Source organism: Cynocephalus volans, chromosome 8 (genome assembly GCF_027409185.1).
Source record: "Cynocephalus volans isolate mCynVol1 chromosome 8, mCynVol1.pri, whole genome shotgun sequence".
Lineage (NCBI taxonomy): Eukaryota > Metazoa > Chordata > Mammalia > Dermoptera > Cynocephalidae > Cynocephalus > Cynocephalus volans.
In genome coordinates, this window is record NC_084467.1 from 103,377,031 (window position 1) to 103,498,926 (window position 121,896).

At 43.1% G+C, this 121,896-nt stretch overlaps 1 protein-coding gene across 1 annotated transcript; it reads left to right on the forward strand.

The window, feature by feature from the left end:
• The first annotated feature begins 38,633 nt into the window (after positions 1 to 38,633).
• On the forward strand, positions 38,634 to 116,758 carry PTGFRN (prostaglandin F2 receptor inhibitor). The gene is made up of 9 exons (XM_063106402.1): positions 38,634 to 38,694; positions 68,621 to 68,989; positions 71,577 to 71,990; positions 76,432 to 76,812; positions 95,685 to 96,110; positions 100,917 to 101,336; positions 108,184 to 108,291; positions 113,611 to 113,916; positions 115,973 to 116,758. The coding sequence occupies exons 1-9, from the start codon at positions 38,646 to 38,648 to the stop codon at positions 116,137 to 116,139; spliced, it is 2,640 nt and encodes an 879-aa protein (XP_062962472.1). The 5' UTR covers positions 38,634 to 38,645; the 3' UTR covers positions 116,140 to 116,758.
• Positions 116,759 to 121,896: the final 5,138 nt, after the last annotated feature.

Sequence of the window (121,896 nt, forward strand, 5' to 3'; positions counted from 1 at the left end):
CCATGGAGGTGGCCCCGTGTGTGGACCAAAGAACTGGCCATAAGAGCTGTAAGCCAGTGGTATTCTAGAGCTGGCTCATACTGGCTTACAAGAACTGATTGTTAAATTTTCAAGAATTTTTATTAAATATAGCCATTAATAAATACTAAATTATGTAAACTTTTAATTAAAGAATTATATTTAAAACAAAGGTAATTGTTAAGGTCAGTAGGGGTTGGGGTGTCTCAACCCGGGGACTTGGTGTACATAAAGAAGTTAACTGCCTCGTACCTCCAGCCCCGCTGGACTGGACCATACCCGGTGATCCTCAGCACGCCCACAGCTGTAAAGGTGGCTGGAAAGGACGCTCGGATACACCAGACTCACGTCAAACCAGCACCGAACTCAGACCCCAACACCGACTGCTGGAGCATCCAGACCACCGATCGCCCAACTATGATAAGACTAAAGAGACTTTAACATGCTTTTAAAAATTCAACCCCTAAGATAGCAATGATTTGCTATAGCTACAACAACAGGGGGGAATGTTAAGGGACGCCCCAACCCCTACTGACCTTAACATATGCATTCTGCTTCTGTCCAAGTCGCTTGCTAAAATAAATGGGGGAATAAACAGAGTAGCATGGCCAACGCCATTTTAGGCGGCTCTGCCATTTTAGCCTGAAAAGTCCCTATGGGGAATCCAGGGTGGGGAGGGGCTACAGGGCTACCCACAAAATTAGCTTATGTGTCGCTGGCTTGCTTGCATTGGCTAGATTGGGTCAGGTGCGAAAAATTCCCGCCTAGCTAAAAATAAAAGCTGCGAGAGGTTTCAACTCGAGGCTGCGCACTTCGATTGGCCTGCGTAGCCCTGGCTGCCAGAAATAAACTCTTTTCCCTTTCCTATCACCCGGTTCTCACGGGCAAATTTCTTTTACCTGTCAGACGTTGGCCATAACAGTAATAATTACTCAAAACTCATCCCTTACTAATTATTTTACCACGTTTTACTATTATCTGTGTTCTCAACGTTATTTACATCTATTGTAGTTGTTTGGTGGAAATTTTATATCCTCGTATAGTGGTAAATTACAGTGCATTCCCAACTCTGCATTCAGTGATGTCACATTGGTAGCCTGAAATCAGACATGGTGAGAATATTAGTACCAAGGAAACTGGCAACTCTATCAGTCAGAGTTCTTCTCCTTCCCACATCCCCCAGGGAAGCCAGATGTTAAACATTTAGCAGCACACTCCTGACTGTAACCCTTAAGATTTACTCATTCACTCGGTATTTATGGCTGAGACCAGCTAGGGTGTGAGGTCCTCATGACTGAGCATATTAAGAGAATACAGCACTGAAGGTTCCTCTTTCCTCAAAGCTGCCCCCAGAGGCAGCTGGAACAGGGGACTTTGGTCCTGCCTCTATTCTCCAGGCTTGAATGATTTTGAAATTGTTTCAGCTTCCTGAAATTCTTACCTTTCACCAGGGAGGCTCAATCACTATGAAGTTTCTGGTTCATCTTTTCTTCTACCAAGTTTAAGTCATCTTGTGGTAATATTACTCCTCAGCCCAAATCTCCGCTATTGTGTGTCCATGAGATGCTTAACATCCCTTTTGGAAGAGAATGAGGAAACCCAGGGATCTTTCTTCTGAGCAGTACTGGAAATTCGGCTGAGAGTAAATGCCATTGAGCATAACTCTGGTGAGTAGGCCAGCCCTCAGGAAGATGCTACCACCAAGGTAAGGCACATGATCCTGGCACCAAGGGCCATTACAAGAGGAGGGGACTTTGCCCAGCTTCCATACTTGGAACATGACCCACATTGGCCCACTTCTATTCAGCAGCCAGCATCTCTCTGCTCAGTGAGTATACTAAGACAGGACCAAACTGGACTGAACACTGGTTTGCACTCTGGGATCCCTGGACATAGAATGATGGCTATGGATTTAGACAGGGAAAGGCTGGCTTCCCCCTTTGGACTTCCTGCTGTTACTAACATGTGCGGTCCTGAATGATGTGCTCTGGGAACTGGCTGGGCATGTTATTTGCATCTAGAACTGGGTATAGAGAGACATCCTGCTTGGAAGGAAGGAAGGAAGGAAGGAAGGAAGGAAGGAAGGAAGGAAGGAAGGAAGGAAGGAAGGAAGGAAGGAAGGAAGGAGGAAGGAGGGAGGGAGGGAGAGAGGAAGGAGGAAGGAAGGAAGGAAGGAAAGAAGGAAGGAAGGAAGGAGGAAGGAAGGAAGGAAGGAGGAAGGGAGGAAGGAAGGAGGAAGGAAGGAGGGAGGGAGGAAGGAAGGAAGGAAGGAGGAAGGAAGGAAGGAAGGAAGGAGGAAGGAAGGAAGGAAGGAAGGAAGGAAGGAAGGAAGGAAGGAAGAAGGAAGGAGGGAGGGAGGAAGGAAGGAAGGAAGGAGGAAGGAAGGAAGGGAGGGAGGAAGAAGGAAGGAGGGAGGAAGGAAGGAGGAAGGAAGGAAGGAAGGAGGAAGGAAGGAGGAAGGAAGGAAGGAGGAAGGAAGGAAGGAAGGAAGGAGGAAGGAGGGAGGGAGGGAGAGAGGAAGGAAGGAAGGAAGGAAGGAAGGAAGGAAGGAAGGAAGGAAGGAAGGAAGGAAGGAAGAAAGGAAGGAAGACAAATTAGGAAATAAGAAAGGAGCACCAGATAGTCTTCCTCAGACTGTTCTTTCCACCGTATTCTCCATCTCAGTTAACAGTATCTTCATTTTCTAGTTGCTCAGATCTTGGCATCATCCTTGATTTCTCTCTCTCTCTCCCAAATTCAGTCCATCATCAACTACACTTTCAAAATAAACCCAGAATGTAACCTCTTCCTCACCTTTCACCCCTGCCACCACCCAGATCAAGTCCACCATCCTCTCTGTGCTGTACTGACACAAAATCTCCTAATGGGCCCCAACCCAGAATGAAGGTTCTTCAGGGCCCTACTGATCTGCACCCCCCAACCTCTTTGTCCTCATTGCCAGCTATTTCCCCCTCGTTCCCTCTGCCGCAGCTACACTGGCCTCTGCTGTTCCTTGACTGTGCCAGACATGCTTCCACTTGAGGGTCTTTGCAGTTAATGTTTGCTCCCCAGGTAGCCACACGGCTAACTCCCCACTTACCTTAGTTCTTGACTCAGAAATTGTTTTCTCAGTGAGCCCTTCCCTGGCTACCTACCCAAAGCTTTCCCATCCTCTCTATCCTTCATATTCCTCTTTTCTTCTTCATTTTATCTCCTTAGCTTCTATTACCATTTATACATTTATCCTTTTTATTGGCTGTCTCTCCCACTAGAATGTGGGGTCATGAGAGCACCGATTAGTATTTGTTTTGTTCACTCTCCAGATTCTAGAACAGTGCCTGGCTCATGGTGAGTGCTCGCTTCAGTGATCTCTCGCTGCATCATAAACCATCCTAAAACATAGTGACTTGAAACAGTTTATTATACTCTCACAATCCCATGGGTTAGCTGGGATCAGCTGGGCAGTTCTTCCTTGGGAATCTCTCACGTGTTTGGAATCAGGTGGCAGCTGGGGCCTTCAGTCATCTGAAGGACATGGCTGGCACAGGATGCTGGCTGTTGGCTAGGAGTTCGGCTGGGGCCGTTGTCTGGAGTGCCTGCCTGCACATGACTCCTCCAAGTCACTGGGGGCCCCATCTCTAAAGACCAGCTACCACAGTATTTAATGAGTATTTGTGGGAGGAAGGAAGGCAAGAAGGGAGGGGAGATGGGGGGAGGGAAGGAATTGGAAAATTTAGAAAGAAGGAAATGAGGAAGGAAGGGGGAAGGAAGAAAGGAAAGAGAACAGGAGAAATGGATTTCTGAGTATGATGGTAGCATGATAGCCCTGGAATAAAACCCATCCTTTTCCTGCCTGACCCTCCTTTCCCATCTCCCTCAAGCTGCACAACGACCTGGCTTGGAAGCAGAAATTCATCTAATGCTGCATATCAGAACTGGAGTACTCTTGGCAGAATCTTTTACAATTTATACCCCAAGTTCAAATTTGAGTCAAGGCGTATTTCCAAGGGAAGAACAACACAGCACTTTATCTTGATGCTGCTCTTTCCCCTTGGTTTCAAAGCAGTTTTATAAACAAGTGTTATCATTGTACAAGAGAGGAAATGGAAGGGAACTAGTAATATTTAGGTAACCAATAACAAAATCTTTGAATCGATATTATACTGAAGTAATTAAGTAATTATGTAGAATCAGAGGCAGGCTGCAACTGCATCAAATTAATAAAATATAATTTGGAAGAAATAAAATATAAAAATTTTCACATAAAAACTGAAGTCAATTGGGAATATAAGGAGCTGGAAAGTAAAAATAGATTTATGCCAAATTAGGTAAAATAAAATTTAAACAGTTTTTGGGATATTAAAAATGGATTTACTTCTAAAATAGTTTGGAATACTTTCATCATTTTCCAGAGCCAGAGATATTCCATGCCAGTTTGGCACTTTTCCTAAACCAGCCTGGCAGCCGTTTGTCTAATAAGGGAGTTTTACAGTTAAGCTCCTTGGCTAAAATCCAGAGAAGTAAATGAATTTGGGTTTCTGAAGTTCCAGTGTCTCAGTACAAGGAGAGATAGGTATCTATTTTTCCTGGAGATATGTATGATGATATAAATTGTGGTATAATAGATTGTGAATTCCCCGAGCTTGGTATTCTCCTCTAATGGATGTATCATAGGGTAAGGTGGCATCACGTTTACTGCAATTTGTGGCCTCTCTAAACCACTTTTGGTCTTCAGTCCTCCAAATCTTCTCATTTTAGGGAAATTGGGGTAACTCGCAAAAGTAACTTCTTATGTATTAGTTAGGATTAGGTTTGGCAGCAGGAGGTTGAATTTTTTCTATCCCCCACCCCCACCTCCAAAACAGTGGCTTAAACAACACAGAAGTTTATTTCTCTTCTATATAAGCCTGTATGGGTAGGTCGCAGATTGTAAAGTGCTCCACAGTGTCAGGGACTCTGCTGTGGATTGAATTGTGTCCCCCAATGTCCATGTATTAAAAACTTAACCCCACTGTGAGAGTGTGAAGAGGGTAGGAAATCCTATTCCCATAAATGAAAGGTGGGGCTTTCAAGAGGCAATTAGATTGTGAGGACCATGCCCCAGTAAATGGATTTATCCATTGATGGTTTGGTGGTGGTCATTGGTGTGGTTCTGAAGACTTTAAAAGAAGAAGGAATGAGGAGTTAGCTCTCTCTCTGCTTCTGCCATCTGCCATGTGACACCCTGCTTTGCTGTGAACAGTCACTACCCACCACCAAGACCCTCACCAGATGTGTTCCCTGGACATTGGACTTCCCAGCCTCCAAAACTGTAAGTAATAAATATTGTTTCTTCACAAATTACCCAGTTTCAGGTATTTCTGTTATAAGCAAGAGAAATGGACCAATACAGATTCTGATTCCTTTTCCTTATCTTTCCACCTTATCTGCATAATCTCCATTTCCTAAATCATCTCATGGTCCGAAATGGCTCCTTTAGCTCTAGCCCTCATATTCCCATTTCATCTAGAAGAAAGAAGAAAAAGGTAAAGAGAAGGGAACACTTCCTTCCTTTAAAAACACTTGCTAGAAGTTGTTGACACTACTTCTACTTGTATCCAACTGACCAAACATTAATCACATGACCTTACTTAACTGAGAGGGAGTCCAAAAGACTGGGAAGTGAAGTCTTTCCAGCAACACATGCCTGGATAACATTAAGGGTTCTAATACTGCCGAATAGAGGAAAACAAATGTTGTGGGACAATTAAACAGTTTCTGCCACAATGTACTCCTTTGACCTCCCCCAAATATATGTTCATCCCTCTTCTCCCACGTAGGGTATACTCTCTCTCCAAGGGAAGAAACCCCAAAGTCTTATCAAGGGACTACTCCAGCTCAAAAATCAAAATCTCTGGGTGACGTATAGTTTCCCTCTTCGGGTCAGATGTGATGTTATGCAATCTTCCAAACTCATACTCTGTTCAGGCTATTACAACAAAATACATTATATGGGTAATTTATAAATAATAGAAATTAACTTCTCATAGTTCTAGAGGCTGAGAAGTCCAAGATCAAGGTGCCAGCAGATTTGGTGTCTGGTGAGGGCTTTCTGCTTCCAAGATGGTGCCTTTCGCTATGTCCTCACATGGCAGAAAGGCAAAAAAGGGCCAAATTCCCTCAAGCCCTTTTGTAAGTGTACTAACTCATTCATGAGGGCTCTGACCTAATCACCTCCTAAAGGTCTCACCTTTTGATACTATTGTATTAGGGATTAAGTTTCAATATGAATTTTGGAGGGGACACAAACATTCAAACCACATCACATACCATGAATTAAAAGACAAATTATCTGTCCCCTAACCCCACTACATATACAGGGATAGAGTAAGAACAGGAAAAATCACAATTAAAACTACCATTCAGAAAATGTGAAACCCCCAGAAGTCACAGCCTATAGTAATTATCAAATCCCACTAGGCAAGAATGGAAGAGACTTTCTTCTCAAACAGAAGGGGTCAGCTGACTGTCCTGTCGGAGGTGCTTCTGTGTCCATTATCCTCTATGGCCATGTTTGAGGCAGGAGGAACCCAGTATACCCTTTGGCGGGGCTGTCCAGCTTTCATTGCCTGTTTCCTGCTGATACAGATTTGGAGGCACCAGGGTTGCTTTAGGCACTGAGCAGTCACAGGCTTTGATGGGTTAGGCTTATGGATCTTTGGCTATGCAATTCCCTCAAAAACTCGGTAGGCATCTCTACCATTTGCTTTCTATCATTTCCATGCACAAGTAACAACAGCCAAAGATCCTGTCTAAAAATAGTTTTTAAAGACTGAGGTCTTTTACTTATAGACCTTTGTCCGCTGCCCACCACATCCCTCAGTTTAATGGCAGCTAGATGAGGCTATCTTAAACAATAACTTTTGGCAGGAAAGCAAGGCTTCAATTGGATAGTAACAGCTAAGCTGTCACCCATTGTCTAGCAGAGAGCTTTTAATGGCACTTGAGTGGACTCTACTGCAGCTTTAGAGCCACTGCTGATGAATGTAACTTTTGGGGGTCAGAACATTTGTCTTTTCCACTTTTAAGTTCTCAGATCATTGGACTGATGATCAATTTAGATGGCAGACCAAAGGTAGAGAACATAGCCCATACCACTTCCCTAATATCTTAAAAATTGGACAGATTTAGCTTTAGTTTCCTACTGTCCTGCTGCTCATGGATTTTAAGATTTTGTAACAATACCCCCACCCACCCCGCTTCTGGTACCAATTTATATTTTAGTTAGGGTGGGCTAAATTGCTATCAATAATAGACCTAAGAATTTAATCATTTTAATACAAAAGAAATGTATTTCCCTTTCATATAACTGTCCAGGACAGGTGCTCTAAAGATTTAGGGACCCAAACTATCTGAGTCTATGTCATCATAAGCAAAGCACCCATACCAGTGAATAGTCTGACTAAGGCCTTCTACCTTAGACCTTTGCCAGTTAAGAGGTGTAGATATGTGACCTACACAGCAGAAAAATCTATTTTGCTACATAGTCAAAACTTGGAATTTTCAACTAATAGAGTTTTGTGTATGTGACAATAGGGCATCTGTGTTAGAGAAAGCCGATGTAAGTCTTCTCTCAAACCCCCAACTCTGTGGGGCTATGAGCTTTGCAGAAACCTGGATTCAAATATTCCCTACTCTTTTATTTACTGCCTGTTTTAGTCCATTTCTATTGCTTATAACAAAATACCTGGAACTGAGTGATTTATAAAAAAAACCCAAAATTTATTGCTTATAGTTTCAGAGTCTGGAAAGTCCAAAGTCCAGGAAACACATCTGGCAAGGTGACTCTACAGCAATGCAGGGTGTCACATGGTGAGAATGGCGGAGTAGAGAGTTCCTCATGCGTTCTACTTTTAAAGCCCTCAGAACCATGTCCACAACCACCATTAATCTATCAACTTATTACTCAGTGAATGGATCAATCCATTCACTAGGCATAGTCCTCACAGTCCAATCACCTCTTTGAGGACCCACCTTTCAATTACCAAGATAGGATTTCCCATCCTCCCAACAGTCACAAGCTTCTACTACATAAAACTTGCGGGACATAATTCAATTCAATCCTTATCACTACCTGTGTAACTTTGGGCAAATTATTTAATGTTTCTGAATCTCCATTCTTAACTGTAGAATGCAGATTAAAAAACAAACCTACCCATTGTGCAGATTCAATATAATATATATCAAATAGACATACAATGTTTGGCATCTGGTAAGTGTTTAATAAATTATAGCTACACTTATTTGAGGAGCACGTGGTTAGGATGTTAGAACTTGGGTGTATATTTGGACAGGTCTGGATCCTTGTCCTGCCCCTTGCTAGCTGTGTGACTGTGGGCAAACTCTTCCCTGGTCGGTTTCCTCATCTGTTAAGTGGAGATCATACACCTATCTCAGTGTGGTTGTGAGGACTGCACACAAAAGACTCCTACCATAGCAAGTAGCACGTAAGAGTCATGCAACATGAGGTTTTCATTCTTGTTTCTATTTTTTCTTACTTTCTTTTCTGATTAAGAAGGCAATGTATGCTCAACTCAGTTTGGAAAATATAAAACGTTATGAAGGAGAAAATAAAAGCTTAGCATCCACTACCTGTTTGATACTGCCAGTATTGCATCTTGATGATTTCATTCCAGTCTTTTTCTATTAGACTATTATTTTTAAAGCCGTGAACCACAGGGTACCCTTTGGTCTACACACAGGGAGTTCTCCACTCTGCGTTATGAAAGAGAAGCCAGAAATCTCTGCCAGTGTGGAAATAACTCTCCCATTAGAACCAAAAGGCTGCAGTTAATATATATTGAGTTTCAAGTGAAGAGAGGATACGGGCCGGCCTGTGGCTCACTCGGGAGAGTGTGGTGCTGATAACACCAAGGCCATGGGTTCAGATCCCATATAGGGATGGCTGGTTTGCTCACTGGGTGAGCTTGGTGCTGACAACACCAAGTCAAGGGTTAAGATCCCCTTACCGGTCATCTTTAAAAAAAAAAAAAAAAAAAAAAGTGAAGAGAAGATAGACCTTCCTAAATTAGTCTAGATTTGCTGCCATCTTGGAAAGAGGAACTGAACCTTGTGGGAATAGGAGGCACTGAGAGGATCAGGGGTGTGTATGAGTCCAGGGCTACTGAAGATACTTGGCCAATTTACAGCCTTGCCTTGGGCTATTTCTGCTAGAAGAACATCTAGTGCTTATTCCATTCAATAGTGTATCTCAGACAGAGAGGGCTTGCGAGATTTGTCAAAGATCACAAAGCAAGAAATGCAGACAGAAACACTTAAAAATTGCAACTTAGGGGCCGGCCCGTGGCTCACTTAGGATAGTGTGGTGCTGATAATACCAAGTCAAGGGTTAAGATCCCCTTACCAGTCATCTATAAAAAAAAAAAGAAAAAAAAATTGCAACTTAGGATGGGGCAGAAATAAAAATCCAAATTCTGGATTCATGTATTCTGACATACCCAGTCGATCTGGAACAAAGATCAGAAATCTAAACTGAACAGCTACCAGTCATGACTTATTTCTTCCCCAGTGGGCTGCATCATATTGGCACTCAAAGAACATTTTTATAATAATCAGTGATAATCTGATAACAGAATAACAGATGAGTTTGTCATTTTTAATTTCTTTGCCTCCCCTTACTATTATCCCTGCCTAGGCATTTTGCATCAGCCTTTAAAATGTAAATTTACCTACAGCTATTCATTCTGCCTATTCTAATGCCTGTCAAACTGAGATGAAAGAAAGCTGTACCAAGGCAAGTCTGAGATCTTCGTCTCTATCAGTAAAATCTGCATCCATGGAACCTTGCACTACTCAGGCAAGACCGATCTGAGCTCTTGATACAGTTAGGAAATGTGACCTACTTTAAAACCCAGCAGTGTGTGTATGATGAAATGAAAGTGAATTGTTTTGCTGAAATCTGACACTAAAAATAGGGCACCGGATCCTTCCCCTGCTGGAAAAAAAAGAAGGCATTAAAATGAATGTGTGTCTGTATGTCTGGGAATATGTCTCCATGGCAACTATTGTCCCACCTCCCCTATCAACAGCACTACCCCTCTCTATGGAAAGAGGGCATATGAACGCCTTTCCCAGCACCCTCCCAATCCCTTACTCCATGAAATCTAATTAAAGAGTGAAATGAATTTTAGTGATGGTTCCAGAGCCTGGGAGAAGTCCAAGGTTGGGGGGGTGGATAAAGAGAGGAGCACTTGGGGGAGGGACAGGGAGACCTGCCCTTCCACTTCGCAGCAGCAGCACACAACTCTGTTCTCATTTTTAAAAAGAACCACAGCTCCCAAGCCGAGGAGCTGCAAGGGAGTGATAAACCTGCCATGCAACGATGTTATTACTTTAATGGATACAGGACTGGTTGAGCACTTTATTTCCACCAGGGCTTTTTACTTTGCAACCTCCTCCCTTTACACAACATCCAGTTTTCCTCAGACACACACTCTCCCCCTCCCCCCCCCCACCTTTATTAATGAACATTGTCCCCATTTCAAATCCCACTCAGGTGAGGGGGAAAGAGCATGATTTGAGATAACAGATCTGTCTCTAGGGTGAAGTGTGTGAGTCAGCCACACTTGGGAACAACCTCACCTCCCTACTGCATACAATCTTTTTTGTATAGATTAGAAGCCAGAAGAGAATAGAGGCACAAAATGGTGAAGCAGACACTGGGGAGGTCCAAGCTGATTTGGGCAAACAAACTTCAGGGTTTTTTTTTTTAGCATCTGCTGGGGACCTCCCTTCCTCCTTTCCAGCAGCTGCCCTCTCTCCACCTTCCCACACCTTTGGTGTCCAGTCAGCAGTGGCTTGGGCACCTCCCTCTCCCTCCACTCAGGCATTCCTGACCTTGGCTGTCTGGGCATCTGTTCCTCATTCCAGCATCCAAATGCTTCCTGCAGGCTGGCTGTCAGTCTGGCTTTGTGCTGCATGGGGTCCCAGCTGGGGCAGACTTTTCCTCTTGTGAGCGTTCAGTCAGGTCTGGGCTTGTCCCTCTGACAAGCTGGAGGTGGGTGGCAGGAAGCCTGTGGGGCCTCCCAGGAGAGAGGGGAGACTTAATTCTACACAGGCTACCACCTGTGCAATGTTTCAGCAGCAGAGAGGAGGGACAACATGAAAAGCCACTCAGTGTTTGTCACTCCGACTTGCCTTCCATCCTGGTGGATTGAGCATGGTGGGCTGCATGCATGTGAAAAGTCAAAGAAGTGCTTTCACCCAGGACAGGGTGGCAGGACCCAGAGTAGATTAGCATGGGGCAGCCAGTGTGTGGCTCTGGGCATCCACAGGAGACCGCGCCAGCTGTGGCATCTGCAGTAGCTGCCACCTTGACGCCAGTCCTGCAGCTTCAGCAGCAGGCGCCTGCATGTCCTTGGAAGGGATAACCAGCCTCTCCACTGTGGGCAGTGAGCCTTGAGCAAGCCAGCTTCCCTCCTTCCCAGACAGCTGAGGCAGAGAAGACCCCTTGCTTGCCAAATATCCCTGAAACCTCCTGGAAAAAATCAGGGAAGACACACAAGAATGGGTCACTGTCAAGCCAGAAAAATTCCTATGACTTAGTTTTTTTGCCCAGGATGATGTGGCTTAGGACACATGGCTTACCCACAGCATAATCACAAGAACTAATATTTATGGAGTGCTCACTCTGGGCCAGGAACTTTTCTAAGCCCTATACATATACTAATTCAGATTTACAAGAACCAATGAGATAGATGTGATTCTTATCTCTGTTTGACAGGTGAGGTAAGAATATTCTCCAGGTCATGTAGCTAGAATGGCAAAGCTGGGGTCTCAACCTAGACAGTTCGAACCCAGAACCCACACGCCAGCCTCTCAGAGTAGGATCTGCCCACTCACCGGACAACAACAAATCTCCACTCATCAGCTCATCTTCATTTTTCCCAAAGTGCTTAGGAATTTTTTGAACATCAAAAATTTCATTGTATAATCATTATGTAAATAACATCATTAAAAGCATGTTTAAGTGAGAAAAAGAAGTCACTGCTGAACTCACCACCCCAAAGGAACCAATTTTATATGTGCGTTTTTTTTGGTTCATGCACGCACATGTTTCACATAGTGAAATATAATCTGTATTCTGGGTTTTTTTTTTCTGGTTTTATAACATTATATTATTAGCATATTTTCATGAAGTTATTTATTTTAATTGCTGTGTAACATTCCTTCAAGTTGATGTATCATAATTGACTTAGTGAGTCCCCAATTTTGGACATTTAGATTGTATCCAACTTGTCACCATTAAAAAGTTAAAAACCAAACCCTCTGCTCCCATTTTTTCTTTTTACTGAATGCCTCAATTCTGTCCAAACAGTGGAGAGCCGTTGAACTTACGCAATTTGAGCTATTTTGATAAACTTTGGCCTATACTCAAGGTTTACTCAAAGGTTAGACGTGTGTAAGTTGGAAGAATTTCATTAGGTTCTGTTCATTGGCGAAGGACTTGGAAGGAATGAAAGGGTGAGTGGAATTGCACTCACAGTACTGCTGCCAGTGTGCTGGACATGGTGCATGTGGCAGCTGAGGAAGCTGAGCAACAGGCTTGCAGAGGCAACATTTTTAACTTGGTAACAGATGGCCCAATGGTCAGAGCTCAAAAGGCCAGGGCTCCTTAAACCAATAGGACACAGGCATATGATTCAAATGCTCTTAATAACGAGAGGGATTGCCACTGTCCACTTGCCAAGGGCTGCGATGACGTATATGAATGTGAGAGAGACGTGAATTATTTCTCCTCCCTTAACCTCTGCTATTTCATTTTCCTAGTCTCAGATAGAGACTTCTAAAACTCTGAATCACCACTGACTTTATTTCCAACTCCATCTGGGCTCAGCCTCCCAGACTAATGGGAAAAATCTTAGAATCTTGTTTATGCTTAGACCAGATGAGATTCAGCTTAAGTCCTGGTAAAAGTGATCCCTCTTCCCATATCCTGAAAGCTCATTCCTGGGCACCAAGTCTGTCTAGAGAGGCAAAGGGGTTCAAGCAAATCCAGGACTAGGGTGAGATAAGTGAGGTGCCTAGTGGGCAAAACCTGCACTTGTGGGACCCTGCGGTGAAGGCCTCCTTAAACGTTGTGTTCCATGTACCTCACCTTCATCCCCTAGTCCTAAAGTCACAGCAAGGCTCAGCCTTGATCATTGCTGCCCTTATCAAGCCCCACCCCCATTAGGTTCTGAATAGCTAGTTCAACCTGGGTCCCCAACATTGGCAGGTGAAAAAAATGGGCCATGTCCACTAAAAGGTAGCAGTATGCAAGAAGATGGGTTGACATTCTTCCCATGACCATTTGGAAAGTGGAAGCCCAGGTACTGCAACCAACTGCTAGCCCAGGCTTATTGACAAACCAAAGGGCCAGACAGCCCAAACCATGACTTCAGTAGGGACTGGCACCTGTGTTCTTAAGTCTGCAGAGAGAATTAACATTCAGCAGCTGTGTGAATTCAAACTGTTGAATGTGTATTACACAATATCATCAGACATTCTCGTACGTAGAGCAGAGCAGCAGTATTGGCCCATTGGGTGATTCACAAGGTTCCAACACAAGCCCCCAGGGAAGGAAGCTATCAAGATTTTGGGGATGAGAGAAATAGGAGGAAGACAGACCAGATAACTTTTCTGGCTGGGTCAAGAAAAAGCTTTGACAGAATGAGACATGATTTTCCTTTATTTGAAGGGTTGCAGGTCTAGAGATTTCAGTGTAATCTGTTCAGTGTAGGGAACAATGTGATGAGTATTCCAAGTCTGAACAGCTGGGAAAGGAGAAAGATGTAAAACACGAGGAGGGAGCCAGGTGAGTTCACGCTTGAATAATAGATTCTCTTGATAAAACCACAGAGAGGGAGAGGGCCTACCCAGGTCTAAGATACCAAGAAACTCTTCCATGAGTCTCCACCAGCTTACATTTCCTCATATGCTACCTTGAGTCTATTCCGAGAGCAAGACCCTTCCAAGCTTTCCTGTTGCCTGACCCAGTGGCCTCCAGCGTGAGACGTGTGTGCATGAATCTATTGGGGTACAAAAAATATTAGAATTATCTTTAATAATTATTTGTCCTCATCTGCCTCAATTTCTACTTTGAATAAGTTTTATAATGTGTATTACATATTAGCACAGCAGTGATAAGTATTCATTCTGGCAGGGAGTGCTCAAAAAATTTCATTCCAATGGTTTGTATGATCAAAAATGTTTGGAAGCCACTGGTCTAAGTAAAAAGATGAAACCCCTTAACCTGATGTTCGAGATCCTCTGCAATCTGCCTATTCAACCTACTCTCCTGCTATTTCACTTCTTAGACAACCCGCCGCAATAAAATGGATCTGGTCATCCAGCAATTCCTCTTTTTTTATACTTTACCGTCTTGCCTGGTAGAACACCAGAAAACGAGGTCATATTTATCTGGATACATTGAGCCTCCAACCACTTTCCTAGCAGAAATTCCAGTCCTGTCCAGGATACCCCTTCTCAGGTATCCATGTTCATAATTTTTAGTGAAACACAGCCGACTGCTCTCTGCTGGAGAGAGGTGGTGAATCAGATGTATCAACACTCAGGGGCAAACATTACAACTACTGCCTCCCCGACCGGGGAGAAACCATCAATATCATTGGAATTAATACTCACTGTGCAACTAGCCACACCAGCACAGGTGCTAAGGTGTTAGCCATGTGAGATAAAAATAATTCCAGGAAGTACAGTATAAGGATTCAGAAAACACTCACTTCCCCAGTAATTTACTCAGTCGGGGATCTCCCAAAGCAAAACTGCTGGGGACAGGGTGCTGTATGTTTTTGCAGCTTGTATACAGCACAGTTGTACCCAGGCAGGCAGTGGATCGAGACTTCAATCCACTGACCTTTTCCCCAGGTACCCTGAGGCAGATTGCATTTTCCTAGAATGGCAGCCACAATTGCTCTATGCCTCAACATCTTCCGACAATGTGATATTGACACTCCTCCTATGCAGTGGTGAGGTCAAAGTCCCTTCCCTTTAAACGTGGGTGGATCTTTGTGACTACTTTGAGCAATAGAGTAAAGCAGAAATGGTGGCATGTGATATCTGAGGCTACACCATAAAATGCCGTGCACCTCTACAAGGATCTCCCCCCATGTACTTCATCATCTGTGGCACCTAGAATAGAATGTGCTACATGAGCTGTGTGAGTACAGGAAAGCTGCCTAAATTCTTGGAGCCTCAATTCCTTCATCTATAGAGTGGGAATAATATTAATCCCTACTTTATAAGGATTAAATAAGGTAATCCGTACAAATGTGTAGTATAATGCAGGGCATATAGCAAGCACTCAATATTAGCTATTATTATTAACACCACCTGGCATTTGGTAAGAGGCCAATTAATATTTGTCCATTGATTAATCAAATGTGTTGTACACAGACTGAAATGATGAAGGTCAATTTGTATCCAATGGCATCAAAGGCCCTTCATGTCCGGGCTCTGTTAACGTCTCCAGCCTCAAGCCTTGTTTGCACCAGCTGTCCTGCACAACCATCACAGGACACCCCCACTCTGCACCTGCCCCAGTCTAATCTGCATTATCCTTCAAACTCCATGTTGCCTTTTGGCATTTGCTTTTGTAGTTCCCTCTTCCTAGAGGATTCCCTTCAACTTCTCATTCCCCATTCAACTAATTTTTCCTGGTACTTCAGTCCTTAACCTGCGGGGCACCCCTTTGGAACCCTTTTCTGATCTCAGGATCAGATGAAGTATCCCCTCTGTTGACCCCATCATGGCATTAGCTCACCACAGGACAATTGCTGCTAATTTCTGTGTCTCCTCCATCACCTGGAAGCTCGTGGAAGGTAGGATTTATGTAATCTTCACCATGGTATTCCTACTAGTTAGGATTGTCCAACCAATAATAGTCAGTCAATAAACACTTGTTGAACAAACAGTTGCAAATAAATAGTAACTAAAACATTAAAGAAAGGCAACAATGTTCAGTACCATGACTTTAAGAAAACAGAGAACTGTGTAATACATTTTGAAAAGATTTCCATCAAAACAGATTCAAATAAAATCTTGGCACTTAATGGAACAAGCTTCAGTTATCTGGTAAAATAATTTGCTTGCAATGCTTTAATAAAAGATGTTAAATAAATGAGAATGTTGTTCTCTAGTTTTTTCATTGGTATCTCAAATAGATAAACTCTTGGGAAGATGGGAGGTGAAAAGATGAAACCATGTTGCTTCCACAGTGCCAAGCATTGTGCCTTGAATGCTTAGTTGTTCAATGAATATTTGATGACAGACTCTGAAATTTAGAGCAGAAAAGAATCTGGATGACTGACTGAAAATCAAAGCATTTAGGACCCTGGGGAATGGACCACAAGTCAGCTGTCATTGGCCTGACAAGGAAGGGAATACCTGGCTGCTACTCCAGGGATCTGGCCCCAGGTGTCTGCACTGAGTGGCTTTCCAGGAACCCCAGCAGTCCCTGCCAAGACTGCATTTTCTGGTTTAACTGCTAAGGCTTTCTATATGGAACAAGGAAATATCTGCAATGCTTTTTGTCCAAATGTGATTAGCACAGCATTCTGTAGTATTTCTTTCCAAGGAAAGCACACTACACTTAGGCTGGGAAATTTTCCATTGTGATAGGATCCACCAAGGTGAGGCTAATGGCAATTTCTGACATAACCAAGGCCACTTTAGTTTCCCACAGAAGAGTTTCTGGCACTCAAGGATCCACCTTGATTTGTGTGGCCAGAACCTGTTGGAGCACTACATGCCATGACCTGTGCTTCTTGGTGTATTGCTTATCCGTTACCAAAAATCCCAAGACCATGACATAATGGCAATAACCTTCAGAAGGCTCAGTGGGTTTCCTCCCTGCCTGGGAAAGCCCTCATCTGGACAAAATATGACATGCTGGTCTGGGAGATCTCAGGTAAATTTTTTTTCTGCCACTATCCAGGGTAATGTGGAGGTGGGTATGTCCACTCATAGACTACGCCCATCATTTCTAAATCTTCCTCAGGTTCTTTCCCCACAATAGATGCCACCACTTGACAGTCCTGCCCAATGTGGTCCAGTACAGGTGATTCAAACACACAAAGTTTTAGTACAATATGAAGAAATGCAGGGTCCAAAGAACTGAGCTGCTCTTTTGCACAGCTCCAGGGGGCACCAGTCACACATGGGTGTTCTGCAAATAACCTAGAGTTGGCTGCCTCTCTCTTTTCCTTAGTTCTCTAGCATTAGGTTCCTAGTTGTCTCATCTTGGTCTGCAGCCCCCTCTCCTAGGCTCTGACCTTAGGAGCTGACAGCTCTTCTGGTTAAAATAATAGGGCCTTACTTTCACTTATAGTTAACAAAACATTTTCAAGTATAAACAGTCCTGGACTTACAATGGTTCGACTCATGATTTTTCAACTTTACAATGGTGTGAAAGTGATTCAGTAGAACTGTACTTTGAGCACCCATACAACCATTCCGTTTTTCACATTCAGTACAGTATTCAATAAATTACATGAGACATTTAACAGTTTATTATAAAATAGGCTTTGTGTTAGGTAGTTTTGCCCAACTGTAGGCTAATGTAAGTGTTCTGAGTATGCTTAATGTAGGCTAGGCTAAGCTATGATGTTCGGTAGGTTAGGTGTATTAAATGCATTTTTTTTGACTTGAATATTTTCAACTTACAATGCACTTACCAGGATGTAACTTCATTGTTAAGTTGAGGAGCATCTGTATGTTATATCACAGGAAACTCAATACACTTTTATGATGGGGGTTAGGCAGTTATTATTGCCTCATTTTAGAGATGATGAGGAAACCAAGGCTCAGAGAGGTCACTGACTTGCAATGGTAACCCAACTAGGAAAGATCAGAGGTACGGACTCCTAGTTCATTGTTTATTCCATCAGAACAAACAAGCTTTAGGATATAAACAGAATTACCGTAAAAGTGCTACCGCTGGCTCTCCAGTAAACTTCAGTCTCTTTTACTTATTTTTAAGACCCTAGGAAGACTCATGTGTGCTCAAGAACAAACCCTTTCAGCTCCATGTAGCATCTTCCTTCTCTGGTCCCTATCAGTACCCTGATGCTCTGCTGCTGGTGCCTGCAGCCAGGAAGATGGTGCAACTCCTCAGTGCCAGAGCCACCATTCTGGGTCAAGTCCACCATTTTATAGGGAGAAGTGGAAGGAGAGGAAGTTAGAAAGTGTTCCAGCAGCTTCTACTGTTGTCCCAGAGCAGGTAGAGGTGCCACTAGAGAATGGGAGGTACTAACACAAGTTTAAGTGTCTCTTTTTTTAGGATGAGTCCTCTTCCAATAGTCTCTTTTCCACAACTCTCCTTGGCCTTTCATGTAAATAGTCATGCATTGCTTAATGATGGGGATACATTCTGAAAAATGTGTCATTAGGTGAGTTCGTCCTTGTGAATACATCACAGCGTACTTACACAAACCTAGATGGCATAGCCTACTGCACACCTAGGCTATGGCTCCTGCATGAGTAGTACAATGCACTATGACAATATGATGGCTACAATGTCACTAGGCAATAGGAAGTTTTAAGTTCCATTATAATCTTATGGGACCATCGTTGTATATGTGATCTGTCATCGACCAACATGTCGTTTTGCAGCACATGACTGTAGTCCCCTGGTGGCCTGCACCTTGAATCTTCCAGATATGCCTAGATGCATCGGAATTCCAGTCAGAGATGGATTTGCAACTGCCCAGGGTACCAGAACACCATTGATGTAAATTGGAATTACTGCAGCTTAATTCAGGTTTTCTCCCAGTCACGTGAATATTGGTCTCTTTCCCAGGGGCACGCAGCACCCTTGAGTAGTAAATTTGAAAACCCTCTTTGCCAGGATTGATGTCTCTCTGTGGGCTACACACAGGTGTGCCATGCACATGTGTAAGTTGCTTGATGCAACCCTACATAAACTGGAATCACAATTACGTAAATTTTGAATCTGAGTAGGGGTAACACAGTGCTACTTACTAAGATCAAGTACTCTAATTCTTTTTATTTACTTTTTAAACTCTTTCATATTCCTATCATAAAGCTGTCTTATTTAGAAAATTGTGAAAGAAAGCTGAAGTGAGAACAAGAACTCAGAAAAGAGGGAAATAGTTTGCCAAGTTTTATCAGTACCTAGACTTTGTTTTAGTCAGTGAGAGTAAATTAATGAGACTTTCTATATAGAATTTTTATTAATAAAAATCAGTTTATTCCTGGAGTCATTAAATAAATGTTGAACAAATATTTTAAAAATATCAGTTTGAAGTGGCACCAACTTGTTAGCCTGCTGGGATGCTCATAATTTTGGTCCAGGCCTGATCCTGGTGGCAAATCAGAGCAGGCTCCTCCAACCTCACTCGGCCTTCGGTTTGCTCTTCTGTGAAATGAAGGAATTAAAGTAGAAGCTTAATGTTTGTTAATTGAGTACCTTTAAAATTATATGGATCTTTGAAGTTCTTCCTTAGAAGAAGTAGACAGTCAGCTGGAATTTAGCAATCTACCATGCAAGGGATTTTGCTATGACAATATTGCTGTGGTAATAAGATCTGATCCGAGGAAGTAGCAACTGTTCCATTGCCCCACCCAGGCAGGCTGGAATCCTCTCTTTATTACAGCTCATTTTCCTCTACTTCTTACATAAGCCCCATTCAGCCACTGTTTTAGAAGAGAGCTGTGGGCGAGACTAGAGCCAGAGTGAGTGATCAGAGATATTTCCAGAGGCTGCCAGTTAGGGCCTCCTTTTGGGGACGGTCAGGCTCCATAAAAGCATGTGTGAACACACACCAAACACATGCTCACCATCCTCCCGACTCAGGGCTTTTCAAGTTAGAATGTGCATAGAGATCAGCTGAGGATGGAGTTAAAATGCAGGTCTGGGGTGGGGCATTGGGATCTGCATTGCTAAGAAGCTTCCATGTGATGCTGATGCTCCTCAGACCACACTTTGAGTAGAGAGGCTCTATCCCATGTTCTCCATCTGACATGGGAACACAGCACTTAACAGTGTTACGATTTGGGGGGGGGGTGAATCAGGAATATCAGAGAGTATATTACAATGTTGTGTGTTCAAAAAGGTACATATAGGTGTGTATAAGCACAGGGGAAAGGGACTGAATAAAGGAGACAAGCCTTTAAAAAAAGGTCTGGGGCTGACCGGTCAGTTCAGTGGTTTGAGCGCTGCCTTGTAACACCAAGTTTGAGGGTTCAGATTCCCATACTGGCCAGATGCCAACAACAAAATAATTAAAAATAAAAAAAGGATCTGGCAGAAATCGATGGATTTCTATCTATGGATATTTATCACAGGGTCTACGAATGACATGAGGGTAGTTTGGCCAGACTGTATTTAGCACCTTGGATGGCAGCCACCCCAGGGGTAGTAATATTCACACACTTTTGTATTTTGCCTAGTACAGTGCTGGCATATAAATTCTCCATAAATACTTGTTGACTGAATTAATCAATTACTTATTACATCTCTTTTAATTTTTGTATTGTGGTAAAATATACATAACATAAATTTACCATTTTAACCATTTTTAAGTGAACAATTCAGTGGCATTAAGTATGTTCATGTTGTGCACCCAACACCATATCCATTGTCATAACTTTTTCATCACTCCAAACGGACACTCTGTACCTGTTGAACAATAACTCTCCATTCCCCACTCTCCCAGTCCCTGGTAATCACTATTGTGCTTTCCGTCTCTGTACATTTGACTACTCCAGGTACCTCGTATAAGTCAAATCATTTGATATTTGTCTTTTGTATTTGGCTCATTTCACTTAGCATGTCTTAAAGGATCATCTTTATTGTAGCATGTGTCAGAATTTAATTCCCTTTTAAGGCTGAATAATATTCCATTGTATGTATATACAAAGGTACTTCAAAAAGTTTGTGGAAAAATAGAATTAAAAGATAATATGAATCTTTCCGTGAACTTTCTGAAGACCCCATATATATATATATATTCATCCACTGATGGACACTTGGGTTGCTTCCACCTTTTTATCATGAATAATGCTGCTACGAACATGGGTGTAACAAATGTCTTTATGAGTCCCTGCTTTCAAATCTTTTGGGTATAAACCCAGAAGTAAAATTACTGGATCATATGGTAATTCTGTGTTTAATTATTTGAGGAACCTCCATACCATTTCATTTCATTTAAAAATTTTTAGATTTAGCTATTTAGTAGTACAGGAGATAGGAATTTTAAGCATCTAGGTTCTCCTGATGCTGAGAACAGGGGAGTGGCTTTTGAATCTGTTGATTTATAAGATGGGTTGTCCTTACTGTACCTTCCCTATGAGATGTGAAGGTGAAGCTGGAGGAAGGCTCTGTGTTGTGCCATTTCATCCACCCAGGAAAGGCCACTGGATGCAACTGTCAGGCCTTCAAGTTCCTGGACCGACAGCGCAGGCTTCTCAGCGACCCTGTCGCTGCAGAGAAGAGAGACGGCCCCTAGTTGATGCTGGGTGGGTTTGTCCCCAAGGACAGAGCCAGCAATGGCAGATGGTTCCTGCAAATGGTGACACTGGTAGTAACATTTTGCAGGGGGCTAATCTAACTCAGAGGCAGCCAAACCTCAGGGAGCACAGGCTGTCCAAAAGCAGAGCACTCTGAGGGTGCGGCTATGGCGGGAAGGGCTGGTCCACAGCTGGAGGCCATTAAAATGTGGCAAAGGCTCCCTTCTTTGTTCTCAGGATCAATTTAAAGTGCTACCAGCCTGTAGGGCAGGGAGTTAAATTCCAGGAATGGGAGACTCAGGAATATCCAGACAGAATCCTGACTTTCAAACACAGGATGTCATTTTTTTAAAAGCTATTTATTGAAATAACAGACTTGAAAAAAATCATCCACCATCCCACCCCCCAGCAAATTCACTGTTTTCATTTTTCCCTGTTCTCCTCCATAGCTAATGCAATTTTTATTGCTCTTTTTACTCAATCAGTCATGCCTAGATTTCTCTTGTCTCCTCCCCACTTCTAAAGGCGGTTCTACCCAAATTATTGTCATTTTCAAGTTTCTGGGATTGGAGGGCAGTAGGGTGAGTCTCCTTCCTTCTCCATGTCTCTTGGCTCACCCCCTCCAACACACACACACACACACACACACACACCCCACACACTCCCTCCAGGGGCCCTTGTCTTGGTAGGTAATGTGTTTTCACTCACTCACTCGATTTCACTGCCCAAATTCTATGGGGAAGGCACAAAACAGAAATGTTAGGAACAGAAATGTGCCTTTTTAGCCTCATGCCTGCTCTCCTCTTGAGTCTGACAAGAGGTGATCGCTGTGAAGGGGTGCACAGGTGATATCTATCTACCTCATGGAGCTCCAGCGCTGGGCACTTTGCCTCAGAATTGCTCCTCTGCTTTACCTGCCCCAACTTCTCTCTCTTCCTTCCTCTCCACTGATAAACAGCTCTCAGAATACACTAAAATGACTAAAGTAACAGTGTGCTAGATTTATAGTGTTTGTATGCCACCTTAACGTGTTCCATTTTTTACATTTCTCAAAGTCTTAAAACTATGACTTTGGTGTTCCTAGCAGACACAGCATAAGATTTAGGGACTGTGGGCTCCTTCTAGCCTCTCTATCCTAGCATCACTCAGGTTTTTGCCCATAGTAGGACCATGACACAAGTCTTGGGAGCTCTTTCTAGCAACTTTTGTTTCCCGTCTCCTGAGTCACTGACTCTGACCTGAAAAATTCCTTCGGTTCAGGTGGCCCTGATGATATTTCCTGGCTGTTTGTTTCAACTTTGACGCACATAAAATCTCTTGTTTTTGAGGACCTAAGTCTAATTCCCAGTTGCTCTCTTGCTTAGGTTTTCTGTTCAGGTATCCTTTATTATGATTAGGCTAGTTGCCATGACTTAGCAGGTGCACACACCTTTTTCCTCTGAAATAGGCAGGCAGGGCAAGTTAGGATGCTTGACTCAGATTAGAGACTTAGCCCAAGTCTGGGCTAACATTCAGGTGTCCTCGATCCACATCTTGTAAGGTACTTTTTTCATTGATTGGTTTCTCCTTTTAAGTGAAAAGAAAAATGGTCTAGATTAAGTTCAGAAACTTGAAAACCAACATTAAGAAGACTAAATAACAGTGTAACTTTGGAGTCAGAGCTGCCTGGGATTGGATCATAGATTAACCTTTGAAAAATGCTTTTTTTCTCAGCATCAACTTTGTCATCTGTAAAACGGGGTTAATACTACTACCTACCTCCTAGATTTGCTATGACATTAAGTGAAGTAATGTATATAAAGCTCTTAGTTCACTATATATGTAGCATGCAGTGTTCTATAGTTGAATTTAAAAATTACTTGCTAACAATTACTTAGCACTTACTATTGCATTAGCACACTAATTTGTATTAATTAGGATGATTTTAACCGCAAGTAACAAAAACCTCAACCCAATTGGCTTAAAAATTAGGAAAAAACTTTTTCTCACATAGCAATAATCTTCCAAGATAGGATGGCTCCAGGGTTGGTTAGTTCAGTAGACCATCAATGTCATTAAGGATCCAGATAATTTTCATGTTTGTTTCCTGCCATTTTTGTCATGCTAGCTTTGTCTGCAGACTAGCTCCCTTCGTGTATATAACTTGGCTTACCCATAACCAGTTCCACAACCAGGCACAACAACATCTGAGAAACAGGAAACCATGTGTGTGTCTTTTTAAGAAAAAAGAGACTCTTCCATTTCTGGCCATGAAAGAGTATCTAGTACCAAACTTGCCCTCCTGCACAAACATTAGAAAGTTGAACAGAATTTAAGAAACAACTATCTTCCAACATTGTACACAGCATTCCAACACTGTACAGGTTAATTCCTGAGAGAAGGGAAATAAACTAGATGAGCCAAGCAAGTGCCTGGCTTTCTTCATGGAGGCACTTTGCAGACCACAGAGAAGTAGGAAGACCCAAGCAGAACATGGAAGGCTCTCTGAGTTTGGGAGACAGAGATCAGAGTTCAGGGAGATGAAAGTTGGAATTTTGGGGTCAGGGTACTAGCAAGGAGAAGCTGCACAGACAAAGAGCTCCCATAAATATGCATAAAGGGAACCTTTGAGTCTTTGGATGAATACTAAGCTGTGCAGATTCAGATTAAAACTGTATGAGGACTGGCAATAAAATCGATAAAATAACTCTTGAAGACCTATAAGACGAACAATTCCCAATGTTCACACAAGAGTGACAACTGTCTGTATTTCAATCAGCTAGAGTGGAGATTCTTCACTGAACTCCTGGGCATTCAGTAGAGTCCCCAGAAGGGTAATGTCTTTGAAGTAAGATTAAACTAACCCGACAGTAAAGGTTACCTGCCCTAACAAAGCCTAAAAACAATCTTCAAAAGAATCAGGTTGATCTGCAGGTACCTTAACTGTCTATGCATACTAAGCTCATCATTCTTTGAAGGAAGATAACAAAATTCAGATACTCAGCAGTATAACAGTCACAATGCCTAGCATCCAATACTTGCCAAATATGCAAAGAAGCAGAATAATGTGACTCATATCAGGAGGAAAACCAGTCAACAGAAACAGACTGAAAACCATGGAAAAATTTTCCAATAAAGGATTTAAACAGCTATTATAAATATATCCAAGAATTCATGGTAAAACATGGAGATAATGAAGACATAAATGGAAACTGTAAAAATAATGAAATGGAACTCCTAGTTCTGAAAATACAATATCTGAAATGAAAAACTCACTGGATGTGGTTCATAGCATATTCAACACTGCAGAAGAAAGGGTCAATGAACTTGAAGACATAGCAATAAAAGCTATATGAATTGAAGCACAAACAGAAAGCAGTCTGAAAAACAATGAATAGAGCCACAGTGACCTATGAGATAATATCAAATGACTAACACATATATAATTGGAGCCCCAGGAAGAAAAAAATGGTAGTGGGGGGAAAAAAACTTTTGGAAGAAATAATTGTCAATAAATTAAAAAATTTGGTGAAAACCATAAACCAGAAATTGTAAAATTTTAATAAACCCCAGTCAGGATAAACACAAGAAAATTGGGGCTGGCCCATGGCTCACTCAGGAGAGTGCGGTGCTGATAACACCAAGGCCATGGGTTTGGATCCTATATAGGGATGGCCGGTTAGCTCACTTGGGAGAGTGTGGCACTGATAACACCAAGCCAAGGGTTAAGATACCCTTACCAGTCATCTTTATAAAACAAACAAACAAACAAACACACAACACAAGAAAATCACAGCAAAATGCATCATAAGAAAATTGATGAAAACCAGCAATAAAGGGAAAATCCTAAAAGTAGCCAGGGAAAGAGACACATTGTATACGAAAGAACAATAAAAACATGATAGCTAATTTCTTGTCAATAACACTGCAAGCCAAAAGACAATGAACTGACATCCTTAAAGTGCTGAAAGAAAAAAGAAATCCTATAAACTAGAATTCTATATCCAGGGGAATTAGTATCCTTCAAAAATGAAGACAAAATAAAGACATTTTTAGGTAAACAAAAGCTGAGAGAATTTATCACTAGCAAATATACTGCAAGAAATGTTAAGGAAGTTCTTCAAGTGGAAGGAAAATAATACCAGATGGATTTGAGAACTACACAGGGAAACAGCTCTGGAAATGTAAACATGTGGATTAATAGGAAAGACTTCTTTTTCCTTATTTAAAATTTTTTTTTAAGATAATTGGCTGTTTAAAAACAAAAATAACAATAATGTAGTCTGAGATTTATAACATATGTAGAAGAAAAATGAATGAAAACAATCACAAAGGAGGGGAAGGGAAAATGGAAGTAGAGTATTGTATGGCTCTCATATTATACACAACCCGGTATAATATGAAAAGTAAAAGATGCAGATTGCAAACAAAGAAGTCACTTTAAAAATGAATAGCAAAGAAGTATAGCTTAAAGCCAAAAGAAGATATAAAATGGAATACAAAAAACCCTCAATCCAAATAAAGGCAGAAAAAGAAAAGAACAGATGAGACAAATGGAGAACGAATAGCATAATTTTAGACTTAAACACTCAACTATACTGAAAGCACATTAAATGTAAATGTTTCAAACACCTGAATTATAAGGCAGAGATTGTTGGAATGGATAAGAAAGCAAAACTGAACTATATATTGTCTGCTAAAATTATTTTTAAATGTGAAGTCACAGATAGGTAAAGGTAAAAGAATGGAAACAGATATACCATACAAACACAAGCCTGGGGAAAATATCTGCAAAACCTGTATCTGATAAAGAATTTGTATTCAGAGCACAGCCTTATAACACCAAGGTCCTGGGTTCGGATCCCTGTACTGGCCATCCACCAAAAAATCCAAACTAACAAACCAAAAAAAGAATTTGAATTCAAAACACATAATAAACTCTTATAACTCATTAATAAGAACAACCCAATTCAAAAATGGGTAAAATATTTTAATAGACATTTTACCAATAAAGATATCTAGATGGCAAATAAGCACATGAAAAGATGTTCCATGTAATTAGTCACTAGGGAAATGCAAATCAAAACCACAAGGAGATATGGATTGAGCATCCCTAATCTGAAAATCCAAAATCTGAAATGCTCCAAATTTCAAAACTTTTTGAGTGCCGTAGGTGGAGACTGGAAGCCAGCCATTTGTTGTTGCTGTTGTTCAACAGTCGATACAGGTATTCTGATGATGTTACTCTGCTGCTTAGTTGCCCTAAACACATTTTTTCTTTTACTGTATTAATGGTACGTTATATTTTTTACTGTTAAGTACTTCTGTGTGAATAAGTGTAAGAAAATGATTGCTTATTGATATCATAAAAAGGTTAAGGTCAGGAATAATGGTGATGCTAGACAACCACAGATTGTCCACATGCGTGGCTGAGATAGTGACACCTTTGCTTTCTGATGGTTCAATGTACACAAACTTTGTTTCATGCACAAAATTATTAAGAATGTTATATAAAATTATCTTCAAGCTGTGTGTATAAGGTGTATGAATTTTGTTTTTAGACTTGAGTTTCATCCCCAAAATATCTCATTGTGTATAGGCAAATATTCCAAAATCTGAAATCTGAAATCTGAAATCCCCCCAATGAGGGATTCTCAACCTGTACTGCTATATACCATTTAGAATAGCTTAAATTGAAAATGTCTGACAATACCAAATATTGACAAGGTGTGAAGGAACTGCATCTCTCATGTTTCTGGTGCAAATGCCAAATAATATATTTCAAACTCTTACTTTGGAAAATAGTTGAGTAGTTTCTTGTAAATTTAATCATAAACCTACCTTGTAAGCCAACAATCCCATTCCCTATTATTTTCCCAAGAAAAATGAAAATATATGTCGACACAAAAACTTGCTTGCAAGTGTTCATAATACCTTTACTTATAATAAATTAAAATCAAAAAGAACCCAAGCATGCATCATCTGTTGAATGCATAAATTGTGCTAATAGCTACACGATGGAATAATGCTCATCACTAAAAAGCAACAATCTGCTGATAGATCAATGCGGATGAATCTCAAGAGCATGAAAGAAGCCATATATACATATACATGATCTAATTTATATGAAATTTTAGAAAAGACAAAACTATACTGATAGAAAGCAGATCAATGGTAGCCAGGGACAGAGTGTGGAGGGAGGAGATCCACTACAGAAGGGCACAGTGAACTTTTGGGGGAGATGGAAATATTCTTTATCATAACTGTGGTGGTAGTTATATGATACATTTTTCAAAATTCATCAAATCGTACATTAAAATTGGTGAATTTTATTATAGTTAAATTACACCTCAATAAAGCTTAAGAATAAAAATTTAAAAAAAGAAAGAAAGACAACTGGAGTGGCTATATTAATATAAGAAAAAGATCTTTCCAAGAATCCACACTAGAAGACTTCCACTCACATCTGATTGGCTGGAATTCCTTCATTGTTCATGCTTACGTCAATCACTGACAAGGAATGAAACTTATAAGGACCTGAGTTTAGAACTTTAGAGTGCTCAGCCATAGCGCAATCAGGAATCACCCACTGGGACTGGGGATGGAGCTGGCCCCCTTGAGGCATATGGCTCAACAGAGGTGGGTGGACCCCTCAACAACATTGGAGTTCTGTTGGAAAAGAGGAAGGCAAGTGTATTACTTAGGGTGATTATATTACGTCTCATGTTTCAGTGACTTAACACCATCCAAACTTGTCTCCCTAGCAGAACAGAACAATGTGTGTGTTCCTGGTCAGGGGCAGCTTCCCTCCACATGGAGATTCGGGGACTTATGTCTCCCTCTTCTTGTGGCTCTGTCATCTTATGCCTCTGCTTCCAACTAGCAGACAGGAGAAGAGCGTATAAAGAAGCCACGTGACTACTTCATAACTTGCCCCCCATTGAAGTTATACATGCAATAAATATCTGCTCACACTAACTGGCAAGAACTAGTCATGCAGCCACATCTAGATGGAAAGGGAACTGGAAATACAGCCCCTGGCAGGAAAGCTGATTCCCAGTGATAATGCCACACTGTGGAATGGGACACATAGTCTGGTGGACAGCTGGTTGTCTGCCATGGTGGGGGTGGAGGTGGGAGCACTAAATGTTGAGCGGCAAACCAATAGTTTCTATTACGTAAATATTTTATCCTTTCTCGAGTATCCCCAGAATAATTCTTTGCCATAAAATTATTATTGTCCCCATTTTACAGATGTGGAAACTAAGACCCAGAAAGGTTGAATAACTTGCACAAGGTCAGACAGCTTTTGTAACTGGCAGAGTCAGGATGTTCCCCTACACTATGTGACTCCACATCTGGTCATCTTAAACTCTATTCTATATTGCTTGATGAAAAACTTCACCACTTCTTTCCTCATTATTTGACTTCATCATTTGGCTCAGTGAGTGTTAGAAGGAACACTTTTGAGAATGGACCACACAGCATGGAACTCACACCCACTGTATCAGTCCGTTTCTGCTGCTAATAACAAAATATCTGAACCGGGTGATTTATAGGAAAATGAAATTTATTGCTTACAGTTTCTGAGGCTGGGAAGTCCAAAGTCCAAGGAACACATCTGGTGGTGGCAACAGTGACTCAAGGGTCTCACACTGTAAGATGGTGGAAGCACAGAGAGAGAGTAACCTCTTATGTGCTCTTCTTTTAAAGCCCTCAGAACCATGTCCCTGACCACCATTATTAATCCATTCACTACAGCATGGTCCTACAATCTAATCACCTCTTCACGGCCCCACCTCTCAATTATCATAATAGGATTTCCCACCCTCAGCAGTTGCAGTGGAGATTAAGCCTCAATTAGGTTGGGGGAGGGGAGTATCCAAACTACGGCATTCATCAAGTGCTTTTTCATCATAGTATCATGGGCCATGGAAACGCCACACCAGCCTTTCTTTTCTAGAGTAATGTTGACCTATGTCTGGGTAAATAAGAAAAGTTTAATATAAGTATGCCTGTTCAAATAAATCCTAACTCTCTCATTTGGCAGGAATGACTCATTCTCACATAAGACCACCTCCCACCCCCCACCAAATATGAAGTGTTTCACAGTGTTGTTGTAGTAGCATGCAGAGAGAAGGGGTAAACTTTTGTTTTTCTCAGTTTTCATCTCATCTTTGTCCCGGGCATTCTATATATCACACGTGTGCTAATGGCTGCAGTAGGGGGACAGTGTAGAGTAGGAAGGGAACACAGAAAAGAGGGGAAAAGGGTATGGCTTGCAGAGGGCTTTTACAATTTATCAAGACAGTAGTACAATCCAGACCTCATGTTTTATTAAAAACAAAATCACCATTCTCCCTAGAGCTGCTATTGTCAGATGAACAGGTTGGAGGAAGAGAATGCAAAATGAGTTCATTCTGCTCCAAAGTCCTTGATACCTTACCTGAAAACATGTTTTCAGAGGATGAATTTCTTCCTCTAGAAGAGAGAACCTCACTCAAGCTATTCACCTCTTTAATCAGAGCTCAGGAACTTTCCAAGTTAATTTATTTTAAGCAATTTCCTCCTTGAAATCTAGCACAGAGGTGGCCATAACATCCATTTGCAGTGCTAATAATTCACATTGCAACTCCAGTCAGTTCCCTTGTCTGCATTTGGTATACCTTGTGAAATCATTTTAATATTCCATAATCACTTTAATATACTGTGTAATCTTGGACAAGTTACTTAGGTTCTCTGAGCCTCAGATGCCTCATCTGTAAAATGAGGTGGTTGGGCTAGATCAGTGTTTTTGGACTATTTTTTTCCCAAACAAATTTAATTGTGGCACTCCAATATATAAAGGAGTTAAAAGCAGAACTACTCTAACTGGAGTTTTAGCGTTTATTGAGCAGACCTGCTGTGTGTCCAGCACCATGCTGGGTGCCTGGGATACAAAGCTGGGTGGAATGCAGCTACTACTCTCATTCTGGTGGAGGCAACAGACACACAAATACAAGACAGATGCCTAAACATAAGACACATGCATTAGATGCAGAGCTAGAGATATGTCTAGGGCATGGTGGGGACACCAGACTAGAGAAATAGGGAGATTCCCTGAGGAGTGATGACAGCTGTAACAGATGCCCTGTGTTGTATCCCTTGGCCCCTCTGGGGTTTCCATGCAGCCATGGCAGACGATTCAGACGGTTGAGGTGGAGGGCCTCAAGCATACCTGTGTCTCTCCACTTGTCTGCTTCAGGGCTCTGGGCTCAGACAGCTGCAAACCAAAGGAGTGGAGGAGTTAACGCCCTGGAGGGGCCAACCTTAGCTGTCGAGGAGGAGAATCAGGGAGTAAATGTCTGAGCCTACTGTCACCTGAGGGACAATTCTAAGTCACATTCCACAGTTTGTCCACATTGGTACTCATCTGAATAACACACACTTTACTGACAGTTCTCTTGTTCTCTAACTAGCTCTCCCTGTTCCCTTATCACCGCTTTCTGAGATCACTTCCCAAATAAAGGACTCAGACAAATCAGTGTCTCAGGCTGTGCTTACAAGGGAAACTAACCTAAAGGAGTGGGCCATGTGAAAAACTGTGAAAGGCATTTCCGAGGGAGGGGATGGCAGGAGACAGCAGGGAGTACATAGATTGATAAGCAGCTCAGTGCTGGCTGGACCACATCATTGAAGCTGTTGACGCGGCGCAGAATCACAGAATTGGGGGTAAACTACCATCCGTCTGCCCTGGACACTCTCGGACCACTCCAATCCTTCAACCATTGTGTGCTTTTTTTTTTTTTTTAATTTTAATTTATCAATATACAATGTAGTTGGTTTTCGTGTCCCTTTATCAGTTCCTCATTTTCCTCCCTCCCTATCCCCTTTCCCCTCTCCCCACCACTGTGTGCTCAGAGAAAGCAAATGGATTCTAATATTTGCTAACCCAGTGTTGACAGATGAACAGTGCACTTTTCTAGGGTTAGGAGAGTAAAGTCAACTGTCTGTTGCTCCTGGAAATGACACCCTTTTCAGGAGCTCCTGTGACTCTGCTGGGTCACAGTGCCCTCTGTCATCACACTGGGCTTCAGGTTCTAGGGTGGCTGACACACAGCCTAATCACATTTCAGCTCATTGTGATTATTACCTCATTGTATTTAATCTGCAAATGAGGAGTTAGAATTTAAAATGTCTGTTGAAGGGCAGGAGGCGTGGGCTAGAATTTTATAGTAGGGAGGACAGGAAAATGGTTCCTACACTGTGAAACTCCATGAATATAATAAAAGAAATGAAAACGACAAGAAGTAAAGTGGAGGAAAGAGAGAATAATGGTGGTAAGGTAAGGAGGAGCGGAAAGGGAGGGTATACAAAACTCATGCTGTAAGTCCTATTCATGTGCTAGAGGGAGGCCTCAGATGTGACCATAAGCTTCCTAACTGCTACCATGAAAAGGAAAGTACCACCAGTTACAACAGTCACAGAATCCATTAAGGAAAAAGAACTCAGCTGCTAAGGAAAAGCGTTTGTGGTATCAAGACCAGAATAAAATTTCTCTTTGGGTCCTAAGTAGAGATGCTGCTGTCTGATGTGATGAAGAGTATCTGTAAACCTGTCCTTCTGGGAAACACAATGACGAAGTGCATAGGGCTGTTTTTTAGGACATCCCTCAATATAGGCTGATGGCATCATGACAAAATGCAATACAGTAAAAGCAACTTTATGGGGGTGCTGATATGATATACTCAGGTGTTAAGTTCACTGATGGTCTACTTAATTCACAATTTGGGGGTAGATATAAGGGTATCTAGAAGAATGTACAGACTGCATTTACTTAGGGTAATCTTCCATAAATATGGTTTTTCTCGGCTGAGCTTTTAAAAAATATCAAGGGGCAGTAAGTTTGAAATCACCATCTAGATGGTGGTTATTCCAAGTGGTTGGTTAAGCACAAAACCACCCATACTACCAATCCATCAGCCCACTGGGGCAGATCTGACATCCTCTTATGCAGATGCTGAGGCCACACCAGGACAGCTGACTGTGGCTCAGCAGTGGACGTCCAGTGTTTTCACGGGCAGGGTGCCCAAAATTCTCCAAGTAACTTTGCATTCTAACTCAGAAATCAAGGAGTGATCGAGACCTCACAAGTTTTGTCATAAAGGTTGGATACAATGATTTTAGAGTGGAAAAAATATTAAGGAGGTGTAACAAACCTGCTTCTACTGTTGGAGATAAAAAACCATTCAGTAAAGTATCCATGAAGTGGCCAACTATGCAAAACGTTGCTCCGTATACACCCTTCAAGAAAGACAAATTTGTAAAATGTTGCAAAACGTATTCTGTCAGGCTAAGTAACCTGCTGAAAGGGATTATGAGTTACAAAGTAGATAAAAATGAGCAGCTGTCTACCAAAAAACGATGGCTTGGTTTTTGAAAAATTGATCTGGTCCGGCCAGTTAGCTCAGTTGGTTAGAATGTGGTCTTGTAACACTAAGGCCAAGGGTTTGGATCCTTGTTCTGGCCAGCCCCCAAAATAATAAAAATAATTGATCTGTGAGTCCTTTCAAGTAGAGACTAGGTAGATAGCAGGGGTAGTAATCCCAGCTTTTCATGATAAAACTGTGGCATATACGTATGTATGAGCTTCTCTGTTCTCTCGGGCCGCAAGGCACACCATCCAGCCCAGCCCTAGGTTAGGGGAGAAGGGCAAGAGCAGCAAGGACAAAGACTGAACTTTGGAAGAGGGACTAGAAAAGGGAGTTGGCTGAATCAGTCTTGAGGTTGGAAAGAACTTCCTTCAAGGTCAGCTTGTCCATGGACCCATCTAACTCAGTAACCCCTTGATGGCCCCTTACAGGTAGGCATTTAGTCTCTGGCTGAATGCTTTTTAGAGAGGAGAGGGTACCACTAATCTTCGAGCTAACTCTGATTATTACAAATTAGGCCAATTCTGTCTCTTGGCAATTCTTACCCAGTGATTCAACATTACACTCTGAAGCAAAGTCTATGCCTTCTTTAAAATGCAAAACTTCAAAGCAATCTGAAGATAACTACAGATGAAGATAAATATAGATTTATGGTGAGTAGGGTTACCTCTTGATATTATGTCCAGATAAACCCATCATAAGTTGAAAACGCATTTAATACACCTAACCTACTGAACATCACAGATTAGCCTAGCCTACTTAAATGTGCTCAGAAGACTTACATTAGCCTACGATTGGGCAAAATCATCTAACTCAAAGCCTATTTTATAGTAAAGCGTTGGCTATCTTATGTAATTTATTGACTACTGAACGGAAAGTGAAAAACAGAATGGTTGTGTGGGTACTTGAGGTATAGTTTCTATGAATCATATCACCTTTGCACCATCATAAAGTAGGAAAATCGTAAATTGAACAATCTTAAATTGGGGACTGTCTGTACTCAGAGTTCTGTGTTGTCTTCTAGAAGAACCTGTTTCCATATAAGGTAACTCCTCTCTGGATGAGAGTTGCCAGATTTAGCAAATAAAAATATAGGATGCTTGTTTAGAGCAAGGTGTTGATAACACCAAGGTCAAAGGTTCAGATCCCCTTACCTGCCAGCTCCCCCACTCCCCCAAAAATTTTAAAAATAAAAACATAGGATGCCAATTTTTTAAAGTATAAGTGTGATCCAGGTCATAATTGGGGAATAGTTATACTAAAAAAGTATTTCTCGTTTATCTGAAATTCAAACTTTACTAGGCATCCTGTATTTTAGCTAGCAACCCTACTCTGGATGCTCTTCAGTTTGTAAACAGCATTTAAAAAATGTAGTGACTAGAACTTAAGATAACATTCCAGTCGAACCCAGAAGTACAGCTCAAGTGGGGTGAAAAAGGTTGGTGGGGAAAAAGTAAAAGGATAAAGACACCCCCACTCTCATACTCCTCCCCACTAGCTTATGTGAGAAGGCTAGGGTAAAGAGCCTTCCTGTGGGGAGATAAAGCCCCCTCCTCTGCATACCAGCTGGGTGCTAGGGCACAAGTTCAACCAGGGGGCACCTTTGAGACCACCATGTTTGGCAGCTTTGCCTTGGGTAAAGAATCTGTTCCAACATCCCGCAGCCCCCCCCCCCTGGCTATTATTTCTAACCTCTGTGATGTGGCAGCCCTTCTTTTTCACAATCGTATCTGCTGTCTCTACTCATTTTAGGAGATATTTTCAACCCAGATGATAGCATATTTGCAAAACACTACACATAATGGCTTGTGCTTCTGTGCTTCTCTTATCTATTTACCTTCCTTTCCATTTCCTTTGCTTTTCTGGTATCTTCTCCCCTTCTTTTGCAGTATTCTAGGTCTTTTGATACACTCAATTAGATGATAAGCCCCTGCAGGGCAAGGGCTATGTCTACTCTTAACACAATAATACTGTCTCCTCTTGTAGAGAACTTTTATTGCAAAAGCCTCCCTCATTCTATTTCCTTATTTTCTCCTCACATCATCCCACCCAGGTTTTCCTGCAGGAGTAACGCTAGGTGTTGTAGGTGCTGATTAGGGGGTGGGTGCTCGGGAGATATTTTTGGCCTGGCAGAGGTGGAATCAGGGGCAGTTCTAAGTCATCTAAGAACACTTTCTCCACCATATCCCACTTCAGTCTTTTAGGGCCCAAGAAAGGATGGGAAGGATTGATAGTTGGGCAGGACTAGCCCTCAGGCAGAACCATGCTTAACTCATTCCAAACAGGTAAGGCCCCTTGCTGTTTTGAAGCTTGTCAGATGAGCATGCCACAGCTCCCCGCATGGCCTTACCACTATTGAATGACTCTTACTTAGGAAATGAAGGCTTCCTCTCCCTACCCCTCCCTTTTCAACTCTTAATTCTATTCTTGAATTCTATAATTAAATCCTAAATTTTCTTTTTGATTAGTAATCCCTTGTTTAACTTCAAAGGGGGAAATATACACCTGGACCCAGAACAAGGAGTATTTTGAATGAAAATGGTTAGTGGAATGAAACGTTGTCATGGAACATACTTCTTCCCCTGAGCCTCTGCTGAAGTGGGGGTCAGGGTCATTCAGAGAATCGGCTTTTGTGACTGGGCTGGTGGAGGAGGCAGGGCTAACACATCAAAGTCTAGGTTTATTTTAGAATAATCAACAAACTCATTCACTGGGAATCTTTCAACATTTTCATTCTCAGAGTTAAATAATATAGTGTTAGATGATATAGTGCATGATCTCAGCTTGAAAACCTGTTTGGAGTGAGAGTCTGCAGACCCTCATGGGGTTTTCAGGGGCAACACCTGCAGACAGATATGTAATCAGAGACAACAACTGCTGGTTGTTGTGATCAGCGCCCCTGAGAGTCACTGGGATGGGCAAAGAAAACACATGTCAGGATTCACCCTCCTTGGGGATGGGTGTGGATTAAGTTAGAATTGCTGGAGAGTGAGTCTTCCTGCCCCAGGCAAACCTATATACTAACCCAACTGAGAACAATTGGTTGGGGCAAAAGCCTTACCTGAATAGGAGGTTACTCACTCTGGCAGATAAATATCTTTCATAATGGAAGCATCATCAGATTCCAGAGTCATGAATTAATGAGGTGTGCTAGTCTGCTGCTAGTGCTGTGTTTCTTTAGTTAGAGACATATTTTATCATTTGGTAATCAGGGCCACATAAAGGGTGTGTTGGTTATGATCAACCGTTTGGAGTTATTAATTTACACTCATTTTCTGCTACAGAAACAGCTCTTTGGTTGACTTCCATGACACAGTTGACTGCCTGCCACCAAAAGGCTATCCACTTCAGTTTTCATTCTACTTGCTTGTCTGGACAGTCATTTATTTTCACAATTTCAACTGTTAACCACTGTTATGTCCATGATTGTAAGAAGCACCATTAATTTAATAACACTGGGGGGTGAAGTTGGGAAAGAAGAATCCCTATCACATTAAATATACAACATCTATTGTGAGTGCATCCCTACAACTCACAGCTAAAGACTTACTGCTCTCTCAAGACTCATTGCACAGTCATCCCGTGTGAAGTTTTCCTGACAACCTTCCCCAGTACCAAGCACTCCCTTGTCATGTCACCACTGCACCGTGCATATGCTGTCACACCTACTAAGTGACGATGCACTAACTGTAAGCACCTCAAGGGCAGGAAGTCAGATTCATTGCTGTAGTCCCAGGATCTAATCCAGTACCTGGCTCTATAAATATATATTGAGGGCCTACTATGCGCCTGGCACACTTCCAGACTTGCATCTGTTTGTTAAACAAGAGTTTTTAGCAAACATCTACTCTTCAGTAACATGAGGGATACAAGATGAGAATGTGCCAGCTGCTCAGGCCCTTGATTTATTAGACAGAGATGGGAGCAGTGTATTCATACGAACGTTGTGCTAAACTGAATGTGATCAAGTGCCAAAACATGCAGCCCAGATGCTAAACACTGTGGGTGGTTAAACAAGGGAAAAGTGGGGATGAGCTGAAATCTGAGCTTCTAGAGGAGGGGCCAAGCCTTACACTTTTCTGTAGCTCCAACACCTTCCAATGCCTAACACTAGGCTTGCATTCGAGGTTGACTGAATTAAATAGAAAAACTTCCCCAAGATAATCTTGAAAGAAATGGAATGGTAAGGGGAAAAGAATTACAGACAGGGTGGGTGAACAGCACCAGGAAAGGCTTGGTGGCAGGAATGAATTTAAAAAAAAAAAACTTTTTTATCGTGTAAATGATACATAACACAACATTTACCATTTTAACCATTTTTAAGTGTACCATTCAGCGGTATTAAATACATTAACATTGTTGCACCACCGGGAATGAATGTTTAGGAGTTTCTTTCCAAAGGGCTCATACCTGGCTAATCACACATTTGTTGGTGAAAATAAGAAACAGTTGGTGGAAATAATGGCGGATCAGCGTAAAAGCAGTGCTCCCCCCACAGTTTCCCCATGAACATCTGTAATTTGTTGTGCACATGCTAATGAAAGGCTGTGGTGAGGGCCAGTGGGTACCAGTGCTGTTCCTTGGACGTTTGAATCATCCTTGTGAAGTTTTAAACAAGGAACACTAAATTTATTCCCAATACTGTGGGGCCTTTTGTATTCAAATTAAAAGCACAAATCTCTATTGTGGGGAGAAAAAGTCTTTAGTGGCAACCAGTTGTGTCCACTTAAAGCAATATATATAGTCTTAAGAGAACACTGCATATGATCGTACTACAGCTATTAATAGAGTTTTTATTTTTTTAAGGGGTGTCGTTGTGCGAAGCTGATCTAATCAAGTGTCATAGGCACCCTGGAGAGGGAGGGAGGGGGAAGGAGGAAGGCAGGCCCACCCAGCACCGGGGTAGGGGGCAGAGTCAGGGAGAGCTGGGTTCTGATCTTGCCCCTTGGCTGAGTCCTTGGGCAAGCCACCTGACACTTTGGGTCTCTTAAAATAGAGGATGGAATCCATGGCCTTTAAAATCCTTTCAGCTCTTTCAGTCTTATCCGAACAATTTTTAGCAAGGTCCAAGCAGCTGGTTGGCGGGGTGCTTAGCTCAGGAGGAGAGGGTGAGCGTGCGGGGAGTTGCCTTGAGGGAACAGTAGACACGAGTGGGTGACTTCAGAGTGGTGGAACGCTGGGTGTCCCGGGACAGGGCTAAAGCGATGGGACTTCCAGACGAGTCTTTCCCGGGCCAGCTTTTAAAGGTCGGAGGAAAGTTTCTCGCGGGGTGGGGGCCCTGAGAGGAGGGCTGGGTGGGCTTCGACCCTCCTCCCCTTTAAGCGGGTGGCCCCGGCGCTTCCTCCGTTACCTGGAGCGGGGAGGGGCTTGGGAAAGTTTGTGTTTGTTGCTGGCAAAGCGCCGGATGGGAGGCGCGGGCGGGCGGGCGCTGCGGTTCTTCCCTTTTGCTTTCGGGAAGCGGTCGGGGCTGCACACTCGGATCGGCGGAGCTGGCTCCGGGGCCCGGCCGGCCGGAGGCGGGAGGGAAGGAGGCGGGAGGGAGCGAGCGGAGCCAGGGGCGCACGTACGCCCCAGCGCTGGGATTTATCGGCTCGCGAGGAGAGCGGAGCAGGCGCGCGGCCCAGGCGGAGGAGCGCTGACTCTGGAGCAGCCGGAGCTGGAGGAGGAGGAGGAGGAGAGGCGGCGGGGAAGGCGCGGGAGGGGGAGAGTCGCTCCCGCCCCGCGAGCATGGGGCGCCTGGCGCCGAGGCCGCTGCTGCTGGCGCTCCTGTCGCTGGGTGAGTGCGCGCGGGGACCGGCGGGGCCCCGGGGGGGCTTGGCGGGCGCGGCTACAGCGCGCGGCCTGGGGCGCCGAGGGAGCCCGGGCCGCTGCCGGGATACCCGGTCGGGGTGCGCGGGCTGCACGGCCCGGCGGGGAGCAGCCGCGGGGTCGCCCGGAGCCCGGCGCCCATCCGCCCCGGCCCCGCGTGCGGGTGCAAGCGGCCGCTCCTCCAGGCCGAGCCTCGACCCCACATGTGCCGGGGGGAGTGGCCGTGGCCGGCTTCTCCCCAGCCCTCCCTACCTGTTGGCCGCCGGCAGCCCTGCTCACCTTGAACTCCGGGCCCGGAAGGTGCCTGCGGTCCCAGCTCTGGAGCGGAAATCTGAGCCTTTGCTCTGCCCCGCCATCGCCGCCGCCGGCCGGCTCGCTCCTCGCAGTCGCAGACCCACGCCGAGCTGTCTCTCCAGGGGAGCGAGGGAATCCTCCAACTTCCTCCTACGGAGGTCACGGGGCGGCCCAGAGCGTGGCCATGAAAATCGGTGCGCGAGCCCTTCGGTCATTTTAGTTGTGGCTACATCTTCTGCCTCGGTCTTTTTTTTTTTTTTTTTTTTTTAGCTTTCCTTGAAGCTGCCTGGCTGCATATTTATAACACAAAGACCTAAAGAGCCTGGCTTCTCCAACTTTTTCTGCCTGTTACTTTTCCTCCCTTACACCCTCCAGAAACCTTTGGTGCCTCATGCTGATTTGACCCAGCATCCTCCCCCTACCCAAGGAATCTCGTGTTTTTTTGTTTTTGTTTTCTCTCCATTTTCCATTCACTCCATGCACAGGCACTATCTTCACTTAGATATACACTTATCTTAGATATTCAGTTATCTTAACCAGCCACGGAAGTGTGTTTATTAAGTGCCCACCATGGTACCCGAGGGTTCACCCTTAAATGCTTTGATATTCCTATGGTCAGCGTCAACTAGGACAAGATGAACCCTTTGACCTGGCCACAGGTCTCTTCCAAGCCCCTAGAGAAGGCAGATCTGAATCCTTTACAGAGTGCATGGTGTGTGGTGTCTGTCCCAGCCAGGCCCCAGCTGCACACAGGGTAAATGACTGCTCAGCACTTATGGTCAGAGGGTCCCAGTGGAGGCCTTACATGGCCACTCCCTGCCTTCTGGCACCAGGGCTTGCACTGTCCTAGTCCCCATGACTCCTCCTGCTGGTGAACCAGCCTTTTTAGCTGCTACTGTGTTTTTTTCCTTCACCTTTGAGGGATTTTCTTGAACTCACTCCCTAAGAGAGCTCATCAGCCACAGTGCTTCAGCAGCAACCTGTGTGCAAAAAGCTTCCAGATCTTCCATTTAGTTTTATAGCATGTCTTCTATGGTCTCTGGTCCGTGTGCTTTTAATCTTTCCCTTTCACTCTGGGACCCTAGTTAAGTTCTACCTTTGTAGCACATTGCTGTTGATAGTCCACACCCATCAATTGGCTTATGTGTCTGGGGCAAGCAGGGCCACGAGCTATGGCTGCACAGATTGTGCAATGCACAGCAACTCTAGGAGCTGCTGTTCACCCTGGAGTCTATGTGAATGACTCCCCCTAGAGCTGCACAGTTCACAACCCCTGCACCAATTAAGAGGGTGGGATGAGGTAGAAATTTGAAAAGAATGCCTTCAGTAACTATGGTAAGGGAAAAAAAAAGGGAGAAACTGGCAAAAGCAGAATAAAAGTGGGAAAAGCACAGCTTGGGGAAATCTTGGTTGCATACCAGTGTATCCTGCCCTGGCTGGATGTCCTATGTTAACTACACAGGATTTCTGTGGTGTCACTAGCCAGTGCCTTTTCACCTAACAGTTCTCTGAACTGTCAATGTTCCACCTGATAACTCTGCCCCCACAGAATCTCACTTGGTGTGACTTCAGCCTGACCTCTGGGAAGGCCTCCTTGATTTACACCATTCTAACAGGATACTGATTGCTGAAACTTAATATGTTGGTCAGCAGGATCAGCTTTCCTCCTGTATTGCAACCTGGGTATAATCTTGGTATCACTGCTGTCTTTGACCTCCACATTCACACTGTCCTGCAATTCTGTGGCTTTTTCCATAGCACCATCTCAAGCTTCTCTCCACGCTTCTTATTTCTACAGCTGCTGTCTTAGCCCAGGTCCTGATGGTTCCCCACACAGATAACTCCTGACATCTTCCTGGTTGACTATTTCCTCCAGCCTCCCTTCTAAGTTCGTCATTTTCTGAAAGGATCATTTTTGGGGCTCCTGCCTTTGCCCATTGGTTCCTTATGATTGTCCTTCAAAGAAATGCTGCCCCTTGTGTTGTCTCCACTCTGGTCTTCTCTCTGGTTCAGACACTTCATAAGTAACCTGTTTGCTCTCCTTTAACACAGAGTATATCGGACCTTCTGGCCCCTCCTACTTCTTTCCTCTTGCCTTTACATTTCCTTTTTGCCCTAAAACTCACTGCCTCCATGAAGCTTCCTCACTAAATCTACCTATGATGATTACAGCAGAACCCACTCAGCTTCATTTCACATCTCCTCTTACTCCTCTGCCTGACCTGTCTTGTCCGTCCATTCAGTATGACATTCCTCAAGTGCTCACTCTGTCCGTAAGAGTGTGTTCAGTACTTGAGTCCCAGGCAAACGCCCAGGACACCACGTCTCACTGTGTGGTTGGTGGGGGTGAGTGGACAGATAATAAAAGGGCTAACCACAAGACAGTGAAATACCTGACGTAGAAACAGAGTGCTAGTTAGGAGACAAGGGAGAGGATGATTAATTTTGACTTGGGGGTTGGGGGAGTGGTTTTGCTGAAGAGATGACATTTGAGCTGAGCCTTGGGGATAATTAGAATTTTGAAAGAAAGGATAGAAGAGCATTCTAGGCTCTGGGGAAAAGCATAAAGTATGGATGAGTGAAAGTACATGGCTCATTCAGAAATGGCATGTAAGTTCCATGTAACTGCGGGTGGAAGGAGGAGGAAATAATGGGGGAACAAATGAAAGGTGCGTTCAGGGTAGATCCTGGAGGTTCTGTGCGCTGTGCTGAGAAGCCTGGACGGTGAGGATGGATTTGTTGGCCCTCCAGGTGCTGCCAGGCCGCCTGTGCGTCTCTCATCGTAGCACTTATTATTTCACTGTGTATAATTGTTCCCTTGTCTAGATCCCCACCCTGATGATATCCCCTGGGGGCAGAGTCCATGTTAGTCTTGCTCCCTATAGTATCCCTACTGTTAAGAGGGTATATAACACGAAATGGATAGATATTGGTTTACTGAGTACTTATAAATGTGTATGTCCTTTTATCTCTGGAAATAGGTAGCCATTAAAAGTTTGCAGGGTGAGATTAACAGGACAAGGTGAGGTGTCTGAGGAGGGTAAATCCCCAACTAGTGTGCAGCATGAATTGGAGAGTGGAAGGCATGGAGATTGTGGATAGGGATCAACCTGTTCTCTTTATTATGTCTTTTCAAGCATTTTTTTGCAAATCCATTGAAATGGTTTTTAAATGACAAAAGCATTACATCTATATTTTAAATTTAAAGAATATGGAGGGTATTAATGAGGTAGGTTAAACTGCTTTAACAAATAGACTCAAGGGCCGGCCCGTGGCTCACTCGGGAGAGTGCGGTGCTGATAACACCAAGGCCCCGGGTTCGGATCCCATATAGGGATGGCCGGTTCGCTCACTGGCTGAGCGTGGTGCTGACAACACCAAGCCAAGGGTTAAGATCCCCTTACTGGTCATCTTTTAAAAAAAAAAAAAAAAAAAAACAAATAGACTCAAAACATCGTGGTTCAAATAATAGAAATGTCTTTCATAACAGTGCTGGGGGATCCTGAAGAGGGAAAAGGTGGGTGCAGCACCTGCTCCACGTGGTCACTCTGGCTGCCAGGCTGGTGGCAGTTCTGTCTTTAGCCCATGGTTTCTAAGATCACTTTGGTTGTTGTCTTCACCCTTCCATTCCCCACAAAGGGGGAAAGAGCGTGGAGTAGAATGGATGGAGGCCTCGTGGGCCAAGCTTGGAGGTGGCACATCATCGTTTCTGTACACACTTTGCTGGACAGAGTTTAGTCCCGTGCTCCCCACTGCTGCAAGGGAAGCTGGGAAATGCAGAGAAGCCTGGCAGCCATCTGCCTGCTGCTATGGAGGAAGGGGAGAATGGACTTGGGGGGACAGCCAGCAGTCTCTGAGTCAGTTATGAAGGATAGAAGGTAGAGAAAAAATGTGCCCATCCCCCTGCCCGGCCATAGCCACTCCTTTATAATGTGTGTGTGTCTGTAAACTAAATTTTTTGTTTGTTCTTTCCTCGTAGCTGCTGTACAGGACTCTGTACCTAACAGGCACAGAGTACTAATAGCTACTATTTATAGAGTGCATATCAAGCATCAGGCTCTTACATACATTCTGTTAGTTATCCCTTATAGCAGCACTTTGAGAAAGGCACTGTTATTTTCTCCTTATTACAGATGAGGAAACAGATGCCCAAAAAGTTAAATAACTTGTCCAGAGTCATACAGATACTTCGTGGCAGAGTCAGGATTCGATCTCAGGACTCCCTTCTGCCTCTGCCAAGGAGAAGTTGACTGATGTTCACCATAGCCTTGTGCTGTGTATTGCTTGGGATTAGGTGAGAAAGGATGATAGTGGCTTTTGAAAGCTTTAAAGCACAGTTAAAAACAGGAGGATCTGGGATGTGCACAGCCCAGGCACAATTCCTGAGGGTAGGGCTGGTGCCAGCGCGCACCTCTCAGATGAAGCAACTCTGCAGCCCCTAACGGGTCACTGTGGCTGCTGCGACAACAGGGCCAAAATGCAGTTTCCTCCAGAAGCATTGAAGGAGGAGGAGGGCCAATAGGAGGAACCCGAGTGAATCCACCCAGCTTTCGCAGTCTTTGAAGTGCTGTGGCCTTCAGAGATTCCTTGGCACTCATTTTAGCCTTGTTAACAGAATTCCTGTATCTGCCAAGCTGATTAATGCCTGCCCTGGCTATAATTATTCTTATTAGCCTGGTGAATAGGAATTCTACTTGTCAGTGATCATTCCTTACAAGGCACTCAGGCTAGTCGGCATTTATATGGCTATTTTGTTTTAGCGATGAGCTGCTGAGCTGATTTTTTCCCCCATAGATTGAATGTACATTTTCATATTGGCTCTGCGTCTGGCAGTTAAATAAGGTGTGTGCTTGTCTGTCGGTGTGTGTCTGCCTCTCACTTTATCAAATGAAGTTGGGGGGAAGCTGTCAGGGCAGTTCATAGCTGTTCAGTTTAATTGCATTGGTTTCTTAAAGGCAGGGTTGCAAGGCCATTTGACTGTGCTTTGGGAAAATAACTTGAACTGGCAAAAATTCTTCATAATTTATCTTATGGAAAAGGTGAAGTGCTGCAGTTGGCACAGTCAGTGGTTTTTTAGATCTTGGAATATTTATTTCCACACCAACTGTAGTCTTTGGGAAGCAACAGAATTGGAGCCAGTAGTTAATATAGTCGCGTACTGGCAATGTGATTTCAAGTAGACTAGAGATAATGGCACTATGTATACGTTTGTGTTCTTCAAATGCTGATTTCTCCACAATACTCCCCAAGTGCCTATGCTAGATTATGGAGTCACTAAGCAGTGTGATTCAAGTTTAAGTATGACATTCTGGGACCTTAATTGCATCCTGTTTCACACCTTTATAAGCAGCTGGAACGTGAACTCATTTACATCACTCAGGATATTTCAGGGGGATGGAGAAGTATAGTGTGGCTAGTGTTGCTGTGTCCAGAGTGAATTTGACTTAGAACCATGAAGAACAGAATTATGCTTAAGGGTTCAGGGCACATTTCAGAATGGGTGCTACCTTTGAATCCTAATGAAATAGAAGCAGTATTCAAACAGATGAGTTAGTTCTCAGATATTAAAAGTGACACCAAGTCAAGAATGTCCTGATAATTCTTATTTAGAGCTGGACTAGGCCAGAACTCCCAGGTTGTGGGCCATGTTAAGGGATCTGCATGGGTATCAGGTGGGTTGTATGTGTGTCATGATGTTGATGCCCTTAGCTCCTGGAGCCTACAGGTCAGAGCCTGCTTCTAAACCCAAAGGCCTGTTTACGCAGAGAGCTATACAAATACCATCTCCTGTGTATGCTGTGATTTGGCAAAGGATGCAGTTATCTCTTTCACTTGGTGCCTGAGCCCCTTAGCCCCAGCCTTGGGATGAGCTGTTTAAAGATGGAAGCTGGGAAGCTCAGTGGGGCAGGGTGCACTAGATGTCTGGTTGGTGCCATCACCGGACACTGGATGATTGAGACGAGGGAGGGTCAAGGGCAGGTGCTTGGGTATGCCTGCAGTTAGGGGGCTGGAAATGGAAGGGAGAGTTCTAAAAGGAATGTGTAAGAAGAGTGGGGGAAGAGCCAGAGAGCCCCCTGTTGGAAGCCAAGCAGAGGTGAGTAGGAGTGGATTTGTTAAACAGGGATTGATCAAATGCTGTCAAGAAACCAGAAATGTAAAGACAAAGAGAAGCCCTTGGATTTTAGACCTTGAAGTCTGAACAATGAAGGAGGAAGTAAAATCACAGAAGTTGAGGAGCGAGTGGCATGGGGAGATGATCTCCCACCTTTTCAAGTGGAAGACCACTGGGAGGGTCGTAGCTTGTGGCATGGCAGTGCCAGCCAAACTGACATACGCAGGATCCAGGAGACTCCAGCATGCTGACAGGCCAGCTGCAGGCTCCAGTGGGGAGGGACAGGCCGGAGAGAGGTGAGCAAGCATGACTGCTGGAGCTGGACTCCTGAGGCAGTGGGTCGGGGGTGGGCTCAAGTAGAGGCCCTGGCCTCGGAGTGTGCGGGAGGAGGGCAGGGGGAGATGCAGGGTGTGTGGAGGGTGCAGTGTGGTGTGGACCAGTCTCTGTGGTGTGTTTAGCCTTGTCAGCCCTAGGAGTGGCCCTTAGTCCCCAGACATGCTAGTTAGAAGTCGTCTTTATGTTCCCTTTCCTTCTCTGCACATGCTTAAGGTTTCCCCCATGTCCCTCTGGACATCTTCCATTTGATTGGTGGAGTTAACTTACTTCCTGATAGTTGCTTTTAGGCCTTCAGCTGTTAGATAAAATCTTCAGCTTGAGAACATTGTGCCGTTTTATAACCCATCTTTTTCCCTTTCACATCAACTAAGAGGATTTCAGTGGTTTGTATTGCAAATTAACCATTGCATGTGTGTTCTTAAAAGTGATTTCTGTTCTTTATATCCTTCCCATCCCCCAGTTAAAAATCACTTATGTAGGGGAAAGATAGGGTTGAGACTTCAAGAATCAGCCCTCCATTTGCGTCCTGCCTCCCAGCACTTGACCTTTGGAAAGGTTTCTTAACCTCTTTGAACCTTATTTTCTTCCTCTGTGAAGTGAGAATTATACCTCTTTTGCAGGTGTGTCATGAAGGTTAAAAATAATGTATCTAGAAAACTGCAAACATTAAACATAACGTATGTAAATTCTTAGAATGTTGCTATTCCAAGTATGGCCTGGTCCAGCCTACTCAATCAGGGTCTGCATTTGAACAAGATTCCCAGGGGATTCACATGCATGCTAAAGTTTGAGAAGCCCTAGTCTGGCAGAGCACTTGGCACACAGATTACTTGGCAGCCTGGGCTTTCTCAGAGAGCACTGAGACAAAGGCCATGGTCAGAGTCAGAGATAGAAGAGAGTGGGCTGGGGCTGGGCACATAGATGACATCGTGTGGTCTATCCATGGAAGGAGTGTGGAAGGATGAGGGATGAAGGAATTGAGAGAGCAAATAACATCACAGAGAAGGCTGACCAAGGAGTCCAGGTGGGGCAGGCAGGTGGTGGGGGTTCCAGGCCTGATGAATCCACAGAAAGTTTGAGGGACTGGAGGATGTGATGAGAGTAAAAAGCAGATTCAGAGGCAAGGGATTGGGTGGTCTAGGAAGGTAGGACATAAGGGTCAAAAGAGGTAACTTCTGAGTACAGTGTTGTGGAAGTAGAAATCTAAGGGATGATAGACTGGGTGGCGAGTAGTCAATAAGCCCTTTACTCAGAGTTTTTGTCTCTTCTGCCATTTAGGCCAGTTTAGCTCTAATATCTGATTGGGTTGGGCCTAAGTGGCTTAGGAGACAGCAGTGTGACTTTTTAGAAGCATTAGTCCCAGGTATAGGACAAAGATGAACAGGAGTTCATCTAAGATGAATATCTAAGACGAAGAGGAGTTTGGGGAGCGGGTGTGCTGGGAGGAAACAATATGAAGATTATTTCCTCCCTAAGAAATTCCTTTCTTTTATACATCATTTATTTTGTGCCAGCCCTGCACTTTCCATATATTTACTCATTTAGTAGTCTTCATAACCTCATGAGGTAGGTACTGTTATTACCCCTACTTGATAGATGAGGAAACTGAGTCACAGAGAGGTGAAGTAATTTGCTCAAGGTCACACCATAAGTGGCAGAGCTTCTAGGACTCAAACCCAGATGGTCTGGCTCCAGTGTCTAGGCTTATAATCAAAGTACACTCTTCTTTCTGTGTTAGTCCAGGTCATTCAGAGTCAAAATATGTATTTGAAAACATGGAAAGGAATTGATACAATTAGCTAACATGTGATAACATTTATTCTCTTGTCTTTTTAAGACAGGAGGCTTGGATTCTGACCCTAGTTCTTCCGTTCACTAGCTTTGTGACCTTGGAGAAGTTAACCCCTGTAAAATGAGGGTTGGGCTAGCTGATCCCAAAGGTCTCTGCTCCATGTCCAGAATTCTTCGAGTCCACACTGACCCCTGCTGTTGGCCATATGGGCCTCTTGGTCCAGCCCTGGCTCCCCTGGCTCTCTGCCCATCTTCCCAAACACTCCTCATGTCTGCAGCCTGTGCCTTGTCTCTCACCTGCCTGGCACCTCTCCACCTCGGAAGGCTCGGGGAATTGTTTGTTTTGTCCTGTATCAGCAACTACTTCCTCATTCCAGCCCATTTCCTGTGCTGTGAAACTGGGGATCTTTCTTCGGGGTTATCTAGGGTACAGAGGTGTCCCCACAACCAGGCTGACTGGGCTTTCAGGCAGACTTCTGAGGAAAGTTATAGAAATAGTAAAGCCAATAAGACATCTCTAGATGACAGACTGTGTCTATTATTACTGATTTTTTTGCATATTCTGATTGAGGATATCAGCCATGAGTAAGTTGGGGTAGAGTAATTAAGCCTCAACCCTCAGAACTGTAGCTTGTGTTTTCTTCCACATTTAGCCTTTAAGTCTAGGGAGGAGCCTGGTAGATGGTTGTGCTCCACAGGTTCTCCTTTTCCTGATACACCCCAGACCACAGTGCGAAGAGAAACAGGCATCTTTAGATGTGTCCAGTTATTGATGCTGCTTTGGATTATGCACCTTTCCTGAAGGGTAAGAGAGTTGAAATTCTGGCATCGCCAATCAATAGACTTAATAGGCTAAGAAAGGTGTTCCTAATATTTGGGAACTTTCTTCCTTTTCATTCCCTTGGTCTGAAAAGGGAAGGTTCCAAATAATGTTGGATACATTCTAGAAAGCCTGCATACTGTTGGTAGGAACCTGTGTCTGTGACCTCAGTCCTGTCTGCAACCTGTCTGCTGCCCAGGCCTCCCTGGCTACTTTGAGGTGCTACTATTGATGCTGCTAATCCCAGTGACATTATCTCACTTGTCTGGGATGAAGATATTTCTGAGACTTACCAAGAACCCTCTAGGAGTGAGTTCTGGGCTGTGTTTGAAGTAGCTTGTTATCTTGTGCTATTCCAGAGTTGAAGGGGGGTAGATAGTGCCTTATAAATGTATTGCTCCCCTAGGATATTCTAAGAGCAGAATGTTAGCTGATTTGGTTTCTGTCCAGTGTGCTGCTACTTTGCTTATGTCCCAGTGAGGAGTTAAAACAAACAAAAAAACACTTTAGGCACAGCTATTCATTTTTCCGTTTTCTGAAAGTTGGCATATCCATATGTTTTCTTATTTATTAGAAGACGTTACAGTTCATCATCTTTGATTGAGAAATCCATACAGTAAGTTCCAAGTTAAGATCACAGTGCCCAGCTCAGAGCCTGGCACATGGTGGGCACTTTCGCATTAGTTGAAATGAACACAGTTGTGACCTTGAAGGAGTAAATAATATGTGTCCAACTATTACTCTACCTTCCAATAGAAGACATTCCTACTTTTCTTTGTGGTCTTATTTTTTAGTACTTCAGCAGCATTTGGAGAATATTTACTGTGTTTCTGACAGTGTGGGAGATTACAAAGGAATTAGGAAATGGAGTCCAAAATGGAAACAGAACTAATTATAACTGAACAGCAGAAAGGATTATAGGTGCTTTTTAAAAGTTTGAGTGAACGAGTTACTAGATCGCTGTGCAGATGAGGCTGTCAGAATTATAGGGATGAATCTGAGGCCAGGGGCTATTATTATGGAAAAACTCCACAGAGCAGGTGGAGCTGGAGAGCTGAGAACCAGGAGCAGCGAAGGTGTTTCAGGTATGAAAATGACCAGTGCAGTTGCTCAAAGGTGGGAGTAGATAAATGTGTGCAGGTTGTGTCCCATTTGGGGATTAGCTGACTTAAGCTGGAAAAGTCAGCAAGACCTCGGGGGATGTGGATATTAAAATCTGGGGAGGAGAGGTTGGTGAAGAGGAAGAATGTGAGCAATGTCACCCTGAAAGGTGTTGGCAGGCTCATCAGTGCCCACACCGCAGCTAAGAGTTGGAGTGCACGAGGCTGGCGAGGCCTGCTGTGGCTTGCAGGAAGCTAGTCTGCTAAATGAAGGTAAGTCAGGCCATAACCCTATTTTTCCTTGTTTCTTACCAGGAAAACAGCCCAGAAAACAGTTACTGATGCTCCCCTTAGGTAGTTTATCAGAGCATTTCTTCAAAGGACTATCACCTGATAAGAGACAGATAAGTTTTAGAGGAAGGATGGGGAATTTTAGTTGGTTTTCTATGGAAACAGGGTTTATGCAATCATGTGGTCTATTCACTGGAGTCCCACTTTAATAACAATTTTTCCCACAAACAGCTTTCATCCAATCTGTATGAGTCCCAGAAAGCTTAATGTACTTTATCTGGCTCATAAAGTAACTGGGGAAGTTCCTCTGTTAGCGCATCTCTGGAGTGTCACAGAAGTAGCAAAGTGGACGTGCTGCCTGATGTACCCTCAGGGATCCCACATGCTAGCACCAAGTTAACATGTACCACAGGCATAAAGGCAGTTATCATACAGGAGGATGTGAATTTGGTCCTAAGAAAGTGGCAACAATAAGGCAAGTGTGGTGTGCTGTCCGGTGTGTCCACTTAAGGCATTTGGGCCTCACAACAAAGAAGTATGGAGACAGAGCACAAAATCAAGTTTTGGTGACTCCTCTTGAAGTTCTCCCAAGTATCCTTCACCTGACGCCCTTAGAAACAGCTATAAAATCTGTGCACACATTGCCTTCTTTGGTTTATGGATTTGCTCTGGAATTGTTTCCAGTAGTTTGATTCTTTGGACCTCAAAGGAAACCTCGCTTCCCAGACAGATGAGGACATTGGACCCAGAAGTTCTGCTGCCAGTAGCATGGGCCGGCCTGCGTCATGCACTGTCACTGAGCTGTGTGCCTTCGGAGCACAGGCGGTCAGCATTGTGATCTGTCCATTAGGAGGAGGGTTTGTCTGGCTCACCCCAGACTGTGAGCACTATGAGAGTAGGACCACGTCTGTTTGTGCTTATTCCAGGGTTTAGGACCTTGAATCTTCGAATGATTGAATTAATTTATGTGTTTAGAAAACCCCTGTGAGATATATGTGTAACACATATATAAATACATATTATATAGAATATATATGATACACATATGAAACACTACATGAAATTGTGGACCTTAAGTCATAAAGGGGGCAGAAGTTATCAGTATGTCCCACTAGCTTTTGTATGTGTGCTCATTATCTGTTTTTGCTACCGTTTTGGAAAGAATTATTTGTGACTTCATTTCTAAGAGGTTTGTGTGGTACAGTAGGAGAAAATGGAATCCACACAAGAAAAAGAAGGGAGAGAAAGCCGCTGTTCTCTCTCCTGTGGATTTTTCAGTTTTTTCCTTGGCAGTTTGTGCGGAAGACAAATGATTCATGAGTTCTCATCGTTGTCTGTCCACTCTCTCCACCTCTTCCTCCCTCTCTGGGGTTGATATAACTTCTTCCATTCTAAAATGGCACCTGTTCCCTTCTGAGGTTTCATCCTGGCCATTCACAGTATAGAGAAGCAGTTTCTTCAGCCTACTGCATGCTTCAAATGACTTGTGGCTGGGTTAGTCCAAACCACAGACTTAGTCCTCGTTTTCACTATGCTGGCTAGCAGCCACCCCTAGCCATGTCCAAGGGAAGGGGCACAGTGCTGCTGCCTGGTTCTTCACCACTGGGTATTACCCACCCTGTGCCAGGCACTGTTCTAGAGTTTGGGGCACGTAAAGACATAGACACAGTCCCTGGAGTCCTGTAGCTGCCAGTCTAGTTTTGGAGGCATGACGTATATAAAGAGAGGTGGCTTTGAAGAAGCGTACAAGGATTGTTAGAGACAAGGAAAAAGTGAAATTTCAGAGAAAAGGGAGGATTCTGGGCTACTTTAGGCAGAAAGTAGCCCATTTCCTGCTTTTGCAGAAAATGTCAGACAACTGACATGATCCTGTGTACCTGGCTGTGTCACCTCCTGTGTCTCCTCTCTACCTGTGCATGTATAAAGGCTTTAGTGCCATGTCTGAACTGGGAACCTTTTGTAAGGATCCAAAGCACCTGGGCAGTTAGTTTTTACTAGCCCCAAAGAAGAGTGTTAATAAAATTGATGTGGTCACATTTGGAGTTTGGAATATTGAGATTGTGTCCCCTCCTGGGGTGCTGAGAATTGGTCTGTTTGACTGTTGCTGTGTGTCTAAGTTGTTCCAACCATGGTCTTCACTTTCTGTGATGAGCTTGGTGAAGAGCTTTGTTTGAAAATTTATTGATGGGGGACTGTTTCTGAAATTAATGAGTTTAAGTAACTCCTATTAACCCACCTGGATGATGATCTGCAGATAATTCTGCTTCTAAAATTCCAACAACTCATTGAGATAGGAGTGATCACAGCCATTACATCACTGGGCATGTGGCTAGGCTGGGGATGTGGTGAGCAGCCCCTGCAGGGGCTCATAGTCCAGTAAGGGAGGCAGACAAGCAAACAAGCTCGGGGTGATCTTGGAGGTGAGCAGGTACCTTCTGAGTTTTGCCTGAGCGGGGGGCTGTGGCTGGGGCAGGATCAGGGAAGGCTTCAGCAAGGTGGACTCACTTGAGCTTAAGGATTAAGTCTTGATGATCTGGCAGAGAAGGGGTGGGTAATTTGTTTAGGTAGAGGGAAAAGCATAAGGAAAGAAATACACCCATTTATAAGAGTGTGTTGGTTTTTAATGAGTGAAGAAAGGCTCTTTTTGCAGCTGGAGTGGAGGGTTGAGTTGTAAGGTCTTCAGAGGGAAAGGGTTGAGACTGGAGAGAAAGTCATAAGGTTGTGAAGAGCCTTACATGTCACCTGAAGGAGTATAAGCGTGATGTAAGTAAATTTGTCTGTTTTTTCTGGTTCTGCCTGCCCTTAAATGCTCTAGGTTCCTCCTTCCCTTTATTTACTTGATGTTTTACAAGAGTCTCATCTTGCTGGGGGACTCCTGTCCTCCCAGCTTTTCCATGAGCCCACCACATGAAGTTTCATTTTCATCAACTCTGACACCTGGCTAGGTGTTGGCTCATCAACTTTACATGATGATGTGGTTCTGCACACAGTAGGTGTTCAGTAAAGAATTTCTGAATGAAGGAATGAAATATCAGATTGATGTAGTTAGTCTTTTCCTAAAAGGGCATGTGAACCCAGTGTCTTTTTTTGTTCAATTCCTTGCAGGCAAACTGTCACACTGTACTCCTTGCTGAGTCTCTTCAGGAAAGCTGGGCATGTACCCTATACCACCCATGGCATCTGTAAATGTCAAGGGTGGGCTTAAGGCTTCATTGGGGTGGAGAGATGGGCAAGGTAAAGGAAGAGCAGAACATAGGTGTAGGAAACAGTAAGGTAAGTGGAGAGAGGACAACTGCCCAAGGGAGGGATTGGGGGAGAACTTCACCAACAATTATCTCAGGTGCTTTTCATGCCGAAATGCGAGTTTAAACCCAGTGTGAATCCCCCATTCTTTTTAAACCACAGGCCAAAAGGAGGACCAGGTGTTCACACAGAACTTGGCAGACAATATTGGCCTGTTTGAACGTGGAGAGGATTGAAAATGGCTGAGTGGTGAGGGATTCTGGGCAGTGCTTGGGCTCTAGCAGCTGGTAATTTTACAGAATGCTCTGAAATAATCCTTGTGGCCAGATCTTGCCTCAGCCTTTTCTGTCTTTAGTCCTTGGACAGAATTGTTTAAATCATTTCATGTTTATTGAGTTATTTTGGTTACTCATCACTACAGATCACCTTAAAGTGGTTTTTGCATCTTTTTTTTTTATTATCAGTTGATCACATAATTTCTCAGAACTTCAGTTTCCTTATTTAATCCTTTCAAGATCAAGTATTAAATCATGTGAACAGGATTTGTAAACTGTAAAGCAATGCTATAAATGTAAGCTGGTTTTTGTCAATTACTGAGTCCTTAATGGCAAAGCAGTCTACTCAATAGTTGGTTTACTGTATTGGGATTCCAGTAGAGAAGCAGAGCCTGTGTAAATATTACGGAATAAGGCATTTATTAGAGGAATTAAACTTTACACAATTATGGGAGGAGCTGGGGAAGTGAAGATTTGAAAAGGAGAGTTGGAGGATCAGGGAAAAGTCTCTAGTCAGCCTTCCTGTGGGGTGGACAAGTTGAGGCTTGCAGAGGAATCAGAAAGCCAGGCCTAGTGGGACTGTGAAGGCAGACTGGTGTAAAGGTCTGAGGAAGGGTAATCACCTCTTCACTAACCTCTGAGATTGTAACCAAGCATCTGGTGGTCTCGGAATCATGTTGGTCTATAAGAATAGCATTTGGGAAGAAAACAGGAGCAGAAGGAGCAGGACAAACCGGTTCCCTCTAGCACCCCAGCATCCATCTCTCACTGCCTTTAACCAAGCGGACCACCAGATGTAATGGCTGCTGCTTCTCTTCCACCTCTCAAATCTCACATGAAGTTGTTTTGTTCAACTGTAAGCCGGAACAGCACAGAGGAGAGGATTCTGGGAAATGTAGTTCCAGTTTCGCTAAGTTGGCATGGTACAAAACCTCACAATGCAGAATTAAGGATTTGGCATGGCTCTGGCCTCCAAGAATCTCTGAAAGGGCACAGAACTAACTGGAAGTGATGTTATGGTTATATGATCTAGAAGGAATTTGGTTAGCTCATGATGCACCCTTAAGAAGTGACTAGCAGGTTTTTTCCTCAGTTGCTTGTGGCACTGCATCTCTTTCTGCCTTCCTTGTCTATAACGCAGAAAGTGATGGTTCTGTTGGCAGCAAAACTAGGTAAAGTTGCATTGACTACAAAGAGCCCATCAGTTCTGATGGAGTGAACAGTCTCCTTTCCGTCATGTCCTTTCTATCTTGTTTGACCTGGGGAATATATGTATGAAGGTTACAAGAAAATATCTGGATATAAATGACAACAGCTAACAGTAGCCAGAAACTGTCATGTAAATGTTAAGTGAAAACAAGGTTTAAATCTCTGAGCCACTTTCACCCTTGCAGCCTGTTAATTACACTACCCCTGCCTTGGGTTTCTGTAGCCAGGCACAGGCTATCTAGGACTCAGGGAGTGCCTTCTACAGTAATTTTAGCCCCTGGGAAAAATAACAGACTGTAAGATTTAGTGACCACACTTGGATGTTAGCATCACTCAGAACTCTTACCATTTTGATCTTCAACTCTGATATTTCCCTCAGTGACACAACCTCTTGCCTTTACTCTATTCAGATTCCCTCGTGTCTGTTGAAAGTAGTCTTCATCCTCACTGTGATCCTCCTAATCTTGAACATTCCTCTTTTCTAGTACACCAGACCATTCTCACTCTACTTGGATTCTAATTCCAGTCTCCAGGGCAGACTGGTGGTCAGAATTTCAGTAGTGAGCTTGTTAACATCCCAGGACCTTATATTTCTTTGCTAGTCCTCATATTGTATTTGAGTAATCCACACCAACCATAAACTGTAAGCCTGGGCTTTATAATCTAGCTGGGGAAAATATCAAAGCCTGCTCACCTGAGTTTCCGACAAATTTATGGCATCTTCACTGCAGTTCGGCCCTCCTTCATGTTCATTTTAGGATGATTTCCTGTTACATTCCTTCTGTTGCTTATTCTACACCTGTTCTATGATCTTCGGTGTCAGAACACCTTTCTGCTACTCTACGGAGACAATAGAGGCCAACCAGAGGTTCCTTAAGCTTTTTGCCTCAAAAGCTTTTTAAATTTTTACCCATCCTTTCCTCCTTCTAACCTGAAAAAGTGAGAGTTTTGTCTTTGGCTCTTTTTCCTCTCTGTGTATGCATGCTCACTATGGGACCCCCATGCAACTTGTAGCTTTAAATACCATCTATGTGCTGATGGCTCTTCAATTAGTATCTCCAGCGTGGACCTCCTCCCTGAGCTCCAGACTTGTACATCGCACTGCCTACTCCACTTGATGTCGAATAGGGATCTCACATTTTAAGCAGCCAGAAGAGAACTCTGGCTTTGCCTGGTACATATTTGCTTCCCTCCAGTTACTTTGCTGTCTCAGTAAATGGCATCGCCATGTCCCCAAGATGCTCATGCCAGAAGCCTGGATTGTCCTTGATTTCCTCTCTTCCCCGGTCTCCGCATTCAAGATGTCAGGATGCCTTTCATTTATATACTAGTTGTGTCCTGAATCGGACTGCTCCCAAGAATCACCACCACTACAACCCGTGGCCAGGTGTCTGTCATCTTTTCCTGGCCTGCTGTAACTTCCTCTGTACTGGTGTCCTTGCTTCCAAATCAGCCACATATTTCACACAGCAACCAGGTTGGAATTTCTACAAATAAAGCAGGTTCTATCGTTTGCTAGTTTATGTGCTTCCATTTGACCCAGAATCCAAGGCCTTCGCCCCCTCATTCATTATAATACAGTCACCCTAATCTTTTTTCTGTCCCCGGAACATGCCAAGCCTGTTCCATCACAGTGTTTCTATGTTCGCCATTCTCTCTGTCTGGAGCAGTCTTGCACCAGAGCTTCAGCCACCGTCTCCTCATTCTGCTCTGAACTTAAACATGATCCTCTTGGAGCGGCCCTCCTGAGCACACTTCACCCCATCACAACTGTACTGTCCTGTTTTAATTTATAGCATTTACCAGTGGGTGTGTTTTCTCACTCTCTCCTTACTACAGCACAAGCCTTTTACAAGCAGGGACTTTGGGTCGTGTGTCCCCGGTACCTAGAAGGTACTCACAGGGACTGACTGGCAGACTTCCCAGGATGAACCTCTGGCTGTGCCCTTCATCTCCTCTGGCCCGCTTCTGTCTTTTCACCGTTGTGCCCTCTCTTCCCTGCATCTGACTGTTCCTTCTCTACTGGCTTACTCTCCAGATCCCAACCCATGTCACTGGAAATGCACTTCTGTGGAGGTCAAGTGATTACTTAGTAACCAATTCAGCACCTATCGTCCTTGACTCTTCTCTGTGGTTGACATTCTTCTTCTTTTTTTTTTTTCCAAACAGAAGCATATTCTAGGAATCTGCTCTAGGTATTGTGCAGGAGGTAGTCAAGGAGCCTTAAAGGAGCTTGTGTTCTTCTAGAATCCAGTAGATGGGTATGTCCACAAGCAGCACAGTAGATGTTATTCCCAACCCTTCCTTCTTAATTCTTTCATCTCTTGGCAGCTAGGACATGTGCCTCTTCTGGCTTTCCTCCGTACTGGCTGCTATTCCCTTTTTCTTTGTAACTGTTTTTCTTCTGCTTTTGTCTTACATAAAGGATTTCGCTGTGGTTTTGTCGCTTTCCCTCTTGTCTGTACTCCATCTCTTGGTGACCACATTTTCACCTTTAGGCAGATTTTCTCCTTGCTCACTTCCTTCCATGCATGTGCCCCCACGTTTGTGTTAGGCTAAAATATATTTTAAGGGCTTCTGTTCCAGCTGCCTGGTGGACATTTCAACTTGTCTAAATCTCACAGACTATTTTTCCCCACAGTGTTTCCTTAGAAAATAGCTTTCGCCAGCTACTGACTCCCCTGTGACTTCTCTCTCACCTCACAGGTCTGCTGGCTGCCCCTTCCTCCAGTGCTGCCCTTGAAGCTGCCACTTTCGGTCCTCTGCGTTTTGACTCTCATTGCCTCTCTGCTCTCATCTGGTGGGGGCTCTCAAATGCTCTCTGGACCTTCACGTCTCCTCTCCAGTCTGCTCTTAATACTCTGCTTTGATCACCCTACTCTTCACCACTCCCCACCTGTCCCCATCTGTCCCCTCCGAGGACTTTGCTTAGGCTACTCGCCTTATCTCTAGTCACCTTCCCCCTCAGTGTCCTCTGTTCAACATCCCTCGCCCCCAACCATATTTCAAAGGCCTAATTCACATACTGACACTGCATGAAGCTTTTCACTAATCTGTTTGGGGGAAATGCCCTCACTTTCTTTTGAACTCCATGGCAGTTGTTAGTACCTGGCTTTGGATACTTGTGTTCTTCCTATGGTACAATTTCCATGTCTACCTATGACTCTTCACATACCGTAAGTCCCTTAAAAGAAGAGCCAGTGGCTGACTGACCTTTCTCACACGTCAGCTCGCCCAGGGTCATCTTTTTCGATAGCGGTTTGTTGGATGAGTAATATTATCTTACATTTGTGTAGTGTATCTCAGTGAGTCTTAGCTGAGCTACTTTTTTATGATGATTATGAGGGCTGCTCTTATATTGAAGTGCTGCCATATGTGACTACATTATACATTCCCTGCTGGCTGTAACTTGTTCAATGTGTACGTTGCCGCATGTTCATCATTCAGGCACTGTCTAGATAAAAGTTGTCATGATCCCTTCCTGCCAGACCTCTCAGTGACAGACTTGAGGAGACAAAGGTTTTCCATTTGTTGAGTCAGGTACTCCAGTAAAGGCAGTATAAGAATTTACAAGTTTAACTTTGTGTTCATTTCTAGCTCACATGTGAACTGGTAACTCCATGTGGAAATCCGTAGGTCCCCAGTCTCTCTTAAAGGCCTTGTAAGGACTCAGGAAGGGGGATTCAGGCATCCTTTTATAAGGCAAACTGAAATACCGGGAGCTCTTTAGTTTCAGAGTTTCAGTACCACTGGATTCAATAACTGCTGATATTTATCTTACAAATGATTCAGATTGGAAAGTCAGGTTGTTTGCTTCCAGGCAGCTCAGTGAGATGATAAAATTTGAGCAATAATAGAAACAATTGGAAGAATCCTTTGCTGATATGCTGTACTATGCAGGTCTTGATTTAGAATAATGTTGATGATAATCTGAGAAATAAATGCTATTTCCCATGGATATCAGGAGGTAGTGGGAAAGGACAGATAAAGTTTCGTCTTTATTGGCTTGTCTCTCTTAATGATTCCTCACATTTGCCAATAGCACTTATTGAAGTAAACATTACATGAGTACTTGTTTACCTTGAAAGACTTGCCTGACTTTCTGCCTCTCCACGTCCATTCCACATCATAGGAGAAAGCTGAAGGCATTTAATTACTTTCTTGAGTGTTCTAAGGTAGGGAAATGGTAGTCTGGAAACAATTAACTCTTGGTTGTTAATTATCTACTGCTGAGAAGTCAGAGCAGAGGACTTCCAAAAGTCCTTTCCACATGATTTTGAAATGAAGTTCTCTTAATCTTTTTTGAGTATGAATGTGTGTGATGTTAGAGTTGGTATCACTTAAAATGATGAAGGTAAGTACATCAGAAAAAATTTTAAAGAAACAAAATTATTTTTAACATCCTCATTTCTCTATTTCACTCATCTATCTACTTTGTATTGAGAATATATAATATTTCTTCTTTTGGCAACTCATTTCTATGTTGCTTTGCTGCCCTTGGAGAATTTGAAATATTTTACAGGGAATTTCAAGCAGGTTCTTCTTCCCACTCAGATCAAAGACATAATCAACAGAAGGTAGTTAATATACAAAGCAGCTGAAGGCCACCTAACCCAGCACATCTGTAGCTTGATAGTGCAGTGTAAAAGCCAGATAAACCTGGGTTTGACCCCCTCACTTAACAGCTGTTATGACCTTCAGCAGGTTATTCAACTTCTTTGAGTTCAGTTTCCTCATGTCTGTGATAGGGGTGACAATATCTACCTTACCGCTGTGTTCAGTGAATTAAGATAACTTATGAATAGTGCTTGGCTTAGTGCGTAGCATATGAGAGACACCCTGTACATTATTCTTTCTCTTACTCTGTCCCAATCTTGTTGAGAGATTTGGAGATTTGATAATAAATCAAGCTGTATACATTACAGAATAAATACTTGAGAAATGCTTATACGATTTTAGCCAAAATAATCAAGTATTTTTATTATCCTCCCCACCCCCAACCCCCAAGTTATTTTGTTTTCCATTCTTTTCATTTTGTGGTTACTTTAGAGATTAGAACATGCATCATTGACCTGTTATTGTCCACTAGTGTGGTCCTTTGACCACTTTTGGGATGATGAAAAACCTTTAATTTATTTCATCCCTCCTCTTACTTTTTGTGCTATTGATATCATATATTTTAATTATGTATGTATTTTGAACTCCAGAAGACATTACTAATATTGTATTATATCATCAATATTCAGTAAATTTACCCACAGTTACTACCCTTTCTGCTGTACTTTGTGCCTTTCTGCATTTCCATGATTCTAATTAGGATCATTGTCCTTCTGTTTGAAGAACTCTCTTTAGTATTTCTTTTGGTGCAGTTGATTCTCTTTCCCTTTTGAGAATTGTTTGAAAGCATATTTATTTTGCCTTCCTGTTTACAGATATTTTTTCTGTGTGGAATTCTAGGTTGGCTGTTTCTTTCGTAACTTTAAAGATGTCATTCCATGGTTGTCTTATGAGTATCATTTCTGCTTAAAGTCACCTATTAGTTGTATTGTTGCTCCCTTCTCTGCCTTTCAGCAGTATTATTATGATGTACCCAGGTGTGGTTTTCTTTACATTTATTCTACTTATGATACGTAGCTCATCTTGAATCTATGGCATGATGTATTTTGTTGGTTTAAGAAAAATCTTATCCATGATCTCTTCAAAAATTAATTCTGCCTAATTCTATACATTCTTTCTTTCTCCTACTGGACCTCTATGACACTTATGTTTAATCTTTTTACTGTGTCTGATAGCTCCTTTTCTGTATTTCTCATCCTTTTTACACCCTGGGCTTCAGTTTGTGTAACTTATACTGTTTCTTTTATGCTTCATCTAATCTGCTATCAAACCCATTTATTGAGCTAATTCAGATATTGTATATTTTTAGTTCTAGAATTTCAGTTTGATTATTTTAATAGATTACAGTTTGCAGAAGAAATCCAGTTTTCTGTTTCTTTATTAAATTAATCATAATTATTTTAAAGTTCACGTCTGATAATATCAATATCTGGATCTCTGCAGATCTGTTTCTATTGTCTGTTTTATCTTTTTGGTGTTTACTCATTTGATTCTGTTGTCTGGAATATCTGGTAAGTTTTGACTGAACACTGAAAAATTGTAGAGACTCTGTATGATGTTACCTTCTTCCCAAGAAGATTTGCTCTTTTCCTGGCAGGCCAGTAGAGTTAGAAAATCCCCGGATTTTAGTCTTGATGAGAGCTAATTGTTTTTTCAGCTTTGCTCTTACTCCAAGGGCATACCCTTTCTGGGGCTGTAACTGAAAATCTAGATGTCTACTGTAGTCTACCTTCCTTTGTGGACTCAGAATTCCAGTGTTTGTTTTCCAACACTTTGAGATGGCTGAAAACTTTGCTTAATGTTTTAGCTTCTTGGTATTTGTTTTCTGTATAGTTTCTCAGCCAGTTACCTGCCTCCCTTCAGTGCATCTTTCATAATGTCATTTGCCTTGAGGTGAAAAACAACGTAGTATGTCAGGCTTACTTCACCACTGCTGCCTTTTTTCCTGGGATCTTGGCTCCTCAAACTCTGACTTTCTAGTGTCTGTGAATTTCACTTATTTTCTTCTTGGCCCCATGTGATGCTGGAAACTCTTAGTAACTAACTTTTCTATTGTCTCTGGTCCACGCTACTTAAAATGGACAAATGTCTCAAGAGAAAAAGCAGTGGACATTGTTGGGCCCACCTCATTGTGTTTCTGTGATCTTGGCCCTTTGAGCCTGGCTGCCTTGATTGCTCACTAATGCATTCATTTATCTTTTTCTTGTCTTTGTCTTTTATAGTTGTTCTCAGAGAGGAAGTTGATCTGATACAAGCTATTCTATCATAGCAGAAAACAAACATCTGGAAGTGGAAATCTCAATTATTGTCCTTTGAAATTTATACCCTACTCATTACCCTCCACTTTCCCCCTCAAAAATATCTGAGGCAGTTTACAACAAAATACACATACACAAGCACTAAGGACCTTAAATAAGATCAAAAGTACATGGAAGGCAGAGGAAGTCATAGAGGTAGAGGAAGGAGATAATCATTAGAAATTTAAACTATGCATGGTTTCCATAGTTGACCATCATATTTAGGACTGATCTTCCTTGAAGCCAAGGCACAAAAGGAAACCTGATTTTATGTTAGGTAAAAGAGAACTTGGAAGTTGGGGTAGAGTAAAGAGAGATGGAGTTAGCAGTGACAATTGTATTAGATGATTTTTGTTTTATATAGGCTTTGGCAAAATTTTTTGAAATGGGAGTTAAGAAGCAATGGGAATGGAGTGCGGGGGATTCTGGGACTTACCTAAATGGGACTGATCTTTTCGTTGTTGTGTTTATAGCTTTTTAAAATTATTTTTATTATTTAAAATTTAATTGTACATATTTGTGGGGGTACAGTGTGTTGTTTTAATACATGCATGTAATGTACATTGATTCACTTAGGGTAGATAGCATAGCTTTGTACCCGTTAATCCACCACTAAGTGGGACTAATCTAATCAGGGTGTGCAATGTGATGCCGAGCCACTTAGTAATTAGGATTACTAGCGATTTGGCATAGAAGCCTTAATACCACTGCACAAAAGTAGGTATTAAAGTGGCCTTATTTTGTCTTGAGAAACAAAAGTACTCTGAGGCAGTGGTGACTGGCCTGACAGGTAGGAGATACCTATGTAGCTTGTTTTCTGGGGAAAGAATGTACAATGTTACATCAACAGGTATTTTTTTCTGGTGTTAAATTTTAATGGAATTTTATCATATGGTTTTTTGCATCATTGAACAATACAGTAGTGTCCTTAATAGTACTTTTAAGGTTTTCTCATGATGGTTTCTTACATTGACTCCTGAAAAAAAAAAAAGAAGCTATAATTCTAAATTGTTACTTAGTAAAGACATTTTTATTGGGAACTAAAGTAATACGGCTCAGGTACAGAAGTGTTTGGCACTCTTAATTTGAAACACTGGTAGAACTGAAATCAGAGGAACATGCTCTTTTTCTTTTTCACTCAGTTATCAACTGTTACAAAAGGTTTTGACAAAAATTGGCAATGTGTGGCTATGTAGATTTTTTTTTTTAATTTGGAAAGAGCCATATGCTTTATTTTTTTACAAGTTATATTTATTTTAAAATACCATTAGCTGTTACTTAACAATATTAAAACTGTGCTAAATACCAGATTGCTGATAGCAAGTTGAAATTCTCTTACCAAAATTTAAAATCTTGATTTGCACAGATGAGGGGACATCTCAGTTCTGTATGTAAGATGCTGCTCAGGTTTATATCTTTCAGATTAGAATTTGATCTTTCAAGCATCTGTTCATATCCGATTTACTTTTCCCAGTGGCACTGTATAACTCAGCTGATGTTAAAGGTACTTTTGCAGGTTGAGTTGGAACGTGGCGGAAGGTGTACCTAAGTGATCTCAGGGGAGATGGAGAAGGCTTCACACAGGAGGTGGTGCTGGAGCTGCCTCTTGCAAGAGGAGGAAGAGATTGCTGGGAGGGCATTCCAGGTGAAGTTGGCACAGAAGCAGAGGCCATGGAGCACAGGAGAGCATGGCATTTCCAGAAAGTGAAGGGTTGTTTGTTTTGTTGGAGTATAAGCATGAAGGGGTGGGAGAACAGTAGGAGGTGAAACTAGAGTGGTTGTCATGGGCCAGATCATGAATGGTCTTGTATGTCTTTTATTCATTCATTCATTTAACAAAAAATTATTGACCAACTACTGTGTACCAGGCCCTGTTCTAGACACTGGCATTCAGCAGTAAACAAAACAGGCAAATATCACTACTCATGGAATTTACATTTTATGGGGAAGAGACAGACAATACATAATAGTAAAGATACGTAAGTGCAGGTGAAGTATACAAGTATTGTATTAGTGGTAACAGATAAGAAAATTCTTGGCAGGAGCAACAATGGGGTGGGGTTGCCGTTGTAGGGTAGTCAGGAGAAATCTCACTAAGAAGGAGAAATTGGAATAAAGATCCGAAGCTGGGGAAGGGTCCGGCAGGGTGAAGAGAGTGTACCTGGCTGAGGAAATGTGCAAAAGCCCTGAGGGTGGAGAGGTCTGGCTTGTTCAGGGAGGCCTTAGGAGGAAAGCACGCTGGAGTGTAGTGGAGGCAGAGGAGCAGGATGTGAGGTCTAAGAAGCAAAGACGGCCACGTCCCGTGAGGCTCTGATGGTTTTTTAAGGATTTTGGCTTTTATCTGAGTGAGATGGGGAGTGACTGGAGAGTTTTGAGCAGAGTAAAGTATAACCCAACTTAAAGTTTTAAAAGATCACTTTGCTGTGTTGAGAATAGAAGGCAAGAATAGAAGCCAGGAGACCAGTTAGGAGGCTTTTGCAATAATGCACGTGAGAGAGAGGGTGGCTTGGACCAGGGTGATCGCAGTGGGGGTAGCTGGAGGATCGGTTTTTGTCCTATAGGTGATAAGGAGCCATTGCAGACTCTTCACCAGTGAAGTAACATAGGATTTGTGTGTTAAAGGAGATTTTAGCAGCCATGCGGAAGAAGGATCGAAGAACTGAGACGAGCTCGATCAGTTTCCATAGCTCCGATCACTAAGAATAAAGATAGAGACCCTAAAAGGGATACAGTCTCATAACCACAGACGCATACCATGTGCCAGATGCTGTCATGAGTGCCAAAAGTACATTAGCTCATTTAATCCTTACCACAGTCCTCATGGGGGTGTGGTGACTGTGGTGTCCATTTCACAGATGAGGAAACCCAGGCACAGGGAGGCCGAACACTAGGCTGTGTTGCATCTGAAGGGTTTCTACTGTGGTGCTTCCTTCTGCAAGGTATCATTGGGAGATTTTGAATTGCCTGGTCACCTCTAAAATTAAATGTAGAAAAAGAAAAATTAAAGAAAAAAATTAAATGTAAAAATGTGATCACCTATTTCCTTCATGAATGTGGTGATAATGGCTTTGGAGAGCTGGTCACTGCTGGGTAGTTACATGTTATTTCAATTCTCTTTGTGCTTCCAGTGACAGAAATTAGCAACATAAATGGGGGTAAGTGGACCTGCAAGAAACTGAAATGTGCAGGGAAATGGGACATGTGTGTATGCATGTGTACGTGCACGTTTGGGTGTGTGGGGAATGGTAGAGAAGGTGTGACTGGACCCAGCAATTCACATGCTGCCATTGAGTCACTCTCTACCTCTCTGGTCCAAGTGTCGGTCTGGATCTTTTCTTCTATAGATGGCTTCTTCACATGATCATGATGCGCAGCTTCAGAGTAAATTATCTTTATATTACCTTGATTCCACTGGGAGGAAAAGTGTCTTTCTGAAAAGATTTAGCAAAGAAGAGTCAGGAGAATTCTGATTTACCTGGTGTTAGCTCTACCACCCATCCCTGGGACTGGAGGTGCAGGGTCAACCCCATCCGAGAGACAATTGAGGAAGGCTGGGCAGCCACCATAGATCTGCTACCTGTTTGCCAGAAGTAGCAGGTGTGAGGCCATGGATGTCATTGAAGAGGCACTAAGTTGCCTTAGACAGAAAGTAGCAGCGTGTTCCAGCACTAGTCCTCAACAGTATTTAGGGTTGCCATTCTCTGTGGCAAGATATGTGACCCATAGTTCTTCTGAGTTACCAGCACCAGTAACTTTATTTTATTTTTAAGGAGAGTGATGTGATTTAGGGTTGAGCAGCTAGAGTTCAGTCTGGACCTGTCCCTGGCTGGGCTGGGAGGGGAAGGCAGCTCCCTGATCAGAACTCATGCTATTCCCCATTAGTGTTTCTCTTATATGGATACTTCCTTTTTCCTTTCTCAAAGTAAATCATAATGGGTGGAGAAAACAAGAGATGGCTTTAAAAAAGTGTTTCTCAACTTTTTTTAAACCCAGACCCAAATTGAGATATAAGGTTTTCATTATAAACTAGTACACATAAACCTTTGTTTACTTAAAATATAATGAAACAGTATTTACCCCTTACTGAATGCAATGCACATTAATATTTTCTGTTCTGTTTAATTTTATTTAAAAAAGCGCACACATGCTGGTCACAATCACTATAAATTCATTTCACAACCTACTAAACGGTCGCAACCTAGAGTGTGAAAAACAATTAAACCAGTGAGAAACAACCAGCAATGGTGAATGAGTTTGCTAGAGCTGCTACAACAAAGTGCCACAAACTGGTTGGCTTAAACAACAAAAATTAATTGTCTCACAATTCTGGAGGCCAGAGGTCACGATCAAGGTATTGGCAGAATTGGTGCCTTCTGAGGGCTGTGAGAGAGAATCTGTTCTGTGCCTCTCCTCTAGCTTATGATGGCTTGTTGGCAAATTTTGGTCTTCTTGGTTTACAGATGTATCAACCTAATCTCAGCCTTCATCTTCACCTGTGTGCATGTCTGTGTCCAAATTATCCCCCCTTTTAAGGATACCAGTCGTATTGGATTAGGGGCTCACCCTATTCCAATATGACCTCACCACAGCTTAACTAATTACATCTGCAGTGACCCTATTCCCAAATAAGGTTCCATTCTGAGATACTGAAGGCTAGGACTTCAACATATGAATTTTGGTGGGGGACATAATTCAACCCATAAGAAATGATAAAAATACAGCATTGAAAATAAATACAAGTTAAGCATCCCTTATCTGTAATGCTTAGGAACAGAAGTGTTTTGAATTTTGGATTTTTTTGGATTTTGGAATATTTACATATACACAATGAAATACCTTGGGGATGGGACCAAAGTCAACACCAAATTCATTTAGGTTTCACATATACCTTATACACATAGCCTGAAGGTATTTTTGTGCAATATTCTTTTTTTTTTTTTTTTTTTTAAAAGATGACCGGTAAGGGGATCTTAACCCTTGACTTGGTGTTGTCAGCACCACGCTCAGCCAGTGAGCGAACTGGCCATCCGTATATGGGATCTGAACCCGGGGCCTTGGCGCTATCAGCACCGCACTCTACCGAGTGAGCCACGGGCCGGCCCTTTATGCAATATTCTTAATTTGCACACAAAACAAATTTTGTGTACATTAAATCATCAGAAAGCATAGGTGTCTCTATCTCAGCCACATCTGGACAATCTGTGGTTATTTGGCAGAAGAGATATATAGCAACTGAAGAGGGCTAAGGGGATCTCTTTTCCCTTGGGGACGCTGAGTAAACCATGTGTTGTGTACCTGCATTTTAACCGTCATGTGAGTCAAGGTGTGGAATTTTCCACTTGTGGCATCATGTCAGCACTCAAAAAGTTTCAGATTTTGTAGCACTCCAGATTTCAGATTTTCGGATTAGAGCTACTCACTCTGTAATAGACATTCCCATTTTATTGAGCCTTTAATCAATGGCAGACTCAGCTAGGTGTTTTATTTCATTAACTCAGTGAAGCCTCCTTGCTTCATGTTATAGGCAAGGAAGCCAAAGCTAAGAAAAGTCACTCAGATTTAAACTTAGGTGTCCCTTGGTGGCGGTGGGCATGCTGATGGTATTGATCTGATCACATCTTGGGCACAGGTGCTGATGGTCAGCTCTGTGCCCTGTGAATATGTATAATAAATAAAATAATAATAATAAACTTAAGTGTCCTTCATTTCAGAGCCTTTGGTTTCTCCTGCATACCTTTTTTTCCCCTTTTTGTTTTATAAAATTTATTTTATTTATTGAATCAAAATCGATTTTACATATTTTGGGGGTTGAACATTGAGATATGTTAATTAAATCAATATTACTAGCATATATGTTACAAATCGTAATTATTCTTTATGCCCATTGTCCAATCTCTCCCCTTCCTCCTTCCCCTCCCCCCTCTAATTACCCTAGATTTCCTCTCTCCTTCTGAAAGAATCATGGTTACTCTGTTAATTTGTTCCCTAGATGATCTGTCCAATGCTGAGAGATGTGATCAGGTCCCCCAATATTATCATAGAGCAGATGCTACTTCTGTCACTCTGAAGTGGGTTTTGTGGAAAGAGACATCCTGTTCTTTTCTTTGTCTCTGCTGGTGACTCTTCTTGTGTCAATGCACTGCAGTGGTTGGCGGACCATCTGCGTGGTGGCTGTGGCATCTAGCCACTTTTGCGGCAGCCATGGTTATTGTGGTGGCTGTGGTGGGCCACCCATGTGGAGGTGATGTTTTTGGTATGCTCCTTGGCACTGGCGGTATGCCTGGTTGTGGGGTGTGTTTGGTCCCCTTCTCCGTGCCTCTGGTCCCTTGGCAGGCTCCCAAGGCACTGGCACCATGTGCCTGGTTGTGGGAAGGGTGGCCGGTCCCCTTCTCCATGTCTCGGGTCACTGGGTGAGACCCAAGGTGCTGGGTTGGTGTGCCTGGTTGTGGGAGAGGGGTCTGTTCCTCTTCTCCTTGCCTCGGGTCCCCAGGCAGGCCCCAAAGTGCTGGCTTGGTGTGCCTGGTTGTGGGAGGGTGTTCTGGTCCCCTTTCTCCTGCATACCTCGTTGCTACACCTGTTCACAGAACATCAAGGAGGAGCCCTACATGCTTGTTTGGTCTGAATTGAAAATCTAGACTACCAAATTGTGCTGAAGTGCATCAATGAAGACTTCTTAAAGGACACAGAGGTGCCAGTCCCTCAGGGCCCTCCCTGGGAGGCTTGTGAACTATGTGCACCCAATGAAGAGAATGCCTTGGCTCTGAACTCTTGGCTCTGTCCACTGGCTTGTCCCCAGCAGCAGGCCTCTGCATTCTTAACAACGTCCAGTAGCCAGCCAGACTCTATCACTCTGTGCTTCCCCATCCTCATTCTGAATTTAGATCAGGGTGAAGAGTAAAGAGAAGGAAATGAGCCAGAAGATAGAAAATTAATACTTAGTAGAATCGTCATGTTTTAAAATTAATTTATAGGCAATGTCAGATAACAGGAGTTAAATCATTTTATCAGCAGGCTGCTCTAGGATTTAAAAATTGGCATCCATCATTATAAAGCAGGTCCCAAGAGCCCCAGGGGATGGTCTCTAGGGGCAAGGGTTGATACAGGGTGGGCAGAATTGTAAATACTTGATTAGCTGTGTCCTTTTCTTTCACACAAAACCTGAAATATTTCTCCAGCACATCGAGTGATAATGGTATGTTAAATAGTAACAGGAAGGAAGAAGCTATTCGGGTTTATGGCTAGCCTACTTTTCATACTTGTGTTCCTCCCTGTCAATCCTGGGAAACCAGTTGTGTGAGAAGTACTCATTTCAGGGTTGTATTCCTGGCTCATAATTCTAAGGATGGGCTTGCTTTCTTCCTGCATAGACACATTTTCCCCAGCAGTTCGAATGTCACATTTTTGCTCTGTGCCTGTGAGCAGTTAGCAGGAGCCTCCACGGTTTGTCACATTTATACTGGGAAGACCTTCTGTGATTAAAGACCTGCCTTTCATCTCTTGTCATTGCAGCTGTTTGTCGAGGCCGTGTGGTGAGAGTCCCCACAGGGACCCTTGTCCGAGTGGTGGGCACTGAACTGGTCATCCCCTGCAATGTCAGCGACTACGATGGCCCGAGTGAACAAAACTTTGATTGGAGCTTCTCGTCTTCGGGGAGCAGCTTTGTGGAGCTCGCCAGCACGTGGGAGGTGGGCTTCCCAGCTCAGCTGTACCGTGAGCGGCTGCAGAGGGGTGAGATCCTGTTGAGGCGAACCGCCAATGACGCCGTGGAGCTCCACATAAAGAACGTCCAGCCCTCGGACCAAGGCCACTACAAATGCTCCACTCCCAGCACAGATGCCACCGTCCAGGGCAACTATGAGGACACAGTGCAAGTTAAAGGTACAGTTCTCCCTTGGAGTCATCATGCTGGGGGCCAGACCTTCCTCTGCCACTTGGCTGTGGGTGACTTTGTCAAGAGACTTACCTCCCCTGGGGCTCTGCTCCCTTCTCTGTCCAGTGGAGGAATAGTGTCTTGCCTGATTAAAGGCCTAGAGGATCAGCCAGGTTACCTGAGGGCCCTTTCTCGTCACTCCAGTGTCTGAACCAACCCATGGCCAGTGAGTTGGAGGCAGCCCATGGGTTTGCAGAGAGCCCAACCCTGAGCCAGGTTGCCCACACTGTTAGTCCAGGTGCTGGCTCTACTGATGTTGGCTGTAGGGCCGTAGGCATGTTCCATGCCTCAGCTTCCCCTCTGTGAACAGTGCCTACCTTAAAGCTGCTGAGGACTGGTGAGTTACCATGTGAAGCCTTAGAGCAGTGCCATGGTAAGCATTGACATGAAGAGATGATGGTTGTATAATGATGTTCAGGTTTATAGGAATAATAGATGCTTCCAAGTTTATGTCTGTCTTTGTGACCATGACTTAAGTACCTGTTTGTGCCAGAAGTTGTATGTGTTATATGTAGAGAAAGAATGATGCGGCCACTGCCAGCTTTATTGACCTAGTTGTGCAAATAATCACACCTTATGTATCTGGAAGGTTTTGTTTTTTTGTTTTTTTCCCATTTTCTAAGTCCCTTTAGATTTACTCACACATTCCATTCTCTAAACTCAGTGAAAAAGACAGGGCAGGATATTTCCCTAATTTACTTATTAGGAATGGAAGAGCATAGGTTAATTATTTGCCTAAAATCACACAGCTAATTAATAAATGAGCAAGAACAATTTTAACTTGAGACTAACAGAATAATATTGTTGTTATTATTATTATTATTGCTTAATTATGCATTTATTTGTACCTTAACTTGTTCCCCAAAGGATTTATGCCTAGGTAGGAATGTATGTTATTATCAGGAAAGAAGAAAATGTACATGGTGATATAAAAAGAGAGGGATGATCCAGACATTCATTGCCTCTTTAATGATGCGCAGAACCCAACCATATCTCAGACACTGTTCCCTCACTCGACTCATGAGGCGGTAAAACAGCCATGTCTGTTTAGTAGGTATTAAGACAGTAAAAATCAACTCTACCTCTTCCATTAACTCTTCCTTATTCCTATAGAAATCCCAAATACGTTTTTTAGGAAAAAGTCCCATAGGACATTCTTGCATTCGAGTTAAATAATGCAGCATGTGACAGCTCCTTTAGATCAGTTGCATACTTGTCTCCGCATGTGATTCTCATCTCGAGGAGTGGGAGGGTAGCAGGAGAATCATCCCCTCGCCCCCAGTGTCTTTGTGTTTCTTCTCCAGTCTTTGGAAGGCAGTAGAAGCAAAGGGAGGCTTTTCTTGGGTCAGGAAAGCAGATGGATAACCATGAAAGAGACTGGTTAGCTTCTCAGGTGAGCCTCTGGCAAGTGCAATATGAGGAAGGTTCCCTCTGGCCTTCAGCTTCATGGGTCTTGAAACTACTCATCCATGCCCTGAGAGATGAACTGGCCTTTAGAACTGAGTCACGTTAGCCAGACTCACAGGCCAATGTATTTACTAGGTCATTATGTTCATTTTGCAGTAAGGGCGGGTCTTGGGGTGCATCCTTCTAAAGATGTAGCATTTTTTTTTCTGTTATCTAGAGCAATCCCTTCTCAAGGACACTGAATTTGTTTCTGAGTGTGGAAGTGGAGGGAAAACCGAAGAGATGATGAGTAGTGGTATTTGAGAATTCTCTTATTTAGCTCATAGTCAAGCTGCTGTTAGATTTTCCCTGCCCCTTGGTAGAGGCCCCCTCTCTGGTTAAAAGAGAACCAGTATCCACTGTTTATCCCTTCTCTTCCCCAACAGCACACATCGATTTTTCCTTGATCTCTGGTCCTCTTTTCCTGGACTCTGTAGCCATGCCCTTCTCCAGTAGGCCCTGATGGAGTAAAGAGCTGAGGCTTCAGCTTTCCTTGGCCCTGCACTCTGTTCTTACATTCTTGGGCATTTCACAGGACACGAGGTACAGGCAGCTCATGGCAGTTTCCCCCTGTGAATCTTGCTGCTTTAACTCTTAGAAGGTCCAGAAACTGCAGGCTTCCTACAGTGGCCCTTTGGCCTAACTGAAGCAGAACAAGTGTTTGACAGTCATACCGAGTTATTTAATCATGACTGCTGAATGCCAGGCACTGTCCTGAAAACGCGTCTACTCTAACTCCTTTAACTCTCATGTCAACTCCATGAGGAAGGTGCAGTTGTCATACCCTTTTTTAGGAAACTGAGGCACAGAGGGGTAGAGGAACTTGCCTAAGGGTGGCAGGAGCATATCCCCAAAGCACAACTCCCAGAGGGAGTTTTCACCACCCAGTTCTAGCATAGGGTTTTATTGGTGCCTCCTTTCCCGTCGGAAAGTCAGTTGAGATTACCGATGAGTACAAGTGGGAAAACATGCCCATCTGGGCATCAGCACAGGGAAAGGGAGGAGGAAATTGTCTCTGGTCGCAGGCGGCCCGGGGTGACTGGGGTCCGGCGTAGATGGGCTGGTAACCGGGGCTTTCTCTCTCCACAGTGCTGGCCGACGCCCTGCACGTGGGCCCCAGCGCGCGGCCGGCGGCGGGCCTGAGCCTGCGGGAGGGGGAGCCCTTCGAGCTGCGCTGCACGGCCGCCAGCACCTCGCCGCTGCACACGCACGTGGCGCTGCTGTGGGAGCTGCACCGCGGCCCCGCCCGCCGGAGCGTGCTCGCCCTCACCCATGAGGGCAGGTTCCGCCCGGGCCCCGGCTACGAGCAGCGCTACCACAGCGGGGATGTGCGCCTCGACACCGTGGCCAGCGACGCCTACCGCCTCTCCGTGTCCCGGGCCCTGTCCGCCGACCAGGGCTCCTACAGGTGTGTGGTCAGCGAGTGGATCGCAGAGCAGGGCAACTGGCAGGAAATCCAAGAAAAGGCCGTGGAAGTTGCCACCGTGGTGATCCAGCCAACAGGTGAGCTTCTGGAAATGGTGTATTATACACTGTGCGGTGCACTGTGACCAGTGGTGGTGTAAAAGATTCGGCTGGGAGCCCCATCCCTTTCTTAGGAGAACTGTGGCTGCTTCTCAGTGAGGCCTGCCTTTGGGGGTGAAGGGAGGAGGGTGGTGTTGACAGTTTGGGAGGAGCACATTTGTTTTGTGCTATATACCTGTGGTTTTGCTTTGTAGCTGCTTTCATCTGGATGTGTACCCATGCGAAGCTGCAGCATACACTAAGGCAGTTCTTTGACTCAGAGGTGAAGGTCAGGAGTCCTTCCACCAGAGTGATGGCCAGCCTGGTGTTCAGAGGGGTTTTGGGGTGGAGCTGCCCACACCCTGCTTTATCTTGGTTGCTGTTTCCTGAGTCCCTGGATCTGCCTTTCTCCACAGCTACTGGGGATGTGCATCTAGCTCCCCCCCAAACTTGGATCCTCTAGGTATGCCTTTAAGGTCCCCTCAGGTACGCCATCCCTTGTTAGATGAGGAGCTCTTTAGGGCTGGGCCCCTTCTTGCTTTCCTACATCATGTATGTACCCCAGGAGCATCCAGCCCTGGAGTCTATACAGGAAATCCTTTCTCCTGTTGTCTGTGAATCAGCCTTTTTTTTTTTAACCCCCTCCTCCAACTACAGAAGTAATTAAGAAAATACCAAATGCATTTTAGGAAATACATAAAAGTAAAAGAAAAACCATTGCTGACTCACTGTCCAACAAGCATCAGTAGAAAAAGTACCATGTGCTCAGCTCTGTGCTGGGCCCTGAGGCCTGAGGTGCTTGAGGCTTGTTCCCAGGCCCTGTGGAGCCCCAGGCTTTAGCAGAGACAAACTGTAAAGAGACCACTGCAGGGTAATGTCATTGCTGGAGATGTAGAGAGGTACTTACTTTTCTGGGAGTCTGACATCTTCAGATCTCAGACTACTTTGCTGCTGTTGCTGCTCTCTCCTGTTTTTTAAACTGGGAAGACCTTGGCCGGATTCATTTCCTGAGCATGAACGTGAGTGCGTTATCACTCTGTTGGTCATGTGGGAAGCAAAACAGGAAACTACACACAAGGAGTATTTTGTCTCTGCAGGCTGTATTGTCTTGAGCACTTTACTTTGCATTTAAACTACCACACGGGAGATGGATTTGCTCAAAGTGGGTGGTAAGCAGTAGGACTGAGGTTCTTCAGTGACTGTGGCCATCGACAAGAGGAGCTGCCCTGTCACAGTCAGTCTTGGTTCCACTGGCTTCAGAAATCACTTTCCATCCAGATGGACTGAGGTCCCCTTCCCTATCAGAGGTGATCTGGCTAGAATTGGCCTTAAGAAACCTGTAGATATTGAATTTGCATGAAACAACTATCTTAATGAGGCAGAAGGTTTAAGAGTTTCAGCTTTGCAGCCAGTTACCTTTTTATGCAGGAATTTCAATCATAAAGGTGTTTTTTTAATTCAAACACACCACAAAACCCATAGTATCTACTTATAGGCCTTGAACACCCTGAACCTATTAGGCGAGTAATAACATCTGGCTCTCACCTGAGACTGGGGGTTTATAATCTTTTTTGTGCCATGGGCCTCTTTGGCAATCTTTTGAAGCCCACAGACCCTTTCTCAGAATTATTGTGTTTAAATTCATAAAATATAATGCATGAGATGGCAGAGGAAAACAATTATATTGAAAAAGTTATCCAAAAAAAATTTTTTTTAAAGATGGCTGGTAAGGGGATCTTAACCCTTGAATTGGTGTTGTCAGTACCACGCTCTCCAAATGAACTAACTGGCTGTCCCTATATAGGGATCCAAACCCATGGCCTTGGTGTTATCAGTACCACACTCTCACAAGTGAGCCATGGGCCAGCCCTATCAAAATATGTTTTAAACAAGTTTGTTTTGTAGTAATTTTGTGCTTCTTTATTAATGCATTAATAATTAATAATTAAAAAAATATTGTGGTAGGTCTAAAAACTACTGTAATTTCTAAGTAGCAATGAATATAAATATTTCAGGATGTCTGCAATACTATATAATGTGATATGAAAGTTCTGTGATTTTTATTGGGGACAAAGTCCCAGGGACAGGTAATACTATGCTGGTTTGGTGCTCACAATGGGAAGAGATGCTGTATTTCGGGTACAGGTTAACATGAAATTTTTTCCCCTTCAAGTTCACAGACACTCTCTAAATTCTCTTTGTGGATCCCAGGTTAGGAGCCACCACACTAGAGTGATGGTCTTTCCTTTCTTGTCAATACCTGCACTATCCATAGCTGGCTGCTTATATATTCTTATTACATTGTTATGATAATGGCACAGAGTCTCTTAAACAACAAAGCCATGATACCTGTGTGGCAATATCTCCACCCCCCCCACCCCTCTTATCATAGGAGTGGTATGGTTGATGCAAATCTTGGTGTCTAATTTGTGGATTCTGTTATATTCAGTGGAGAAAGCCTGCACCACCGTAGGCTTTGTCTGAGATCTCCCCTTGCATCACAAATTCTTAGAACCGGTTATTTTTTTTCTCTTCAGCCTGCTCCATCCTGTCTTCCAGCAGTAAACCCCCAAATCCAGAATGCGTGGGAACCTATGGTTAGTGATATGACAAAATATTTAGCCATTTACACAGAGAAAATTACAAAGTGAACTGCACAGTTGAAAAGACGTTCTGCTAATATTTCTAGAACCCAAGAATCCATTTTCTCTGTCCATGTAGTTCACAGCTGCATACTGAGTACTCCTTCGCTGACCTGTTCCCTCCTGAGTTGTCTTTGGTGTCTCTAGCAGGTTTCCAGGATTTCTGACCACACGTGTTGTGTGTGGGGTGGTTCACACCACAGATCCAGCGTGGGGAGGAAGTTTCCTGATACCTTCAAGTTACTTTTGGCCCCTTTAAAGGGGTGATGGAGGAGAAAGAATTTGGAGAGTGGGTGGAGGGAGAAATTGGACTTTTAAATTCCTTTTTCTAATATGGGTTGAGTATCACAAATTCGAAAATCTGAAATTCAAAATGCCCCAAAATCCAAAACTTTTTGAGTACTTACATGATGCTCAAAGGAAATGCTTGTTGCAGGATTTTAGATTTCAGATTTTTGGATCAGGGGTGCTCCACTGGGTATGTATTTTGCAAATATTCCAAAATCTGGAAAAATCTGAAATCCGAAATACCTGGCCTCAAGCATTTCAGATGAGGGATACTCAACCTATGCTAAATCCACCTCATTTTCTGTCTTCTCTCAAGTGGATCTTGAGATTGGCTTGGAATATTTGTTTGAAATATTGTCAGGATTTGGAAATATTGATATGGAAGTGATTTATGCTGAAGGGTATGGGCTTTGGGGTTGGGTCTTTTCTGAGCTGGGCACCAGCCTTTGTCCCTGAGCTTACTGGAGATAGCAGTTGATGCTAAGCAACTCTTGCTAGAAGGGCAGGGCTATGCCTCTACTTGAATTCCCTGGGAGGTGTTGGCTTTTTATCATCTAAGTAATTGTTCCCAGAGCATTATCAAGAGATAATTGTTTTTCTACTCTGATTACAGATGTTCAACTTCTTTTTAAAAATCCCCTGAAGAGAGTAAAATGTTCCCATGTAAAAGCTTTGACAGGAGAAAGCTGAAACTAGGTCTGCCTTGGGTCTGTGACACCAAATACTTCAGTGCTTCCTCTAAATATAGTCTTCTTTCAGTTATCCACACACAAAAGAGAGAGGGCAATAGTATGGATAATCCAAAAATCGTTGTGTTTTGGTTTTAAAATATATGTTTTATGCTTGACATTTGGGTAAGTATGTCTACCCAAAATGATATAAATGAAATAAATGATACTCTGAGTACATTACCATTTGAAGACTTGACAATATGTACCAGTCAGAACTAGGTTGTCTTTTTCCTTTAAAATCACCCAAGTTTTATCATGTACATGGACAAAATATAATTTTAGTTTTGCAATGATCAGCAGACTTCTTATGAAACAATAGCATAACAGTTAAGAGCAGAGTTCCTAGAGGCAGACACCCTGGATTTGAATCCTAACTCTGCTACATAGCTGTGTGACCTTGGGAAAGTTACTGAACCTCTCTGAGCTTTAGTTTCCTTTTCAGTAAAGTGAGGATAGTAATAGTATCTAACTCTTAGGGTTGTTTTGAGGATTATTTATAAAGCACTCAGAACACTGCATGGCACATAGTAAAGGTATATAAATATTTTCCACTGTTATTGTTTTCATTAAATAAAAAGAAAAGTGGTATGTTTCATTCATTTATTCATTATATGTTTCTCAAGCACTTACAACTGTACAAAGCCTTCCAACTTTAATGCCACAAGTAAGAACTTAAAAGGAGATGATCTAACAAGAGGCAGGGAGTGAGAAAGAAATGGGAGGGTGGAAGGGACAAATATAATCCAGATTATCTAGATGTATTTGTTTTTATTTTTCAAGTTGTACAAGCGGCCGTGGCCAGGAATGTGTCTGTGACTGAAGGAAAGGAACTGGACCTGACCTGCAACATCACAACAGACCGATCGGATGACATCCGGCCCGAGGTGATGTGGTACTTCAGCAGGACTCCTGACAGCACCTTGCCTGGCCTCCATGTGTTGGCACGGCTGGACCGTGATTCCCTGGTGCACAGCTCCCCTCACATTGCTTTGAGTCATGTGGATGCACGCTCCTACCATTTACTGGTTCGAGATGTTAGCAAAGAAAACTCTGGCTACTATTTCTGCCACGTGTCACTCTGGGCACCCGGACACAACAGGAGCTGGCACAAGGTGGCAGAGGCCATGTCAGCCCCAGCCAGTGTGGGTGTGACCTGGCTCGGTGAGTGGTTTGGAGAGCAGCTCTTGGCCTCTCCAGCTTAATCCCTGTGAGATATCTGGAGAAGTCAGCGCTCTGTGTTCTGCACTATTTTGGCATTCTTTATTTTGTTCAAGCATACTTTAGCCCGGATAGATCCCAAGCTGGGGGTGAAAGCAAAACTGAAATAGAATCTGGCAGGCAAGGGAAATGTTTAGATAATGTGGCCTCAGTTGTCTCAATACCCTCATTTGAGAGGATATAGTTTCCTTTTGTTGTTGAGATTTGCAGGGTCGGGTGCTGCTGAATGGCTCTTTGAAATGGATCTTTGTTGGAGGGAGAACCCTGCCATTCTTCCTGTCCTTTTCCTAGAATCCTAGGTGCTCCCTGGCAGGAGCTGGTGCTTTTCCAAACCCCAGTGCAGAAAGAGGATTCCTTCGGTTAATGGAAAGTGTTTTTTCTACATAATACCCTGGAATCCAAAAATGATTTTATTTGCAGAGATCAGTTACACATAGGGGCCTTCCTGCTTCCCCAGGCTATTCATCCCGGGTATAATTCACTTCCTGCCGCTACTGTTATGAGGTGAGACAGGCCTACCCGTCAGATTCTTCTCTGTGTGAGCTTGATCTTTCTACTCTTCTATGAGTGCCTTGAGCCCTGAGGAAGGCATTTGGCATTGCTCTGATTATTAGGAGGCAAAACAGATCTGTAAAAGCGAGGAAATCCTTTCCTCCTTTGTCTGATGCTAAACATCTTCCCACCATGACCCGAACTCATATTTAGCTCTTCCTTATCTCTGCATTAAAATCTTCTCTTGGGTTAGTGGCGTATTCACTGTCTATTTCTCCCTAATAAGACTTTATTTGGCAAAGACAGGAAGTTGGCAAGTGGGGATGGGGGCAGGGAGAAGAAGAGTAATAAGAGTAAGCAGAAGGGACAGTTCAATTTTGATTGAGACTAGGCAGGGTGTTAGTCATCCCTGTTAGCAAAGTGATCCTTTGATATCTGAAGTAAAGGAGCAGGTTTATCTGGTGAGCTTTTATTCCTGCCGTCTGAATCCTGTGCAAGAAACTCAGTATGAAGTACTGAACTGGAACAATGTTGGCACAGCTAGAACTCTCCTTAGCAACCTTCAAAATAAAACAGATGTTGTTAGCACCAAAAGAAGGTTTTTCATCTCTGGAGCTGAATTTGTCTCGTAGCTCTGATCCTCAGTGCATCGTGTGGTGCTGTCAGATCCCAGCACTGGCTCCCTGTTCCCCTCCAATGTCTGAATCCCAGCTCGAGGATTTTTCTTTCTTTCTTTTTTTTTTAAAGTGCTGCCTGCACTCCAATTTGAGGGCTTCTTTGAAGTGCTCGTGCATTGATCCCGGCATACCCAGGGGGAGATGCAGGGACTGTCAGACAACTGGAAGGGAGCTTTGGGAGGGAGTGGGCTCTTTTAACTGGAAGGGATTCGCTGGCTGTGTTCTCCAGAGAGTGAGAAGAAATAGAGAGTAAATTGTGCAAAAGGCTCAGTTATTATCCTAAGAATCCTGCCGTTTGTTTTCCTGCAGAGTGCCAGCACCATTGTTGTGAAAGTCGCCAGTGTGCTTCTCCCTGACTGATGCTAATGTCTGTAGACCCTGCACCTTCCCCAGCGCTTTGCACATAATGGGCACTCAATAAATATTGGCTGAATGGGTAAATAAACCAGTACCAACACACGGATTATGTTAAAATATGTGCATAGGAAAACCAAAATTGCAAAGCTGTAATGTTCAGCTCATAGAATATTCAGATGTTTGTACAAAAGGAAACCTTCTGGGAGTATAAGAGGTATAAAAAAAAAAGACTATGTTCTTCTTTCTTCTTCTTAAGTCATTTCCTCCTTCCCTGTGCCTCACATCATTACAGCTGCTTGGACACTTGTCAGGAGGTGAGTCGGGCATGAGCACAGCATCAGACCTTTTTTCAAGACCTCCTGACTCATTCTCTGCCCAGAACTGATGGGCCAGGTCTGACACTATATGGTTGTCTCTAGATGTGTAACATGCAAATGTGTGCCTGCAGATGCACTACCACTTGCAACTGGGGGGCTGTATGAGGTATCTGAGAAGTAGTCAAGGAAGACAGGTGACCAGCCAAGTACTCTATTTATATGTGTCATCTTAGGTTGTGTGACTATGGAATGTTGACACAGAAGAGTTCTTGAGAAAGTGGGTTCCCCATGCAGGTATGACACAAAACTCAGTGTTGTTACTTGACAGATTAAGAATATAATTACCATTTATTGAGCACCTACTGTGTGCTAGTCATTGGTCTAAGGACTTTTACATGCATTAAATATTTAATCGTTACAATAATCCTGTGAGTCAGGTACCACCCACATCCCCATCTGAAAACCACTATTTTTTATTTTGCTTATGATCTTGAGGGTCAGGAATTAGGGAAGGACTCAGTGGGGTTCATCTGTGATACACATGGTGATGGATGGGCAGCCAGGGCTGGGAGTCCCCTTCCAGATGGCTTTCTCATGCACATGTCACCATGCGCCTGGGCCTCTGTCTCCCCATGTGCATCTCATTCGAGGCCCTCTCCATGTGGCTTGGACTTCTTACAGCACAGACTTCTCAGGATAGTAACATTTTTAATGTGGCAGCTACCTTCCAAGAGGCAGGAAGTGGTAGTTGCCGGACCAGTTACAAGTTGGTATATGTATAAGACCAGTGCAGTATCACTTCCACTCTTTTCCATTGGTCAAAGCCATCCAGAGTCCACTCAAATTCAAAGAGGGTGGAGAAAGATACCCCTTTAATGAGAGAGTAGTAAAAGACCCCCCTTAATGGGAGCAAGGTCACTTTGCAGAAGGACACGTGGGATGGGAAATGCTGCAGCTATCTCTGGAAAATAGAATCTACCACAGCAGTTAATACTTCTTTCTTTTACTTCAAAAGAGATGTTTACGATGACTTGGAGAGAATTATGGCCCAGGGTCAAGTCTTTCCCAAGTGTTGTCATCTTATGTGGAAACGTTTTTGGCCTTGGGAATCAGCTTCCCTCCTGAAGCTCCACAGCATAGCATCCTAGAAGCTGGGCAGTTCTTGTCCTCCTCTGTGTGGGGTGGTGCACCGAGCAAGGTAGGTGGGTGGGAGCTGATTGGAGTCTCCTCGCGTTCCATTGTGTTAACAAGGAAGACATCAGGGGAGGGACGTGAATGGGCCTGGCAAGTCCAAGAGCACTTGCAGCAGTCCGGAGGACCAGGATGATTTTTACTTAGGATTTATGTCCTACTTTGAAGGGGGGTAAAAAAAGATTTAAGTTGGCTTGCAAAATGAAGCACTATTTAAAGCAGGAGACAAAAATAAAAACAAGATCAAAAGGGGTAAAAAAAAAAAAAAAATCAAAGAATAGATATTGCAAGGTGATTGGGACAAATTAGTTACTGCATTTGAGCTCTGAATTTGCCTCTAAAGTTTTGAGGGGCTGAGACAGAAAGATGTGATTACACAGCTCTCCTCTGAGGAAGGAAAACAAACTCAGACAAACTTTTTCTTGGCACTGAATTTATCATGTGCTTTTTCACTTCAGGGGCATTGGGTAACATAACGCACAGTGCTTTCAGCTGTTCTTTTACAAAAGGCCCTAAATGATTGTTTAAATGGATGTTTCTTATATCCACCCTGTGTAAAAGCTGAGCGCATAAATCTTAAGTGTGTGAAGGAGTTTCTGTAAAAAGCTGGATTTCTGTGGGGACAAATGTTGCTCTGTGTTGATCCAATTTAGTATATGGCTGAAACTTAGAGAATCTAGTGGAATGGCTAGTTAATCTGCACATTCAGCCTCCTCCCTCTGCTATCAGATGCCTTAAAGAGGCCTTGGCAAGAGCTGGATACTAATCAGTTCACGGTTCAGCTCTCTGCCCCAAGTACCAGACTTCAGTGGTGTTAATTGGAGGAGGTTCCATGGGCTTTGGATAGAAGAGCGGGAGGAGGCAGAGCTGAGTTCTGCTGTTCAGTCTTAAGAACCTGATTTGCATTCTTTCCCTCTGTAGGACTGTCCCCTCTTCCAGCAGTGTGCCAGCAAGGAAGGTAATTATTTTTCTTTAAAAGGAGCTGTTAATCTGCTAAGTACTTGGTAGGAACTTCAGAACTCTGTGCCATCTATAGAAGATAAGATTTAGATCTGTAGGTTTTTTAAGGGTAACTATTATCAGCTGTCTGTCAAGGATTATCCCTGAAGGCAGAGGAGCGTGTGGCCAAGTGTTGGAGTCAGGGAGAGCTGTGTGGAGTCCTGCTCCACCACATCCTAGGTGTGTTGTCTTGGATGTGAACATTTCTAAGCTTTGGTTTTCTTAGTTTAATAGGATAATGCTTAGCACAGTGCTTGGCACTTGAGTGCTCAATGAATTTTCTTGGTGGTGACGATGGTGATATATTAGGGTATGAGGACACCATCAAGTTTCTTAACCAGTTAACATGTAGGAGTGTGTCTGAGGGTGTAGAGGAGCCCAGCATGGAAGACTAGGAATGTGTATGTCCTGGAAGCAGCTGCTCCCAAGAGGAGCTAGGGAAAGGGGTGGAGCTGACCACACCCAGCCCCTTTCCTGTGCCTCCCATCCCCCAAATCTGGTAATTCACTTCTCATTCTCCAGGAGGAGTGAGATATTATTGTTATTGCTCTGAAATGGCTAGTGCTGAATACATCCTTGTAATAATGATTCTTAATAATGGTTCGGCTAAGGTGGGGTAAAGTGCCTCTCCACCCTGCCCACACAATAGCTCCTTATTTATAGCTGTTTAAATGTTAGGTAATATTTAATTGGCGCCTCTTTGATGATTAGTTAGTATGCTCGGCTGCCTGTTGAAGCACCTGCCCAGTTGAAGATAATAAAACCACTCCATCAGCAGAGAGGGCAGTCCTTCGTGTTTCTTCCAACTGACACGTGCAACCCATTCCTCTCATTAGCTGTACCAAGTTACTAAGGTTCAGAGGAGGTATTAGAATATGGCCCTGCGGTACACTGCTCAGGATTAGTGCCTCAGCTCTTATCATCACTTTTGTCTTCTGGGATGTAGCAAGCTTTGAGAGTATTAATAACCTGGGTGTGTAATGAGATGGTGCAATTTGGTTGTAGTGGGAGCCAGGCCATAGAGCCAAAACCTCTCCTGTGATTCTGCTCTCACACACCGTGCAAGACCTTAATCTTCTAACTTAGCCCCTCTGGGCTTTGTGCTTTTTTTAGTTTTTGTTTTTCATTTGGGAACGTACATGAAAATAGTACCAATCTCATTAGTTGTTATGAACATTAAGTGAAAATGTAAGGAAAGTATGTAGCATGGAGCTTGTCATCATATAGGAAGCCCTCAGTAAATGCCAGATGTTGTCATTATTACTGTAAAATGGGGATAATAATACCTTCCTTGTAGAACTGTTGTGAGAGTAAAAGGAAGTATTCTATGTGAAAACCTCTAAATCAGGTCTCTGCACACAGTAGGGACAATTTTTTTTTTTTTTTTAACAAATTAGCCAATGATTCTGAAAGTATTTCATTGTTTTGAAAATTGTAACGGAGTTGTTTAATGACCCAAATTTAAAAAGAAAAAAAGTCTTTCTTTTGGGGGGAAGTCACTCTTAAATGTCAGTAGCTCTGGAGATGGTATACACATGAAAAGACATTGTCCTGGGATCCAGATTAGGGAGCAAATCCCTGCTTCTCAGGATATTAGTGACATCACGCTTACCCTGGCCTCAGTAGTCTGTGAAAGAACTTACAGTGTTGGTTGTTTGTTTTTACTTTTAAAAATAGAAATTTGCAGATATTCACAGTAGAAGAAATAACCTCCAACTTCTTTAGCAATTATCAATATTTTGCTTATCTTATTTCATCTCTCTTCCCTTCCCTGGACACACACACACACACACACACACACTCTCTCTCTCTCTCTCTCTCTTCTGGAAAAATATAAAGCATATCCCAGACATCACGTCATTTCCCTGTTAAATACTTTAGTATGCATCTTTAACTGATAAGCATTTTTTAAACATAACCGCCATTGCATTCTTAACTGATTTCTTGATGAGATCGAGCAGAATGTAGTGGTAATCAGTGGTAAAATGCTTTCACCAAAAATGAGCATTTTCATGCAAAATATTAAATTAAGTTTAACTCAGCAAGTATGTTAATATCTTTTATGTACAAGACATTGCATGCCTAGCACGTGCAGATGAATGAGGTAGGAAGTCCCTCGCCCTGGGAAAAGTCCTATAGAAAGCCCATAGGTCCTACATACGGTATCCAAAGTTCAAGGCAATGTTCAAATAAAATCATTGCAGGGAGCCTGGCCGGTGGTAGGATCTCTGTGAACTTTCGTTGAAGAAGAAGTAGAGGTGTGACATGCTGAGTGAATTCAAAGGAGATATTCCGTGTTAAGTAGGAGAACCTACACAGAAGAGGTATGTGCATGATGGGCCTTGAGGAAAGGCACAATCTCTGCAAATCATTTTTAAAATTGTAAAACAACATTAAAGGACAATTTCTACACATGCACCGAATCAAAAAAGAAATAAGAACCCATCCATACTCTTACCATTCTGACATAATAGAATCATATCTCCTCTAGGAGTGTAAGTCTAAAGTTGACCTACAGGGGTGGTGGATAGGTCAAATGAACCTGCAACTTGTAAGTTCACAAGCCAAGAATCCACCCTATTTTTGTCTGTCTTTGCTTTAAAGCTGAGGCCTCCTTTTCTGGGGCCTAAGGTTCATTTTAGCAGAGTATGGGGAGACCAACCGTTGAAGTCAACGAAGAGATTTTTTTCTCCTGCCAGGCTGGAATTTCTATAACTAGATGCACACATTTTGGAGCTCCCTTGTACGCTCATTTCTCTACGTGTGGATACTTAGGATTTAAACAGATCCATTTCAGGGTGGAGGATGGAGTAGAACAGGAGGATCTGTTCATCATTTCTTCAACAACTTACTGAGCAGATGTCCCAAGTGCTGAAGCAGAGGGAACAGTGGGAAGGAAGGCAAGAGACACCGCAAGTGTAGGAGTGACTAGGGAATGGTGAGAGGTATTGTCTGAAAGTAGTCAAGAAGGCAGCAGGTAGTGGAGCTGGGTTCAGATGGTAGCGGCCCTTGAATGCCAGGCTGGGGATCATGTTCTTAACTCAGTAGGTGAGAGCAAAAGCCACAGGAGGTTTTCTGCATAGTTAAGCTGGCAGTTGTGTCAGCCAGGAGGTGATGTTGGGAGATGGTTATTATAGTCTTGGCTAGAGGCAGGGCCGGGATGAGGGTATTGTTCATGAGGTTTTCACTTTTATTCATAAGTATTTATAGAGTACCTACTGTGCATCAGGTCTGAGGAAAGGAGAAATGGAAGGGACACTGAGGAGGTAGAATGTGTGACTTAGGAACTCTCAGAGTGGAGAGACAGAAGGGAAGAGGGAGAATTGTAGAGGGTACATGTTTCATGCTGAGATGACCTGGAGAGCAATGGTGGGAATGTGGTAACAGGAACAGTCATTGGAAAGATGGGAGGAGGAGCAGGCTGCGTTTGTTTGGAGCGGGGTTTTGGCTGTGTGTTTGTGTGTTTGTGTGTATGTGTGTATTGGCAGAGGCGGATGAGGCGTCAATTAGGTTATGAACGTGCTACACTTAAGCTGTCATGAAGGAACCCAGTCAGGATGCCTAGAACTCAGCTCTGCACTAGTGCTTGGATCTGGGGGCATAAGGCAGAGCTGGGGCCACAGCAGGGGACTGGCTGGGTTCTAATATTGGGTGAGTGAGTTTTGGGGTGTGAGTAGGAGCGGGGGAGAGAGCTGCTTTGGTGGTTGGTGCAAGCTCTGGTTTTGACTACCTTCTCCATGTGTTCTGTGGTCTAACCACTACTAGGTCAAGTCACTGCTTCTCTTTATCTTTTTCTTTTAATCGATAAATTAAAATTGGATATATTTATGGCATATTCCATGATGTTTAGAGGTATGTATATGTTGTGGACTGGCCAGATCAGCTAATTACCATATTTGTTACCTAACATACTTATCTTTTTTTTTTTTTTTAAAGATGACCGGTAAGGGGATCTTAACCCTTGACTTGGTGTTGTGAACACCACGCTCAGCCAGTGAGCGAACCGGCCATCCGTATATGGGATCCGAACCCGGGGCCTTGGTGTTCTCAGCACCACACTCTCCCGAGTGAGCCACGGGCCGGCCCCATACTTATCATTTTTTGTTGTAAGAACATTTAAGATTACTCTTTAAGCAATTTTCAAGTGTACAGTGCATCGTTGTTAACTGTAGTCACCGTGTTCTACAGTAGATCTCCTGAGCGTATTCCTCCTGTCTAACTGAAAATTTGTGTCCTTTGGCCAATGTCCACCCCTCCCCAGCCCTCAGCCTCTGGTAACCACCATTTTAGTCTCTGCTTCTATGACTTCAACTTTTTTAGGTTCCACATGTAAGTGGGATCATGAGGTATTTGTCTTTCTGTGACTGACTTATTTCACTTAACATAATGTCCTCTGGGTTCATCCATTTTATTACAAATGACAGGATTTCCTACTTTTTTAAGGCTGAATTGTATTCTGTTGTGTGTGTGTGTGTGTGTGCGTGTGTGTGTATATATAGTATATATATATACTATATGTGTGTATATATATACATATATGTGTGTATATATACACTATATATGTGCATATATAGTGTGTGTGTGTGTATGTATGTGTATATGTATATATATATATATATATATATATAGTAGTCCTCCCTTGTTTGCAGAGGGTATGTTCCAAGATTCCCAGTGGATGCTTGAAACTGCGGATAGTACCCCCCCCCCCCCCGTATACATGAGTACTTCAAAAAGTTCTTGGAAAAATAGAATTAAAAGATAATATGAATCTTTCCATGAACTTTTCAAGTATCCTCATATAGTATGTTTTTTCTATGTATACATACTTGTGATAAATTGGCAGACACAGCCATTCCAGTAATTTTTATATTTTTCAGCCCAAACCTATTCTTGAATCTATGTAACCATTCCTTACTTGCAGGAAATGGCTTGGCGTGACTCATGTCAGGGGATCCCTCAGTGCTTTCCAGCACAACTTGTCACCGTCTATCAGAACACGTTTCTGTTCGTGTCTTCAACCAACAAATTTAATGCCTTTTCCATCTTTTTTTTTTTTTTAATTTTATTTTGTCCATATACAATGTGGTTGATTATTGTGGCCCATTACTGAAACCTCCCTCTTCCCTCTCCCACCTCCCACCCAACAATGTCCTTTCTGTATGCTTGTCATGTCAACTTCAAGGAATTGTAATTGTTATGTCTTCTTCTCACCCTGTTTTTTTTTCTTTTGTGTGTGTGTGAATTTATTTATTTTTATCTCCCAACAATAATTGAGAACATGTGGTATTTCTCTTTCTGTGCCTGACTTGTTTCACTTAAAATAATTCTCTCAACGTCCATCCATGTTTTTGTAAATGGCAGTATTTCATTCTTTTTAGTAGCTGAGTAGTATTCCATTGTGCAGATATACCACATTTTCCTTATCTACTCATCTGATGATGGACATTTGGGCTGGTTCCAACTCTTGGCTATTGTAAATAGTGCTGTGATGAACATTGGGGAACAGGTGTACCTTCGACTTGATGATTTCCATTCCTCTGGGTATATTCCCAGCACTGGGATAGCTGGGTCTTATGGTAGATCTACCTGCAATTGTTTGAGGAACCTCCATAACATTTTCCATAGACGCTGCACCATTTTGCAGCCCCACCAAGAATGTATGAGAGTTCCTTTTTCTCCATAACCTAACCAGCATTTATTGTTCAGAGTCTTTTGGATTTTAGCCATCCTAACTGGGGTTAGATGGTATCTCAGTGTGGTTTTGATTTGCATTTCCCGGATGCTGAGTGATGTTGAGCATTTTTTCATATATCTGTTGGCCATTCGTATATCTTCCTTAGAGAAATGCCTACTTAGCTCTTTTGCCCATTTTTTTGTTTTTTTTTTTGTTTTTTTTTTTAATTTTATTTTGTCGATATACATTGTAGCCGATTATTGCTCCCCATCACCAAAACCTCCCTCCCTTCTCCCTCCCCCCCCAACAATGTCCTTTCTGTTTGCTTGTCGTATCAACTTCAAATAATTATGGTTATTATATCTTCTCCCCCACCCCTGGTTTGTGTGTGTGTGTGTGTGTGAATTTATATATTAATTTTTAGCTCCCTCCAATAAGTGAGAACATGTGGTATTTCTCTTTCTGTGCCTGACTTGTTTCACTTAATATAATTCTCTCAAGGTCCATCCATGTTGTTGCAAATGGCAGTATTTCATTTTTTTTTTTTTTTTTTTATTTCAATCTTTTTTTTTTTTTTTTTTTAATTTTTATTTTTTAAATTTTATTTTGTCGATATACATTGTAGCTGATTATTGCTTCCCATCACCAAAACCTCCCTCCCTTCTCCCTCCCCCCCTCCCCCCCGACAATGTCCTTTCTGTTTGCTTGTTGTATCAACTTCAAATAATTGTGGTTGTTATATCTTCTTCCCCCCCCCCCCCCCGGTTTGTGTGTGTGTGTGTATGTGTGTGTGTGAATTTATATATTAATTTTTAGCTCCCTCCAATAAGTGAGAACATGTGGTATTTCTCTTTCTGTGCCTGACTTGTTTCACTTAATATAATTCTCTCAAGGTCCATCCATGTTGTTGCAAATGGCAGTATTTCATTCGTTTTTATAGCTGAGTAGTATTCCATTGTGTAGATGTACCACATTTTCCGTATCCACTCATCTGATGATGGGCATTTGGGCTGGTTCCAACTCTTGGCTATTGTAAAGAGTGCTGCGATGAACATTGGGGAACAGGTATACCTTCGACTTGATGATTTCCATTCCTCTGGGTATATTCCCAACAGTGGGATGGCTGGGTCGTATGGTAGATCTATTTGCAATTGTTTAAGGAACCTCCATACCATTTTCCATAGAGGCTGCACCATTTTGCAGTCCCACCAACAATGTATGAGAGTTCCTTTTTCTCCGCAGCCTCGCCAGCATTTATCGTTCATAGTCTTTTGGATTTTAGCCATCCTAACTGGGGTTAGATGGTATCTCAATGTGGTTTTGATTTGCATTTCCCGGATGCTGAGTGATGTTGAGCATTTTTTCATATGTCTGTTGGCCATTTGTATATATCTTCCTTAGAGAAATGCCTACTTAGCTCTTTTGCCCATTTTTTAATTGGGTTGCTTGTTTTCTTCTTGTAAAGTTGTTTGAGTTCCTTATATATTCTGGATATTAATCCTTTGTCGAATGTATATTTTGCAAATATTTTCTCCCACTCTGTTGGTTGTCTTTTAACTCTTTTAATTGTTTCTTTTGCTGTGCAGAAGCTTTTTAGTTTGATATAATCCCATTTGTTTATTTTTCCTTTGGTTGCCCGTGCTTTTGGGGTCGTGTTCATGAAGTCTGTGCCCAGTCCTATTTCCTGAAGTGTTTCTCCTATGTTTTCTTTAAGAAGTTTTATTGTTTCAGGGTGTATATTTAAATCCTTAATCCATTTTGAGTTGATTTTAGTATATGGTGAGAGGCATGGGTCTAGTTTCATTCTCCTGCATATGGATATCCAGTTATCCGAGCACCATTTGCTGAAGTGGCAGTCCCTTCCCCAGTGAATAGGCTTGGTGCCTTTGTCAAAGATCAGCTGACAGTAAGTGTGTGGGTTGATTTCTGGATTCTCTCTTCTATTCCATTGATCAGTGTGTCTGTTTTTATGCCAGTACCATACTGTTTTGGTTATTATAGCTTTGTAGTATAGCTTAAAGTCAGGTAGTGTTATGCCTCCAGCTTTATTCTTTTTGCTCAGCATTGCTTTGGCTACACGTGGTCTTTTATTATTCCATATAAATGTCTGGATAGTTTTTTCCATTTCTGAGAAAAATGTCTTTGGAATTTTGATGGGGATTGGATTGAATTTGTATATCACTTTGGGTAGTATGGACATTTTCACTATGTTGATTCTTCCAATCCAAGAGCATGGGATATCTTTCCATCTTCTTGTATCCTCTCTAATTTCTCTCAGCAGTGGTTTGTAGTTCTCATTATAGAGATTTTTCACATCCTTGGTTAACTCAATTCCTAAGTATTTTATTTTTTTGGTGGCTATTGTAAATGGGCAGGCTTTCTTGATTACTCTTTCTGCATGTTCACTATTGGAGAAAAGAAATGCTACTGATTTTTGTGTGTTGATTTTGTATCCTGCCACTGTGCTGAAATCATTTATCACCTCCAAGAGTTTTTTGTAGAGGCTTTAGGCTGTTCAATATATAGGATCATGTCATCTGCAAACAGGGACAGTTTGACTTCATCTTTTCCAATCTGGATGCCCTTTATTTCCTTCTCTTCTCTGATTGCTCTGGCTAGTACTTCCAACACTATGTTGAATAGAAGTGGTGAGAGTGGGCATCCTTGTCTAGTTCCTGTTCTTAAGGAAAAGCTTTCAGCTTTTCCCCATTCAGGATGATATTGGCAGTGGGTTTATCATATATGGCTTTAATTATGTTGAGATACTTTCCCTCTATACCTAACTTATAGAGGGTCTTTGTCATGAATGAGTGCTGAATTTTATCAAATGCTTTTTCAGCATCTATAGAGATGATCATATGGTCCTTGTGTTTGAGTTTATTAATATGGTGTATCACATTTATTGATTTGTGTATGTTGAACCAAACTTGCATCCCTGGGATGAATCCCACTTGATCGTGGTAAATAATTCTACGTATGTGTTGCTGTATTCTTTTTGCTGGTATTTTATTGAGGATTTTTGCATCTATATTCATCAAGGATATGGGCCTGTAGTTTTCTTTTTTGGTTATATCTTTACCTGGTTTTGGTATCAGGATGATGTTTGCTTCATAGAATGAGTTTCGGAGATTTGCGTCTGTTTCAGTCTTTTGGAATAGTTTGTAAAGAATCGGTGTCAATTCCTGTTTGAATGTTTGGTAAAATTCTGCTGTGAATCCATCTGGTCCTGGGCTTTTCTTTGTTGGGAGCCTTCTGATAACAGCTTCAATCTCCTTTATTGTTATTGGTCTGTTCGAATTTTCTACATCTTCATGGTTCAGTTTTGGGAGCTTGTGTGTGTCCAGAAATTTATCCATTTCCTCCAGATTTTCAAATTTGTTGGTGTATAGTTGTTTATAGTAGTCTCGAATGATTCCTTGTATTTCAGATGAATCAGGTGTAATATCTCCTTTTTCATTTCTAATTTTTGTTATTTGAATCTTCTTTCTTCTTTTTTTTTTGTTAGCCATGCTAATGGTTTGTCAATTTTATTTATCTTTTCAAAAAACCAACTTTTTGATTCATTGATCTTTTGCATTGTTTTTTGGTTTTCAATTTCATTCAGTTCTGCTCTGATCTTAATGATTTCTTTCCGTCTGCTAAGTTTAGGTTTGGATCGTTCTTGTTTTTCTAGTTCTTTAAGGTGAAGTGTTAGGTTGTTCACTTGCCATCTTTCCATTCTTCTGAAGTGAGCATTTAATGCAATAAATTTCCCCCTCAATACTGCTTTTGCAGTATCCCACAGGTTTTGGTATGATGTATCATTGTTTTCATTAGTTTCAATAAATTTTTTGATTTCCTGCTTGATTTCTTCTTGGACCCATATGTCATTAAGTAGAATGCTGTTTAAGTTCCGTGTGTTTGTATAGTTTCCAGAGTTTCATTTGTTATTGATTTCTAGTTTTAATCCGTTGTGGTCTGAGAAAATACATGGGATAATTCCAATTTTTTTGAATTTATTGATACTTGATTTGTGACCTAATATGTGATCTATCCTGGAGAATGATCCATGTGCTGATGAGAAGAATGAATATTCTGAGGTTGTTGGATGGAATGTTCTGTAGATATCTGCCAATTCCAATTGGTCTAGAGTCTTGTTTAGATCTTGTGTTTCTCTGCTGATTCTTTGCCTAGATCTGTCTAATATTGACAGTGGGGTGTTCAGGTCCCCTGCTATTATGGTATTAGTGTCTATTTCCTTCTTTAGGTCTAATAGAGTTTGTTTTATAAATCTGGCTGCTCCAACATTGGGTGCGTGCATATTTATGATTGTTATGTCTTCTTGATGGATCGGTCCTTTTATCATTAAGTAGTGTCCCTCATTGTCTCATTTTATGGTTTTTAGTTTAAAGTCTATTTTTTCAGATATAAGAATAGCTACTCCAGCTCGTTTTTCTTTTCTGTTTGCGTGGTAAATCTTTTTCCATCCTTTCACTCTTAGTCTATGCGAATCTTTATGAGTGAGGTGGGTCTCTTGTAGGCAGCATATAGTTGGGTCCTCCTTTTTGATCCAGTCAGCCAGTCTGTGTCTTTTGATGGGGGAATTTAAGCCTTTTACATTAAGAGTTGTTATTGAAAAGTGTTCATTTATTCCTAGCATTTTATTGGTTGTTTGGCTGTCTTAGGTGTCTTTTGTTCCTTGCTTTCTGATTTACTGTTTATTTTCTGTGTTTGTTGGTTCCTTAGGTTGTAGATAGCGTTTTTGTTTGCTTGTTTTTTCTTCATGAATGCCATTTTTATTATACTAGTGGGTATTGATTTTTCTTGGGTTTTTATGGCAGTGGTAGTTATTTTTCAGGAACCAAACCCAGTACTCCGTTGAGGATTTCTTGTAAGGGTGGTCGTGGGGTAGTGAACTCCGCAGTTTTTGTTTTTCTGAGAAATATACTATTTGCCCTTCATTTTGGAAGGATAGCCTTGCAGGGTAGAGTATTCTTGGCTGGCAATCTTTGTCTTTTAGTATTTTGAAAATATCATCCCATTCCTTTCTAGCTTTTAGGGTTTGTGATGAAAAGTCTGATATTAGCCTGATTGGGGCTCCCTTATAGGTGATTTGATGCTTCTCTCTTGCAGCTTTTAAGATTCTCTCTTTGTCTCTGAGTTTTGTCAATTTGACTATAACATGTCTTGGAGAGGGCCTTTTTGGGTTGAATACATTTGGAGATCATTGAGCTTCCTGGATCTGAAGATCTGTGATTTTTCCCATACCTGGGAAGTTTTCTGCCACTATTTTGTTGAATATGTTTTCAGTGCAATCTCCATTTTCCTCCCCTTCTGGGATACCCATGATTCAGATATTTGAGCGCTTAAGGTTGTCTGATATCTCTCTCAGATTTTCTTCAATGTCTTTGATTCTTTTTTTTTTTTTTTTTTTGTCTGCTTGTGTTATTTCAAACAGCCCATCTTCAAGTTCAGAGGTTCTCTCTTCAACTTCGACAAGCCTGCTGGTTAAACTCTCCGTTGTGTTTTTTATTTCACTGAATAACTTCTTCAGTTCAGCAAGTTCTGCTACATTTTTTTTCAGGACATTGATTTCCTTGTACATTTCCTCTTTCAGGTCCTGTATACTTTTCCTCGTTTCATCATGATGTCTAGCTGAGTTTTCTTGTATCTCATTCAGTTTCCTTAGAATTGTCACTTGAAATTCCTTGTCAGTCATTTCAAGGGCTTCTTGTTCTATAGGATCTAGAGTTTGAGATTTATTAACTTTTGGTGGTGTACTTTCTTGATTTTTTGTTTTTCTGGTATCTTTTTTTTGATGTTTATTCATTGTGGCAGGGGGTTTCCCAGTCCACCTGTTCGAGACTATTGACTAACTAAGATGTTGCTGTGGTTGCCAATTTGGTATGGCTACCTCCGTGACTGCTCAGTTGGCCTCTAGTGCCTTGTGTGTGTGGTTGCCTCGTGTCTTGGGCCTCTCTGGAGAGCCACCTCTCTGGTCAGCTTGGACTCTGCTGGGCTGCTGGATCACGGGGCGGTACCGCAGGGTGTGTGGTCTCTGCTGAGCTTCCACTTCCCATGCACGACTTCTCCCTGTTCCATGCGCTCTGGCCCGGTCTGTTGGATCACGCTGTGGTGACCCCACAGGGTGTGTAGTTTCTGTCTAGTCTCCGCCTCCCTAGCCAGACGTCTCCCCGCTCTGTGCACACTGGGCTGGGCTGGGACGTGTCTTCTGCAGCCCTCGTCTGTCAGCTGGGCCTTCAAGACCCTGCTCGGCACTGCCTCACCCAGGAAGTCTACCAGGTTTCTGCTAGGCGCAGACAACCGGTCGCTCTGGGTGCCTTTGTAGCACTGTGTAGATCTTTCTCGGGACTTATCACCTTCTCCTGGTATCGCGGTTATTTGTGTATTTGTCTTATCTCCCACACCAGAGCGTGAGCTCCTTGGGGGAGGGGCCTGCAGCACACGGTTCACCTTTGAATCCCCTCTGCGTGGACTGAGTCCGGTGCCCACCCGCAGTCAGCTCTCTGGCAGGTTCAAGCGAACTCGGGAACTCTCTGACCACCCTATTCCTAACCAGAAATCGGTTAGGCGTTTTTCCGAACTGGTGGCCGCAGAGATGGTATCTGCCTCCCAGTAACAGGAAGTTTACCGGGGGCCTACTTTTCCATGAATTTTTGAAGTAACTTCGTTATGTTCATATACATACACACACATGTACATACACTAGGCACTAGACTAAGCACTATTATGTATATTTTAACTCTTAATCCTTACAATAACATGATGAGGTAAGGTAGTTCCTGTTAACTTACTATCCTTGTCTTTACAGATGAGGCATCAGAGAGCTTAAGTAATCTGCCTAAGGTTACACAGCAAGTAAATGGCATAGCCAGGATTTGAACATGGTCTAACTCCAGACCCCTGGCTCTTTGCCACTGCTCTTTACTGCCTGACAGTTTGTTGTTCAGGTTAATGTGGTAACACACAGGAAGGATCTTCCACGTTGTGCTTGAAATGCAGGGGAGGTTCCATCAGCAGCAGCTGTTGTCATGGTAGTGTCTGCCACTGCTGCTGCTTATGGAAGGTTGAGGTGTTCCAGGTTGGTCCTGACAGGACTGAGGGGTGTGTATTGCTCTGTGCACAACCAGTTCAAATCTGTCCTTTCCACGTCGGGTGAACTTAGTTATCCTGGTCTGCACCCACGTTGGTTTTGGGTCTGCATCCAAAATTCAACATGAGAAACCCTGAATGTGGGGTGATTTGAGCATTCCTTGTCTTATGCACATAATGGTGTAAATACATGTCCGTAGTATGTGTCCTGAGGTCCATTGTTGCTGGTGTGGGTGGCATGTGGTGTGTTAGCTCGCTGCGCAGGAGGCAGAACATCCCCAGCTGGGCAGCCTCAGCACACTCACCTATAAAATGAGGCAGGATGGCTGCTCGGGTCCTTTCCAGCCCTGACGTGCCAACAGCCTGTGGTATTTTTGCACAATGTCCACATCACAGAAGGATGTGCTCCCATAGATGGACACAAGCAATTAAAGGCTTGTGAAGATGATGTTTGAGGGAATTAGGGTTTTGAGTTCTTTCCATTTCTTGGCCCACTGACTCATTCTTGGGGAAGTCATGATGTTCTAAGTTTCATTGGAAGTGGAAGTCACAAAAGAGTAGTTCCTTGACCTCAGCAGTTTATAATCTGCATGAGTCACAAATAAGAGCAATGGTAAATAAAACTAAACTGTTTGGTCAAGCTGATGGGAATAAAGATGATGTGGCAGATGGAACGTTCTGTTTAGGTAGAATTGCTTTTCTCCTAGAAGTCAATGTGCTATAGAAGAAAAATGTATCCTTTTCTGAAAGCTTTGGCATTAAGGTGGAAAACATTTTTTGAGTGCCTGCTGCATACAAGGCATTGTATTTGGAGCTTGGGGATAAGATCTCAAGCAAAGAACAGTCATGGAGTGGGATCAAGACTACATAGACAAGAGTACATAGATGGCTATGAGAACACAGAGAAGGTGCCACCTCTGGGGACCCAGACCCAGGTGATGATGAAGAATGAGGGAAGTTTGCAGGGCATTCTGAACACGTCACCATGGTGGCATGAGATTGTGGTGATGCAGAACCTTGGGTAATGAGGGTAGCACGTGGGGCTGGGCAGAGGGGAGAGGAAAGGTGGCTACTCAGGCGTCTGACACCAGTTCTTTGGCAAGTGTGGAGAAGACCATAGGGCCAGTGAGGTCAGAAATATAGAAGTGCAGGAATGATTAAATTGGTGCAGTGAACCTCGGAAGGAGAGGTTTTATACAAGTGGACAACAACAAGACCATGGTAGAGCTGGGGATGCTAGGAGAGAGCTAGCTTTCTTCCAGCTCTGTCACAATTTGGGACAGGCAGGAACATACAGTGCTCTCAAGTGAGCAGGCTGTACTGGGGCCAGGTTCACAGTGAGCCAGCTTCAGGGTCGCAGAACTGCAGGGTGAGTTACATGTGGCCTGGCGGTGAAAAGAATGTGCTTTGGGGCGTTTGTGGATGGGAGGTGTTTATTGACCACTCAACACAGATTTAGCAGAAAAAGTCAGAGAAACAGCAAGGTGAGGAGAATATATAGGGGAAACGACGATCTTAGGGACTTACATTTGGGGCACAGCCGAGGATGGCAGGAACCTGAGCCGTGATGGGGTTGATGGGCCTCGAGTTCTGGAATGTGCTCTGGGTGTATGGGCTTGCTTAGCATTCCAGAGACAATCTTGGTAGAGTGTGGACACTGAGCTGCTTAAGAAATCTTTCTCAGAAGGCTCTAACCCCTGGGGATACTGACAGCAGACCCCAAACCTCCAGAAAGATAAGACTCTGATTGAGGACATTTGGATTCTGGCTTTGGGAGGTTTTCTTGGGGGGTGGAATATAGGTGGAATATGGAGGGCTGTGTTTTACAAGTTTTGCAAGAACACTCTTACAGGATCCTTCCCATCCAATGCAAAGACTGCTTTCTGTCTCTTTAGTTGGTAGGATGGGCATTTAATTGTCAGAACAAGTGCAGAACTTGTCTCATTTCTTTTGCTAATTCTTGGTAAGTTGTTCTGTTGATTATTTTTTATCCTGGCCTCTCTGTCTCTTGCTCAGAACCAGACTATCAGGTGTACTTGAATGCCTCTAAGGTCCCTGGGTTTGCAGACGATCCCACAGAGCTGGAATGCCGGGTAGTGGACATGAAGAGTGCGGAGGCGAGTGTCCGTTTCACGGTCTCGTGGTACTACAGAATGAACCGGCGCAGTGACGATGTGTTGACCAGTGAGCTTCTTGCCATCATGGATGGGGACTGGACGCTGAAATACGGAGAGAGGAGCAAGCAAAGGGCCCAGGACGGAGAGTTTATTTTCTCTAAAGAGCATGCAGACACATTCAATTTCCGGATCCAAAGGACTACAGAGGAAGACAGGGGCAGTTATTACTGTGTTGTGTCTGCCTGGACCAAACAGCAGAACAACAGCTGGGTGAAGAGTAAGGATGTCTTCTCCAAACCTGTCAACATTTTTTGGGCATCAGAAGGTAGGAGCTCTATTCTTATTCATGATCCATTTTTGTTTTGTTTTTTGCCTAGACATCCCACTGTGTGTTTTTGATGCAGTTACCCTGTAGGTTCCTGCCTATACTAGGAATCCATGCCCTGGACGTTAATCACTGCACGACCCTGGACACCCTGTGTGGACTCACTACCACCCCTCTTTTATCCCCAAATCCCAGAGAGGGCCCTCTAGAACTCACTGTCATCAGCAAAATCTCCTGTTTCCTGAACCTATTCTCTGAATGTTCCTTTCTTTCTTCCATTAAACATTACTAACCTCACTCTCTGAGGACACCATTTCCCTAGAGCTCTTTTAAGTGGTGACACTTTCTTCCCACACTCTCATATAACTGGGCCTAGAGGTGGGGCAAGTGCCCTCCTGCTGCTCACCACAGCTTCCAGAGTATTTTCCCCACCCCTAAAAGCATTCAGCTTCAAATCTCATGTCACCAGACACCACCTGTTGACTCCTAGCTCCTTCATTCTTTGAAGATGTTAGCTGGTGTTTCTTGGCCACTCTCTCTAGTACTGCTCCTGTCTTGCTAACTTCAGTATCTGTGTAGAGCACTGGGTCACAGTTGGAATCACCCTCGGAGCTTTAAAAGAATACTGATGCTTGGGTCCCACCAGGAATTCTGTTTTCATTGGTCTGAGGTACACTCAGTCTGGGCACTGGAATTTTTAAACACGTCCAGGGTGATGCTCGTGTGCAGCCAAGGTTGAGAGCCCTAATATAGATAATACTTTCATTCTCAGACCTTTGTCCTGCTCTCTGTAATCATCCTGTCCTCTGTCCTGTTCCAGTCCTTCACTCACATGATTATACACTACATTAGACCGTCTTACTTCTGATAACTGAAACACCTCCATGGTCTCAATTTCAAGCATTCTATTCTCAACATATTTTCTGTCTTTCTAGATCACTTCTTATGTTACTCCAGCAACAACCCTTCAACTCCACTGGAATCAGCGATCCTGCCCCCTTACACTGTCCTTCACTCCCATTGTGTCTTTACTTCTCTCGTACCTGGGGTGACCACTTGCTCAGGGTAGTCCAATTCACACCTGCTGTCCTGGTGTGATTATTCTAGTACCCTCTGTGATTCTTAGATGTGTTTAGGAGTGGAAGGTAGGGACAGGTTCCATGGTTACCTACTGTCAGGCTAGGGCTCAGAGACCCTTCAAACCCATTGAACAGACTGGATCACAGACCTCTCACATGCCAGGCTGGGTCACCAGACCCTTCACATACAGGTCACAAGCTAGGTAATTGGGAAGGATACCTGGAGCCGATGGCAGATGACAGGAGCTCAGAGCTCAACTTCCTCAGCAGCAGCAGCTTACAGCAGCAGTGGTGGTGGCCTCCTTGATCATCCTAGGGGCCCTGAGAGCAATGGCTTGCAGCAGCAGCAGCAGCTTGCAGCCACCCCTCCCCCCGTGACCCTCCCTGGGGCAGGGGGGCATTGGATCAGAGCCACTAGTTGTTTATACTTAAGTCCGATAACCTAGGACACCTGGGTTCACATGTGCAGTTACATTAGACAATAACCAAGGAACACCTGGGCACACGTGCTTATTTGCATCAAGCGCTTGGCAAGAATCTGAACCTCTCTAGGTATCCTGACCATTTATCTTCACTTTCCCGGCACCTACTGTTACCTAGCCTAAATTCCTGGTCAGTCACAATCTCTCCCTTGCGTACACCCTTAACTCCCTTGCCCCTCTCTTAGTTTTCGTGATACTGTGGCTAAACCACAACCTAGTTCAAAGCCAGCTCTCTGCTGCCTCCCTACCTGTGTCTGCAGAGCTAAACGTAGTTGGAGAAAAACATTCAGACATGTTGACTGGTCTCACTTTCAATTCGTGATCACTCATGTTAAGTGGGCTCTTAGCACTGCCCGGGAATCCTGTATTTCCTTACTCTGTTTACTTCCCCACTCTCCTAAATGATTATTGCATACCACCTTTTTTCTCCACAAACTTCCTCCCCCAGCCTCTCTCTCAGCTGTTGGTCCTGCTTCCTATTTCCCTAAATAAATGGAAACAATCAGGAGAATTCGCATACACTCTACCGCAGTAGCCGGGCCCATGTTCTTCAGCCTTACGTCCTAGCACAGGCTAGTCCCTCTTGCTACTCAGGCACATGGCTTCTCTTGGGTCTTCAGTATCCCTCTCTCTTCTAGACTTTTCCCATTGACTTATCAACATGATGTTAGATCTTGTATATTTTTAAAAAAGTTAATCTTAATCTTGCTTTCCACGCCGTCTTGTTCCCTACACCCCTTGCCCACCTGTTTCTCTCTTTCCTTTTAAAGCCACAGTATTTGATTTATCTATGCTTGATGTGTCCAGTTTTTCTCTTCCCATTCTCTCTAATTACCTAATCTAATAAGGCTTTTTCCGTGCTGCTAGTGTTAAGATTACCAGTGATCATCATATTGCAAACTCCAAACAGCAGTTATCTTACTCAACTTAGCAGGATTTAACACATGTGATCATTCCCTCCTCCTGGAAATACCTTGGTTTTTCCCTTGGCTTATGGGATGCCACCTTCTCAGGGCTTTCTTCCCAACCTCATTAGCTTCTTCTCAGCTTCCTTTGCTGGTTCTTGTTCTCTCTCCTGACCCTCAAACATTAGACTACCTCAGGACCTCTTTTTTTTATTTAACCTCATTCCCCCGGTGATCTCCTCTGATTTCATGAATTTAAATGCTATCTGTACACCAGTGACTCCCATATTTACATTTCTATCCCAGACCTCTTTCCAGAACTTGACCCAATATTATGTTGCCTTCTTGCACCTCTTCTTGTCTAATGGGAATCTCAAACTTATCTTCAAAACGGTGCTTCTGGTCCTCTCAGCCAGCTCTCTTCTCAGCCTTCTCTAGCACCATTGTTCAGACTCCTCATTCTTTTTGTTGGCTTATTTATTTATTTTTTAAATTTTATTTTTTAATTGAAACATAATTGATTGTACACATTTATGGTGTACAGAGTTGACTATCAGTATTTGTGTACAATATGTGATGTTTGAATCAATATTATCGTTCTTGAATGTGATTTGGAATCTTACCACTGCTCACCTCCACTGTTGCCAAGCCACTCTCATGTCTTGCCAGGGTCATAGCCTCCTAACCCCTTTCCTCGCCTCTGCTCTTGCAGAGTGATCCTGTTAACATAGCTAGAATGATCCTTTCAACATGTAAGTCAGATCATGAAACTCCTCTGCTCTAAACCTTCGAAGTCTCCCCAGCTCACTCAGAGCAGACCCAGAGTCATTTCAGTGGCCCTGGATGCCCTGTCCCAGCTGGTCCGTTACCTCTGACCTCACCCACAGCTCTCCCCAGTGCCTGCACCATTCTGCCCATCCACAGTTCCTCAGATTCTCCAGGCATGCTCCTGCCTTGTAGCTTTCAGCCTTCTCTTCTCACTGCCTGGAATGCTTTCCCCCAGATGGGTAGGGCTCGCCCCCTCACCCCCTTCAGGTGCTTATTCAAATGTTGCCCTCTCAGTGAGGATGTCCTGGTCACTACCTAAAATTGTGATTCCCTCCCGCCCCCCATATGTAAATTCACACTTTTTCTCTTCTTTGCCTGGTGTATTTTCTCTTAAACATTTATCACCATCTAACCATACCGTATATTTTACTTATTTATTTTGTCTTTCTCCACTAGCATGTAAAGGGAGGGATATCTGTATGTTTTGTTCACCACTGTGTTCCCAGGTCCTGGAATATAGAATGCTCTCAATAAGTACATGTGTGATTAATGAATGGGTGACCTAACTCACAGGAGAATCAAGAAAGAATGAGGGTGACCTGGTGGGACCTCAGAACTCAGTGATTTTGTAGAGACAGTACAGCATATATGTTCTGCTAATAGGTTTGGTGGAATAGGTGTTCCAGAAAACCCAACATAAAAATCTCATTTTATAACTAAACAGATTATAGGATTACTCATCTTATTAAAGGATAAAAAAGAATGTATCTCTTTCATTTGTTCATCCATTTAACAAATATTTAAGTACCTTCCAAGTTCCTGACATTGTGTTATTACAACAGATGCATTCTAAGGTGTATATGCTTAGATTATTATTTTGACAGAGGAACAGGAAGTAACACAGTTAAAGCTAAAGCTAATGTAACCATAGACACTTGCTCAAAATGTTAAAACAGCATCTTTGAAATTAAAGTGTAAACCAAGTGGAAATGATTAGATCTACAAATGCATATGCTGCAGTCATTTTAGTAATAAATCTGTTCTGTAATGTTACTGTCATATGATTAAACAGAGAGAGCCTGTTTCTCCCTCGCTCTGCTCTCCAAGCCGGCCAGCTGAGCTAGGGGCATGTTCCCTGCTAGCAACAGACCTTCAGGGGGAAAGAGGCAAATGGTGTGGCCAGAGCCTGGCCTGGTTGTCATGTTCAACCAGGTCTTCCCCAACTCCGTAAGGATGAGCTTCCCCTCATATCACTGGGGGCAGCAGTAGCTTCCCACTTTCTCTCCCGGGGTAAAACTTCTCAAAGACTTGAAAATCCTTAAAAAATTCTCACCATCGATTTCCTCTCCCCTCATACTCATTAAACCATTTCAGACTGCTTCTTCCAGTGTAGTGGTTTTCAGCCTGCTTTCTTATTCACATGATTTTCTTTCTGAGTTTCCATATTCTCATAAGTGCTATTGTGTGGCGACTTGCAAATAAACTTCTGTTTTCTTGACATTTCGCTTTTAGATACCTATTAATTTTAACTGCTGCTGTTGGAAATCACCTCCTTCTGGTGCTTCATTCCAGATTCCGTGCTTGTGGTGAAGGCGAGGCAGCCAAAGCCTTTTTTTGCTGCAGGAAATACATTTGAGATGACTTGCAAAGTGTCTTCCAAGAACATTAAGTCGCCACGCTACTCTGTTCTCATCATGGCTGAGAAGCCTGTTGGGGACCTCTCCAGTCCCAACGAAACCAAGTACATCATCTCCCTGGACCAGGATTCTGTGGTGAAGCTGGAGAATTGGACAGATGCATCGCGGGTAGATGGCGTTGTGTTAGAAAAAGTGCAGGAGGATGAATTTCGCTATCGAATGTACCAGACTCAGGTCTCAGATGCAGGGCTGTACCGCTGCATGGTAACAGCCTGGTCTCCTGTCAGGGGCAGCTTATGGCGAGAAGCAGCAACTAGTCTCTCCAATCCTATTGAGATAGACTTCCAAACCTCAGGTGAGCAGGGAGCCCTATGGAATCATAAACTGAGCTAGAGGAGACCCTAAGATTTTGATCAAATGCCATTTTTTTTTTTTCTTTAACGAGCTTTGTCAAGATATAATTCAATTCACAGGCCATACAATTTACCCATTTAAAATGCATAATCTGATGGCTTTTTGTATAGTCACAGAGTTGTGTGGCTATCACCACAACCAATTCTAGAACATTCTCATTACACCCAAAAGAAACCCTGAACCCCTTAGCCAACACCTTCTAACCACACCTCCCCCTCTTTTACCTGTCTCCTACTCCCAACCCCCCAATCCTCCAGCAACTACTAATCTACTTTTGGTCTCTACAGATTTGCCTGTTCTGGACATTTCACATAAATGGAATATACATGGCCTTTGTGTCTGGCTTCTTTTACTGAGCATAATGTTTTCAAGGGTCACCCTTGTTATAGCATGTGTCAGTACTTTGTTCATTCATTATCATGACTGAGTAATGTTCTGTTGTATGGATACTCACCACATTTTGTTTTTCCATTTGTCAGCTGGCGAGCATTTGGGTGTTTCCAGTTCCTGACTATTATGAATAATGTTGCTGTGAACATTCTTGTGCAAGTTTTTGTGTGAACATATGTTTTCATTTCTTCACTCATTTAAAAAAAATAAATGGAAACTCAGCTACCTCAGATCCTTTAGGGAGCATGGTGGAATATAAAGAAAGAGAAGAGGGAATTGAGCCTCCAGAGGGTTAGATGACTTGCCCAAAGCAGAAGATACAGAGTTAAGACCCCAGTTTTATCCCATGGCTTTCTACTCTTAGGGACCTCAAGGGCTGGAGGTAGTGACTACTGTTCGTGGCCCAACTAATCAGAGCAGTGTTTGTATACAGGGGATGAGCATCCAACCTTATTCCTCACCTTGCTTTTGAATTGGAAAAAGATTTTCTATAAATTAGTCAAGTCACCAGAGCTGCTGTGGTGTGGATGAATATACCTGTCAACCTGGTTTGTCAAGAATAGTTATTAGCTATGTTTGTCTATGAGAAAGTTAATTAAAGCAAGGACAATTTTCATCTATTCTGAAATGATTTTATCTTTGGTAAGTAGGATGTTTTTGTGCTATAAGGAGGAAAGGTCTACTTTTTTTTAATGGCACAGATACAATGCATATTCTCAAATAGAAATATTTCTTACTCATATATGTAATTCGTTAAGATCCTGTGTCTGTGTAATTCATTAAGATCCTTTGTGTATGTGTGTGTACTTCAGCAGGAAGATGATTTAAGTTTTTAATTCCCAATCTTATCCAGAATATGAGCGTGAAGGCTTGTTTGTGAGTTTAAGGCAAAATGTTTTTACTAACTCTGCTTTGGTTCCAGTTAGAAATTTCTGAATGTATAAATTCATACTCATCTGTAATAATTCAGATATTAATTAAATCAGTACAGTGAATGCAAGATATTTATTAAGTTAAATTAGAAGTAAGTTAGACTCAAAGTTTGTTTTCTATTAATATTATTTTGTATTATAACCTTTCATAGTATATAGTGAAATAATCTTCTAGTATCTTTTAAATTTTAAATTCATAAAGGGTAAATATTGATTTAAGCCCTTAGATTTGGAAAGAGTAAAGAAAGCATAGGCCTCTTTAAATGTTTATCTATTTGTTTTTTTTTTTTTTTTTTAATAACAGATTTATTGAGATTTAATCGACATACCATAAAATTCACTCACTTAAAATGTACACTTCAGGGGCCGAGCCCGTGGCGCACTTGGTAGAGTGCTGCGCTGGGAGCGCGGCGACGCTCCCGCCGCGGGTTCGGATCCCATATAGGAATGGCCAGTGCGCTCACTGGCTGAGTGCCGGTCACGAAAAAGACAAAAAAAAAAAAAAAAAAAAATGTACACTTCAGTATTTTATAGCATATTCAGAGTTGCACAACCATCACGTCTATCTCATTTCAGAAAGTTTTAATCCTTCCAAAAAGAAGCTTTTTTCCCATTAGTAGTCGCTTCCGTCCTCCCCCTGCTATTCCCCTCCCCCTGGCAACAACTAATTTACTTTCTGTCTTTATAGATTTGCCTCGTCTGAATATTTCATATGAATTGAATCATGTAATATGTGGACTTTTGTGATTAGCTTCTTGCACTCAGCATGGTCTCAAGGTCCATCCATGTGTAGCATGTATAAGAACTTTGTTCCTTTTTATGGCTGAATAATAGTTTTTTGATATACTGTATTTTATTTATCCATTCATGCATTGATGGACATTTAGATTATTTCTACTTTTTTGGCTGTTGTGAGTAATGCTGCCATAAACATTATTATTTGAAAATATTTTCCATTCTGAGGGTTGTATTTTCACTTTCTTAATGATATCCCTTAAGCAGCAAAGTTTTTAATTTTGATGAAGTCCAATTTATCTGTTTTTTCCTTTTGTTGCTTGTTTTTTTTGATGTTATATCTAAGAAATCATTGCCTAATCCAAGGTCGTGAAGATTTATGCCTGTGTTTTCTTCTAAGAGTTTTATAGTTTTAGCTCTTACATTTAGGGCTAAGATCCATTTTGAATTAATTTTTCTGTGTGGTATGAGAAACGGGTTCAACTTTATTCTCCTATGTGGTAATATCCAGTTGTCCTAGAACTATTTGTAGAAAAGTCTATTCTTTCCCACATTAACTTGTTTTGGCACCCTTGTCAAAAATCGTTTAATTGTAAATGTAAGGGTTTATTTTTAGACACTCAGTTCTATTCCAGTGATCTGTATTTCTGTCCTTATCCCAATATCACACTGTTTGATTACTGTAGTTTTGTAGTTAGTTTTGAAATCAAGAAGTGAAAGACTTTAAACTGTTCTTTTTCAAGATTATTTTTGCTATCCTGGTTCCTTGCATTTCCCTGTGACTTTTAGGATCAGCCTAGTAATTTCTGCAAAAAAGACAGCTGTGACTTTGATAGGGATTGTGTTGAATCTGTAGATCGATTTGGGGAGTTTTGCCATTTAACAGTATTGTCTTCCATTCTATATACATGGGATGTCTTTCCATTTATTTAGCTCTTCTTTAATCTCTTTCAGTGGTGTTTTGTAGTTTTTAGTGTGCAAGTCTTGAACTTCTTTTGTTAATTTTATTCTGTTCTATTCTTTTTGATGCTACTGTAAATGGAATTGCTTTCTTAATTTACTTTCTGTTTGTTCATTGCAGTTGTATAGAAACCTAACCGATTTTGTATATTGATCTTGTATACTACAACCTCGTTGAACTTGTTTATGAATTCTAGTATTCTTTTTGCAGATTCCTTACCATTTTTAAAACACAAGATCATGTTATCTGTGAATAGAAATAGTTTTATATCTCCCTTTCCAAGCTGAATACCTTCTATTTCTTTTTCTTACCTAACTCCCGAGCTAAAATCTCCAGTACAATGTTGAATAGAAATAACACACATGGGCAACCTTGTCTTGTTCCTGATGTTAGGGGGAAAACATTCAGTCTTTCACCATTAGGTATCATGTTACTGGGGGTTTTTCATAGATGCCCTTTATGGGTTAAGGAGGTTTCCTTTCGTTCCTGGTTTGTTGAGTGTTTTTATCATGGAGGGGTGTTGGGTTTTGTCAAATGCTTTTTGTGTGTCTATTGAGATGAGATGATTATGTGGCTTTTGTTCTTTATTATGTATCTGTTTTTCTGTCTGTAAGAGCCAATTCCATCTTGTTTTACTTTGTTATTTGATCTTTCTTTTAAACTGTTATGTGAAAGAGGGGAAACATAACATCTTTTGTATGTATTTATGAGTGAGAAATGGGTATTGACTCTTTTTCTCAGTTCTTCAAATCTCAGCACACCAGGTAAAATCCCTGAAGGTTCCAGGCTGAGTAGATTGCCTAAGGTTTTTATTTATTTAATCCAAGGTGTTGTCATGGTCAGTTAGCCTTTTAATTAGGAGGAGCTGCCATCAACGGCAGTGCCCAGCACAATGCTCTAGCCCTAAATAGCCCCCAGCAAACATTGATTTGAAACTGAAGAGCCTTCTTTTCCTAAAACTCAGCAGCACCTTAGACACAACAAAGAGGTCCTTCCAGTGTCCACCTTCCAGTTCCCAGATTTCAGGCACTTGCCTCATATTGAGTACTGTGTTTCCAAGGGGCCCTTCTGAGTCAGGCTTTTACTGACTTGAAGTGCCAAGAGGGAAAATGGGATTTAAATGTGCTGGTGTAGGCTTCGACTTTTAAAGAGTGTCAAATTTTTTTTATTCTTAATACAGAAAATTTGAAAATATAGTAAAATATGAAGAAGAAAAAGAGAATCACCTGTAATCCTCCTAGAGACGGTTAATTTGTGTTGTTCATCTTCTTAGAATTTTCCCCTTGTATATTTTGTTTATGACTTTGAGATCAGGCTGTATATACAATTTTATGGCTGCTCCATGGCCCACCTCTTTAATATTATAAGATAAGCATTTTACATGTTGTAGCAAATTCTAAGTAAATACCAACTGAAATGACTATAGGTCCTAGAATTTGCTTAATCCTTACCCTATTAATGGAATGACAGGTGGTCTGTAATTTTTTGCTTTCACAAAAATACTGCCATTAACAGCCGTTTTTGGGGGTGCTGGCATTGGAACACGGTTTGTGCCCATGTTTGTATTTAAAAGCTAAGTGGTTCCTGTACTCTCTGCAGACCAGGAATCGGGGGACCTCTAGTGACTCCAGTTGTTCACTTAAATATTGCCATAGTCTGTCATCTGTGAAGTTAACCAGACAAATCCCCTCATAAAAACAGCATTACCACAGAAATTGACCATAATGAAAATATTTCTAAGCCTGAGATAATGACCCTTATTAACAGTGAGCTGTTGATTTCATTAGAAGGAAATCCACTACTGTGAATAGTTCACCACAATGAGGGCCTTTTCCCCCAGTCCTGGCCTGTATCGTGAGCCACAGCACAAATGCTCTGTTGATTCCCACAGCCACGGCCAATAGGGGAAATGAGAACTGTAACTTGTGACCTAGAAGGCATCTGGGGTTTTCACTGGAAATATAAAGAAAAAGTGAAATTTGTCCAAATTAGGTAAGTCTTTCTTTGCTGTTTCAAATTAAGTAAATAGAAAAATAAATCCAGTATGAGGACTGCTTAACGTTTTGTATTCTCTTAGAAGAGTCCTGAACACTTGAAGACCCTTAGTGTGGTTCTGTTTATTACCATGAAATTTCTAATGTGAGGAAAAAATGTGGCCCCCATTGCTCCATGGTTGCTACTGCCCTGCAGTCTCTCACAGTTCACCTCTCATCACCCCAGAGCCAGCACAGAGCCGTTGGCCTGATTCAGTCCCACCTCACTCCTGCAGCCAGAGCAAGGCGAGGGTGGGAAGGGCCCAAGGGAGCTGGGGCTGAGAGTTACTGAAGGAGACGATGTCCAGAAGTGGGTCAAGTTTCCTTGTCCTCTTTGTTTCCATCCCTTTCCCCATTTCCTGGGGTTACCATTATGTTCTCTGCGCCCCTGGATTTACGTACCTCCCACTGGGCAGTTCTCACCCAGGGCTGTCTAACCCTGCCAGGGTTCTCTTCAGGAAAATACAAACTATTCATGTATTTGCTGTTACAAAAGCAATCAGATGAATTTGCCTCATTAGTCATCATGGTGAGATTAAAATATAGCCATTTCAATTAATTGCCTCATTAGATGGCATGACCTTTTATTCCTTCTCTCTCTCATGGTCATTTCTTCTGGAGGTTTCAAAAGTATTTTGAGATATTTTTTTCTTTTTGGTAATCTGAACAAGAAAGTAGCAGTTCCTCTATTCTCAACTTCTAATGAGTTTTGGAATCAGAATCCAGGGCCATATGTCTTTGCTTTTCAGGAAACCCAAGGGGAAGCCCATAGCACTGTGTTCTGGAAACTTCTTTCAGGTTTGGCTGTTGCTAGATTTTAGGAGTTGGGATAAGGTAAACATTGAACTCCTAGGATCAGCTTGGCTTAAAGCTATGAATTGCTGTTACCTAAGAGGGGTTCATAGATGGGTTAAAAATAATAATTATGCCTACAGTGTTCTTAGGGAGGTATGTGAGACAAGTTCTGTCTGGGTAGAGTTTTTGTTTTTGTTTTTGTTTCTTTTACTAGATTTTATTTTTTAGAGCAGTTTTAGATTCACAGAAAAATTGAGCAGAAAGTAAAGAAAGTTTCCATATGCCCCCTACCCCCACACATGCACAGCCTCCCCCATTTTTGTAGTCTTTTAAAGGAATGTCCAGACTGCCTCAGTTTCCCCTGGTAGAAGCTGGAGCTGTGCCTTCAATGTTCCCTCTATACTTTTTAGAAACATTATCATTGTTGGCATGTCTGTCTCCTTACTGGATTTCAGCCTCTTAACAGCAGGGCCCCTGACCCCAGCACCCCGCACAGCACAATGAGGCCACTCACTCCATCGAGACCAGAAGCATCCCTGGTTCATTCTCCTCTGATCTCTCAGCCATCCTGGCCTAGAAGTGAACCACACTAAACCAGAAACAACCCAGCCTGTACCAGGGTGGGAGGAGAGAGGTGGGAGGTGGCCTTCTAATGAGACTATGGTTGTCATCAGAGAAGAGGTAAAAGAAAAGCCAGAGCAGAAGTGACTCTTGAGGAAGAGTTCTATTTTGGTTGTAATCTTAAGATGACGCTCAGCTGGATGTGCCTAATGCATGTGCCTCTCCGAATAGAAAAAAGGTAACCTGAGAACACTTATTTTGTGAGTTTCTAGACCAGTTCCCAGGAAAGGGAACCACATTTAGATGCCTGTTAGAGTGCCAAGAATGGAATTTGACAGACATGTGAAAGAGAATAATAAGGCCAGCATTACTTTCTTCCAGGTCCTATATTTAATGCCTCTGTGCATTCAGACACACCATCAGTCATCCGGGGAGATCTGATCAAATTGTTCTGCATCATCACTGTCGAAGGAGCAGCACTGGACCCAGGTACCTCTCTCCATCCTTCCCCTTTCCCATTTTGCTTTTTGTAGATATTTCTCATATCATCTCTACTGAGTACAAAGATGTGGGGGCAGTGATTGGACTGTCTGTTTATCCCCTAACTGGCTCAGTCAGTACTTTGTACTCATTAGGTGTTTAATAAATATTTGCTGAATGGATGCATCTATCTGCTAAATGGTTTAGAAATGCATCCAGACTTTTGAGTCTGATTATCAAGACAATCAGAGTGTCACCTCTGAGGCTAATTCAGGATGGTTGGAAACCTGGTGGGACCACTTCCTCTTGTGTCTTTCATTCATTTATTCATTCCAATAGTTATTGAGCACCTTTGATCTACATGTGCTGCTGTAGGTACTGGGAACAGTGAGTAGAAAGCTCAAAGTTTGCTCTCATGGAGCTTGCAACCAGCTAAGGACAGAGGCAAGAAATAAATTTCCATGTGTATTAGTCCATTTTGTGTTGCTATAACAGAATACCAAGACCGGGTAATTTATAAAGAACAAATTTATTTGCTTACGATTCTGGGACAGCTCCATCTGGTACGGGCCTCAGGCTGCTTCTGCTCTTGGCGGAAGGTGGCAGGCAGCCGGCGGGGTGGCTACAAGCAGATCACATGGCGAGAGGAAGCAAGAGAGAGAGAGAGGTGGTGCCAGGGTCTTTTAAACAACCAGCTCTCGAGGGAACTAATAGAGCACGAACTCATTCATTACTCCCCCCACCTAGGGAGAGCACTAATACGTTCATGAGGGATCTGCCCCCATGACTCAAACTGCCACACTGGGGATCAGATTTCCATGAGTTCTGGGAGGACAATACATCCAAACTCCCATCACCATGTAATATCAGCTATTGATTAATGCTATGAAGAAATACAGAGCAAAATAAAGGAGTAGTAAATGACCAGAGGGTGCTATTGTTGTTAGAATTCATAGAAAATCTTTGTAAAGCTTTTCTGAGCAGAAAATATTAGCATTGAGACAGGATGCCTAAGAGTTGTGGGACACATCAGTCTTACACCTTTTTTGCTTGGCCCCATTCAGTGACCAGTTGATGTCCCTCTCTCACTCTTCTACCCTTAGGGCTTAAAAGAACAGTAAATGCACATAAGGTGTCTCTCTTGCTGAGCACAACTTCACCCCCCTCTGCCTTTTCCTAAAGATGCCGTGGAGAACCTAATCCACTAAAGCTGCCCTTTTCCCTCAGCATGCTTTGGCCCTGGACGCTGTTTGTACTGCCCCACCCATCACAAGCAGAGTCACGGGTTCTGGCAGATTTGCACCTTGGAAAGGCCACATTGCACAGGGTTCACAAGTTTCTGTGTGGAGGCCAGAAGTGTGGACCCAGGGAGGAAACTGGAAGCAGGTTTTTATTCTCCATGAAGGGGCAGGTTCTAAAGCAAAGTGAGGGTTGCCTGTGGAGGAACCAGAGTGGGGTGTGAAAGGGCACCAGGCCTCACTAGGGTCTGGGAGCAGAGACCTGGTGGCCGCCACCATCTAGGTGGGTGTCTGGCTCCTGCAGGACTTCCAGTTGAAGGTTCAGGTGGCGACTGGTTCAGGTGGCGACTGGTTCAGGGTCAGCAAATGTTTTCTGTAAAGGACGAGGTAAGAATTATTTTTGGCTCTGTGAGCCAGATGGTCTCTACAGTAGTCCCTCCTTATCCACGCTATTGCTTTCCATAGTTTCAGTTACCCACAGTCAACCAAATGTAATATATACAAGATATTTCAAGAGAGAGACCACATTCATATAACTTTTACTTAATATGTTGTTATAATTGTTCCATTTTATTATTGGTTATTATTAACCCTTTACTGTGCCTGTTTTAGTATGTTTTGTGTTGCTATAACAAATACCTGAGACTGGGTAATTTATAAAGGAAAGAGGTTTACCTGGCTCACGATTCCGGGACAGCTGCATCTGGCACAGGCCCCAGGCTGCTTCCACTCATGGCAGAAAAGCGACAGGGAGCCAGTGGGTACAAGCAGATCACATGGCGAGAGGAAGCAAGAGAGAGAGAGAGAGAGAGAAGGTGCCAGGGTCCTTTAAACAATCAGCTCTCACGGGAACTAATAGAGTGAGAACTCACTCATTAATCCCTCCTCCCCCAGGGAGAACATTAATCCATTCATGAGGGATCTGCCCCCATGAGTCAGTCAGTTTCCAACACTGCCACATTGGAGATCAAATTTCCACATGAGTTTTGCAGAGGACAACACATCCAAACTCTATCAGTGCCTAATATATGTTAAACTTTATCATATATATATAAATGAAAAAACATAGTTTATATAGGGTTAGATACTATCCACAGTTTCAGGCATCCACTGGGGGTCTTGGAACATATTCCCCGTAAGTAAAGGGGGGGACTATTGTACTCAACTCTGCCATTATATTGTGAAAGCAGCTGTAGATACTAATGTACACAAATGGGCATAGCTGTGTTTCCATGAAACTTTATTAACAGAAACAGGTGGTAGACTGGTTATGGCCTGCAGGCTACGTTTACTGACCCCTGGATTAGTAGATTGATACCAAAATTGGCTCTCTTAGGGAAGCTGAACATGGTTGATCTTTAGAGGTAGGAAAAAAGGGGAAGAATTTGTGGAAGATATTGGAAAAGGAAAAGAAAGAAACCCATCCAAGCCAATGGAGATGGTTAACTCTATTTACAGGGGTAAAGGAATGAGGAGCCCAGGACTTGAATGAGCGGCTGCTACTATACCTGAGATGTGTGAGACCAAGGACACAAAATAGGACTCAGAGGTGAAGATGAAAGTAAAAGTAGAGAAGACTACCAGGGAAGGGGAGGGAAATCTTTTCCGAAAGTTGGAATACTGTAACACCATTTTCACCCTTAAAACTCGTTTATGATATATACGAAAATAAATCCTTTCAATGCTTTCTCAGTAAATTAATAGGTCACCAGTTGTGCCCTTAATATAAAAGTCTTTTCCTCCAGTGTAATTGCAAAAGCTATAGGTAGCTGTTATCTTGCAGATCACAATTTTCCAGAACTTTGGACTCTTGGACTGTGTGGGTGGAAGATTCTAAATAATTAAACACAAGTTGAATTTAGTTTTCCTCACACATCCTATGGGCTGTGAGGGAATTCTCTTTTGGAAAGGACACATTGCATAAGTGGCCTGAGGACCAGGTGTTCCTCTGCTGATGTGGGAGTGGGGGCAGGAGATCGTGGCACTCTTGAAGTGATGTCTAGGTCAGATTCTTTAGAAGCAAAGCCTGAGACAAGTGTGCAAGTGATTATTGCGGGGTGTTCTCAGGAGAACACTGTGAGGGCGTGAGGAAATCAGGATGGAGCCGGGCAAGAAGGCAGGCAGTGATGTGAATTCAGAGCAAGGCTAACTACCACAGGGAGCTCTGGTGCATGAATTGTACCACAAAGAATTGCACACCTTGAGGTAAGGGGACTGGGTTTTTCTGTGCCCTCAATAGTCAGTCACTGTCCACAGACCGAATAGCCAAGGAGCAAGAGTGTTTCCTGACCAGGAGGCATCTCCAGCAGGTAACTTCCGTCAGCTAAGGCCAGTTCTCTGGAGGAGGGTACAGGTATGAGAGCTTTAGCAGCCAACACCTGCAGCAGCTGGTCTGGGCGAGACACTAACAGCATCTGCTGCCCGTCTCTTAGCAGCATCTACCTGTAGGACCATGTATGTTGAACAGTGAAGATAATGTTGCTCATAGTGGCCAGCTTCTCTTGAGCACTTACTATGTTCCAGGTGCTGTTCTAAGAGCATTTTTATAAACGCAATTAATTTAACCATGGGTGGTGTTATTTTCATTTTACAGATAAAGAAACTGTCTCAGTGAACTTAAGTGGCTCACCTAGTTCACATAGCTAATAAGTGCTGGTGCTGGGATTCTAGCCCAGGCAATCTTGGCCCTGGAGCCTGGCCACCACACTGTAAGGCACAGAGTGGGGACCAGGGGTTAGAGTCTGGGCACAAGTAGCAGGAACACAATTGTGACTTTTTGACTTCAATAACTACCCAGCACCTGCAGGTGACAGCAGCACTGAATTAGTTTTCACTGAGTACACGGGAGTCACCCGGTGCCCACTCTGTCCCGGCACCGAGAGGATGTGAGGGGGTTGATGGCCCTCCCTCTGCCCCTAGGGAACTGGTCTTTTTGGAGACAATTTACACACAAGAAACAAGAAAATTTCTTGTTCTAGTGCCACAGTGGACCAATGAGGGGGAAAAGCCGATATTATTTTTTTAGCATGAGCTGAAGAGGAATTATTTGGATAATTTTGTAGAAATTCTCACTTTTAGTTTTGCTTACACTCTTTTGTAGTATGTAAGCATCTGAAAATTATTTATCTTAAATGTGCTTTGGGGATTATTAGTGTATTTTTACTAAATGAATAAGTCTTTTTGTTCAGCAAAAATTGTGGTATTCAACACCTATATAGAAAGCCTTCTCAAGCAGATTTAAGATAAAACAGGTTTTGTGGTTCATAGTCTCTTTTGCTGCTGAATCAATGTCAGAGCTGACACAGCTGAAGTTGGTACCAGTCAAGAGAAGAGGTCAAGGGCTGTGATGTGAGGGCTGTTTTCACATTCTGTGAGAATTACCATTTGTGTTAAAGTCTTCTTTCTCTTAGGCCCTATTAATTTATTTGAGCTGTTAGAACCTTAATTTTGCAGAGTACTTTACCATGCAGCAGCATTACTCTCTGGGACTGTAAAACTGTGTTCAATTTTCTCAGCTTGACATTTTTCTCTCTTGTTTTGAACTTACACACTTCTGCAAGAAAAAAAAAAACAGTGAACAATAAAATCTAAACTGTTTACAACTCTAAATTTTGTACAATTCATTTTGTGTACATTTTGTACATAAAAGGACTTTAGTGTCCTAGTCTGGAGTTGTTCTGCCTGAAATATCAAAGGACCCTGCCATCTTTGGGAGACACAGCATGTGGTGTTACTACATACCAGCTTTATGTTCTCTGGGGGAGACATTTTTTGGCCCTGACTCTTCTTCCTATGACTCCTTAGGCTGGGTGGTGGCAGTGGAGGGGTTAAGAGGCTGGACTCTGGAGCTGGACTCCCTGGGTTAAGCTGCGCACTCTTGCTGTCTGTTGGCTGAGATCTTGAACAAGGTAGTCTTGCCACAGAGGGCGAAATATTAAAGTCCCTTCATCATAGGGCTGTTGTGAGGATTCAGAGAGACTTACGGCATGTAGAACAGTGCTGGCCTGTAGTGAGGGTTACATATGTGGTAGCCATACCTATTATTTCTGCCACTGCACTGACCTTTCAGTTTTGGCTTGGTCATCCGTAGACGACATGGCCTTTGATGTGTCCTGGTTTGCGGTGCATTCCTTTGGCCTGGACAAGGCTCCTGTCCTCCTGTCTTCCCTGGATCGGAAGGGGATTGTGACTACGGCCCGGAGGGACTGGAAGAGTGACCTCAGCCTGGAGCGTGTGAGTGTGCTGGAATTCTTGCTGCAAGTGCATGGCTCCGAGGACCAAGACTTTGGCAACTACTACTGTTCCGTGACTCCATGGGTGAAGTCACCAACAGGTTCCTGGCAGAAGGAAGCAGAGATCCACTCCAAGCCCATCTTTATAACTGTGAAGATGGATGGTAAGAATGACACATAAATCTTTCTTTCAGTGTTTGGGGAATGTCTTCTCTCTGTGGCAGGCTGCAGCTGACAGAATCCAGGAATCTGTCACGATCTGAGGAATGTGCCACAGCATGCCCTGCTTTCCTTCTAGACCTGGCCTGGGCCTGAACCCCGAAAGAGCACAGCAGTCCTCACTGTTTTCCCAGCTTTGCTATCATGTGCTGGTGGTACCATTGGGAAATATTCTCAAGACTTACTAGAAATATCTTCAAGGCTTTGCCTGTTCTACAAATCCTGTAAAAACCTAGGGTTGGCATGGACACTGGTTGGCAGAGGCAGAAAACAGCATTGGGAGAGAGGGTTCGGGTCTCCAGGCAAGGCTGTAGCTTTGCCCTCCTATTGGTTTTGCTTCTTGGAGAAGGAAGGCTCCTCCTGGAGTCCCTAGCACAGAGTGGGTAGTTCACAGAGCCCAGGTGGGATGGGAGCCTCACTGGCCCTCACTGAATAGCAGGTCAGCTGAGCTAGATGGTTGGAGCTCTGTTCCCTGAGCATTCCAGAGTAGAGACAGTTGGTGCTTGGTTCACAAGAAACCTGTCTCCTCTGCAGAAAGATTCAGAAAGTAAATGTTAATTAAAGTAACTCTGTGGAGAGAATTAAAGTCCAGGTAACTCTGAGGATTAGTAGAAACCTTTTGAGTATATTCCCCTAATGAGATATCAACATGGGGAGATGGACATTGGAACCCTGGCTCTTCCACATATCACTTAGCCTTTCTGATCCACTTTCTGTCTTATAAAGTAGGATAATAATCTCTCATGGGGCTATTTTGGAAATTAAACCATATTAAGTGTAAGGCACCTAGCACAGTGGCAGCATCTACCCAAGGAGCACTGGTACTTACAGCAAAGGAAAGATGGGGTTTTGGAGGTGGAACCCAAATGGTGTTTGTGCATTTCTGAAACTTAAGTCATTGTAAAGTAAGGCAAATCATAACTAAAGCCAAAATGTTTCATTATTTTAGTTATACTAAGTTTCCATTTACATTGCCAGAGCTAGGGCTCAGACCCTCCAAACCCATTGTACAGACTGGGTCCCCAGACCCCTCACGTGCCAGGCTGGGTCCCCAGACCCCTCACATGCAGGTCCATGCTAAGTAATTGGGAAAGATTTCAGGAGCTGTTGGCAGATGACATGAGCTCAGTCCTCAGCTTTCTCAGCAGCAGCAGCAGCAGCAGCTTACAGGTCCGGCAGTGGCAGTGGCCTTGCAGAGAGTCCCAGGGGCACTAGCAGCAGCCTCCAGCAACAATAGTGACCTCCCCATGCCCCCCCATGGGGGGGCATCCGGGGATGGGAGGCACCAGGGATCAGAGCCACTCATCCTTATACTTAAGTCCATAACCCAGGACACATGGGTGTACTTGTGCAATTACCCTAGAAGATAACCAAGGAACACCTGAGTGCATATGACTGTTTACATCAAATGCTTGGCAAGATTCTGAACATCTGAGGGGCCCTGACCGTTTTTCCTATATTTTCCCAACAGTCATCTATACCATATTTGTATCTTAAAAATTCCTTGCTTGAAGTAACTCCATATGAAAACCCAGGTTTACCAAACAAGTAAGAGAGTGATTATTCACTTTGCTAGATAATTTACTATAGTGTTACTTAAAATAGCTCTCTTAGTACACTTCACTTATTTGATGCATAGAATTGATTTATGCAGTTTTTTTAGGATGCATCTGCTGCTGAATGTGTGGTGCCCTTATACTGACTTTTAAAATCAATCTCCTGCCAAAACCCTAAAAAGCAAGTTAACATTCAGAGGCATCGAGTGAAATTGTTTTTATGGTTTTCTTACCCCCACCCCCAGAACTGGGTGGGGAGACATTTGCTCATTTTTTGGACAGACACAGCTGAGCTGCTGCTGTCTCCAGTACTGCGCTAGGTGCCGAGTCCAGGAGGAATGGGATATCCAGCCTTCAGGAAGATCCTGTTCCAGTGGGGAAAGCAGGCCCAAGGCTGCCTTCCTTGCAGCGCTAACCGACTTCCCCTTTGATCTCTCCCTCTTAGTGCTGACCGCCTTCAAGTACCCGCTGCTGATCGGTGTGGGTCTGTCCACCATCATCGGGCTCCTGTCCTGCCTCATCGGGTACTGCAGCTCCCAGTGGTGCTGTAAGAAGGAGGTTCAGGAGACCAGGCGGGAGCGCCGCCGGCTCATGTCAATGGAAATGGACTAGGCCGGCCAGGAAGGGACTGACAGTGGGATGTTCTAGGAGCGATCGGGGCGAGAAGAGGACAGTGACGTTTGAAAACCAAGTGTGTTACACTAAAAACCAGTCCTCTCTAATCTCAGGTGGGACTTGGCGCGCTCTCTTTTCTGCATGTCAAGTTCTGAGCGCGGACATGTTTACCAGCACACAGCTCTTCTCCCACGGCACTTTCTGATATAACAATCGAGTGTGTGTTTTTCCAACTGCAGCTTTTTAATGGTTAACCTTCGTCTGATTTTTTTCTCCTAATAGTTTGTAGATCCTCTGACTTGTGTGTGTTTATAGCTTTTGTTTCAAGGGGTTGCGGTAAGGAAGGGGTGATGGCATGCAGAGTTCTTTATCTTGGGTGGGAATGTGCCTGCCCGCTGGAGAGCCGGCTTCCACGTTGGAGGCGCGTATTAAGACAGCTGCTAAATACGACCCTCCTCCCTGGCTTAGAGACAACACAGGCCCGTGCCGAAGGCTCGTTTGTTGTACTACCCTACCCCACCCCCTATTTTCAGGGGTTTAGAATACATTCGAAATCTAAACTTGGAGTATATAACTTCTTATTGAGCCCAAATGCATTTTTTTTTTCTTTTGCTTCTCTGCCCGTTATCCATTTCTTCTGTATTTGTTTTATGTGAGTGTGCTGTAATGGCGGCCCTGGAATCTAGAATTTGGCTCTCCACCGAGCACCTTATCTTGCCACCTTAGCCTTAAGAATGAATATGAAGAAAAATACACAGCCACCTCTGTCCAGGGCAGTAAGAAGTTCTGCAAGGAAGAGGAGACTGAGGACAAGGAAAGAAACAGATTCTCTGAAAGTTCTGAGGCCCTTGAGCCTAGAGGGATCCTGGGAAGTTAGATGTATACAGCTCAATGGGAGGGTCAGTGGTGCCAGGGGGCGTGTTAGGGTGAAGAAGCCACCTCCATTCCCCTCTCCTGCCCTTCGGGGGGGACAAAGGCATTGGCCACCGAGGGACTTGCAGGGGGACCCACAGACACGCCGTGTCCTTCACGTCCTGCTTGGGGTCCTTAACATGAAGGCAAATTGCTACTTGCAAGACTGACTGACTTCAAGGAATCAGAGATTGCCTAGAAAAACCATGTATTTTCCATGACCTTTTCAGTCCTTCAAGTCTTTTAAAGATCCTCTGCAGGGGGTTAGTGAGAAAGGGTATATTTTGTGGTATGTTTGGTTTTCTATTAGCAACATAAAGGAAACCTAGCAATTTACTGTCACGGGAACAGCCTACAAAATAGCACTGAGAGCAGTCCACTTTGCCTGACTGCTCCCATCAGGAATAGGACAGTGGACAGAAAGAGATCGTCTGAGTCCTGGCTGCTTCTGCTTTAAGAGCGCTCCCCTGGGAGCCTCCACTCCCTCAAGTGTCTCACCCCCTGCCCAGCACTGGCCTTTCCGAAGCATCCCAGTGGGGTTTTCTGAGGCTCACTGGTGACTCATGCCCTAGTTGCAAACCTCTATGCTTTTATCCTGGCTCTGAAGGATCTTACACTGCTCTGTCTTCCTAAGGGGAAAAAAGATTCGTTTGTTTTGAGCAATAAAGTAATACAAAATGATGGGCATTCATGTACGGCTCTTTGTCACCATGGGCCAGATGAGCTGTGCTCCTCCCAGCTCACCATCTCCCCCCGCTTTCCTCTCTCTGCTGCCCATGATGGCTTTTGCACTTATCACACAATCACCCCCAGAGGCAGATTTCCACTGAGTTTTCCCTTTTTGTTTTGCCCACCAAGGGGACCACTCATATAATAGAAACTCTAGATTCTCTGCCTATGATAGCAGCAGCAGCACTGATGGATTCCGGGCCTAGAGCCTGTGGCCGGAAGACGGGCAGCAGTTATGTCCCCCCCAGCACATGAGTGACAAGAGGAAGAGGAGGAGGCCTTGATGGCACTAGATTTGGGTATTTTCCACATGTCATTTCCTAACTGCTGTTTCAAAGGAGAAGGGTCACAGGTGATTGTACAAACAGGAATTAAAGAGAGAACAAATATAAACAGGTGCTGTTTTAGTAACAGCCAGTCCCCTGTGATCCCTTGCAGTTAGTAAAAGAAGATTCAGGGCTGTTGTAGTGTAGGCCCTTTTTAGTAGGAGGTAAGGGTACTTAGCTTTAGACGTGGACCGGGTGTATGTAAAACCACAGACTGGGTCACATGAGACACTCGGTGGTGGTAAAAGTGACGTGTACTCACATGTCATACCTTTTCCTTTTACATTAATGTTGCGGTTCAAGGCTGGAGTTGTTAAGGCATTGACCTCCACCCACCCACCTGATGTCCATTGTGCCTGCCAAACTGTGAGTCTGGGAGGAAGTGCGGAGAAATCCCAGGGCATTGTATCTAGGGCCTAGTTACTTCCAGGAACATAAATTAGCCTAGAATGTGTTTTTAAAAAGTGTGAGATACACTCTTGTAGTACCATATAGGGCTCTCCACCAAGTGCTCTTCCAGAGGGTCCTGCCAGCAGCACTGGTGTGAGGGAAAGAAGGACCCAGCCACACCTCACACAGATGAAATTGCACTTCTTAATGAAAAGAAACTTGATAAAAGTTTTTTTCCCCCCATCATAAAAATATCCCCAAAAAGAGCCTAACCTATGTCCAGATAGAAGCCTCAAAATTACTTTAAATTGTTTACTTTATGATGTTTACATATACATTTCACTTTTAGAAAAAGAAAAATGCAAACTCTGTCTTTTTAAACAACTTTTCAGTTTTTTCATGGGACGGTGGAACTCTGACTCACCAACTGGATTAAATCTTAACTTAGAAATGTATTTGTGTGTTCCCCTCTTCCTAACCACGTGGCTCACTAAGATCCTGGTAAAGAAGAACCCCCCTCCCCCGCCCCCCACCACCAGACCTTTGTCTTTCCTCGGTGGCTCTTGCTTCTTGCTTTGCAGACTGCCTGCAGCCATGATTTTGTCACTGACATCTGTGAGCCAAAGACTGAGCCTTTTTGGCAAGAATAATAAGCAATACTACACAACTTGCTACTTTCAGAAACTTTTTTTATTTTAGCTTCACCGATGACAACAGAGGAACAAGGGAACTGGGATTTGGGTAAGTTCTCCTCCACTGTTTGACCAGTTTCTCAGTGATGCAGATCCCTAGAAGAAAACAGCTGACTGACTTTCTTTCTTAGTGTGGCACATATGGATCTGCAGAATTTTCCATAGACAAAGAAAAGGTCTTGTGTATTTTTGTCCATATATGATGTTTTATGAACTAATTGTATTGGTTTATACTGTGACCACAAATATTATGCAATGCACCATTTGTTTTTTTATTTCATTAAAGGAAGTTTAATTTAAATTGAAGTTGTGTGAGGAACTTGATATTGGCCTCTATTATCATTTCTTGTCTTCAGCTTGGGGGATGGTGGCTGAATTCCAGAAGCAACTTGAGCACCTTCTGATTTCTTTGAATCTCATAAAAGCATTGTAGATTTTTTACTAATGATAAAAGAAGAAATGGATTTAAGGGGATCAACGTTGAGGTCCCCACCAAGCAGAAAGGTGAGGGCTAGGATCCTGTTGCTTGCGGATGGTCTCTGGTCTTTCAGGGAATTCTCATGACCTTACAGGTCTCTTCTCAGGAAAGAGAGAAGTTTCTCTCCACAGATGAGGAAACAAACATCGAAGTTCTGTGACCATATCATGACTGGAACAGAATGGTTTTTCTGACTCATTATGCAATTTGGAGCCAAACCAGTCCAGAAGGTACTAGCCCCTGGAATGTAAAACAGTCCTCTTCCCTTGCCCGCTGGCTTCAGCAGACCTGCACATGAGTGAACGCCAAGAGCCCTGGGCCCTGGAGCAGCACCATGCCCTTGGCTGGCCTACCCGCATCCACTCCCCGCACACTGTTGGCCTCAGTTGTGCTCTCTGTGTCTTTTGTGTCCTATTCAGGAATTACCTCATGTTGTAAATTATTCAAAGCCTGGGTCTGTGTCCTAGTGGCTGACATTGCCCAGTGATTGGCACTGTTCTAGGCATGTAGAAGGTACTGGTACTTTATAAATGCACAGTTAATGTTCTGCTGGCAGCAATGACCCACCATCATGTGCTTCTCGGTGAACTGGAGGAATCCTCATGTCAGAATGCTGATGCTGTCAGAGCTGGTCTTGAGCACTCCCCTTCCTGTTCCTGAACCTGTTTCTGCCTAAATTGAATGTAATTAAAATTAATAAAATTAAACTAGATTAAAAACAAAGCAAGAACTTTTAAACTAAATTAAAACAAAGCAAGAACTTTCTTGCACACCTGCTGTGTGCCCAGGAGTTGTGCTAAGCACAGGCAGCCTGCTGCTTACTTGCACTTACTTGCCTGCGTGCCCTGGCACATACTGTTTGCTTGCTTAGGTTTCATATATACCCATACATGTAGCCTGAAAGTTTGTCTTTGCATCCAGTCCTCCTTCCACTTAACTTGTACTTCTCTTTCAGGCCCCAGGGAGCCTTTTCTGCTTCCCTAGGCTAAATTAGGATCCCCTGACAGACGGTCTGGTAGTCTGAAAGTGACATGAGTTTGGGGACCAGTCACTGCTGTGGCCCCAGTGTCAGTTTGTGACAATAGCTAACACTGGTATTCTTACAATGTGCCATGCACTAGGACAGGCACCTTGTGGAGATGGAGATCTTCGTCACCCCAATGGGGCTCCCACAGAAGCTTTCTTGCCTGTTCTCCACATGACTGGATCATTCACATAATGGCCACTTCATTTCCTCTAACCCACAGACCAATTCGCTTGGCACATTTTTAAGTATATAGATTTGATTAACAACTGCCATTGGAAAGACAGTTTGTTATACCTGCAGATCCCAAGAGGAGGGGGCATGCCACACCACAGTGTCACATGGGGAAGCACCAGTCCAGCAGGAGAGAGGGAGCAAGGGAGAAACAGGGGCAAGAGCCTTGATTGTGGTTTTCACAGGAAGGAGGGGGTGAGGCAGGCTGAGGATTGGCTAGGCTGAGTGATTTCAGCAGGCTCTGAGTTGTAGGGGTTGTTCCTGGTTGTCTGGCACCTGACCCTGGGGAGATTAGGGCAGGGGAATAGTGGTCCCGGGTGTGAGAACTCATGGAGGGGGTGGCTGGGTTTGGGATCTGGGTTGATGAGTTTGCATATGAAAGGCATACGCTCAGGTGAGTCCTTTGCTATCTCTAGGAATTGGCCAGCTCTGGGAGAGGCAATCTCTCTGGGATCAGCAAGACCCGTGATGTTAAAGCATCAAAAAACAAAAGAAAAGGCATGATTAATACATATGCTCACCACTTGGAGTTTGTAGTCTGCTGAGCCTCCACCCAGAGAGGTGATGCTCACTGCGTCTACTCCGTTCTCTGTATTCTCCAACCTGTTTGTGCCAGCCGTACTGGTCATCACACGTTGAGCATCCCTAATCACAAAATCTGAAACCCCAAATGCTCCAAAGTCCAAAACTTTTGAGTGCCTGCATGACACACAAGTGGAAAATGCCATACTGATGTCATGTGACAAACTGCTTCAAGCATTAAATTATTAATAATGTATAAAATTACCTTCAGGCTATGTGTATGGGTGTATATGAAACATAAATGAATTTCTTGTTTAGACTTGGGTCCTATCCCCAAGATATCCCTATGTGTATGCAAATATTCCAAAATCTAAAAAAATCCAAAATCCAAAACATTTCTGGTCCCAAGCATTTTGGATAAAGGATACTCAACCTGTATGGTCATAT

What these genes read in the sequence shown, in the direction of transcription:
- PTGFRN (XM_063106402.1), top strand. Translation starts at nt 38,646, where the DNA reads ATGGGGCGCCTGGCGCCGAGGCCGCTGCTGCTGGCGCTCCTGTCGCTG. An exon ending in AGGAGCAGCACTGGACCCAG is followed by an intron (nt 108,292 to 113,610) that starts GTACCTCTCTCC and finishes GGTCATCCGTAG; the next exon opens with ACGACATGGCCTTTGATGTG. An exon ending in TATAACTGTGAAGATGGATG is followed by an intron (nt 113,917 to 115,972) that starts GTAAGAATGACA and finishes TCTCCCTCTTAG; the next exon opens with TGCTGACCGCCTTCAAGTAC.